At 42.4% G+C, this 137,503-nt stretch overlaps 9 protein-coding genes and 2 pseudogenes across 22 annotated transcripts; 3 read left to right on the forward strand and 8 right to left on the reverse strand.

The window, feature by feature from the left end:
• Positions 1–1,297: 1,297 nt before the first annotated feature.
• Positions 1,298–20,585, reverse strand: kidins220b (kinase D-interacting substrate 220b). 4 transcript variants are annotated; one of them, XM_032585449.1, is made up of 30 exons: positions 20,417–20,585; positions 18,817–18,972; positions 18,181–18,279; positions 17,959–18,057; positions 17,777–17,875; positions 17,602–17,700; positions 17,420–17,518; positions 16,464–16,661; positions 16,274–16,372; positions 15,274–15,372; positions 15,098–15,196; positions 14,192–14,369; positions 13,947–14,111; positions 12,975–13,154; positions 12,738–12,903; positions 11,815–11,966; positions 11,117–11,406; positions 10,417–10,557; positions 10,069–10,306; positions 9,209–9,300; positions 8,981–9,125; positions 7,832–7,994; positions 7,574–7,752; positions 7,151–7,386; positions 6,840–6,962; positions 6,412–6,441; positions 4,791–4,928; positions 4,612–4,710; positions 4,302–4,532; positions 1,298–4,228 (listed from the first exon to the last, which is right to left on the reverse strand). In XM_032585449.1, exons 2-30 carry the CDS (start codon positions 18,946–18,948, stop codon positions 3,074–3,076), a joined length of 5,223 nt encoding a protein of 1,740 aa, XP_032441340.1. In that variant the 5' UTR covers positions 18,949–18,972; positions 20,417–20,585; the 3' UTR covers positions 1,298–3,073. The 4 variants fall into 4 exon arrangements, with proteins under 4 accessions (XP_032441340.1, XP_032441342.1, XP_032441341.1 ...); XM_032585451.1 differs by lacking the exon at positions 6,840–6,962; XM_032585450.1 differs by lacking the exon at positions 6,412–6,441.
• Positions 20,586–21,808: 1,223 nt separating this feature from the next.
• Positions 21,809–35,849, reverse strand: mboat2b (membrane bound O-acyltransferase domain containing 2b). Its single transcript, XM_032585460.1, has 13 exons — positions 35,551–35,849; positions 30,482–30,627; positions 29,391–29,468; positions 27,556–27,651; positions 27,412–27,467; positions 27,279–27,333; positions 27,007–27,187; positions 25,913–26,105; positions 25,722–25,825; positions 25,568–25,632; positions 25,350–25,482; positions 24,987–25,138; positions 21,809–24,880 (listed from the first exon to the last, which is right to left on the reverse strand). Exons 1-13 carry the CDS (start codon positions 35,638–35,640, stop codon positions 24,712–24,714), a joined length of 1,518 nt encoding a protein of 505 aa, XP_032441351.1. The 5' UTR covers positions 35,641–35,849; the 3' UTR covers positions 21,809–24,711.
• Positions 35,850–36,676: 827 nt separating this feature from the next.
• cep43 (centrosomal protein 43) lies at positions 36,677–52,327 on the forward strand. 6 transcript variants are annotated; one of them, XM_032585453.1, is made up of 20 exons: positions 36,677–36,853; positions 38,375–38,428; positions 38,504–38,558; positions 38,844–38,932; positions 39,614–39,811; positions 40,027–40,083; positions 40,160–40,230; positions 40,325–40,374; positions 40,689–40,750; positions 41,007–41,084; positions 41,542–41,583; positions 44,182–44,345; positions 45,238–45,288; positions 45,505–45,579; positions 47,120–47,191; positions 50,458–50,531; positions 50,630–50,695; positions 50,791–50,824; positions 51,991–52,078; positions 52,163–52,327. In XM_032585453.1, the coding sequence occupies exons 1-20, from the start codon at positions 36,764–36,766 to the stop codon at positions 52,241–52,243; spliced, it is 1,551 nt and encodes a 516-aa protein (XP_032441344.1). In that variant the 5' UTR covers positions 36,677–36,763; the 3' UTR covers positions 52,244–52,327. The 6 variants fall into 6 exon arrangements, with proteins under 6 accessions (XP_032441344.1, XP_032441346.1, XP_032441348.1 ...); XM_032585455.1 differs by having other exon boundaries at positions 39,614–39,751; XM_032585457.1 differs by lacking the exon at positions 45,505–45,579 and having other exon boundaries at positions 36,678–36,853.
• Positions 52,328–52,900: 573 nt separating this feature from the next.
• Positions 52,901–63,534, forward strand: ccr6a (chemokine (C-C motif) receptor 6a). 2 transcript variants are annotated; one of them, XM_032585461.1, is made up of 2 exons: positions 52,901–53,704; positions 60,656–63,534. In XM_032585461.1, exons 1-2 carry the CDS (start codon positions 53,633–53,635, stop codon positions 61,802–61,804), a joined length of 1,221 nt encoding a protein of 406 aa, XP_032441352.1. In that variant the 5' UTR covers positions 52,901–53,632; the 3' UTR covers positions 61,805–63,534. The 2 variants fall into 2 exon arrangements, with proteins under 2 accessions (XP_032441352.1, XP_032441353.1); XM_032585462.1 differs by lacking the exon at positions 52,901–53,704 and adding an exon at positions 57,407–58,399.
• Positions 63,535–65,229: 1,695 nt separating this feature from the next.
• Positions 65,230–67,830, reverse strand: LOC116734213 (kelch repeat and BTB domain-containing protein 11-like). The gene has a single exon (XM_032585463.1). The coding sequence runs from the start codon at positions 67,730–67,732 to the stop codon at positions 66,602–66,604; it is 1,131 nt and encodes a 376-aa protein (XP_032441354.1). The 5' UTR covers positions 67,733–67,830; the 3' UTR covers positions 65,230–66,601.
• Positions 67,831–70,508: 2,678 nt separating this feature from the next.
• LOC116734533 (C-C chemokine receptor type 6-like) lies at positions 70,509–75,443 on the reverse strand (annotated as a pseudogene).
• Positions 75,444–79,436: 3,993 nt separating this feature from the next.
• LOC116734532 (C-C chemokine receptor type 6-like) lies at positions 79,437–107,044 on the reverse strand. 4 transcript variants are annotated; one of them, XM_032585997.1, is made up of 3 exons: positions 107,038–107,044; positions 91,496–91,621; positions 79,437–81,903 (listed from the first exon to the last, which is right to left on the reverse strand). In XM_032585997.1, the coding sequence occupies exons 2-3, from the start codon at positions 91,610–91,612 to the stop codon at positions 80,890–80,892; spliced, it is 1,131 nt and encodes a 376-aa protein (XP_032441888.1). In that variant the 5' UTR covers positions 91,613–91,621; positions 107,038–107,044; the 3' UTR covers positions 79,437–80,889. The 4 variants fall into 4 exon arrangements, 3 of the variants coding, with proteins under 3 accessions (XP_032441888.1, XP_032441889.1, XP_032441890.1); XM_032585998.1 differs by lacking the exon at positions 107,038–107,044 and adding an exon at positions 93,100–93,469; XM_032585999.1 differs by lacking the exons at positions 91,496–91,621; positions 107,038–107,044 and adding an exon at positions 83,212–83,409 and having other exon boundaries at positions 79,437–82,008.
• Positions 83,945–88,032, reverse strand: LOC116734534 (C-C chemokine receptor type 6-like). The gene is made up of 2 exons (XM_032586000.1): positions 87,877–88,032; positions 83,945–86,820 (listed from the first exon to the last, which is right to left on the reverse strand). The coding sequence occupies exon 2, from the start codon at positions 86,809–86,811 to the stop codon at positions 85,723–85,725; it is 1,089 nt and encodes a 362-aa protein (XP_032441891.1). The 5' UTR covers positions 86,812–86,820; positions 87,877–88,032; the 3' UTR covers positions 83,945–85,722.
• Positions 94,789–96,450, forward strand: LOC116734535 (C-C chemokine receptor type 6-like; annotated as a pseudogene).
• Positions 107,045–107,622: 578 nt separating the features above from the next.
• LOC116733735 (complement C1q-like protein 2) lies at positions 107,623–110,165 on the reverse strand. The gene is made up of 3 exons (XM_032584540.1): positions 109,890–110,165; positions 109,662–109,799; positions 107,623–109,192 (listed from the first exon to the last, which is right to left on the reverse strand). The coding sequence occupies exons 1-3, from the start codon at positions 109,999–110,001 to the stop codon at positions 108,921–108,923; spliced, it is 522 nt and encodes a 173-aa protein (XP_032440431.1). The 5' UTR covers positions 110,002–110,165; the 3' UTR covers positions 107,623–108,920.
• A 2,544-nt stretch (positions 110,166–112,709) lies between these two features.
• LOC116734560 (kinesin-like protein KIF26A) lies at positions 112,710–136,262 on the reverse strand. Of its 2 annotated transcripts, XM_032586032.1 has the most exons (13): positions 134,713–136,262; positions 132,315–132,510; positions 130,342–130,545; positions 128,779–128,872; positions 128,429–128,697; positions 127,355–127,538; positions 125,042–125,198; positions 124,085–124,247; positions 120,197–123,149; positions 116,780–116,967; positions 116,584–116,607; positions 115,743–115,863; positions 112,710–114,736 (listed from the first exon to the last, which is right to left on the reverse strand). In XM_032586032.1, the coding sequence occupies exons 1-13, from the start codon at positions 134,730–134,732 to the stop codon at positions 114,549–114,551; spliced, it is 4,761 nt and encodes a 1,586-aa protein (XP_032441923.1). In that variant the 5' UTR covers positions 134,733–136,262; the 3' UTR covers positions 112,710–114,548. The 2 variants fall into 2 exon arrangements, with proteins under 2 accessions (XP_032441923.1, XP_032441925.1); XM_032586034.1 differs by lacking the exon at positions 116,584–116,607.
• Positions 136,263–137,503: the final 1,241 nt, after the last annotated feature.

Here is a 137,503-nt window from a genome sequence, read left to right on the forward strand (position 1 = left end):
CGCACCAAACCAGCGCCGGGTTGAGTTTCTTTTCTCTCACGCTGCTCCCAGTTTGGTGACTCTGATCTGAACTCTGATCCGTTTCCAGATGTTTAACCGACATTTTGCTCATTAAAGTTTCGACCTAGAACGTTCTTTACGGTTACATCTGCACTTTATGTCTGAAACTCAAACTGCCTCTAAAGAGCATAAAATGAACATTATTGTGTTTAGAAATAACCAACAAATATATATATATTTTTTAAATGTTACATTTTTCTTCCTGATTTAGATTATCTACTGTTTTTGAAAGCAAGTCAGTCTATAGCGCCACCTGCTGGACACTAACTGTTACTTTGAGGCGATTACAGATAAAAAACCGAATCAGATCATCTGCTGTTATTTGTATTTATTTAACAACATTTAAAAAACACACGGATTAAATTCAGATCAGATCCCAGACAATTTAAGCTCAATCAAAATATCCGTTAAAATGTAAATAAACTAATAAAATTAGTTTTTTCTTTTTCATGTTTATATATATTTTTTAACACAATAAGAAAGAAACGGACGAGACGAATAATTAATTAAATATTTTAAAATCACACAAAGAAAATTCTTTTTATGTTTTTTCAGTAAATGATTATCAGTGTTCAACAAAACATAAAAATTACGAAACAAAATACATAAGTAAATTGTCATTAATTAAGGTAACAATTTTAAAGAGATTAATTAAATTTTCAGCTCATCAATAAACATATTCGATAAGATATTTAAAAAAAGGGAGTGTCACACACAACGTAAACAAAAGATAAATGAAAAAGTTCCACTGCAGCTTTGTTTGCATACAATTCGTTTTCCACACATTTTATAAATTGGGAGTCGTAAAAGACAGAAAATGCACCGCACGGCTGCAGCACCTTGTCTCCGGGTTTGGCTGCAGCACCTTGTCTCTGGGTGGGTTTACCTGCAGCTTCGCAGCTCTCCTCTGATCCAACGGCTCAAACATGCAAAGCATGACGGGAGGAGTGATTCTGCACAGGGCAACACCTGCTGCAGGAGGTAAACAGATTTTATCTTCCCCAAACCTAGAAACTGCAGTTTTCTGGATGGATGTAGAAAATTAGCTGTATGATTAACTGTTTTCATGACATGTAATATTATTTATTAGGTTTGTAGAATTATTTATTAGCTTAAGTTCTCCATTACGACACACAACCTCTAAACTACAGACAACGTCACATTTTTCACGCAGTTTGACATTTTGTCGTGTAAAATTAAAAGAAACATAGTCTGAAAAACAGCCGGAAGCAGCATAAACGTTTAACATCCAGGTTTTATTGAGTGTTTTTGGTGGTCACATACAACACCAACACCATTTTCACTTAACACAGATTTAAATAACAGCCTGTTTATTCATCAGTCTGGCTTTTATTCTGAATGGACAACTTATACAGGAAGTTTGATAGGTATACTTTAAAAACATTTCATAATTTTAAGACTCTTTTCTAGAAGAATCTAAAAATGTTTTTTTTTTTACCACTGATTGAAACCTGATGAAATCCGCATAATTCCTGCTTGGCTCAAACCGAGCCTTTTTTTTAACGTTTAAGGTTTTTCAGAATAAAAGCAGCTCTGAATGGAACAGCTTCACCAACACATCCACAGGTTTAGCATCAAGTCCACTAATTTTAGCAGGAAATAGCGACACCTGGTCCAGGTAGCAGCTAAGCAACATCGACACTGACCGACCAAATTCAGAGCAAGCAGCAAAACTTTCAGCACGAAACTATTTCAGTTAAACACAAACAGGCTAAGCTAACGTGATCTACGTCACATTGACGGTTCTTAGTCTAAAGTCAGAGGTTCCAACGTCAGTCCTAAAGGGACGGCAACAACATGTAACAAACTGGTAAAATATGATGTGACACATACAAAGATGTGATCACTGATTTTATTGGTCGCTTAACATAATTAAAAAGGGGTGAAAGTAGCGGAGTGTAGTACCGAATTACACCACAAGGTGGCTGTGGTTTCCGTGAGACGGTTCTTTTCCCCTCTCTACTTTACCAGGCCTCACCGATAAAGTGCACAAGTGGTAAAGTTTCCGTCTTATATTTGTTTAATTAGATGTAGCTAATGTCCACCAAGGACACGGTGATGATTACAATAAACTGTTTATCATACAACATTTGTTACTGCATTAACTAGGTTTATAAACACTACGTTTTAAGAGTGAATTAACCGTCCTACTGTGTTAGCGTTCTTGGGGCTAGCATGCTAGTTGCCCCGCTAGCTTAGCAGCTAACTGCTAAACCATTAGCGGTGATAATACCAGCTTGATACTTGATACATGATGCTACAGAGGCATACAATGATGCATTCAGTGGCATTATTAGCCTATCATAATGGTTTTCAAACTTTGGTTTAAAATAAAAAGTGAATTTACATTGACTGCACAGTAATATGACATGTTTTATGTTGTGCTCGAACTTTAACCCCGTGAAACCACGGTTAAAGTGGAGCTGTAGCTCCCAAATGTAAACTAAAGCGAGGGCACACTTCCGCTATTGCACCAACAGAGGAGTAAACGCTTTAGCATTTTTCTGACTTTGAGAATACCTAGCTTTTCCTTAAACTACTTTTCCCCACAAATTCTTTTGTCGTTTCAGTTGAATAAAGTTTGACATCTGAGTAAGCTCAAACGGTACAGGTAGGTGTATAATATGCTGGAGCATGTGTCATTGACAACAGGGTTGAAGCTTGTGCGTTAGCATTAGCTTTCATTAAATACTGTGCTGGCATAGCTCTTTAGTGCTTGTGAACTAATACTTATGATTAGTGCTTTAGGGTTAGCACAAATAACTTCTTACTTAATGGTGACCTGACGTTGAAGACCCCTGTCCTGGTTCATTCACGGGCTACTGAAGAACCTGGAGCTAAAGAGACATCTAAAACACGAAGGACACCGTCTCTTGCAGACAGGAGTTGGTTCCTACAGACGAGAACATCACAACAACAACATGCAGATTTTTTACGACACTACAAAGCATGCAACTACAGAAGATGGCTCTCCTTCATCTTCATCATGCGCTCACAGGATGCTCTCGCGCTCCTCGCCGAAGGTGACGGTGTCAGAGGACACGGTGCAGATCTCTGGAGGATCACCGGGTTTCAGGCCCCTCTTCAGGTGGACCACTCGGACGTTCTCATTGTTGGGGCCGGGCCTGGTGGTGGTGGTGGTCGGTGGGATGATGACGTCCCCGGTGGAGGTCTGGTTGGAGGAGGTGGAGCCCTCAGCGGGCGGGCGTGGTCGGCCTCCCTGCTGGGCGTTGGTGTTGTTGTTCAAGGTGACATTGCTGGGCGTGCGGTTGAGGTTGTAGCTCTTGGAGGAGGTCCAGCTCTCCTCAGGGCTGCTGGTCAGCAGGCTGCACTGGTCTTCGGAGCAGATGGACATCCGGGTCACGGCCGGGTCCTGGAGGCCGCTCAGGCTGCTGGGAATGCCGCGCTTCCTGGCAGTGCTCTCCTCGTCCAGCTCGATCAAGTTGGCCCTCTCCAGCTGCGACAGGTCAGCCTCCTCATCCTGAAGCGAGTGGTTGGGCGAGCTTTCGTTGGAGCGCACGCCAGAGTCAGACGAATCTTTCTTATCCAACATGGCGTCTGAAAGGTAATCCTTCCCCTTCAGCGCCAGTGACCCGCCAGGCAGCTTGGCATCGACCGGCTTCTTTCCGTCTTTCGGCAGGAGGGGGTTGTCGGACTCTTCGGACTCCTCGTCGTCACTGGTCAGCTTCTGGTAGCGCAGACTGCCGCTACCGGCCTTCACCTTCAGGTCGCCGGCGCCCTGGAACAACCCGCCTCTCTCGGCCGATAGCTTGCGGGTCAGCAGCGACTTTGAGGATCCGCTCTTCTCGTCCTCTTCGGTGATCGGATCCAGAGCGTCGCCACTAGAGGCAAAGTCGGTGTTGTCGGCTGGTAGTTTGGTGCTGCTTCTCTTGTTGAAGGACTTTCGTCCATCTTGCTCCGTGCTGTCCTTGCTCTTGTCCCCGGCTGATGATGTCATGAACTGCCCCGGCTGCGGTTGGACGGGCTTCTCCCCAACTCCGCTCATCTCCAGCTGCGCCATCTGGGCGATGTACTCCTGGTAGGCGTTGCGGTACTCGGCCTGCTGCTTGTCGGTGAGCTTGCCGATGTCGTTGGAGGACTCCTGCGAGTTCAGGCTGGTCATGCTGGCTGTTCGTTGAGCGCCACCCTGTGGACGGTTGGTGGAACAACAGTTAGCAGCTGACATCATCGTCCCGTTGGGCAGTTCTGAGGGAACTCACCATCCAGGGCATGTTTCCGGGTCGCGGCGCCTCGTCCAAGCCCACGCCGCTCAGCTCCTCAAAGCTCAGGTTGAAGCTGTACATCGGTGACGAATCGGCGTTGGCGGCTCCGGCGAGAGGCGGCGCCATGGCCCGCCTTCCGACCTCTGTGGGGACACCGACTACGCTGCCTTGCTCGCTGGCGGTTTCCTCATGCAGCACCTGACTCTCGATATGACGCATCTCCAGGATCTGTAGCAGAATGAAGGGGAGCCATTAAATCCGGACCTGCTCTGTGTTCTGAACCGCCACCGGATGGACAGATACCGACCGTGGCTCTGAAGAGCTGCCAGTCTCCAAAGTTCATGTTCATCTCCTTCTTCAGCTCATCAATGTTGCACTGGGACAGAACTCTGCCGTTCACGTTGGCCTGCAGACAGAACATCAACACAACGCCGTTAGCCTCAGCCCGGTGGCACCGCCGCAGTCAGAGCGGGTCGGGATGCGGACCTTCTTGATGGTGGCGGTGTACTGGACCACCATGCTCTGGTCGATGCCCTCGGTCTGCCGCACGCGCTCACAGACACCGTCCGTCGTCATGGAGCTGAGGAGGATGGCGGGAACACCCGACACGACCGAAGCCGAGCCCTGGAGGCGAACAGAACCAGCCGTTACAAACCGGATTGACAGAACTTCATGACATCTGAGTATTTATCATTAGTGTCGTCACGGAAACACGGGTCAGTAATTAGCTGCCAGGAAGACGGAACACATCAGGAAGATGGATTCCAGCTAAAATCTGGGAAACGGGGAAACTGAGAGGCTCAAACCAAACAATTTAATCAGGATCATGCAAACAGATCTGGTTACCATGGAGATCACCAGTCATATTTTAACAATGTGGTAATACAGCAGAACCTAATGTAATAAATGTTATTATGATTATTAAAAGTAATCATCATAATGAAAAAGACAGTAATATACTTTAAAAAAAAATTATACTATAAAATTTAGTGAAGTTAATATATGGATATAAAGTTAAAGAAAAATTGAATATTTTATATTTAGTCATTATATTATTATATGTATATTAATGTATATTAATATTACATTATTATCTGTTGATAATATGTTACATAATAATAAAAAAAACTATACATTAGTAGTATTAGTTATTTATTTATTAGTTATTTTAAGAAGGTTAATGATAATGTAATAATAACGAACTATTAAATACAATTTCCTTTTTGAATGATAAGAAAGACATTTTAATATTTAGTCATAATTATAATAACATATTATTATTGGTTTGGTAATATTTTACTATATTAATAAAAGTAATTATTAAATTATATTTATTAATATACTTATTTAGTTGCCATATTTATTAAATATTTTAAGAACATAAAAAATAATTAATTAAAAAAGACAAATATAATTTTCTCTCTTTAAATGAAACTACAGCTGGGGAGTGAAGTTAAAATAAATAAAAATTCAAATATTTATCCTAATAAATATTTTTGTCATTATAAGACAATAAAAAATGACAGTCATGTAATTTTTAAATTAGGTATATTTATTTGAATTAGATTTAAGTGAATTTATTACTAATATTGATAATAATAATAATCCTGAGAAGAAGATGAAGGAGAAAAAAAAGTTTTTTATTTTATTTATAGGACATTTAAGCTGAATCTGAACTGTTGGTTTCACTTTTTATCTTAATAAACATTTGATGTTTTAATCAGAACCTTAATCAGTTGACCTTTAATCTGAAATCCTCCAGTATTTGAAATAATCCCTCAGTCAGGGTCAAAGTGCAGGGTGGGTGGGGGGGTCAACCATATGTTTCCCCAACAGGTGAGAAAGTTTCCAGGTGAGGAGATGAAAGTGCAAGTGAAGCTACAGGTTGTCCAGGCAAGGTGCATGCTGGGAAACCGACTCTTTATGTCCACAGAATCCAGTAAATCTGTGGAGGTTTCAGTTCAGAAACGATCAAATTAAAGAAATATGAGCAGATGCTAATGGCTAGCTAGCCGGACGCCAATCGTCTCGTATTTTAAAATGCAGAGGACTTCTGTGGACATATGAGGGACGGGGTGGGGGACGTCCAACATGGAGGGTTCAGTACCTGCTTCCTTTTAAAAGATGAACTCTTAGACTGCAGACAGACAGACAGACAGGCGAGGGATGGACACATCAGGAAATGAATCTGATAATCATCAGCAGCTCTGACACAAACCAACCCACAGGAGAGGAAATGGAGGAAAAACAGAAGAAGAAACTAAAACTCCTGAGGTCTGATTCTGCAGACCTGATGTCAACCTGGAGATAACAGAATCTGACATAAATGTAATCTTTATGAATCATTTATAATGCTTGTTTAGGATCAGCTGCCACCAACATGCCCAGCAGTTGGTGTGCTGACCATCGGATATTTTGAACTGAACTGCAGCTAATTTCACCTGGCTTTCCTCTTGTGATGTCAGAACACCTGGACAGGTGAGTTTGGTGAGTCAAGTCTCTGATTTTTACTGATTCTTCAGGTGGATAACTTACGGCTGCAGCGGCGCCGGCGTCCCGGCTGAAGGAGACTTTGGGCGGCGGCCGTAGGTGAAGATGTGGAGGGAAGGGAGCCACGAACGGGCGTGGCAGCTGGTAGAGGTGGTGGGAGAAATATGGCTGAACGGGGGTGAAAACCAAAATAAGGGTCATGGATGGAGGCGTTCAACAGAAAATAAACCCTGAATCTCTCAGAGATTCACTGCAAAACATGGAAATTAAATCAAAATGATGAAAAGAAATGAATGAAACCAAAGAAGGAGGTCACATGACATGATGACAGGCAGGTGGGCGGGGCCCGGACTCACCCTGTTGTAGAAGGGGTGCTGCGGGCCGGCCATGCCGCTGTAGTAGCTGCTGTGCGGCTGCGGGGAGATGACGCCCCCTACTGGCGGGTTGAACGGCCCGCTGAAGGAGGCGGAGGGCGAGCAGGTGGACGACACCTGGCTGTAGACGGAGGTGGGGCGGGGCTGGGCCTCCTGCAGCGGCATGGCGGGGTACGTGACCCCGCCCAGGTTCATCTGCTCCCGCGCCGCACGCACATCTGGAACGAGACGGAAAACATCTGGGATGAAACATCAAACAGAAACAGAACCGGATCCAAACTAAGAGAAGACGAACAAAATGAGGAGAAAACATCTGGAGAAACAAAAACTAGAATATCTGGATCAAACTGGAACATCTGATCCAAACTGGAGCGTCTGGCCCAGGCCTGGTTCTGGAGCTCTGACCTGCGATGATCTCCCTCAGCTTGGGGTCCAGGTTGACCGTGCAGGGCAGGAAGGTGCGGACGTCTCTGGCGGTCAGGACCGGTGTCCGTGACGACAGGAAGACCTCGAAGCTGCGGATGTCGCCATCGATCTCCAGCAGCGGCTCCACGTCCTTGGTGGTGGGGATGTTCTTGGACACCCTGAGGAGCGGAGGACAGCAGCGGTTCAGACGGCGGGTTGGGCCGGCGGCGGCAGCGGGAGGTGAATGAGCCCTCTGACCTTTCATAGATGCTCTTGAGCGCGGCCTGGTCGGGGACGCCGTCGGTCTCCTCCAGGTACAGGATGAGCCAGGACGTCCTGTAGGGCCACTGCTCCGTCAGGTTGATCCAGGACGCCAGCCGGTCCCAGTTGAAGTTGATCTGATTGGCTCTCAGGAGGCGACCTGGACAGAAAGAGGCGGAGTCAGACATGAAATGATGACCGTATGATAATCTGAGGTCAAAATATTATGGTTTGGTGAAGGGCTGGAGAATATGGCTGAAAAACGTATCATAATATCAGCATTTATATCAGTCGATATTGATAATTATTGATTAGCTTTTAGTTTTAGCTAAAAATTGAGTTTTGGCTGAAAATTGAGCCAAACTGGTGACGTGTCATTTCCTGTTTTATCCACCGTTCTCAACTCGTTATTTTAAGCAGTTATGAGGCATAGTGGCAAAACCTGAAACTGCTGCTGTGCAAGTTATTCAACTGGCTGTTGCTAGGCAACAACAAAGTGAGTGAGTTGATTCCACAAACCGAGTTTAGCGGTTGTGAGAGGCTCCTTTGACTGCATCTCCCAGAATGCTGTGCAGTTCGGAATCAGTTCAGTGAAATGATTGAACATTCTATTTATTATCTATTATCTATTGATACTGATCACATGTTATTGATTTACTGCTCAGCCCTAGTTTTGCTGTATTATGATTGCAGCTCTAAATTCTGTTATTTTGAATTTCTTTAGCATGTTTTGCAAGTTTCGTAAGCGATTTGCTGCTCATTTGTGGGCTGATCTTCACTCTTTGACCTTTGACCTGTTGCTGTCAGATCCACCAGTGTTCTGAAAGGACATTCGTGAATTTAATTGGAATTTCAAATTAGCCTTTAACTTTAATCTCTGTAGTTATAGTCAGTTTTAATCATAAATATGAATGCTTGCTTACAAAGTACGTATTTGGGACTCGGTATTTTTAGCTTTCACTCAAAATTAGTTAAATTCACAAATCCAGCGACTCCAAAACACTGCAGAAAAGATGTTATTTGTTTCACTATTGCTAAATGCTAAAGGCAGCTCGTTTATTTGAAGGCAGCATAAACTTAACCGCTAACTGGCTCATGCCTGGTGTCCAGGTGTGAGCGATCGCCGAGGAGGAGGGCGGGGCTTACCTGTGACAGAGACAATGTTGAGCAGCCGCCTCATGGTCTGTGGGCTGATGTCGTTGAACCAGTCCTCTGTCACCATCAGCTTCGTCAGGTCGAACGACATCTGGCGCGTCACCGAGCGCTGCACCTGGCGCCGCCGGTACGTGTCCTGCACCGACGCAACAAAAGTCACATGACCTCAAGCAGCTGGAGGACCAGTCAAAGTCCCAGTTACCTCCCAGTCTGACTCACCCGGCGGTTCAGCGTCGTCTTGCTGCCGAATTTTGTTAACTCTCCCAGACTATGCTGAGACAACTTCCTGTCCAGCTCTTCGTGCCAACCCACTGAAAACACACACACACGCACACGCTATTAAGATGTTTTAAGACCTTTATGAATGGCATTTAAGATTTATATAACCACAGAAATGTGCTAACTTTGTCCAGCCGACTGGTGATAATAGATGCAAAAAAGTTAGCTTGCGAGCAAGCAAGTTAGCAAGGATATATTAGCAGCTAGTCAGCAGTAGCTTCAACAGCCTCGAGTTGCTCAAACTTAAAAGTTTGAGACTCAAAATGTTGAATCTCCCTATATTACTACAGAAATATACAAACTTTGTCCAGCAAACTAGAGATAAATCTGCACTTACCCATGATCGACACAAAAAAACTAGTTTGCCAGGTAGCTAGTAAGCTAGCAAGGGCATATTAGCAGGTAATTAGCAGTAGCTTCCACTGTCTTCTGTCACTCAAACTTAAAAGTCTGAGAGAGACTCAAACTTTCTAGTGTCTCTTAAAAATTTCAGACTCAAGACTTTTGCCAAAAGTCCCGCAATAAAAAAAATACATAGAATATTAAATCGACCTGCCATGACAAAATTTAAGACCTGTGATTAACATATTCAATTCAATTCAGAAAGACTTTATTGATGCAAAATTAAAAATTAAAATTAAATGTTGGTATAACATTAATTTAAGATATTTTTAGAAGCCATCTTACTTTTTAAAAGGAATTTAAGACATTTTAAGGCCTTAATTGTACATACATGAAATCAAGAAATTTAAAAAATGTGTGGACACCCTGCTTGCTTCCTTTCTCATCGTCATGGTTACCTTCAGAGTTGGCAGCGTCGCCGTTGGCGGGCGCGGCGGCACACATCTTCCTGGCACTGGACAGCCCCCTGCTGTTGAGGAAGACGGGCAGGTGGACGATGTTCCTCATGTAGTCGTGTCCGTTGATGTTGGAGTCTCTGAGGACGCTGTTCAGGTTCTGGTTGATGGCTTTGATGATGATGTGGGGGTCGCTGGCGAAGATGGAGATGAACGGACCTTTGGAAAATAAAACCCGGACCTGCAGGAGGCGGAGAAGAAAGCCGTGTTTCTCAGTGGTGTCTAAATTTAACTAGGAGTTCCTCAGGGCTGCGTATTCAGGTCCATGTAGTTCACTCAGTGTCTTCTCACCGTGTCGAGCATCTGCAGGACTTTATCCTGCTCACAGGAGTCCAGACCATCGATGACGACCACCAGCCGGGTCTGGTGCTGCGTGAAGCTGTCGATGGTCTTCGCCATCCTCGCCATCAGCTCCACCTCGTTCTTCAACACCTGAGGAGAAAACCAGCGAAGTCTGTAGCGTTAAAACACTCCTTCAGGCATGATGGAGATCCTGCTAATAAGTGCCTGTGAAAATAAAAATGAAATAAATTAACTGAAAAATAAATTAATTAATAAAGTGAAAAAAAAAGAAATTAAATATAAAAAATGAAGTTATTGCCAGCATATAAAAAATACCTAAAAATATAATAAAAACAACAAAAAGAAGTAGTCAGTAAAAATAATAACATAAAAACATTAAAATAAAAAATAATGAAGTACTGCTAAAAAAACAACCAATTAAGCACAAAAATAAATTCATAAAAAAGAAGCTCCTGCCAGGAAAAATAAAATGATTAAAAAAAATAGCAAAAGTCATAGAAATAAAAAGGTAAAAAATAAATTTAAAATAAAATTTATAAATAAATGCACAAAATAAGAATAAACAAAAAAGCTAAAATTAAATAGTAATAAAAAGATAAGAAAACCAAAAAAGATCATGTCAGGAAAAATAAATAAAAATGCAATAAAAAAAGTTGTGGGCAGGCTAAAAGCTGGAATCCCGTCTGACCTTCATGAAGCCCTCGCTCTTCAGTTTGTGCATCCTGTTGGCGGCGCCGTGGAGCCTCTTCCTCTGCGAGTTCAGCACCGAGTCGGTGACCTGCCACCACGTCTTGCAGTTGAGCAGCAGGGCGAGGCCGACCACGCTGCCGATGGCGATCAGTACGGCGTTCACCGTCTGGTTCTCGCCGTCCACCTTAAAGACGGCCAGCAGCGCCATGCCGGTGATCAGGCAGGCCAGGACGAAGACGAAGAGGATGAAGGACGGCACGCAGCACGTCTTCTTCCACTTCTTTTTACCTGCAGGAGGGCAGAGAGGAAGAGCTCCACTGTAAAAATATCCACATGATGTAAAACTAATATTACAGGTAAATATAGAAATGTTAATATAAAACTGTTCAAAGATCCTTGAAAAGGATTTGAAGCATCTTTACTGCCCCCTGCTGGCTGGTTGGAATATTGACAGAATATAAAGCAATAAAATAATATTTTAATTCGTTTAAAGGACATTTTAAAATTAATTTTTCAATTCTAGCTTCACCTTTGTCTTTTAATATACTTAAAGTTTATTGTCGTAATTTGTTAGAATAGAATACAACATGGTGTATGTTTTGAATAAAAGAGTTTCTAACTCAATAGAATCGATAATGGAATCGGTATCAATAAATTCTTATCAGTTTCCATCCCTAATCGTCCAGAGCGTCTCACCTTGCGTCTCCTCCGTCTTAAACACCCTGAACAGTCGTGTTGCTAGGAAACCAAACTCTCTCTCGCAGGCGTCCGACAGCGTTGCGATCATCTCCGCCATGGACGTCTCTCCTCCCACGCTGGACAGACGGTTGTAGTCCGTGAACAGGAACCTGCAGAGGAGGTCAGAGGTCAGAGTATCATCAGCGCTCAGCTCTCCTGTGTTTCCACGGTGATAAATACAACTTCCATCTTGTTGCCGTCTGTTTCTGGTCGTTTTTTTCCCCAAAGCTGTCAGAAGAGTAGAGAGATATACTGTATATAATATGGGTAAATATCGGTTATTGGCGAAAACAGTAATATTAATATTGGATACTTATATCGGCCCAAATTTTCAGATCAGTACATTCCTGATATTTACGTGTCAAAACTCGTTTTTGTGGATGTTTTTTGTATTTAATGTTTGTAACTGAAGCAAATGCTTCATTTTAAGGTGGTAAAAAAAAGCTTGTATTTCCTGTCTTCCACACTTTGAAGATTAAATGTTTCTGCTCCTGGTTTTATGTCCCTCTTGAGGAACTGCTGATAGAGCAGTCCGGTCTTAACAGATGTGGTAATTTAGACCCCATGAGTCTAAATTACCCTGAGCACGGTCCAGAGGGGTTGCGTGGGCTTTTACAAGGTTTCCCGCTGTCCGACTGTGACATCTGCCGCGCTCCTCCTGAGTGTTGAGCTAAAATCCTGATCCAGGTTCAGATAACTGACGGTTTTACACCTGCCTTTTTAAAGAGCTCTTCCTTTGTGCTCTTTGCCATGCTGCTTCCTGTTTGCTCTGCTTTAATGCCGGCCAAACATCACTGCGGTTAGCTGTTAGGCTGCAGATCTCCATCGTTTCTACCATATTTATGATGCATTCCCACCAGGCTGTGAGCGACGTGCGTTACCTGACAGGCAGGGCTCTGGTGCTCTGCTCTGGCAGCTCTGGCGGGTTAACGAACATCAGCCTCAGCAGCAGCTCCAGGTAGCCGATGTGTCGGGCCAGGCGCGTGCTCAGCAGCCACGCCCACGTCCAGTTGTCGCCCTCGCGCCGCCCGCCGAAGTACACCACCACTGTGGAGCAAACAGACGGCTCCATCAGCAGTTCCTCTACAGGAGGAGGAAGAGAATAAACCCTGACGCACCGAAGAAGAGGTAGAGCAGCGCCAGCAGGCTGAGGGAGACGGCCATGGCGAGCTTGGGGTCGATGGTGAAGCCGAGGACGACGGCGACGGAGCCGCAGAACAGCAGAGACAGGAAGACGACGAGCCAGGAGAACTGGAAGAGCGGCTCGATCTGCTGACCGGCAAACGTCTTCATCTCATCTGAGGAGGAGGAGAAGGAGGAAGTGGAAGAGGAAGAGCGGCGTTAACTCGTAGGTATGAAGTCAGAGTTCAAACACACTTCACAGAAAAATTCAAGAACTTTTCAAGCATTTCAAGGTCATTTTTCAAACTTTTTCAGCTCCATACTTTGAAAGACGACAGTTTCAATTCACCGTTTTACCACATGATTTATTACTGTTATCAATCATGTTTTATGGTAGAATTTTACATTCCAGAACAGGGACAAGAAAAGCTAAAATATAACAAAACATTATGTTTCGAAACCTCTCTACACACTGACTGTTCTGAGAAAGATTTTAATCAAACGTTATAGTTTATTAAACAAATCGTGCAGTTTGAATATCAAGCACTTTCAAGGATTTTATACAGAAATAAACCTTGAAGATAACACATTTCTTATCATAAGAATTTTAATTTATTGCTGTCTCAATAAATGTAATTTAATTATGTTAACTGAAAAACAAAATCTACATTATTTTCTCAACATTTTGCTCCACGAGAGTATCAATAAATATCAGTAAATTTGAAACAAGTGTGATTAACTGCAGTTACTGTTTGCAGTTTGGTGATATAAATCAGACTTCTTTAAATAAGAAACTTAAATGGTAACGTCTCTCAAGAGCTTTATTTGTGTTTGTGGTGACATGAATGCTGACGTTACAACCATAAAGTTACCAAAAAATTTAGTTTTTACCATAATTTTTATCATTATCACAGTACTACAACAGCATAATAAAATGCTGTATTTTGTGTGTGTGTGTGTGTGCTGACCCTCCAGTTTCTTGAGCAGGAAGGACTTGCCGGAGCCCCACTGGGCGTACAGACCCACACAGATGGGCGGCTGCATGGTGGGTTCGCTCAGGATGTCTGCCAGAGCCGAGCTGTACAGGTCGTAGCCCAGCATGTCGCCGTCCGTCTCCGTGGGCGACAGGTGACCTATGGGGGGCGGGGCACATGAGAGGTCAGGTTACCGTTAGGAACGGGTCACATGATCGTCAGGGAGGAGGAAGACGTACGAGCGCCGAAGATCTGGGTGAGGATGCTCTTCTGGTGGCTGCAGTCGATGTTGTACGGCGTCTCTCCGGCCTTGTTGGGCCGGTACAGCAGGCGGCCATCTTTGGGGTTGCGGAGCAGCAGCTCGGCGAGGCGACGGCTCCGGCCGCGGATGGCGACATGGAGCGGAGTGTCTCCTTTCTGAGCAAACGGACAGAAGCAATGAGGAAGTCAGGTTACCGTTAGGAACGGTGGGATGTGTCTGTACCTGCGTTTCCATGACAAATGAGCGCAAATCTTTGTCTGCTAGTTTAAAAAAACCCAACAATTTCATAATTGTGGTGTTTCTATTTAATAACACATTAAATTAAAAATGCATGAATAAGGTTGTTCACATGATAAATCATTAAAAATCACGGCAGAGATGGATATACACAGCTAAATAAGATATATTCATAATTCAGTCATCATCCATCAGCCAATCAGAGGAGACATCGGAGTCTTCCTCAGGTATTGGAGCGACAAGCCCCGCCTACTTGAGAGCGGCTCCGTGTGCAGCGTTTTGGGGTCATTTTAGTCGTCCATTTTACATTAGAGCTGAGAATTCAACACAGAATGACACAACCTTTTATGAACCACAAAGAAGACCACTTCCTGTTGTCTTCTTTGTGGTTTTCGGCAGTAGTAACATCTGGATGTTGATCATGATTCTTTTGATATAAAAAAAGTTTTTCCATTACAGTTTTGTGAAATACATCTATTTCGATACGTCTGAAAGTTGCCTCATCCCAGCTTTTCTCCCAGAGTTTTTTTTTAAATTGCCGTGTTTTCATTAAGCTAATTTACTTCATAGTTTCAGTTTGTGTAATTCTGCTGTTCATGGAAACGCAGCTTGTGTTTGGAGGTTTCTGTGACTCTGAGTCTCCCACCTTGTCCACAGCCGACACTTTGGCTCCTTTGTCCAGCAGCAGCTCCACGGTGTCGATGTTCCTCATCTTAGTGGCTTTGATCAGCGGCGTTTCTCCGTCCTGACAGGAAAACACACACTCATCATTGATGTGATCGGCCCGGTGTGTGAACGCTCTCTGGGATCCAGTGGATTCACCTTGGTGCACGTCTCGGTGTCGGGGTTGCACTGCAGGATGTCCCGGACCATAGTGGCGTTTCCCTTCTCCACGGCCCAGTACAGAGCCGTCTTGTTCTCCTGGAGACGCAAAAGGTCCGACAAAAACATGAGGGAGGAAATCTGCTAACAACAAACAAGCTAAAACACACAGAGGACGTTAGCTAGTTCATAATTCACCAACATCCTGGAACCAGAATGTCAGTTTATGTGTTTTTTCTCACTTAATCACTTTTATTTTCCAACATATTGATGGGCTGCAGCATCAAAAAGCTGTCAAAAGTTTTTAGGAAAATTCCACCAAAGTGGGCGGAGCCAGAAACAGAGGGGCGTGGCCAGGTCAACTGTTCAGACAAGCGACTCGCAACAAAAATACGACCTTAAAATCCGCCGACTTTTTACAAAAGAAGACAGTAGCGACAAATGTAGTGACTTCTTTCAAAAATGCAAATAGTGAAAGATCTACAGACTTTCTTGGAAAAAAGAGACTAGCAATGAATCTAGCAACTTATTTTTCCTCAAAATAGTGACTGGCGAGTCCTTAAAGTTTCATGTTTATGATCTGAGTAACCAGACCTTTACTTTGCACCCAGGAAACAGCCTAACAGAGTAACCGTCTCACGTTTTCTGCCCAGGAAATTGAACAAAAAGTCTCTGAAATTAAAACGTTCTTGTATACCACCAGCAGGGGTCTTCATCTCCGTTTTTGGTTTGTTTTCCAAGAACAGACCCACCAAATATCAGAGAAACTGATCTCTGTGGTCCATTAACTCTTAGATTCTTAACATGGACACAATGTAAATGTTTCTACAAGAACTTGAATCCATTTTTAAGGGTTTTGAGTTAGAGAGCAAAACACACAGGTTGAGGAGAAAGTTGTCAGTTACACAAAAACTAATAAAATACTTTAAAGTTTCCAGCTGTAACAGTGACAGTGATGCTCCAGTACTTTTTGACCTTTGACCTGCCGGTCAGATCTCACCTGTCCTCTGATGTCGATGTCGGCGTATTTGTGCAGCAGCGCTCTGACGATCTCCACATGGCCGCCCCTCACCGCTCCGATCAGAACCGTGTCCCCACTCTGCGAACACACACTGTGTCGTTAGCTTCCCAGTGGAGCAGAACCGGAACCAGAACCAGAACCGGTCGGGTCCTAACAGACGGCGCCTCACCCGGTCGGGGATGTTGACGTACGTCCCGGCGTCCAGCAGGTCCTGGACGATCTCGGTGTGGCCCTCCTTGGCGGCGATCATCAGCGCCGTGTTGCCGTCCTTGTCGGTCATGTTGACGTTGGGGTTCCTCTTCAGCAGCTCCTTCACCACCTCCGTGTAGCCGCCCTTCACCGCCACGATCAGCGCCGTCATGGAGTTCTGAGGAGACCAGAGTCTGTTGTTTCAATCACAGCGACGCTTCAGCAGCAGAAATGTCTGCGCTAAATGAGACCAGGATCCAAATTTCTGAACAGTTTCACCTCAAATGTGACGTGTAAAAATAGACTTATCAATTATTCTGATGATTATTCGACTATTCTAATAATTAATGAGATAAAAAATATTGCCACTTTCTGCAGATTTTTCATTTAACCAGTTAAGCTTATAATCAATGTTAAAATACATAAAAATGCAAATAAACAAATAGTTTAATTTACTTTTTAAATAACAAACTGAACATTTAATTGCCTAAAATGCATTAACAGCATTCCTTTAGTGAACACTGGATCATTTGCAGCACAGGATGCATCTACATGTGAAAAGCTCAGACCTTTTTGCTTGACTTAACATCAACACAGTGTTGTGCTGATCTGATGATTATATTTATTTAAACGACAGAAAAAGATGCTCATGGGATTATTTTACAGAATCTGAACGAGCTGAAGCTAAAACTCTTAAGTTCTTGGTAGAACAAATTTACAAATAAGATTTTTCTTCTTGAAAGCAAAATGGTTATATTTTGATACAGTTTTGGCCTAGTTACTGCTCTGAGTGTGTTGTTCTTTCAGCAAAAGTTCTTTCATTAAAGCATCTAATAATCCAGTTCGGATCAAACGGCCCTGTTTGGGTCTCAGTTGTTCAGCAGAAATGTTTTAAATTTGTTTAGTCTCATGTACGGTGGCTGGGTGCGGACATACCGCCCCCTCCTGGTCGATGTCGGCTCCTTTCTCCAGCAGGTGCATCACGCAGTCGTAGTGTCCCTTCCTGGAGGCCCAGATCAGAGAGGTGGTGCCGTACTATGTCCACAGAGACACACAGGGCTGTTCAGAGACAACATGGCTGCCGGTCATGATTCATTCTGCTTCTGACTGAGCGTCACCTTGTCTGAACAGTTGACTTTAGCTCCGTGCTCCAGCAGCAGCTTAACGATGTCGGCATGTCCCCGCCCCGCCGCCCAGATGATGGGATACACGCTGTACTGCTCAGACAGGAGGAAGACGAGAGCATGAGGGGGTGACGCTCTGCGGCGGGTCAGCAACATGTGGGGGTCTCACCTGTCCCGTGGTGTTGGGATTGGCTCCGTGCTCCAGCAGCAGCCGGGTCACCTCCACTCGACCTTTATAAGCCGCCCACATCAGCGCCGTCCAGCCGCCCTGAACCACACAACCTCATCTTAGACACACATCCACAGCACATCTGCTCCAACTACGTTTCCCATGAGGCATTGCTCTCCCACCATGTCTCTGTGCTCGATGTAGGCGCTGCTCTCCAGCAGCTCCTTCACCACCTCCAGGTGACCCTCTTTGGCTGCAGAGATCAGAGCCGACCAGCAGTCCTGGAAACACACAGGAAGGCAGTGTTACCATGGAAACAGCAGATAATCGACCCACTGGTGTCCTAGCAACCACACAGGACGGTATAAAAACACAGAGGGGTGAGCGGCGTTGGGTTCGCTCACCACGTCGTCCAGGTTGACGTTGGCTCCCCTCCTGATGAGCTCCTGGACGATCTCCAGGCTGCCCTGCTCCGCCGCCAGCATCAGCGGCGTCTGGCCGTTCTGCAAAATAAACAAACAAATAAACAAGTAAACAAACCAAAAGACATGAGCAAACACAAACACATAAAAAACACGCAAACAAACCGAAACACATAATAAACCAAAACACGTTTATATTGATTAATTCGTTAGTAAACACATAAGCAACAATTTGATCAAATAAAAAATAAAACAATTATTTAAAAATATTTGTATTAATACTTCATTATTAATGTTATTAATTTAACATAATTTAACATTAATAATGATAATTTTTTTAAAATATAATTTTATAAGTTAAGATGAAAATATAATTTAAAAAATCTTATAAAGTATATAAATTAAAATATTAACTACCAAGGAGAAAAAAATACATTATTTATAAATCCATGAAATTATGAATTTACAAGATACATCATTTCGTAAATTATGAAGACAAAAAAAGAAACAGCAAACAGTCGTATGTTATGGTACGGTGCAGTTTGGTTCGGTTCAGTGCGGTTCAGTTTGGTTTGGTTCGGTTTGGTTCAGTGCGGTTCGGTGCTGTGCGGTACGTACGTCACTGCGGCCGTCCACCTCCTTGAACCGGTCCAGGTGAGCCTTCAGGGCAGCCAGGTTCTCCTCCTCTACGTAGCTGAACAGGTTCTGGATGGCCAGAGTGGTCATCTTGATGGACGTGGTGGTGTCCATGTCTGCGTTTCCTCACTGCGCCCTCTGCAGGAAGACAGAGGAGTTTCAAACACCTCCAGAAGTTCACAGGTCTTTAAAATAAAAATAAAAGATGAGAGACTCCAGAGCTTCCTGCTGCGTCAGGAACGGTTTGAACCCGCTGAGCTAAAGCTGCTGCAGCTGATATGAAGGCCTGAGCTGACCCCAGATCAGCCTGCTGCCTCCGCTCCCCGCCGATAAACACTTCAATGGGGGCTGGATCTCATTTTCCATCACAGCCAGACGGTAAAATGTGGAGCTGTCGCCATGACAACAGCCTACACGTCTCCCATACAAAGAGGGAGCCAGTGAGCGAGTGAATGTTAATGCAAATGAACAAACAGGGCGTTAGCTACCAGCTGAATCTGGGAGTTCAGACCTGAGACCTGGGTGTGGATCCTTAATGTTCATCCTGACGCTGTAAAAATCCCTAAACGCTGCAATCTGGGGACGATTTCTCCATCCTAAAACCACAGAAACAGCTTCTGCTCGTTTTTAACGTGTAATCAGTCAGAGCCTTTAACAACAGCAGGATAATCAGCAGAATGCAGAATAAAAACATGGTTTTCTTCTCTAACACGGTTTTAACAAACCGAGCAAATAGACTGAAGCTGACGAAACCATTCCTACATGAAAACCTTTCTGATATTTAGGATTTCTGTTCCTGTTGACTTTAAATCCAGTCAATAAACAACCCAGAATTTTTTTATTTCATATTAGTATTAATAATATGAAATATTATATTATTAATATTCCATATTAACAGCATTACACACTTTTTCTGTATAAATTCCAACGTTTTATTATTTCTTCCATAATTATTACAGGTATTTATGTCAACAATGCAGTTAAAAGTGCAAATCTAAATTTAACTTAAAGTGTTTTTAAACATTATAAGTTTAAAAACAATTAATTAAATCCTAATTTTTATTCTCTCATTCATTTAGTATTTTTTCTATTATTATTATTTCATCACATAACTGAATCTAATATGTGTTGTTTCTGCTTTTGTATGGAAATACAATTAATAAATACATGTTATCCTAAGTTTTACACTACTGTTTCTATCGAATTATGATAATAACAAAAATCATCAGTTGCTTTTAATAAAAACAATAATATACTTTATTTCTAAATGTATGACAACAGGCCACGCCCCCGGTGTTGGATCGGTGTTGTGTGGCTGCTGTAACCTGAACAACCTTCACACTGTCGGACACGTTCACTGATTTACGGCCTGCGGCGCCGAACCGCGCAGAAAATCACCTCAAAACAAACCAAAAACGAAACAATTCACAGCTAAAACCTCCATTATAGCGGAAAATACCAGAACATCGGTGAGGATCTGATTCATTCCGACAGATTCCTCCGCGACAAGTGCGGATCAATAATTCATAGATGGTAGTGAAAGGATGCTGACGGTGAGAAGAGCGGAGAGAAGGAGATTTACCTTCAGAAAAGAACAGCTTTCAACCTGAATAGCCCGGTTCCGGTTCGGGGTTCGGGTTTTAGGTGCGTTTCTTCGGCCTGTTTTCGGATGACAGTCTGAGGTTATTCTCCATCCCCGACAACAGCAGCCATCTTGATTAGAATAACAACCGAAACAGCAGCACGAGCCAATCACAATCCTCCAATGCGTCATGCGCCAAAAACGAGGACTTTATTTCCGCTTTATCCTGTCAAACTAAAAGCCCCAGTAACAGTTGTTTCCTGCATATAGGTTATTAATATCCGCCAACTTGATAACCCCGAGTTAATTATTTCTCAAAATGTCCACTTTCAACGTTAGTATTATACTAAAAAAAACATTTTTTTGAAAAGCCTGCCAGGTTTATATTCAACTGCTGCATAAAAATTAAGATATGCATGTTTTTAAATATTTTAAATAACATGGTGTCAGAGTTTCCTTTTCTCCTTTATACAAGTTTAATTATTTCTTTGTTATCTTTGTTGTTTAAAACAGTTATAAATGTGTCCATAACATAAGGCCATAATGGATAAAAATAGACAATCGTCGTCATAAAAGTTCCAGAGCAGGTTTTGTTAGATGTACTCTGAACTCATAACAGCATCTCTGCTTTCTGAAACTTATTTATTTACGTCTCCAGCGGATGAAAACTTCCCCCATAATACTTTTAGCTGTAACAACAGTGAAAGGTGGTTCAAATGATCAAAAACACAATTTTTAAACTACTTCTAAAACCAAAGTTATGCACTACTTTGCTTTGGTCCAGCACATAAAATACATATAAAGTACATAGAAGTTTGTGGTTGTAATGTTGATCAACATCAGGTTGTGTCAATATATTTGCATAGCACTGCATGTCTGGCTACTTTTGGTTTCAATGTTTTCTTCTTTGAATCTGTTATGAATGCAGATTATAATCTGTGCAGTAAATCTACTTATCTTTATCAGTTCAGAGCATTAGCAGGAACTCTGCTCAGTATCAGTTTACTCAGGGTTAAAGTGCAGAAGTGTGATCTCATGAAAGTACAAGTACAGTGTTGGTATTAGGCCATTAGCTCTAATCGCAGCTGTATGATAACAGGCCACGCCCCCGGTGTTGTATACAGGTGTAGGTTATACAGATAATCTTGACTCTGCCTTCTCCCAGCCATTTGCCTACATTACTAATACTCTCACCTATCTATCTTCTTCTATCTAATGATTTATTTGTAAATTCATCTGACTCTCCAGTTCAATTTAGTGTCAACATACAAAGTGATAATAAGTTTATGTTTGTGGTTGTAAGACATTAAGGGGCTATATATTTATATGATTTTATATGATCCCTCATTAATGTGCTGTGCAATAATGAAAATAACTGGAAGCTTGGACACATTAAGTGTAAAAAAAATCCAACATTTATTCACATAATTTACAAAATAAACCAAATAAAATAAACAGTCAAAACAAACATGTCAAAACTACAAAGATAGGTGGCTGGTTTTTAATCACTGTTTTACATAAACATGTTCGTTAGCAGTCACATCTTTTCAACCAGGTGTTATGGCAGAAACCTGAAACTAGGAATACAACTGTAGAACAAATACAAAAACAAAGATTCCGATTTTTCTGTGTTTTAGAAGAAAAGAGGCAAAGAAAACACTGATTTTTACTGATTGGCAGAACTGCTGACTGTTAATACTCAGAGTAGTTTGGACGGAAAAATGAGATTAAATTGTTTAGATAAACTAAAACCAGAAGTTTGATGGAAGAGAACATTTACAGCAACTTTATATAAATGTCTTGTTTGATTCCTGCTGTGCTCCAGTTGTCTTGAAAGTTTGAAGTTAGAAAACCAGCTAATTTTTGTCTTCAAAAGCCAAACTAACAACTATAACCAACTCAACTCAAGAACATTTAATGAGAGAACAGTTTATTACTGTTTATTTTTTATCAAATTTTAAGGTGAGGGAGTGCAGGACAAATATTAGTTGGTTTTTATTTGAACACAGTTTTAGCTAGCTCCCTCGATGTACAGTTAGCTAACAATTAGCAAGCTTGAAGCTCAAAAGTAAACACAAAGTAGCTATTCCAGCACAATTTTTCAGCTACACTCAGTGTTAAAATAAATTAAACAACAAAAATATTGGTGATTAAATTTACACATGGATCAGTTTGGTACATAACTCAAAATATGAGCAGCTATAACTAAATTAAACCACTAGCTAACATTAAAGCAAACAGTTCAATACTGATTTTTTAAATTGAACAAAACAATGAAGCGTAGGTAAACTTTCCTTAAGCTGTTTTTTTTTATCTCCCAAAGAAAACATTGATGGAACATAGAGGAACCTATAAAAATCATGGCTACAGCTTTACTCACAGCCAACACTCATCTAAACTTAAACAAATGTAGAAACTGGGCATTCAGGAAGTGAAACATTGTTGTAGCCTTGATGGAAAAACTAATTTATTTAAAGCTACAAGCTTTTTATCGCTACTTCCAGTGTGAGATTATTGTAAATCAACTGCTATAATACTGTTTTATGTCACTTTTGTCTCATCAAACTTACTTTATGGTCAAATACTATTTCATTTCTCATATCTTCTGTTTTGCAGGTGGAAATTTATTCAGTAAGCAAAACCCACCTAGCTGTAGCATCTTTGTAGTTGGATTTAACAGCCCTGTCAAAAATGATATATTTTCTGCAATTCAGATTTAAAACTGAACCAATACGGAATATTTTCTGTTTTATCTTTAAAGGTCATATTCTCTCACATGACGGAGCCAGACAACCTAGAATCTCACCACAGTGCCAAATCCTTATGTGTTATACAAAAATCTGACTGTATTGTTGTCAATAAAGATTTTTCTAATGTTATTCTAATTCAGTCAGGTTGTGATGAAAACAAAAAACAAAACAAAATCAAAATTTCTAAACTTTTCTTCAACATTTGTGACCAAAAAACATAGAAGGGTAACCAGACTGTGCGTCCTCCATATTGTGAGTGGCACGGTCTCCTTGATAATTATTAGAACTGTGTGTGCAAACTGAATGTTCAAAATAAAATCCTGAAATTTCATTCAGCAAAATTACAAATTAAATTGTTTTACACACAATGAAACACTTATTTAGTATTACTGGCAAAAATATCTGCAAATCAGAATAAGCTAAATCACTATGAAACACAAACGCACTTAGATCTACATTAATTTACCTCTTAAAACATAATAGACCACTTAATTATTTAGTTTTTGTCATAACAACATAACTGTATCTATTTTGTTTCTCCAGAAATATATGTGCTGTTCAAAAGGGTCGCTGTAAAATCTTTCAAGTGTTTCAAAATGCCACTCACAATATGTCTTTTACAGAGCCGTAGTTTCTACTCTTTTATGTCTATCGTTTTATCCACAATAATTAGCTGCAAGACCAAGCAGCTTTTCCTCTCCAGTGTCTGAGCTAAATGACATAATGAGAGTCTGAATGATGTGACAAACTATAAGCTGTAAAGGAACAAAATATTACCATCCTGAGCTACAAGCCCAAAACCAACTGGAAAGGAAAATATGTAAAAAATCATCAAACTTTAAAGGAAAACCATTTTCTGCTCATTTCTGAAGGTTTTGTAAAGCTGTTTATCTTCTGCTTATCAAACCACATCTTTTTTTGGAATGAAACGCATCAGTAAGATTTAAACCAAAGTTACACATGTAAACACATCAAGACTTTTCTCTTTTTTTTAGAACAAATAAGGTGACTGAGTGAACAAACATTGGCACTTTTTCCAAAACTAACTTCTGTAAAATATTTAATAGCTTTCCTTTAATCAGTCTGACTTTTATTCACACAACCCCTGTTGTCATCAAATTGTTTATTCCAGCTTTTCACCTCTTTTTCTTTTCAAATCTTTTCATATCATCATATATTTCCTCCTTAATCCACAAGTTTCTGACAAGTAAGAAAAGGGAGTTGGTTTAAAATCATGGTAGTTCAGGCAGTTTGCACTGATCACACGCAGCTCTCCCATGTAAACTCACATTAGGTATTTATATTCTTAAACATGGCAGGTTTTTCTGAGTCTGTTTGCTGTCATTTCTGGCAGTCAAGATTCCTTTAAGAAAAAAAAAAAGAAACCCAGAGCCTGCTTTCACTTTTATCCCCCACTGAATCCAAATTAATCAGGTTTGGCCTTTTTTCTGTACCTAGTCCAGCAGGAGCATCACTGGGTCCGTCCGGCTTCACATCCTCCCACACAAGTCCATGGAAATTTACAAGATGCTTTTGGCCCCGGCCTCAGGAGGTTTTCTCTTTGTGACTGTGGGTCTCTGCAGCCTCCAGGGGCTTCAGGCCTGCATCCTGGGAGCAGCTTTTCTGCTGCTCTTTGAGGCGCAAATGTCTGGGTTTGACCGGCAGCGCTACAGCCAAGAGGATGCACATGATGTGGAGGCTGAAGTACCACGATCTGCAGGAAGGAAGAAATAAGGAACATGAACCTCAATTCCATGCAAATCTGATTGACAAAGTACAAAATTAAATGTACAACCTGAGAAAAGAAAGAGATGGCTGACCTGTAAAACTTTAGGGACGGGCCCACAGACAGCAGGACAAAAGGCACCACCGTGTAGCAGATGGCGATCTGAGTGGCTGCCCACGTGATGACATCATAGAACAGTTTGTGGGCCGCAGAATGCAGGAAGTGGGGCCGAACTTTGTGTCTCACCTGAGAGGACAGAAGACGGACAGGTGAGGACTAAAGACGGACAGGTGAGGACGGACCCTTACTCAGCCGCAGGACTGACAGAGTATTAATAACAAAGTACAATGATGTAATAATATTAGCCCATCCATCATCCATCCATCCATCCATCCATCCATCCATCCATCCATCCATCCATCCATCCATCCATCCATCCATCCATCCATCATCTCACCGCTCTGGCCGCCAGAGTGACAACGATGCCGGTCAGGAAGGTTAGGTAGTATCCTGGATAGGCGCCGTGCCACATAGCGGACAGGATGAACGTGGCTGCTGTTGGGTGGTAGGGACATCGCTCGTAACAAACCCTGTTTTCCAACAGATAAAGACAATATGGTTACAGAAAAATGTGTCCTTTAACTGGCATAAACAGCCATGGATCTCCAGACAGACCTTTTGAGCCATTGCACCGTCTGAATGTTCCAGTTGTCAAGAAAAACTTTGAAACTAGTGGCAAGCTGGAAAACACAAAGTCTAATTAGTCCAGCTGCCAACCTATAATGTTCTAAAACATAATAAGGATATGTTCTCTCCTAACGATCCTGACCTCAATGTTGAGTATCCTCAGGTTGGAGATCAGGTCCCAGCGGGGTGCGCCATTACTGTCATAGCCGTTAAAACCAAAGCCGGCAGCATTGTTGATGGCATCAGCTGTTTGGTGAGACAGTCTCAGGTGAAATATGAGCAAACAGTCCAATAGAATAAAGAAGTTTGGGAAAGATGAACACAGTCACCCACCGAGTGTCCAGACAAAGTAATACTTGGGTCGTGTGGTTAGCATGGAGAGGTACAGGTAGACCACCTGGGCATAGAACGGCGTGTTGGCAATGAAGTCGTCCTCGATGTTTCGCTCCACTGGAAATACTTTACACACTGACAGGAAGACCAGCAGGCAGAAGAAGGAGGTGGCCACTTTACGAACCACCTCCATCTAAGGAGAGACACATTTGTTCTGGTCAAGTTTCTGCTTGTAGACAGGAAGATACTTTTGTCCTCATTTTCTCTCCAAGAAGGAACTTCCATCGCTTCCTGGTTGCTGATTGGAGCAGCAGTAAACTTTCAATGGCATGTTGAGCAGTACATTTCTAACTGAATCTCTACATTATGGCCTTTTTGAGTTGTTTCACACATAAAACTCTAAATCAAGACATCATGAAATCAGGAAACAGCAATCATAGACTGTTCTCAAGCAAGACAATCTTTGTTGGATCTCTCTACGTCAACATAATACAAGCAAAGCTATCCAACTGCCAAAGAACTAGCCGAGTGCAACAGACTCTTGAGATTCTTTCACATCTGCAGAATAAGAACTGCTGCAAGACGCTGGCGGCGACAAAGATCTGCATCGTTAAGGATGTTGTCCCAGCTGATAGTCTGGGAGACTCTATTCGATTGGGGACCAAAACCGCAACATTTGTTCCATTTTCCTCTGGTGCTGTTTTCTTTCACACTGCACTGTGTCAAACCAACCAAACCCTTTGAGCAACCCGTTTCTCCTCTCGCCTTTCGGGGTGCTGGACCGAGAACCACTGAAGGAAATGACACAAAAACCTCTGAAGAAGACACTGAGTGCAGCTGTGAGGTTTTAGCGGTTGGAGGATTTCTCTTTTGTCTTTGGGAAAAGACCACAAGCCATTTCTTCTGCTAGCACTACACTCCCTCATTTGTTTTCGTTGTATTTACCCAGAATGCCCTGCACTATAGTCCACTTGCTGCTTTTAGATTAGAGGTTTTAGGTAGAGAATAATCATTATCTTAAGACTTTTTGAGCCATGAGATTGATTATGTCTGGTGGATGATTGCTATAGAGCCAAACCAGTCAGGTGACCTACGTTTGGCGATGGCTCGCCTTGACCCAGTCTGGTCTTGGACTTGTCGGCCTCTTGTTCTCGGTGGCGATGCGGTTTCCCCTCGATGAAGGCAATGTAGTCGTTGTAAGAGCAGGTTGGACCGGCCAGAATCCCCATGAAGTTACAATTGTAGCTGAAATACTCGAGAAGGCTCGGCATTCGCCTAAAGAAACACACAAACACATAGGTGCTCAAACTTCCAGAGGGAAACTGCTTTAAACCCAATGTTAAATATTAAAAACAATGGAAAAAACCTTATGGCTAAAATCTTCTGTCCTGCAGTCAGATGTTCTTCCTTCCTAGCCATTCCTACCAAAACAAGAGAGACCTTTAACACCTGAGTCCCAGTCGTCCCAGTGTTGTACAACTACAGCAGAAGCAGCTCACCATCATGGATCTCAAAAGCCAGGCTTGTGATCTTCTGAGTTATCACCATCATGGGACTGGAAAAGGAAGCAAGACAGCAGATCAAACATCACTGATCATAACTCAAGGCTTTTTAACCAACATGACAAACAGGAGGAGTTTTACCCTGTGAAGTCAGCAGAGTACATGCCGTAGTCAAAGACGTAGACTCGAGTGATCTGGCACAGACTCAGGTAGCTGAGAGCCACCACGAGGCAATACCTGCAACCAAAAGAGAGTCAAACCAACAACAACTCACTGATCTCAGGTCAGGTAGTCTGTCTCTGTTAGAGAGACTTCAGAAAGACTTCCCCAACCTGCTTCTTTAGAGGTATGACCACAGTTTCAGTTCTTAAACTAAATATGTAGTAACAATGTTGGGTGCAAAGACTTTAAAGGATGCATTGGGCTTCTTCTTTTCAAGTATCTCCAGAACATCTCCAGCCTGGATCATTGGAGTCATGACCCAAAGAAAGAGATCCTGGATGCAAACACCTGAATATAGTTCCTAGGTAGAGTGACGAGGCTTGAATGTAAGGACACGGTAGAGTTAGAGTCAAGAGACTGAGTGAAGGCACCCAGATACTCTGGCATATTCTGTGAGCCGTATGGACTCTGTATGAACAGATGAGATTTCACAGTAAATCTTGCAGATTGCCTACATTTCTTGTGACAAATTCCTGCATTTCTCGCAGTCCAAAGTTTGGTGGGCTAATTGGGAACCTAGTCCTATTTCTGATTGACCAGGGCAGCCACTGCATATCCGTCAGTGCAGCACAGAGAGTGGCAATCACTCTATGCATCCTTTTGGCTGGTTGCGCCCACTTGCTGCCTTATTTTGGTATCACACTGTCTCCTGCTGAGGGTCTGCTATACGACACCAAGTGTCTGACACTCACTCTTCGTTGCGTCCACTTGAGCACGTGTGGAGTACTCAAGTACTCAATGTAGTCCTCCAAACTGGACTCAACTGATCAGGATACCTTCCGGATGGCTTGATCTGGGGGTTCTCTGGACATATTCCACAGAAAACCCTCCACACACCCAGAACACACTGGAGGAAATCTGTACAACCTCTTTAGCCTGAAAACATCTTAAGATATTTGAGGAGGAGGTGGAAGGGATGGCCTGTACTTGTATGGCACTTCATCAAACCCAGAGGACTTAATTCACCCATTCATGAACACATTTACACACTGATGGCGGCAAGCTACCCGGTCTGGGTATATCTGACCCCTCAGACCACCAAGGCGGGTGAAGTGTCTTGACCTGGGACACAACAATGGAGACAGATGGAGCGCGGGATCATACCGGCATCCCACCAACTGCGGATCGAAGTCCTCCCACAGTCGACACCATTGGCTCAAGAAGAATGTTGGGGTTTCATTCCTGAACTGTTGACGATTGAAAGAAGGATACTGATTCCACCCATCCAGTTATCTTTGCCTCTTATTTAAGATGCGACTATTTTCTGAAACAAGTCCCCATGAAGGAATTCTTTTAGTGTCTTCTGGACTAGATAAAAGAGCTTTATAAGTACAGACCATTCACCATATGCCTCCGTCTGATATGGGGAAGCGGTGACTCTACTCTGGGCTCCTCCCTACGTTTGAGTCCAGCCTCCTGTGTTGGAGCTTTAGCCGTTTGAATTCATTATCTTATTTATATTTTAGACTTCCTGATGTAAAACTGATACTTTTCAGTACTGAGTTTTAATCTTCAGTTTGTGTGGGTTCTGAATTAGTTGTATGACCATAACATAATCTACTTATTGGCAGTCTGTCTGGAAAAAGCATTCCACTATTTAATGTACACAAGGAGCAGGAAGTTGTTTTCTACGTGAACTGAGAAAACTGTGGAGTTTCATGGATCAAACAGATTAATTTCACGGCTGCTGCTTCCTCTGACAGTTTTAATGTCTCTATAACGATGCCGTTATCTAAGGAGTCCATGATGCTCACTTGTGCATGTGCTCCACTCCGGTCAGGATCATGATGCCGTAGGTGAGTCCGCTCTGAAGCAAGAAGTGAAGCGCATACCTGCAGAAAGAAGGAGCAGAGAGTCAAAGAAAAACTGATGGACCTTCTTTAAAGATGTGAACAATAACAATAAACAAACATTTAGCAATCATTGTGCCTCCTTTAGTATAAGTCCTATTTCAACCTGTCATTGATCACAGTGTGTCTGCTTCTGTTTTGGTAGCACCATGCTATGGGCTAACTGAAATAAGGTTGGAAATTTTCCTCAGTACTATGTTCTGTTCTTCACTTTGAGATCATTTTAGCCTTGAGACTCTGTGTTTTATCAGGAAACCCAGAAAATCACCATCAAAGTGTTTCTGGATTGTAGGAAAAAGTTGATTCTGGAGGACATTTTGATCTCCATGGAAGAGTTGTTAGGATTGGAAAACTAAGTATTTAGTTGGCAAGCTAAACATTTAATTAGCTTTCAGCTAGCTAGCTTTGTCAAATATGTAGTTGACCAACAAACTATTTAGCTAGCTCAGAGCTAAATATTCAGATAATATGCAAATTCACTTGCATATTAGGCTGTAGGTCCATTGGTAAACGTCTGTACTGCCTTTAAAACGGATCATCTTTGTTTAAGCTGAAATGTTTGGAAAAAGAGGAAAAGAAACAATAAAGAGGTGATTTTCAAAGTTTATGTTTGACAGTCCACTTCCAGTTATTGGCAAGTAAATCTGAATATTACCTAATTAATTAGGTCAAATTAAATATTTAGCTATGTAACTAAATATTTTCGTTGGATAATTTGGTCAAATAACCAAATTATTGCTGTTAATGTTAGACTCAGTACAAACGGCACCCAACGCTGGCCTCATGGCAGCTTGCAACGTTTCTTCTCCAAATGTCCCAAATAATCAGAATTTATCAGGAACATTAATTTCTTCTGCTAGCATTTTAGCCACTCTTCACCATTCTTCACCTCGAGGTGATCCAGAAATTAGTTTTTTCCACCGCAACATATTGATCAGTTTGGCAAAAACGAGCTAAAACTGGGAACCAGGAAGGTTTTGCAGCCGTCGCCTCACCAGCCGAAGCAGAACAGGGCGAAGTAGAGCCCCAGCACAGTTGCCACCACATGTCTAATGAAAGGACTGGTTTTACTGGGATGGAGGAAGAGACGAAACCAGAAGGCTGAGATCAGAGCACAGAGCTGACACACCACGAAGTTGACCTGCAGACGGAGCAGAGGGAAAAGTGGCGTCAGAGTCAGGAAGGAGGAGGAGCTCACACACATCATCTCAGTTTCCCGTTAACACATCAGTGTCACTAGATTACATTAAAGTCTTGGAAAACCTTTTAAATGCAGCAGAGTCAAATTTATCTCCCGTTTCTCCAAACCAACAGGGAGAAATCCGACCTGCGAGACCTTCAGATTCGCCTCACTCCTTCACGTTAAAGAACCAGCAGAGCTGTGGTTGTTTTTTCTGCTGGTCTGAGTGAAGTTCTGGTCCTTCCTGTCCGTCCCATCAGGAAGTCGACCGCGGCGGGTGAGATGAGGTTTGTTCAGCTGCTCAGACGGTTCCCATCAGCAGCAGCGTGACGAAGCCGGGTCAGGACAAGACGGCCCACATGGTGCGACACCTTTCAGTTCGCCCAACAGTGACTGATTTATCTCAACAATGAGAGGCGAACGAACTGATCTACCGTCAGAATCAGGAAGTAAACTTTATTCAAATCATCAGGTTTTGCAGGCCAGAAACCAGAAATAAAAATACAAATGATAAAACAACAACCAGGTGGAATAAATGAGCCTTCTGCTGGAGTGGCCTAGTCAAAGTTTGGATTTTAGTCTGATGGAGATGCTATAACCTGGGTGTTTATACGTAGTAGGAAGCCCTCCAATGGATCTAAATGAAATCAATTCAGCAAAGCAGAGTGGGTCAGTATTGTGATGCTAAAGGGTAATTAGCAGATCTGATGAACTTGATGGTGGAACCAACAAATAAATCAGATAAAACAGACCGGAGCTCCAGAGTCAGATTTATTCACGCTTCCATCGAAGTGTGAGGAATTTTAAAACTTTGTGTTTTGATTAATGAGACTCGAGTCGGCTGGTTCCCGTCTGGATTTTTATTAGATGCGTCAACACGGGTCAGACTCGGTTTTACAGAGATTATTCTGAGGTGTCAGGAAGATTACAAAGTGGGTCCATCGCCATGGCGCCCGTCATTATGAAGTAAGACGGGCTGGACACCATGCAGGAGAGAGAGTCTGTGTGTGAGTGTGTGTGTGTGTGTTGGTGTGTGTGTATCTGGGGAATGTAGCCTGGCCTCATCTGCTGAGTGACCTTCACTGCCACAGACATGAACATTTCTCTGCAGAGATGATCCAGTTCTGACAGTGCAGAGAAGTATTCACATCCATCCATCCATCCATCCATCCATCCATCCATCCATCCATCCATCCATCCATCCATCCATCCATCCATCCATCCATCCATCCATCCATCCATCCATCCATCCATCCATCCATCCATCCATCCATCCATCCATCCATCCTTTATCATCTCAGCCTCTTCTTCACCACAAACTGATCTAGAGACACCAACATCCTGAACTTCCTCAGACAGACATCGAATCCTGATCTCTGAGAACCGACATCTGGTGGAAGGTGGACTTACCAAAACCCAGCCTGTTTGGATTTAATACTCTGACTTTTCTGATCTATGCAACCGTCATAAATCACCACCAAAACACACTAAATGCTCTGCTGTCACCAAATCTCACGGCCACCTGCAGGTCTGTGTTTCTGCTGATGACGAGCAGCATCTTCATCCCATGTAGTCTTGTATTTCCAGAGAGTGATCTCACTGAGCATCTGATCTGTCTGTAATCTGAGACCAAGTGTCATAAATAATAGAAAGTGTGTAAACTGAGCGATTACTCATCCGAGACTAAACTCCGACCCACAGCGGCTGGACTGAGACATTCGGTCTGGAGAAACGAAGATCGTCTTTCCTTTTCTTTAGGAAGTTTAAACTGGGAGAAAAGATCCAGAAGTAGAAATGGAATCACAAAGTATTTCTGTTTGATGCTCTGAAGCAACATTCCAGGGCAGAACGATATCAGCAGTAGGCCTGTCGTAATGAGTAATAAATCAATAAATCAATTAATGACATAATAAATTAAAGCAAGCTCAATAATTTCCATTTGCAAAGACTGGATGATAAAAGCTTTCAGTCTGGTGCTTTGGCTCAGCTAAAGGACAGTCATGTTTACAGAGACTTCATCATTCATTTTATCTGTTGTTTCTGTTTCATTTATTTATTCTGGTTATTTAAAATGTCTTCCAGAGTTAAATGTTGATTAGAATTTAAGGTTTATTGATCTTTGAGGATGAGTTCTTGCATTATTCTGCCATTACCATTAGATTAGTGGAAAATGGTCGAAAACAAAAAGTTTTATCACGACACTTTGTGATAATGAAAAAAGTGACGATAATAACTATTAAATACTTAATTTTTATGTGTGACTGAGTTACAGCAATGATATCCCCACAAACTATTGAAAAACATTTTTAATGTGCGTCTAAAAGAATCATGTAGTTATTTGTATCACTAAGCTGCACAATGTAACTTTATTTCCATATTTTTCATATGTATTGTTGTTTTTTATTTAACAAACTGGATAAAGTAGGAAAACTATGAATCCCAACAATAAGGAAAGTTTTAAACATCATTAATTGGAATTTATTCTGATGTCAATAAATCTAAATTTTAAATAAATCCCCATTTCTAGTTGTAAGAGACTGAAACCAGGAAAGACAAACTTCGGTTCATCTGATCAACCTGCAAACATTTTCATGAAACGTTTTTCCATTTTTCAGCCATTTTCTTCCCTGAATCAGATTTCGAACCGGTGAGACGGACAGATCTCGGTTCAGGAAGCCATCTGGACATTCGGGTCTCAGTATCACCAACCAGAGACCTTCTGACCTCCAGCAGCAGCACCAACCACCTGATCCACCTGCATCCAGTCAGCTGGCTCTCAGCCAATCAGAGCGCAGCATCGTCTACCTGTTACACGCTGAGGTATCACCTGTTGGTCTGGAGGCTCAAAGCTCTTCAGGAAGTTTTTATCTTCTGTCAGCTGCAGGAATTAAAGTGTTGATGGTCGACGCTGCATTTCACAGCTTTAACAGAATATTAACCTTTGACCTTTAGCTTAGCTCGGTCAAACTCAACGTTGCCACATAGTTTATCTGCTAATTCATAAATGACTTTTTTTTTACATTTTATCACCATAACAACAGAAATATTTTGCTCTCCTATTGTTTGAATCAAACTAATTTATAATTTGAGACAAAAATAACCAATAATAATTTAATAACTTGAGGTCGAGTCTTTGGCATCATTTTTCAGGAAGTTTGACCTTCAGTGCTTTGATGAGTTTATTTCATTTAGACAAATTGGGAGATTTTTAAAATATAAATACTTGCTTGTGATCAGCCAGTGGAATCTGAATTTCTTCAGATTCGGGGTCGGGATGTGTTTGTGTTTTTGATTTATTGCAGATTTATTGACTTCATGCTGTCAGGCCCTATTTGAGTGACTTTGTGATGAAGACGTATTTAAAACCGTCCCTAATTCATCAACTTTTATAAAACAAACAGAATCCTAATCTAATTAAACATAATCCCAGAGCATGATACTCCCACTACCGTGGTTTTACTAATGTTACTGACTTGTTTTTGTCCCTAAAGGATCCAAAAGTTCAGATTTATTTCCCAAAGGGACATTCTCCAACGACAATCAGGAAGATTTTCGGCAGGTTTGAATGTTTTCCGTCAGAGGAGAATCCATGGAGACGACAGCAGATTATTGAGACCCAACACAGCCAGAAATTACTGCAGCTTTTCAGCGTTACAGTAAGGCTCTTAGCAGCCTCTCTGTTCGGTTTCTACACGCCTGTTCAGGATTTTTTCTCCATATTGTTCGTAAATCACATATAAAAAAATCAAAAGAAAACGCTACGTGGAAAGCTTAGATAGCTTAGATGCTAACTGCTAGTGGATGGTGTTTACAAAGCAGCCAATCCAGAAGCCATATTCATTTTCCTGGGTGCTGATTGGCCTGAGGAGCAGAAATAAGGAAGACTGTGGATGCTAGCTTCTGTGGCAGCGCTAAAGCTGTTTACACTGAGCGTACTGATGCATATTAAGGTATATTTACTGTTTGAACTGTAAAAATAAGCAGTTAGAGGCATTTTAGAGGAGGTCTCAACTATTTGTGGATTTTAGCTCTTTGAAACAGTTGTAATCCAAAATCCTCACAAATACCAGGCTGGTTAAACTGTTTTAAACCTTCTCCTGACTGGTACCTTGGATCTGATCCTTTGTAAACTCTCTACAAATGCTAGCTTTACTAAATTATCCTACCAGGACATCTGAACTTTATTTATTGTTAATTATAATTCATATGAGTGTGTCTCAAACAAAATAGTGTGCAGCAGTTTGTTAATCCGTTAATATTTTTCTCCCTGTGCTTGTTTCAGCTGAAATCTGGATATTTTATGACACATTAAAGGTGGAAAATGTTGGAAAATTAGAGATTAACTGTAAATAGACCCCATATGTGAATGATATATCCCTGAATTTGGGAACCAGAGGAGAATATCTGAAGAAGTCAACACTAGTTCCTGTTGGTCTGGGCTCCAGAGTTGGGGGAATGATTGAATCACCTGATAACTGATTCTGTTATTGATGAACCCTTCATCCTGGTTGGGCTCTAAGCTCCTCCTCAGCGTTTTATTTGGTATAAATGATCTGGATTTGCAGATGTTTGGGTGGTTGGAGCCTCTGCTGCAGACCGAGGCTCATAGATTCCTGATTATTTCCACCACAAAGAGGCGCATCTTCTCCTCAGACCTGATCATCGTTACAAAACACATTCCCCTCCCACAGCTGGACTCTGAGAGGCCTCCGTCCAGCCAGGACTCATCGACCGCCTCGCCGCCCTGTTCAGGCATCTTTTGTTCGGCAGAGGCGCCTGTTGGAGACCCGATCCCCGCCTCGGAGCTGCGGCGCGGCGTCCGCCAGGCTCCGAGGCACGGCCCCCGGGAGGATGCATGGGGAAAGAGCCCAGTCCGGGTCCTACCTGGTCCAGCGGCAGGTTGGTCATCTCGCTGACCGGCTGCAGGAGGCTGGAGCCAGTGCAGGCCGTGGTTCGGGTGCTTTCGTCGGCCATGGCTCCGGCTGCGCTGCTTGGGGTTCCGGCTGCAGCAGCTCCGTGATCCACCGGGAGGCTGCTCTGTTAGTCTGCCTGAGCGTCGTCCTCTTCTTCCTGCTCCTCCTCCTCCTCACCCTGTCTGTCTGCTCCCCCTCCTCCCTCGGAGCCCCTCTTTCTCCTCCCCCGTCACCCAGATCTTTACTTTCTCCTCCATCTGTATCCCTCAAACCTTCCCTTTTCTCTATAAACATATTCTATTATTTCTCCTGACTCAGTCACTGAAATACCACAAATTACTGAGAAACAAAACATCAGCTTTTATTTATTTATTTATTTGTTTGTTTGTATTAATTAAAATTGATGTATTTTTTTATTTGAATAGTTTTTAATGTTTTTTTAATGTTCTATTTTAATATTTTTCCGTATATTTCCATGTTATTATTTATAGTTTTTTTAAGCACACCGAAAATTGCATATAAAACATAATGTGTTTCTAAAATTGCAACCAAATTCTAATAATTGTAGAGAAAAAAGGTAAAGAAAGAAAGGAAAGAAGAAACAAAGAATTGGAATGCAGTTTGTAAAACTATTTTTATGCCAAAAGAAACAAACAACTGAAGTGCAAACAATGTTTATTTATGCTATATTTTTATATGTCTTTAATTTTGTTTATTAACTTCTATTATTATTATTTTATGTTTATTTTCTATTCAATCACATCTACAGTTATTAGTACATTATAGTTAGTTTATAGAATAACCTTTATATTTGAATATGTTTGTGATGAAGCTGGTGTACATATTAATTAAACAAAGTATTATTTTTTATGCTAAAATGAAAAAGACGACAAATACATTTGCATTGTAATTGTGATTTTCAAGCCAATTTAATTGGAAGTTTCATTTGTTTGATTTATTATTTTAATATTAATTTAACGTTTTTAATTTAATAACACTTCGAATTTCAGAAAGCAACCTTTTGTGTTTTTAAACTTGCCATGTAAACCGGTTTGGCGGTAAACGGGTATTCATGGTGTCGTCCAGCAGGTGGCGGTAAACACCGGAAGGAGCATCAGCAGCAGCACTTCCGTATAGTTTGTTTTGGTCTGTTGTCCTGACAGCAGCGGCTAGCTTATATCCAGATGAACATGTCGGCTGCTGAAGATGATACCGAGCTGCGGGACCTGCTGATCCAGAACCTGGAGAACAGCGGAGTTCTCAACAAGCTGAAGGTCAGAGATCAGAACCGGAAACAGAACCCAGAAGCCCACGGTTAGCGGCTTTAGCTTAGCGGCTAGCATCGAGTTGCTAATGTACTGATGAGGCAGTTTAACCAGTTTAACTTTGAAGAAACAGCCTTAGCTAACTGTTGGTTAAAGTTGATGAGTATATAGCAAGTTTTATATTATTTTATTTTAATATATTACATAAAAAACGAAATAACAATTTAATATTCCCAGAAATATGTAATTTCCATAATATATTTTAGTTGTTATTTTGAGGTCAGACCGTATCAGCACTGGTAGAATGATTTATGCGACCCATTTAGTACAGCCTGACTTGGAACAGTTCATACTGAACAAGAACTAGTTATAAATTCAATTCAGACAGGCTGAAATGAACTGATTCAACTCAATTCAAAAATCCTGTTGATCCCAAAGGAAATTAAATGTTGTCACAGCTCATAAATGTGAGTTATGTTGTCATAAATAAAATAAAATTAAAAAAATAACTCCAATAAATCATAAAGACTATTTCTGTTATATTATTACACTTGTGACCCTTCTACTGAATAAAAACAAGTTTTCTTCAGTTTATATCATTTATCAATATCTAAATGTATATCTAATCATGATCTAATGGTACGCCGAATCATAAACTTTCTTTAAAGAGTTGTTGTGGATGCTGATGCTGATGCTGTGGGCAGAAAGGATCTCCAGTTGCAGTCAGTCGTGCAACAAAACTGAGGAGGCCTCTGACTGAAGACGGCTGCTGTATGACAGACTCATGACTGCAGTAACATGCTAACTGCTCCATATGCAGCAAGTTTACCACCTAAATATTTTAAACTTAGCTTACAGCCCCGACTTGAAGTAGTTCTTGTGTAATTTGCAAATTAGCATATGGATTTTATGCCATTATTAAACATATGTTTTATTCTCTATTCTAATACTTTCATCAGCAGCAACGAACACGTTGGCTGGTTGTAACTGCGGCCACTTTTTAGCTCTTCTTACTATCAATTCACCGCTGGAGTGAATTTTCAGAAGTTATTTCTCTTTTGCCCTTTAAACCTTTAACCAAACATACAGCTATGGAGAAGAAGAGCCAAAAACTTAAAGCTGAATTTGATCCTGAAGGAAATCACTCACTTATTGCACTTTTGTTTTTGATAAATCTACAGCTGTAATGTCAAAATGAATTCAGGCTTTCTTTACTTTGTCTTAGCCTCTAGCAGGAATTCACTGATCTGAACATTTGGGCCAATATTGATATTAATATTGCTGTTTCAGCCGATATTATACATTATTATAATTTTCCTACCATTTCAACGCTGTGAACAAATGACCACATTGTGATGCTGCATCACTGTCACATGACCAACCTCCTCATGAAACACAGACAGCAGCAAAATGGAAGCAATCATAGGTTGAAATGAGTTTATCAATTTAAATTATTAGGAAATTATCCTCTACAGTACTTGTGTTAGCAATGGTTATCTTCCAATAAAGTCTGTGTGTTTTTCCTGACAGGCGGAAATGAGGGCAGCTGTTTTTCTGGCCATGGAGGACCAGGACAGATTGGAGGTGAAGCTTCTTCCGGTTTGATCCACAGTTTGTGTTTTTATCAGCTGATGTTCACATTTATCATGTTTCTCTCAGAACAAAACTCCCCTCATCAATGAAAACCTGAAGAAATGCCTCCACACTAAAGACGGTGAGTTCAGGGTCTCTCTGGAAAGCAGATTGATTTTCCTCTCATGTAAAGATTTATCAGCTTTTTAAGAAAGTCTGGGCATGAGGAAGGAAAATCTAAAGAAATGATGGATGGATCGTGTTTGCTGTTGCAGCTGTTGACCACCAGGAGGCACTGTTGCACCATCAGACAGCAGTTTGCTTCAGACCTTTAAGCGTTTAGTTTCTGGATCATTTCTCAGATCTGTGTGATGGGCCATTCAGCTGTGGTTCTGGTTCTGGTTCTGAACCCGTGTGTGTCCCACAGGACACCTGGTGGCCAGTCTCATCATGGACTTCCTGCAGGTGTTCAACCTGGACTTCAGCCTCTCCGTGTTCCAGCCGGAGATCAACTCGGTGAGTCCTGCGGCGTTCCTGTTAGCACGTCATGCTAGCAGCTGCAACTCAGAGCGTCTGTGTCTGTGAACGCTGGATCCCACAGAGAACTCAGCCCGGCTCCTGCTGCCTGAAAATGAAACTCTGAGACCGAACCAGCCAGCAGGAGAACTGCCTCACATCTGCAGATTTTCACATCATTTCTAACTGGACTGACTGGGGAACAGTCCGGTTTTCCACACTAGGCTTTAAAGAGGCAGTACTATGTGTTTTCCATTCACATAATGCCATTTTGTAGCCCAATCAAGTAACTATGTTACCTTCAGTTGTTATGAAAATGCTACATACATGAAATATAACTTGAAAGAAGTTTTACTTAGATATTTAACACCTTGAAATTGGGCCTCTGTCTCTTTAAAAACTCCTGCTCTGCCTGAAGCTCCGCCTCCAGGAAGTCATCCCAACATGGCTCCTCTTTAACCCTTTAACGTTTTTACCACGTTTATTCATCTGAGCAGCTGCTCCTATAATGAGCTCAGCAGATCCACCAGCTGTTTGCTAATTGCTGCTGGCTAGTCTGAAGGAGCTGAGTGGGGGAGGAGCTGCGACACGGAGGCGGGGCCAGGTCCATTCATTCAGACTGATCTGAACCTGGAGGGGTTTGTTGTGGTTTTAAGTGTTTGACCTTTGACCTCTGTGCAGCTGAACGGTCTGGACAGCCGGGACCTGGTCTGCAGGGAACTGGGCGTGTCCGATGCGGAGCTGAACCAGAACGCCCCGGTTCTGCTGGAGCTGGTCCGGAGGGCCCGGTGGAGCGGCGGCCTGTCCCTCTGCTCTGAGGTGAGACCCGGTTCCGACCCGGTCCAGGTTCTGATCCGACCCGATGGACACGTCGTCAAGGTGAGCTGAAGGTCGGATTCTGTGATTCAAAACCAAATCGAATCATTTGGGCCCAAACAAAGTAATCTGTTCTAGATCCTAAAGAAACAAAGAAGGTTCTGGAAACCAATCAGAAAAAAGATTAAGATATAAATGATTCTAAATTAATGGCGTTCTGTGAAGTTTAAATAAATGGTAAATGTTCTTGTTCCATCGGCTCCTTTTGTTCTCTGCAGGATCTCTCTCAGAAACAGATCAGTCACGCTCGGAAGACGTTTGACTCTCACGATAAGGTCAGTGCCACAGTTTAACGTTTTCCGACCAATCACTGACGGCGGACTCACCTGCGCTCTCTGCTGCCACCTGCAGGATCAGAGTGGATCAGTCAGGAAGGAAGACCTGAAGTTTGTCTTCACAGATCTGCTGCCCGGCCTCAACAAGTAGGATCCATGTCCTAACTGGTTTCACTGGTCAGATTCCAGTTAGCTAGCCAGTAATCCGATGGCTCATCTGTGTTCCCTGTTGTGTTTGCAGGAGCATGCTGGAGAGGTTCGTCGACGAAGAGCTCCGAGCTGCAGACAAAGGTGAGTGTTTGTTTTTTAGCAGAAGCTAAGGCTAAAGCGCTACACAAACATGATATTTAGCAGAAGCTAATGCTAAAACATTAAATTCAGCCATGTTGATACGTTCCCCTCGTCAGTGACAGGTGGTACAACACACTGTGTTGGTAGGTAATTACAGACCTACCTGTATGATTGTGCTGACGTTTTGCTAGCTGTTGCTGATTTTGCCCAACTGAACACCGTAGTATTTCAGTCAGAAAACCTGCAGGACTGCAGTAGATTTTATTATTATTGTTATAAAGTAACATATTATTGTGTTGTTCTGTTTTCTGCAGAGGTCGACTTCCAGGCCTTCCTGTCAACATACAAACGTCTCTTCGATCAGTGCAGGAGTGTGGTGAGAGACTCACTTATTCTCATATTTTCCTCCTTCAGGCCAGAAATCTGAAGGGTTTTTCTCAGTTCTTTCTCTCTAGAGCCTCGTTTGAATAAAATCCAAACTGTTTCTGCTCCTTATAAAACGTTTTCTAAAAAGGAATCCCAATCTAATGGACTCAGTTGGAGATGAAATGGAGAAAATCTTTTGGAAAAGTTTTTATCTTTTGGCTGCTCCAGGAAACCCAAACTGACCTGTTTGTCTGAACTGCTTGCAGGTCGTTTCGGACTCAGAGGAGAGTCGACATCAGACCCAGACTGCTGAAGACAAATCGGGTTCTCTGCCTGTCAGTAAGGTACAGGGATCAAGTTTTATTTTTCCCTCGAAGAAACAGAGAAATTAACTGGGAATCAGAGAAAATCAGAGAAAGAGGAACACATGGATTACAAGCTGGAAAAATCTGCTTCTGTGATGCGCAAATAAAATATAGGAAAACTTGGGACAGTATGGGAAATACTGGTGATTGCTTGGTTCTAGAACCAGAACCACAGCTGAACGGCCCATCACACAGATCTGAGATATCAACATGACTGTTGATATCTCATTCAACAGCCATCTCGTTCTTTTGATCCTTCGTAGTTCCAGTACTCTCCCAAGTTTTGGTTTTTATTCAATAGAACAGTTGTATATTTAGAAATGGTTCTAGACTTTAGGTCTGTAACTCAGCAGAGCAAAGCCCGCTGTTGGTCTCTGAGTGAGGCGCACAGCATCCAGTCTGTGTGTCTGATGGCTGCTGTCTGTGTTGTGCACAGATCCCCAGATTCAAAGCTCAGAGGAGCCAGACAGCAGCGAAGGTAAAAACAAAGAGGGCAGCACTAACACCATCACTATAAACAGCATCTTATCTCACTAACTGGATCCCTGCTGCATCTAACTCACCATCACATCTCATCCACTGCCTCGTTTCCACTATGCACATCATAAAAAAACGCACCGAACTGCTCAGTGGAAACGTTTCTAAACTGTCACCCAGTGAGTAGCACAGAGGGGTTTACTACAGAGCTGCTCCAATCCTGCCCTGCTGAGCTGCTTGGGTCCAAAGTTTCTGCTTAAAATGACTGGAAGAAGCTTCAGATTATTTTTCTGATCAAATCTCAGGCAGAAACAACATTTAATCTGAAAAGAGATTAGATATACAAATACATATTTTAAGAGTTTAAACACCAAATATATTTTAACCTGCATTAATGTGCTTAGCGCTACAGCAGAAGCTAATATCTAAAGTTTTTCTTATTTCTGCTCCTGGTATGGCTGCTTTGCAAACGGCAGGTTGTTCAGCTTCCCAAGCTGCATTTTCTATTGAGTGTCGTAGATTTACTCTACAAAAACCCACAAATACAGAACCATGAATAGGTACTGGTCCTCTGTACTGGTCCTCTACACTGGTCCTCTGTACTGGTCCTCTACACTGGTCCTCTGCACTGGTCCTCTGCACTGGTCCTCTGTACTGGTCTTCTGTACTGGTCCTCTGCACTGGTCCTCTGCACTGGTCCTCTGTACTGGTCCTCTGCACTGGTCCTCTGCACTGGTCCTCTGCACTGTTCCACTGTACTGGTCCTCTGCACTGGTCCTCTGTACTGGTCCTCTGTACTCATTTGAACTGGATTTCCCAAAACAGGAAAGTAAAAACTCTAAAAACATCTGAGATAAACCAGTTTCTAGACCGTTTAATAAGTTAAAGCTTTTGGAGATTTTTGTTACAACTTAAACGGCATAAAAAATGTATTTCATGATTAATTTACATATCTAACAGTAATCAGCTGCATTTCTTAAAGCTTTGAAGCTTTGACGGATCAGAACCAGGTTCTTTTAGATTCTGCTGATGCAGAGAAAGCACTGACTCTCTGTAGCAAACCCTTCTAATGGTAGGTTTCAGTCCTTGGCACCATTCTTTATGTAGGATGTGTTTGTTGGAACTTATTCTGTTTTAGACGTTTGGTTAGAAACTGGTCACGGTTCTGAACGGTCCCACAGTTCTTAAAAATAACCCAGTTTTCCTTCACTGGTTGCTGATCTGCTTCCATGTTTATTATTTGAGGCTCAACTGTATTATTTATTAAATACAGTTGAGCCTCTAACTCTCTAGGACTTGGTGGTTCTTTGTAAATGTTTTAATTAATAGAGTAGCGCATCGTTGCTGCTCCAAACCCAATGAAACCCGTCCAAGACTGGAGTAATCGTTAACGGTTTAATAATTATACCTGTTCAATGCTGTAGTGTTGTTGTTCAGGTTAGCATACAAAAACAGATCTGAACGCCCACTTTAAAAATACTAATCCAACCAGCAGGGAGAGTTTGGGAGGTTATGAACCTACGAGATTCAAATGAATGGAAAACCTCTGAATCCCGGACAGGCCCTCATTTTTAATTTGTACATTAGAAAAAACCTACAAAAAAAACACCACAGTCTTTGGTTTCCGTATTGATCTAATGCTGGCATTAAATTTATGCGAGATCAACAAATCCCTGCATTTTTTTCACATTAATGCATAATTATAAGTTTATTATTAATTTTCTGCATAAACGGTGAAAAATATTGGCTTTGTGTGATTGATAACTCCCACCTGAAGGTGGCAGTGTTTCTTACTGCTATAACTCTGCTATTTAAACATTGAGCTGTTCAATCTGCCTGCTTGTGGGTTTTGGAAAGGGATTTGATTTGGACAAAATACTGCACAAATACTTTCAAATATTTATAAAGTACCACTACAAAATCAGTCAGTTTGACTGACTCCAAAAACCATTAGATCCCGGACAGGCCCCCAATTTAAACAACAGCCTCGTTGAGAACAATCCCACCAACAAGCAGCAACAGAAACAGTGGAAAGCGTCCAGTCGTTTCCGTTCAGGGTCAGTTTGTTTCTGCGCTGCTTTGTAAGCTTTGCCAATTTATCACCAAACATTTGTTTTTAACAAACCGCATCTTAGCAACACTAGCGTCTCTATTTATTTCTGTTAGAAGTCAAGAGATTTAAGGAAACAAATAAGTACAAACATGCTAATTTTTCTGAAGGATTTACATCAACATCCTACTTTTACTTTCCTTTGTGGTTCTGATTCCTGTCGGACTCAAAGCAGGTAAAAACCTCCACTTGCTGATCACCAGTTGATGTGTAGCCGGTAAGAAACATATTTTCTCTGAAAACGGAGGTGTAACAGAAAAAAGTTGGACAAAATGACCAGTAGAAATGGTTTCAACTGATCTGTCGTCACACAAAATGCCGTTACTGATGAGACAAAACGACTGGGCCGGCATGAGGGAGAACCTTCAGAAACATCAGCTCCTGTTTCCTGTTTCATACCAGACGGTTCCTGGAACAATCCTCTGTCTTCGTTTGTAACCAGCGTTGCCTCAGTTTGTTGCTCAGCTGTGGAAACTGTTTGTTATCCAGGACTTGGAGCAGGTCCTCTCCCTGCCCAAACGGTACCTGCAGCAGCAGCCGTCAGCTGGGAGCACGGAGCATCTGGACCTGGAGCTGGACGGAGAAGTGGACCATGATGAAGGAGACTCCTTCTTCGACGACCCGCTGCCCAAACCGTTCAAGACTTACGGCTGGTGAGAAAAACTCCTTTGGGTTGGAGGAAACAGGCTGGAGACCAGAGAGCCAGCAGAGAGAAAACGTTTATATCTACAAATCTCATATTTAATCATCTGTAATGTTGCATCAGCTGCAGTTAGAAATGAGGAATAAATGACGACTAACAAGACAACCAGCAAAGCAAAAACAATTATGCTTTTCCAAATTGTTTGCAAATTTTATTTTGTAAGAAAAAATAATAATGAATTCTGAATTTTAAAAAGAAAGCTGAAGGTTATGTTCTCTGGTTGCTTTTTTCTTTTGAAGAACTATGAAATGTTTTTTTTTTTTATATTGTAAAAAGTAAAATAAGAAAATGACAAAAATCCCATAAACATAATAAACTAAATAAATATTTTTGACATAATAAATATATATTTTAAGAAATTTAAAGGACTTTTCAGGATTGAGGTTTTAAAATGATTTGTTATCAGCTATTAAAGAAAAAACGGAATTGATTATGAAACACTGGAGTTATATTCAGTATGTATCAAATGTTTATTTTTATTTCATTTTGCATCTAGAATATATTTTCAAACAATAAATTATCTTTTCTACATGTTAAATATCTGAAAAAATTACTCTGGATTTTTTTTCCAGAATATTTTGAAATGAATATTTAACAAATGTCAAACATATTTGTTTTAAATGTCTGTAAATTTTCTGTGAAATTTGAAACCATTGAATTTAAATTTCTCAGACTTTTGGATCTGATTTTGTTCTGGATTTTTCATGTTTGGACTCAGATAAATCAATAAAAATAATCTGCAATGTGCCGTTTTCATCGGACGAGGATCAGGTTTAGCGTTTAAACAAACTGAACGTCTGTGTCTCTCTGGTGTTTCGTTTCTCTTCCTGCTGCTTCGGAAGCTCTCCGATCGGAGAAAAGGACTCATCAGAGAAAACAAACAGCCCCAAGGAGTGAGTACAAAACCCGAGTCAGAGGAGGGGAAAATCAGAAGGTTAAAGGTCATTTAGGAGAAGAAGGAAGAAAGTATACTTTATTATAAGAAACTTCAGTTTGGGATTTTCTTCCTCCTCTCCGTCCTCTCAGTGAACTCTCACCTGTCCACTCTGTTTCCCTCTGACCGTCTCTGAAGCGTCTCTGTCCCTGTCCTGCTTTATCCCGTCCTGTAGCGTTGTCCCGCTGAGGGAGGAGAGTCTGTCTGGGCCGCCCGTCTCCCTGATGAGACGAGGCCGAAGCCTCAGCGAGTGAGTGTGCATGCGCCGCCCAACCAGACCAGCCTCGTTAACGCTAACGAGCCCGCCGCGTCTAAACCGAATCAGACCTGATTCAACTCGCCTCCTGCAGCGAGGCGTTTACAGACCTCAGGAGACGATGACTGCAGGATTCAGGAGGGATTCAGGAAGCACGAGAAAACGTTTCCACAAACTCTTAGGGAGGAAGCAGAATCAGCTGCGATGATTGAAATCATCTAAAAGTCTAACATCTGTTTCGGTTGTCGCAGAAAAAGGTTTTAGCAGTAAACAAAAACAGACTTCTTGATGTCAGACCTGTCAAGATAACACATTTTGCTAAACAATAAATTGTCCCAGAAGTTATCTGATAAACGATAATATTGTGGTTTTGAAATCATGTTTGAGTCATATAATGATAAAAGCAAAGAAATCCAAAACCACATTCTGAAAGACCGATAAACTTTAAATCCTAAAGACATTTAACTGAACTTTAAATGGAAGACATTTTAAATATCAAAAATAAATAAAACAACAAATAAATGAGTTATGAAGTCTCTCCCTCTCAGCTCCTTCAGACTAGCCAGGAGTAATTAGCAAACAGCTGGCCAACCTCTGCTGCTCGTTATAGGAGCTGCTCCTCTGGTAAAAACTTCGTTAAAGGGTTAATATAGGCGGAGCTACAGGAAGAGTTTTTAAAGGAACAGGTTCAATTTTAAGACTTTAAATCAGGAAATCATTATCATATTTGATACATACAGCATTTTAAAAACGACTGAAGGTAACACAGTTATGATTGTGCTATAAAATGACATAATTTACCTGGAAAACACATAATACTGCCCCTTTAATGACTTATCATGTGAACAGGGTTATTCACATGTGATTTTAAATTAGTTTCTTATTTAATAGAAACACTACACTTGTGAAATTGTGTTTGTTTATCAACATTAGCAGAATGTAGTCAAAGATTTGCGTGTATTTCTAATTGAAACGCAGCCAGTGTTGGATTTTTCTTGGCCGGTTGAGTAAAATCAGCTGATTCCTCTGAGAATTAAAACTCTTCTACCCTCCAGATAAGGAGGTTTATGTGAGCTGAGAGCCTCTCAGGTGTTTTCTCAGGTGAGTTCCTGAATGTTTTGGTTGGGCTGGACCCGATGAATCCTGCAGATCTCTCTGATTGGACAGATTTACCCGCCGCCGCTGTTTGGTGTCTGTGCCCCGCCTGCAGCAGGTCCCTGTATCTGTGACCGCTGCGTCCATCATGTCAGCCGACTCGCTGGGCCCGCATGGGGCCCGCAGGGGGCCCAGAGGGGGCCCCCGGGCGACTGGAGCCCAGTCAGATCACACTCCGCCGTGGGCTGCATGAAAATTTAATGCAGGAGGAGAAGAGCTGAACGGTCGCCGTGGTCCGAGTCTCTGCGCCTGCTTGTTTAACACCTCGGGGTGTGTGTGTGTGTGTGTGTGTGTGTATGTGTGTTCTCAGACACATGACGCTCTCTGATTCTCTCTTTCTGTCCCTTTTCTTCCTCCTCCTCCTCTTCGCTGGTTTCAGCCTCTCGGTTCTGGCTGCAGACCCAGAACCCGAGCGAGGCGAACCCGTCTCGGATCTCGGCTCAGAGCTCAGGTGAGCTGCAGGTCGTCTTCCCCCTCTGGGATGAACCCAGCAGAACTCTGGGTCTACACCTGCTGGTTCTGGTTCTTTGGGATCGGATCTTGGTTTTATAAAACCATTTTGATTAAAGCGTTTTGATTCATCAGAACAGAAATATTAGGATTTTTAATATTTTCCTGCTTTTCACACCTGGAATTAGATTGGATAATCTGGAAAAAGACGACAGCAGGGAACTAAACTAATGAACTTATTAACTGAAAGAGGCTAATTTTCTAGAGAAAAGCTCCTGACGGGGGAACACGTGTTTCCTCGCAATCAAAGGTTTGACTCCAACTTCCTCCTGTAATCCAAGATAATAATAAAATAATAGTCCAACATAATTTCCTTCAGATGTTTTCAGCGTCGCCTCTGTTAGTGTGTCAAAGTCCTGTAACCTTTATCTAAACCTCTGCCTGAACAAACGGGTCAGAAAACCCGACCAGCTCATTTTTTGATCCATCCATCCATCCATCCATCCATCTTCTTCCGCTTATCCGAGGTCGGGTCGCGGGGGTAGCAGCTTCAGAAGGGAGGCCCAGACTTCCCTCTCCCCAGCCACTTCTTCTAGCTCCTCCGGGGGAATCCCGAGGCGTTCCCAGGCCAGCCGAGAGACATAGTCCCTCCAGCGTGTCCTGGGTCTTCCCCGGGGCCTCCTCCCGGTGGGACGTGCCCGGAACACCTCACCAGGGAGGCGTCTAGGAGGCATCCTGACCAGATGCCCGAGCCACCTCAACTGGCTCCTCTCGATGTGAAGGAGCAGCGGCTCTACTCTGAGTCCCTCCCGGATGACTGAGCTTCTCACCCTATCTCTAAGGGAGAGCCCAGCCACCCTACGGAGAAAACCCATTTCGGCCGCTTGTATCCGCGATCTCGTTCTTTCGGTCATGACCCAAAGCTCATGACCATAGATGAGGGTGGGAACGTAGATCGACCGGTAAATCGAGAGCTTCGCTTTTTGGCTCAGCTCTCTCTTCACCACGACGGACCGGTACAGCGCCCGCTTGACAGCAGACGCTGCGCCAATCCGCCTGTCGATCTCCCGCTCCCTTCTTCCCCCATTCGTGAACAAGATCCCGAGATACTTAAACTCCTCCACTTGGGGCAGGACACCCCCCCTGACCCGGAGAAGGCACTCTACCCTTTTCCGGCTCAAGACCATGGCCTCGGATTTGGAGGCACTGATCCTCATCCCGGCCGCGTCACACTCGGCTGCGAACCGCTCCAGCGAGAGCTGCAGATCACGATCTGATGAAGCCAAAAGGACCACATCGTCTGCAAAAAGCAGAGATGAGATCCTAAGGCCACCAAATCGGATCCCCTCAACACCTTGGCTGCGCCTAGAAATTCTGTCCATGAAAGTGATGAACAGAATCGGTGACAAAGGGCAGCCCTGGCGGAGTCCAACTCTCACCGGAAACGAGCCCGACTTACTGCCGGCAATGCGGACCAGACTCTGACACCGGTCATACAGGGACCTGACAGCCCGTATCAAAGGGCCCGGTACCCCATACTCCCGGAGAACCCCCCACAGGGCTCCCCGAGGGACACGGTCGAACGCCCTCTCCAGGTCCACAAAACACATGTAGACTGGTTGGGCGAACTCCCATGCACCCTCCAGGACCCTGCCGAGGGTGTAGAGCTGGTCCAGCGTTCCACGACCAGGACGAAAACCACACTGCTCTTCCTGAATCCGAGGTTCGACTATCCGACGGACCCTCCTCTCCAGGACCCCTGAATAGACCTTGCCAGGGAGGCTTAAGAGTGTGACCCCTCTATAATTGGAGCACACCCTCCGGTCCCCCTTTTTGAACAGGGGGACCACCACCCCAGTCTGCCAATCCAGGGGAACTGCCCCCGATGTCCATGCGACATTGCAGAGTCGCGTCAACCAACACAACCCTACAACATCCAGAGCCTTAAGAAACTCCGGGCGGATCTCATCCACCCCCGGGGCCCTGCCACCGAGGAGCTTTTTAACCACCTCGGCGACCTCGTCCCCAGAGATTGGAGAGCCCAACCCAGAGTCCCCAGGCTCCGCTTCCTCAGTGGAAGGCATGTTGGTGGGATTGAGGAGGTCTTCGAAGTACTCTGCCCACCGGCCCACAACGTCCCGAGTAGAGGTCAGCAGCACACCATCCCCACTATAAACAGTGTTGGTGCTGCACCGCTTCCCCCCCCTGAGACGCCGGATGGTGGACCAGAACCGCCTCGAAGCCGTACGGAAGTCTTTCTCCATGGCCTCTCCAAACTCCTCCCACGCCCGGGTTTTTGCCTCAGCAACCGCCCGAGCCGCATGCCGCTTCGCCCGCCGGTACCCATCAGCTGCTTCCGGAGTCCCACAGGCCAAAAAGGCCCGATAGGACTCCTTCTTCAGCCTGACGGCATCCCTCACCGAAGGTGTCCACCAGCGGGTTCGAGGGTTGCCGCCGCGACAGGCACCGACAACCTTGCGGCCACAGCTCCGATCGGCCGCCTCGACAATGGAGGCACGGAACACGGTCCACTCAGACTCCATGTCCCCCACCTCCCCCGGGACGTGTTCGAAGTTTTGCCGGAGATGGGAGTTAAAGCTCCGTCTCACAGGGGATTCCGCCAGACGTTCCCAGCAGACCCTCACAACACGTTTGGGCCTGCCAGGTCTGACCGGCTTTCGCCCCCACCACCGGAGCCAACTCACCACCAGGTAGTGGTCAGTGGACAGCTCCGCACCTCTCTTCACCCGAGTGTCCAAGACATACGGCCGCAGATCCGATGAAACGATGACAAAGTCGATCATCGAACTGCGGCCTAGGGTGTCCTGGTGCCAAGTGCACATATGGACACCCTTATGCTTGAACATGGTGTTCGTTATGGACAATCCATGGCGAGCACAGAAGTCCAGCAACAGAACACCGCTCGAGTTCAGGTCGGGCGGGCCGTTCCTCCCAACCACGCCCCTCCAGGTCTCACTGTCATTGCCCACGTGAGCGTTGAAGTCCCCCAGCAGAACAAGGGAGTCCCCAGGAGGAGCACTCTCCAGTACCCCCTCTAAGGACTCCAAAAAGGGTGGGTAATCTGAACTGTCGTTCGGCCCGTAAGCACAAACGGTTTCCAATGTCCAATGTCTGGAATCTGATCTGGGTTTTTCCGTCCCCAGCTGAACATTCTGGGTTTGTTTTGGTTCTGGTTCCGGTTTGACTGAAGGAACCGATGGGAACATGGAGGACGGAATGAACCGGGTTCTGTGTTCTGACCCACAGGAAGCCGGAGGCGTCCGGTACCAGAGGGAGTCTGGCGGGAAGCATCGGGTCGGAAGCGGGCCACAGCAGGAACGGTCAGCTTCACTCAGCCGACCCACGAGGACAATGAATCTTCTTTCTTTCTTTCTTAGAGAATCGGTTTCTGAACATCAAATCTTTTTCTTTCCTGTAGGAGAGAAAGACTTCAAAGAGAAATATTTTAAGTCTCCGAGCGACAGAACCGGGTCTCTGCATTTGGGTCAGAACTATTTGATCTGCTTCTTCCTTTTGCTTCCATTAGTTCCAGGAAGGAAACCGGGTCTAACAGTTGGATTGAATTTTTTGTCTCCACAGACGAAGACGTGGAATACGACGACGACTTCAACAGGTGAGACGCCGAAACGTTGAGGTTTTACCGTCATCTGATGATTGAGCTGCTGCAGAGGGAGGTTGGAGTAGGGGATGTGTTGGAGTAGGGGATGTGTTGGAGTAGGGGATGTATTGGAGGAGGGGATATGTTGGAGTAGGGGATGTGTTGGAGTAGGGGATGTGTTGGAGTAGGGGATGTGTTGGAGTAGGGGATGTGTTGGAGGAGGGGATGTGTTGGAGTAGGGGATGTGTTGGAGGAGGAGATGTGTTGGAGTAGGGGATGTGTTGGAGTAGGGGATGTGTTGGAGGAGGGGATGTGTTGGAGTAGGGGATGTGTTGGAGGAGGGGATGTGTTGGAGGAGGAGATGTGTTGGAGTAGGGGATGTGTTGGAGGAGGGGATGTGTTGGAGTAGGGGATGTGTTGGAGTAGGGGATGTGTTGGAGGAGGAGATGTGTTGGAGTAGGGGATGTGTTGGAGGAGGAGATGTGTTGGAGGAGGGGATGTGTTGGAGTAGGGGATGTGTTGGAGGAGGGGATGTGTTGGAGTAGGGGATGTGTTGGAGGAGGGGATGTGTTTGAGTAGGGGATGTGTTGGACTAGGGAATGTGTTGGAGTAGGGGATGTGTTGGAGTAGGGGATGTGTTGGAGGAGGGAATATGTTGGAGTAGGGGATGTGTTGGAAGAGCTTCAGTCTGAGGAACCTGAGTTTCCCTCTACCTTCTTCAAGTCTAACAACATTATTGTCAAACTTCTGTGCAGTAAGAATTTCCGTTTTTGCCGCTATTATTTTAAAGATTTTAAGAAGTTTCTGGAGGTCATCAGAGGTCATCACAAATATCTTCAATGCAAAAGCAGCACAAGCTGAGCTGATTGACCCCCAATGTGTTGGATTTTGTAAATGTAAGCGGGGAGTGTTTGACCTCTGATGACCTCTGGAAACTTATATTAATATCTTTAAAATGATAGCAGCACAAATTAAATTTTTGCTGCACAACCAAAATGTTTGACACCAGTTTTGTTTGATTTGAAGGAAGTGGAGACCCGGTCAGACCCGGTCAGACCCGGCTTCACTCAGGTCTGACCAACAGCAGGAAAACAAATTCAAATTCAAAAACACTTTATTGACCCCAAAGGGAAAGTAAACTCGGCAGCTTCAGCTTTAAGGAAGGAAGTTTTGTGTTTCAGCCATCGGTCGGACCTTTCCAACGGCGAGCTGAGCATCGGCGAGGAGATCGAGGAGGTTTCCATCGAGGGTCCAGAGACGAGCGACAAGGTTTAACCCTCTTCTGTCTGGTCTGAGCGTCTGACCTGAGGTCAGTTCCAGCTCTGAATGTCTGTCTGTCTGTCTGTCGCTCAGCTTGACGAAACCACGCAGGACCTGAGCGTCTCTCAGATCAGTCAGAGTCACGGAGCCGACTACATGGAGGACGTGTCCTGAAGCTCCCATCATGCACCTCTTCCCCTCTGGATATTTAAATCTGTACAGTTTGATTAAAGCAATAAAAGGTTTTGTTTTACTGGATTCACCTGGATGGAAAGTTTCTGTTCCAGTTTCTGCCTGAAGGAAACTTTACGAGCTCAAAGAAACGTACGGAAGGCCATTAAGGACAAAAAAATTAATATTAATATAAAGGTAATAATTCATTGGTCTGTGGAATAAATGCTGCAATAAATAAGTTACACTAAACAATAAGAAATATATGTGACATAAGGAAATAAGAGATGTATTTCAAAATAAAAGTAATACAGAAAATAAGTTTTTACTTTTTATTGAAAGTAGCCAAAATCAAGGAAGCATGCACAATAATATTTTCTTATAAAATATTAAATAAATGTTACTAAGTAAAAGCTCCCTGACTTAAATGCGTGTAGGATTTCAAAATAAAAGTCATGCTATATAAATCATTGATGATGACTTTAATGATAATTAATTAATGATAAATCAAGCCAAACATGTGAATGTGCATTTACAAAATAAAAGCACTCCATAACAAATTATGTTTTCTAAGTAATAAAATTTCATCAAATAAATTTGATATTTTACATATTTTAGATATAAAATAACAAATAGCATCAATCAAGATGACCTAAAATAAAATACAATTCTTCCAAAACAAATAAAAATAAAAATGCATCTAAATTCACAGCAAAGACAAAACAGGCAACTGCTGAGAAAACTCTAGATCTCCATATGTAGACGGCTCATCCAGCTAAGTACAGCAGTGGAGGTATGATACTGTGGGAGATTTCTTTCCAAACAAGAAAAAAACGAGAAATGCAACAACAGAACGTCTGATTTAACGGCCTAGTCAAAGTTCGGACCTCAGAAAGTTCTACTTTAAATCCACTGGATGGTGGATTTAAATAGCAAACAATAAGTTCTGTTTTATTCTGAAGCAGAGCAGCACTCTGATGAAGAGACAGTTCCCGTTGCTGGACGGTTTGCAGCTGCTGCATGATTTATTAATCGCCCTCTGATGTTTACAGGCTGAACCAGAGAGATGAGATCGGACCTCTGAAAGCTCTTCAGATGAGTCAGAACCAAATGCTGCGCTGATAGTTTATGCCTGCCTCAGCTGGCTTCGTTAAAAGCTCCAGAATGTTTGCAGAAGAACCATAAATAAGACGTCCGTTTCTGCGTCGTAAATAAAGTGATGTAAGTTTAAATAAACGTGAGAGGGCGAAGCTTCGAGTTCAGCAGGAGGAAGCTGGAAGGACAAAGCAAAGATCACTTCTGCTGGGGCTGAAAGAGGAAGACTTCAGCAGGTTTCACACACACACACACACACACACAGTTTCCCTTTTATCAGCAGGGTTTTAGTGTGTGATGTTCAGCTGCAGCATCAGTCTCGCCGCCGCTGCTCCCACGCTGCATCACCAACATCAGCCCTACTTCCAGGTGAGCTCTAAATAGTTTCTCTAAATGTTTTTTGCTTTAATCTGTTGAGTCTTAAAGTTTTTAAAGCTTCACTTTAGCCGTTTGGTTTTCTTGCTTTCTGCTGTTTTGTCAGTTCAGGTAGAAACATTTCGGCTGAGGATCCATCAGATTTGAGTCTCTTCATGTCGTTTAAATCATGATGTAATGTCTGTTGTCTCAGATGACGCCAGGCGCCACACAGCTGCTCACTTTTATCTCCTTATCTCTAAAATCTTCACGATGTGGTCATGTTCACGTTTGTCTATTTAAAGCCTTTTCACGCTGGCAGACCACAGATGAATATCAGTGAAACTGACGATGCGCGCTCTGACTGTGTTAAACCCTCAGATAACAACTTGCTGCTCTTAAATGTAACTGCATCTGTTAAACTGAGTCTCTAAGATGGCTGGGTGGAAAAAAGACAGATATTATGCTTTCTTGCCTCTGAGGTTCATCTGAATCTAATCTATTAACAAAATGTTTGAGCTCAGAGCGAAGTGTGTGAAGCTCAGAGCCACAGTTTCCTGTATCGTTTTTTATTTGAGTTTTTTTTTTTAACACCTTCGCTTCATTATGTTCCAACTGCAGGTTAAAGGTTAAACATGTTGGTCATTTGCACAACTTTCACCTTGTTTTTAATCATAAATCCACCAAATTAAGAACAAAATTCTTGCTGTTCATGCATTTTAGTCAGAATCTGTTTATGTTGTGCAGCTTTTATTAGGCTGCAGCGACATGTTTATTTGTTTAACCTGAGCTTTATGAGGAAATGTTTGAGAACTGGTTTACAGCCAGTAGGTTGTAATTAATTGTTAATTTTGACTTAATAAAAACAGTATAAAACTAAAAGTAGTTTGACTTTATCCCAGCTATAGAAATGTATCGGCTTTTATTTTAATCAGAAAGGAAATTATTCTTACTGCTGCTGAAATAATGTAGCATTAATGTATTTAGTGATTCTTCATTATGATTTTAGTTGTTTTGTTTTTTTTTTACATATTTTTGTTGATATAGACTTATTGTAATTATTATTATTAAAGTATTTATTTTTAATCAATTTTAAAAATTATATTTACTTGCAAAACATAGATCCTAATCACTACATTTGTGTTGTTTCTTAAGACTTTCTGCTCTTTATTCAAGCTAACACCAGCATAATAAGCTGGTGAATTAGTCAGGCTCTCTGCTCCGGTAGCTAGTCCGTTTAGCAGAAATGCTAACATTAGCTTGCTAGCTGTGGTTTTTGTACAGCGGTATCTTAATGAGAGTGAAGGCTGCTACTCTTTGGTTCCCCATGATGACTGTGAAAAAGTTTTTTTTAGCAACGGTTTGGGAACCCGCAAGCCTAAAGGGAACCCAAACACTCTGACCCAAAGTATCGGAAAAAGGAACCAGAGTTCTCCCGGTCCGGACCGGCTCGAGTTTCTGCTGTGAAGAGAGAAGCTCTGAAACAGAGAAACAGGAACGCATTGTACTGTAATTCAATTAGTCATTTCCAGCTCTGGTTTCTGGTTTCTGGATGGACCAGAACCAGAAGTCGGTCGGGTTCTGCTGCATAAACGGCTCAAATGGACACAAATGAATGGATTCAGTTTTTAGACAAGAATGAGTCTTTGAGACTCGGTTGGAAATTCATAAATATAGTTTTGTTCTTACTGTGTGTGAACCTTGAACTGCTCCAATTATGCAGCATAAAATGAAAACACCAACAAGTTTCTGAAGGTTTTTTTTAATCTCATCTCTGACTGAAATCGTTTTGCATCATCAAGGTTCATATTTTACTTTGACCTGAAGATGAGAGGCGTTAGATTTCCCCCACACAGAGAGACGTATCAGTTACTTATTTCATTTTGAGTAAAATTCAGATTGTTAAAGAATCACATTGTTATATCAGAGTAAGACTTTTAGGAAAGAAATTAAATGTTTTGGAAAAAGTAATGATGGGAAAAATGACTCAAGTTTAATAACAGGAAGTTGAGTGGAAGGAAAAAGTGTGATAGGAATGAGAGACGACAAAGCAGACGAGCAGAAGGCCAACCCGGGCTTCCTGAACACCTCAGCAGAACTTCATGTTCCTGTGACTCTTTAACATCTATAATTTGAATTCTTGTTTCAATTTGCTGTAAGAAAATCCAGGTTGAAAGGAGAATTAAAGTTATTTAAAAGGTGAAAGTTCCTCAAAAGCTTCAAGTTCCTGATCTGTACTTCTGCTCAATGGACAGACTTTGGTCTTCACCGACTTCTCAAATTTAAAATTTCATTTTCAGCCACAAGGAAGAACAAGCTGACCTCACTGCTCTACGCTGGTTCTCTGGCTCTCTGAGTCTCTGGTTCTGGTTCTGGGTCTCTGGTTCTGGGTCTCTGGTTCTGGTTCTGGTTCTGGTTCTCTGGTTCTGGTTCTCTGGTTCTCTGGTTCTGGTTCTCTGGTTCTGGTTCTCCGGTTCTCTGGTTCTGGTTCTCCGGTTCTGGTTCTGGTTCTCTGGTTCTGGTTCTCTGGGTCTCTGGTTCTGGTTCTCTGGTTCTGGTTCTCTGGTTCCCTGGTTCTGGTTCTGGGTCTCTGGTTCTCTGGTTCTGGTTCTGGTTCTGGGTCTCTGGTTCTGGTTCTCTGGTTCTATGGTTCTGGGTCTCTGGTTCTCTGGTTCTGGTTCTGGTTCTCTGGTTCTCTGGTTCTGGTTCTCTGGTTCTGGTTCTGGTTCTCTGGTTCTCTGGTTCTGGGTCTCTGGTTCTGGTTCTGGGTCTCTGGTTCTCTGGTTCTGGTTCTCTGGTTCTGGGTCTCTGGTTCTCTGGTTCTGGTTCTCTGGGTCTCTGGTTCTCTGGTTCTGGTTCTCTGGTTCTCTGGTTCTCTGGTTCTCTGGTTCTGGTTCTCTGGTTCTGGGTCTCTGGTTCTCTGGTTCTGGTTCTCTGGGTCTCTGGTTCTGGGTCTCTGGTTCTCTGGTTCTGGTTCTGGGTCTTTGGTTCTGGGTCTCTGGTTCTCTGGTTCTGGTTCTGGTTCTCTGGTTCTCTGGTTCTGGTTCTCTGGTTCTCTGGTTCTGGTTCTCTGGGTCTCTGGTTCTGGTTCTCCGGTTCTCTGGTTCTGGTTCTCCGGTTCTGGTTCTGGTTCTCTGGTTCTCTGGTTCTGGTTCTCTGGTTCTGGTTCTGGTTCTCTGGTTCTCTGGTTCTGGTTCTCTGGTTCTCTGGTTCTGGTTCTGGTTCTGGTTGTCTGGTTCTCTGGTTCTGGTTCTGGTTCTCTGGGTCTCTGGTTCTGGGTCTCTGGTTCTCTGGTTCTGGGTCTCTGGTTCTCTGGTTCTGTTTCTGGTTCTGGTTCTGGTTCTCTGGTTCTGGTTCTGGTTCTCTGTTTTGACGTTTTCACCTTTAAAAGATGAAAACTGAACGTTTCATAATTCAGTTTCCCAAAGTTTTCAGGATTTTAGTTCCTTTTCTTATTGTTTCGACGTCGGCTTGTTTGTCAAAGGAACCAGAACCAGAACCAGTTGGAGCAACACAATGATTATAAATAATAATAATGAATTATCAATATTATTAATAATTGTTATTGTCATAATAATTATTATTTTAACATAATAAAATAAAAATTGTAGTTATTATTTTTATTAATAAAAATACAAAACATTATTGAAGATAATGATATTATTTCAATTAATAATAAAATAATTATTAACAATAGTAATTAAATATTTTAATACATTCAAATAAAATACATTATTTTTATAACTACTGATATTAAAAATATTATTATGATTATCTTAAATAGATGCAGGATTGATCCATGGATTCTCAAAACAAAGTAACAAATATTGGAAATAAGACATTTACTTTTTCTCAATAGTCAATAATTGTTAACTTACAGCTGCTCTGTCTAAAGAAGTTACTTGAAAGTAACTGTAACTGTGGAAACTAGACAAAGTACTTGGTGAAATTTTGTGTTTTTCAATGTAACAAAGCAGATTTAATAAAATATTACATGGTAAGGAACCATTTTCTGTCTGTCGGCTGAACTCAGCTGGTCGTTACGTTTATTTTCCGTCTGAAGTGCACGAGAGACGCAGCGCAAGTCACAAAATGTACGGCACAAAAAAGAGAAACTGCACCTTTAGTTTTGATAGAAGTAAATAAAAAAGAGGAAAGTAACAGAGGAAATGCACATGTGCTTTTATTTCTATAGAGATTGTCTCATTGACTTGAATGGAGCTGCACTGATAAAGAACAAAACGGTTCCATGATGCTGAATTTTACTCAGGTTTGTGCATTAATTAAATTTCCTCTTCAGAAGGTCACAAAGCTGTAAAAAGCTGATGAACATCTGGAATAAATGAACAAATGTTCCTTATATTGGTAACTAAATACGTCAACAATAAGATGCCGTCCTTCTAGACTCTTTTCATGTTTTCATCTTTTGGTTTTTCCCCAGATGTGAAATTGTGAGATTCTGTATTTACTCAGTTTTGTAATTTGCGGTTCTGATCTGTGCTGGGGAGGGAAAGAAACCACTCGTGAACTGGGTCACTCCGAGTCAGGCTGACCTCTTTTCTGCAAACTTCCTCCCAGCTCTGACTCTTGTAAAAAAACAAACCCATCTCACCTTCAGACCTTCTGCAGACCACAACTGGGACGTCCTGGTCTGATGCCTCCATGCTCTTTACCAGCAGAACCAACCTTTTCAAACACCGAAACGTCTGGGTACAGATCAGATCATTTAAATATCTAATGTCAGGGTTTCTGAACTTCTTCCGTCGCATTGAATAAAACTGACAGAAAGTCAAATGAGAAACAATTTTTGTCTCAACCTGGCAACGTGGAGGTGGAAAAGTGTGTCAGTGACAAATACCTGAAAGCAGATTCTTATGATCTCCTGAGGTGTAGCTGCAGCAGTGGTTCAATGGTTTTGTACATATTTCCTGTTGATTAGAACTTTATAATGAGAAATCTGCTGCTTCTGCTGTTAACAGACATTTGAACCAGAAACAGAGGAAGAAATGACAGGAAGTAGAAGCATCTGCACAGAAAGTTCTGCACTCATTTGATCACACGACCTATTTAACAATATCCTTTTGTAACCACAAATGTGTAATTTATTCAGAAAAGTGCCAGAGGTTCAGTTTACAGTATTTCAGGTTGTCCTAGTAATGGATCATAAAATCTCAGAACCTGCCGAAATGCGGACCAGGCTCTGACTGGGGTCATCCAAGGACCTAACAGCCGGTATCGAAGGGTCTGGTACGCCTGGAGTACTCCCCACACGGTTCCCTGAGGGACACAATCGAACCTTCTCTTAGTCCACAAAGTGCATGTAGACCGGTTGGGTGAACCCCCACACAGCCCCCAGGACCCTGCTGAGGGTGTAGAGCTGGTTCAGTGTTTCATGAACAAAAACCACGCTGCTCCTCCTGAATCCGAGGTGCGACTATCCAATGGACCCTCCTCTCCAGAACCGCTGAATAGCCCTTACCACGGGGACTTAAGAGTGTTGTCCTCTGTAGGTGGGACACATTCTGTGGTGATCCTGCTTTTTGAATAGGAGGACCACCACCCAGGTCTGCCAGTCCAGAGGAACTGCACTCGATGTCTGCACAATATTGTGTAGACAGCAAAATCCCACAACATCCAGAGCCTTAAGGAACACAGAGCCAAATCTCATCCACCCCTGGGACCTCAGCTCCAGAGATCGGAAAGTCCGACCTAAAGTCCCCAGGCACTGCTTCCTCAAAGGAAGACGTGCTGATGGGAATAAGGGGGTCTTCAAAGTATTTTGCCCACAAGAAAGTCTTTCTCCATGGTCTTTCTGAACTCCTCCCATGGCCGAGTTTTTGCCTCAATGACCAACCGAGCCAGAAGGGCAATCTGCAGTGCCCCCTCCACAGACTCCAAAAAGGGTGGGTAGTCTGAACGGTAGTCAGAACCCATCCCCCCACACATAGGCGGAGGAAGGTACCATCTTGTTCACAGGGGTGAACACAGACATACAGGCACCAACACTTGGGGACAACTAGCATGCCCACTTCTGCTCAGTGCCTCACACCAGGGGCAACACCAGAGTGAAAGAGTATCCAACCCCTCTCAAGGAGACTGGGTCCAGAGCCGTGTGTTGAGGTGAGACTGGCTGTTTTCAACCTCTCAACCTCACGCACCAACCAGGCTCCTTCTCCACCAGAGAGGCGACATTCCACTTCCTGAGAACCAAATCTTGTAGCCCAGGATCAGACCCCCAATGTCCCCGCCTTTGGCCACCACCCATCTCCCACTGCACCTCCTACAAGCGGTGAGCCCATGGGAAGGGGGACCCATGTCAGGCTCCGTGGGTGGAAGCCTGGCCACCAGATGCTGGCCAGCATGTCCCACCTCCAGGCCTGACTCCAGGGTGGGCCGTTGATTGTACTCATCATAGGGGGTCTTTGGACTGCACTTTGTCTGGTCCCTCAACTGGAACCTGTCTGCCTTAGGTGACTCTACTAGGGGCAAGAAAGCCCCAGTATGACAGCAAAGCTCAGGGGTTTCATTGAGTGTCCCAATGATCTCCAGAGTTATTGGATGCACTCAGACCCCTCCACCACAGTAAGATGGCAGCTCAGGGAGGGGAATTTCTCCTCCTCTTGTTTTCAAAATGTTTCTCAGTGTTTCTTGCCTAAATGCATAAATCAGATCACCGAAGCTTTGATACATGCAGAACTTTAGTCAGATCTTCTTTGACTTTCTGTCTGTACTTTTTAATTCATGATATCAACTGAAAACAATATCTACACTCAAGCTATAATTTAAAAAGAATTTTCTGACTTGGAATGTTTTTACTTGTTGACCCTTCAGCTTGTGTTTAATGTTAACATTATTTCCACCTGCAAGTTTTTAATGACGGTTAGAGTATTTTGTTTGGAATTACTGTTTTTTATTGTCTTATTTTAATATATTAACAATAAAGTTTCTCTTTAACTTTTATTACAGCAAAACAAGATGAACATCTCCAATGACTCCACTGCTCCTCCCTATGAATATGATGACAATTATTACGACCATTCTGGTTATGAACCGTGTTCTTTCAGTAACAACAACAGTTTGAACGTTGTGGCTGGTCCTTACATTCACTCCATCATCTGCATCCTGGGCTTGGTGGGGAACAGCCTGGTCATCCTCACCTATGCCCTCTACAAGAGAACCAAATCCATGACTGACGTCTACCTGCTCAATGTGGCCATCGCTGACCTGCTGTTCGTGCTGGCTCTACCTTTCATCGTCTACAACGAGCTGTACTCTTGGCCGATGGGGCAGGTGGCCTGTAAGCTGCTGCGTGGTTCCTACAGCGTCAACCTGTACAGCGGCATGCTAATGTTAGCCTGCATCAGCACCGACCGCTACATCGCCATCGTCCAGGCTCGCCGAAGCTTCAGGTTACGTTCGGTGTCAAACAGCCACATTATCTGTTTCCTGATCTGGATCTTTGCCTTACTGGTGTCTGTTCCCACTTTATATTTCCACCATTGGTACGAACCATCACATAATGAGATCACCTGGTTCAACAGTACCGAACAGGAAGAGCCAACAGATCCACAGTACGTCTGTGAGTTGAAATTTGATGACAGCAACACTGCTAGCATAGTGAAGGTTGCTGTTCCCAGCACCCAACTGGCCATTGGCTTCTTCCTGCCGCTATTCATCATGATCTTCTGCTACACTTCAGTCATCATCACCCTGCAGAAAGCTAAAAACTTCCAGCGACACAAAGCGGTCCGAGTGGTGATGGTGGTGGTGCTGGTCTTCATCGTCTGCCACTTGCCTTACAACCTGGCCCTGTTCTATAAGACAGCCAATTTGTTCAAACACAGCGATTGTGACGAGGAGGACTCACTGCACATGGCGATGTCTGTGCTGCAGATGGTCGCCTACCTGCACTGCTGCCTGAACCCGCTGCTGTACGCCTTCATCGGAGTGAAGTTCAGGAACCACTTCAGGAGGATCTTCCGTGACCTGTGGTGTTTGGGTAAGAGGTACATCGACCCGCGCCGTTTCTCCAGGGTCACTTCGGACACCTTCATGTCCACAATTCGTCGCTCGGTGGATAGCTCCAGTGAAAACGGCACGTCTTTTACCATGTGATCAGATTGAGGCCTGCAGGTCTCTAAAATTCAAACTTGAGTCTTGTTTTTTACTCTAAAGCAAATTTTAGCCACAATGTGATGAATTTAGACAGAGAAAACAGAACATGACAAACTCCTTAGGTTTGTTGTGTTGATTGTTGCTCTGCTGCCGTTAGGATCCTGGCATATTAGGCATAATGATGTCTAAAGGTAAAACTAACCAAATTTAATTGGAAAGAAGAAGAAAAGTCAAGATTTTCTTCTGTCTGCAGGAGTTTGGTTAAAAAGAGAAAAATGTCCTGACAGCTGATTCCTGGTGTCTGTTTGTGGTTCAGTCTTTGATGCACCAACTTTGATTCTCAATGTTTCTATTTAGGATAAATTTGGACAAGACAAAAAATTGTTCTGGATTTTCCTGTGGTTTGAGACGATGGTTTGTGTCCACCACCTTGTTAAAAGGCAATGTTAAACATTTTATGTGACAAATATCTGTAGCTTGTTGGAAAACCAATAAATTAGATACAATACATTATTTTTCTCATCTTAAACTAATACTTTGTTCAAACACCTTTAGGTCAAAGTTCAGCGTTTCTGTAGGAGTTTATCTGCATCTTGACTTATCTTTTTTAAAAAGTCAAATCTTTTTATCTGTGAGGCCATCCACTGCATTTCTGGATTACCCCAGAAATTTAGTTCTAGACTTTGACTAGGACTGCAGTCTGAAACCTTTGCATCCATAGAGCCACTTTTATCCTCAGGTTATCTAAATAAACTCATTAAAAAAGAAAGCAAATGATGATTTATGATGAACATTTCCAGGAAGGTGTCATTTATAAAGAAGCACTTTTATATTTCTGTAATAAGGATTCACATAAAATATAAACAGAGGATGTTTCGCTGATATTTGTGAAAAGTTATTTAAAAAGCAGGTAATTTCCCACTTAATGAGAAAATACGGATCTAAAAATAATATTTCTGGTACTTTGGTTTCATTCTTTAGTGGAGATTCAATGTAATTATTCCTTGGAAAGTTGGAAAAACTCTGAAACCTCCATTTTATAATCTGTATATTGTTATATTGAACAATATTAGTTATTTAGACTAAGTTAAGAATCGTTGTGGTTCATTGCTGCAGATTCTCAGGTAAAGAACTTTAACTTCGTTTTGTTAATTTCCAAATACGATTGGATTCACTATGACACAGAACCACCGAGGTAACCCCACAGCCTGATGCTGCCACCACCATGCTCCACTGGGGAGTTGTGACCCAAAAGTCCAGATTTTCAGATCAGAACAGAGCACATCCTTGTAAGGTTTAGGGTTACAGATTTAGCCTCTAAAACTGTTACATTTTTCAAACTCTTTGGAAAATGTTAATCAAAATACAAATTGTAGTTAAATGTTTTTTACTGACTTGGAGATTTTTTTCCGTTTTTTTTTTTTGTACATTTTTTGGACTCGTGTAACCTGAGGATGTTAAATATAGAGACGTTATTTCTCAGAAGGAAGCAGCTCTAGTTGTTTTTTATCTCCTTCGATCTTCCAGCTTTTCTCAAACTTAATCAGCTTTTAAGGATTAAACTCTGAAACCTTTGCCAGCTTTGAGGCTTTTATTTTGATGCTTTGAGCTGAAAGAGTCTTCCTGTCATACTTTAAGCAACGTTAATGTGTGTGAATGTTGTGGCTGATGTAAAATCTGTATTTTGGGGTATTTTTGTGTCAAAATAAATATTTTTTTTTTAACATAAAGTTGTTTGTTGTGGATTTCTCACCCTGGTGGTAATTCGACTGTCGATACTGTGAAGATGTCTCGATCGGTTTGGCCTTTTTCTTGACTTGTTTTAAATGTGTTTGAGTTGCAGCATCGTGAACCCACAGAGGTGAGAAAACCTCACTGTGAGTTTAGTCATTTATCACAGGAAGAAGAAGAGAGTCGGTGGTGGGAACACGACGTGTAAAACTGCAGCAATGTCTTATAATAACTCTGCCCTTATTGTTGAATTTCCTCAGTAGAAATCGCAGAAGTTAAATTTTTGTCACGCAAAATCAAATCCAGAATAAGTCATAAATCTATATTTACTGCATATTGTGTAAGATTGTTTAGAATGTTGAATTACAATTTATTTGTAGTTAAAATCCTGATTTATTAATTTAAGAGAAACAAAACCTTAAACGAAGCCAGTTTGTCACGGTAATAAACTTTATGGTGATGCCCAGCAGAGGGCGCTGTTGCATGGAGGGGACTGATGAGAACAAGCTCCAGGAAATAACAACTGAAAAAACTCCAAATGTTATTTATATCAGTGTTAAATCAGCATCATTATCACACTCTCTACTTTTAAGACTATGCTTAAAATGAACTTTTAAAAACTGATAGTTAAACTGGCTCAGGTTGTCCTGATCACCTGTACAGTCCTGCTGCTGCGGCCTCAGGATAACCACCTCCTCCTACTCTCACAGTTTGCTTTATTTACTATTATTTTAACTATTGACTGAATCTTTTCTGTCAGTTTTTAACTTTTTATAGAAAATACACCTGGTCTGGTGTTCTGTTTACCTGTAACACCTTGCTGGAGGGCGGGGCTTTTATTGTGAAATACCTTGAGGCGACATGTTGTGAATTAGTTATGTATAATTAAATCAATTAATCAGTAGTAGTGTTCTTAAAAGCCCATTTACAGTTTTATTATTATATTTTATTTTGATAAAAAAGATGTGATTTAATCCTTTTCTGTTCTAAAACCTCATAGTTTACTTAAACTCGGGGCCCTAAAGGCCCAAGTCCTTCGCTCTGATTGGACCAAAGTATCTTATTATTGTCTGGGAACATATTAGATCAAAATAAATAGGAGAAGGGAAAAACTGAGGCTGATTGAACTGTAAGTTTCCTTCTTAAATGTGACATGTAAATATCAATTTAGCTGAAAAAATGTACATTTTGGCCAGAAAATACCTCAAAGTATCTAATAACAGGCTGTTAGCAAAGCCAGCTACGATTTAATCTGCAGTAAAAAGTTTTCCAGGGCCAGAGAAGCAGCTCAGATGCAGGGAAATGGAAGAAACTGGAGTCAAGTGAACACTAGAACTGGTTTGGAACTGGTGAAGATGGAAAATGTAACTGTGTTGCCCAGGATTCACAAATAAATACCAGAATATCATCTGCATATCGAGGAATTTCTGCTGCTTTGTCTTTTATTTGATGGAAACAAATAGTTCAAGCACAGGACCTTGTGGGATACCTCAGTATTTATTTATAGACCTGCTGGGGAAACACCTGTTTGTTATTTGAGGACAGAGGACTAGTTCAATCCCTGAGTTTGGGAGCTTTAACATTAAAAAACTAAATTTTTAAAAGAATTTCTGATTAATGTGGGTAAAAGCACTAAAGTCTAAAAAACCATTTTTACAGAGCCACATTATGAGATAACAGGAAGGTCTGACTGCTTGGATGTGACAAAAACTTTATGGATAAAAAGCAGTAAATACATTTTAAAGATATAAGAGTTCAGCATAAACAACAGAATATAAGCCAAAGTTGATCCATATTTGATTTCCATAAAATACTCATAAAATCAGACATTTTCCAATCATTTCCAAATCTCATGTTTCTGTAATTTCAGGTCTAAAAGTTGGATTTTATGTCTGGATTATATTTTCTCTCAGATGATTGCTTCATGTTGCAGCTCAGGATCACATTAGTAATCCAGACACATGCAGGATATTAAACTGAGGAGAGGAAATATGAAAGAGAGCCATTCAGGCCGGAGACACTGCAGCTCTGTTGGCTGTTTGAGGGAAGCAACGCGCTGACTGCAGGAAACACAGCCGTTCACTCACAGCTCCAAAGATAAAACTGTTTCTGCTTGTCAGATTCAAGCCTGAGGAAGAGGAGGAGAGTTTCAGAGGAAGGAGACACAAACCAGTTAAATACTGGAGGCAGCTTTATTCTCCAGTTGGATCAGAGTGAAACATTCAAGACTTGAAAACTAAGACATCATTTTAGTTTAATCTGACAGGAAGCAGAAACAGCCCTTAATCTAATCTGGTCCTGATGGGAAAAACTCCCAAATCATCAAACCTCCACCAACTTTTCCATAGATTTTGAGGGTATTTGCTGCCTTTCAAAGATTGATGGACAGCAACAGTTGCTTCTCTAAAGGCATTGCCGGTTGTCTTTTCACCTGGATGTGGTTGACACACCTGTGTGCTCCAGAGCAGGAAAAATCCAAAACGTTTTATTCCACCAATAACCAGGCAATCAACCCAGTGGCACCAGAGCATGCCTTACATTTCTGTTGGAACATTTATGAGTTCATGTTTATCACAGATTACTGACCTCAGGATGTGACACCGTCGACCTGAGAGGTTTTGGGCTCTTCGGCCCTCAAAAGGCTCTTAATATTTTAATAAACAGACAACCAATGCTAAGCTAGCAGTCCCTGTGTGATTTGACGTCACATCTATAAAACTTATTTTTGTTTATTTGTTTCATGTAAATCGTACTTTATTTCTTAATGTTGCCTTTATTTATTTCTAGTTGTCCTCATTTTTTAAAAGATATTTTCAATATATTTCATTCTATTCCTCTTTTTCTGCTCAATAAAGATAATTTATCCGGCGATAAACCAAATTATCATTGATTAACACATATATATTTTTATTAGCTGTAAGCAATAATAATCAAAATGAATGTATTTAATTTACAAATTGCACTTTTTGAACTGAATTACTGGTTAAATTAACTGATACTTTTACTGAACTGGGACTCGAACCAGCAACCTCCCAGCGGAAGGCACCGCGGCTGACCCGGTTCGGGTCACTTGTCCAGACTGAGGACGAACGGTACCAGGGACCCGCGGGCCTCCGCGGGACCCGGAAGCACCTCCGACAGGAAGCCCTCGCGCTCCTCACGCACCTCGAACTGCAGCGCGTGGCCGCGGCTCACGCAGTAGATGCGGTCTCCGAGCACCGCACAGCGGAACGGCTGCGGGTTGTCGAGCGGGAAGCGCGCGCCGCCGAGCCACACCTTCACCAGCGTGTTGTACCTGTACACGCTCACGGCCGCGCGCTCCCGCTCCACGTCGAAGCGGTAGATGAGGCTGCGGTGCGCCACCATGTCGGCGGAGCGCCGCCGGCTCTCGTTGAACGGACACTCCTCCCACTCGTCGCGGCGGCTGTCGTATCGCAGCAGGCGGTAGAAGAGCGAGCCGCCGGACACGAACAGCGCGCCGCCGCACGCAACAGCCTCGTGCGCGACGGCAAAGGAGCCTCTGGGCAGCGGAGCCACGTGAGCCCACCTGTCCGCGCGCGGGTCGTAGCGCTCCACGGTGAACAGACACTCCCCCCCGATGGCGTACAGGTGTCCGTCCATGGAGACCAGCCGCAGCTGGCAGCGCGGCTGCGTCAGCGGGCGGACCCGGGTCCAGAGGCCGGTCCGCGGGTTGAAGCAGAACACCCGGTCCGACGCCGTGGAGCGGCCGTCCTGCGTCCCCATCCCGCCCGCCACGAACAGGTAGTTGTAGAGGGTGCACATCCCGGAGCCTTTAGCCGGGACTTCCTCCGGCAGGACGGTCAGCAGCTCCCAGCGCTGGGAGTCCGGGTGGAGGCAGAACACCCGGCGCGGGGCGGGGTCCTCCCGCTGCGGGCTCTGCGGGCGGCTGCTGTCCAGCACCTCGGAGGTCTCGGCCACCGCCAGCACCTTCCGCCCCTCCATCCTGCGGGCCAGGATGAGCTCCCTCTCCGCGGCGGTGAGCCGGCCGAACACGGCGGGGCTCCGCAGAACCTGCAGGTACTGGTCACTCATGAAGTCCAGCAGCCGCTGCTTGTCGCGCTCGGAGCCGCAGCGCTTCGCCTCTTCCAGCAGATCGTAGCAGTTTTCCGCGGTGATCTGCGGCAGGTTGTCGCTGCGGTCTGGATGCTTCACCTCGTCCGCTGCCATCTGGTCCATAGTTACCGGCTCGGTTCGATCGGGATCCTGTCAGGCCCAGTGATCACCTTTTTAATAAAATCCTCAGCAGTTGACGCCCAGTTCGCTGCGCTCTTTCATTCACTCTGTTGCTTCAAGTTTCCCTCCTGCTCTTCTTCTCCTCCGGGGCGCGGCGGCTGCAGCCGGGCCGTGTCTCCGGACACAAAGCCGGACACTGACCGCTGGACTCCTCCTCCTCCTCTAGACTGGACTTCGCGTCTACGCCCTGCAGGCGGAACTCCGGCTGTTTGGTGGAACAATGGCTTTGCAGAACCTCCCAGAATGCAGAAAGTTGGGCGGGAAGAAAAATATATAAAAAAACATAAATGGATGATAAATTCTGAAATAAAACACAAAATGCTTGTTTGTTTCTGTGAACTATGTGAAGCGAGTTGCTGTCCTTGGTGCTGAACCGGGACCAGGTTGACCCAGCAGGATGTGCAGGAACCAGAACCAACCAGCAATTCGGACAAATTACAAGCAACTCATCAGGCAGAACCTCTAAACAAATGAAGATCTGGACTCAAATCGATCATTAATTCACTCCTTAGCTTAATTAAAAGATTAATTTATTATTTTCCTGAATGCATTAACAGGATTTCTGCACATTCTGGTTTCCAAGCTATGCAATAATAATAATAATAATAATAATAATAATAATAATAATAATAATAATAATAATAATAATAATAATAATAATAATAATAATGTTTAGGTGGAGAATTTGATGCTAAATCCGTTAAAACCGTTTCTGTGAGACTGAGATGTTCAGTCAGCAGGAGAATTTTCTCCTTCAACAACCTGCAGTCCAATTAAAGCTAATGCGTTTTCTCTGTAAATCAATGAAAGTGGATGAGATGTTTCTCAAATGAAATGTCAGCGAATTTACTGCCGAACAGCTCCCCCTGCTGGATGGATGTCGAAATCACTTTTCTGTTGGTTATAACATATTTTTAAAAACGTTCCAGTTTAATTTCCCTTCGGAAACAGTTGAATGCGATCATGTCTGTCTGTACAGGTAGAGATTAAAATGTTACTCCATCAGTTCCAAAGCCTCAAATGTTTTACTTTGACTGGGCCACTGCAAAATCTTCATTCCTGTTGTATATTTTCTACTTTTAAGTCAACGTAGTGACAGCAATGTTGAGAAGCTGCAGAGTCCCCGGTCATGATTCCTCCACCACCGTGTGAGCATGCTGATGAGATCTAATGTTTGACTCAATCCACTCATTTACTTCAATAAAATCCCATCATCACGTTTCCAGCTGTTTCATTAAAAATAAAAGTTACAAAAGGGAAAAATCCTCCTGATTTTCTTATTCTGTTATTTTGCATCTTTGTTATTTGTTCATTATTTACAATCTATGTAAAGTTTTAGTTAAATGATGTCATGCATGAACAAATATCAAGCTGGTTATTCCAAAGCTCTACTTTAAAACTTAAACCAGGATTATTATTAAATTATGACAACAAAATGAATATTTTCAGTTTTTATGTTGAAGCTTGTTTTCATCAGTTCTCTTCTAGCAACAGCGCCCCCTGCTGTGGATCAAATGCATTAAGAAATCCTACTTGCAGCTACAAATATATCTCAAAACAATTGCCACTGAAATTGGAAATTGTTTTTATAACCAAGATATTATTTGGTTATAAAACAATAACCAAATAATATTAAATATAAACTGTAAATGTAGATTTATTCTCTTTCTTTCTGGCTCAGTAAAAAGTAAAAGTGCTGTGAAATCTGCTGATGACATTTAGGAACAAAAGGACAGATTTATTATGGGGAAGTGAAGGTTTGAACATGTTTTTATCACTGAATTGTTAAGTTATAAAACTGTTTATATAAGAAAAATACAAACCAGTTGATTCATCTTCCAGGTAGTTTTATCAAAACAAGTGGGACCAATAAACCTGCTGGCAGATCAGAGGAGAAAACACAGAATCAGTTTTATGTTGGTTAGTTGATATTCCTGGTTCATGTTCTAGATAATCTACTGACTCTTTACATCATCAATGACATCATCCAAACACTTTCCTGCACAACCCATTTCTCATATTCTCTGCATCTGTTTTAGTGAAAACGTGTGAGCAGAAAAAAAAAAGCTCGACTTTCCAGGCTTGACCTGGTTTCTGCATTTATCAAAGATGCTGCATCAGCTCCAACTGACAAACTTCCCTCCTGGTTTCCTAGGAAACCACCTGATGCTGCCAGTAAACAACAAATAAAACCAGACAGGAAAAAGGCCAGAGGAGTGAGACCTCCTCAGGGTCAGAGTTTATTGCTTTAGATAACAAAAACACAAGACAAGCAACAAATATTACATTTTATCAAAATCCATAAACATAAAATATAAAATATATGGATCAATGTTTCAGTTATTATTAATCAAAGCAGCTCTAACCAGCTGGTTTTTAGCCTGGATTTAGAGGAGCTCAGTGTTTCGGCTGTTTTGCCGTTTTCTGGAAGTTTGTTCCAGATTTGTGGTGCATAGAAGCTGAAAGCTGCTTCTCCATGAACCAGAACCAGAACCAGAAGAAATATTATGGTGCTGAACGGTTCAGTGATTTTTAAATTAAAAGAAGCCTTGCTCTTCTTTCCTGGTTTTAGTCAGAACTCCAGCTGCAGCGTTCTGGATTTGCTGCGACTGAGGATTGATTTGTAGTCAGACCTGTGAAGACGCTGCTGCAGTAATCGACTAAAGAGAAACACATGGATGAGTTTCTCTATGTCTCCCTGAGACATTAGTCCTCTCACCATGGAGATGTTCTTCAGGTGATAGAAGGTCGACTTTGTAACTGTCTTTATGTGGCTCTGAATGTTCAGGTCAGAGGTCATCACTACTCCCAGGTTTCAGCCTGACCCTATAAAGGTCTTTTGAGCCGGTGCCAAGGAACATGTAAACCAAAAATAATAAGTTCCCCAAAACAGAACCTCAGGGTTCAGTTCCCCAAAACAGAACCCTTAGGTTCTGTTTGGTCTCAGTGTCTTAAAGGAGACACTAATTTGAAGCAGTGAATAAGAAAACAGTTAATGTTGTTTCAGAGTTTTTCAGCCTTCCAAGGTTTAGTTACATGGAATCTCCACAACAGAAAGATGCTAAAAGTAACAGAAACCTAAAAACATAAATAAAATGCTGGTTCTTTAAAAAAAGTAACACATTTTCCAGACCACGTCTTCAGTTGTAATTTGTCTTTTTTGTAACATTAGAAGTTCAAAGTGAGTTTATGTAGCTGGACTGAGGATAAAACTGGCTCAACAGATGTCAAGGTTCAACTCCTATGGGAGTCAAAGTCCAAGTCTCGGGGGTCTCCCTCCAACAAGAAACTTTATCTGAAGGGACATCCGGGTAGAATAAAGGTGAACTAAACACCCAGAGAGGCCAGCAGGCAATCAATGTCCTCACAGAAGCATCAACTGAGCAGCGGATATTGGAGGACCACCATGGAGAAACGACTCAGGCTGCGGGATGATGATTTTCTTACCAGCACAGGTCATGGAAGATCCTCCTGAAGTGGTTCCTGAAGTTCACTCCGATGAAGGCGTACAGCAGCGGGTTCAGGCAGCAGTGCAGGTAGGCGACCATCTGCAGCACAGACATCGCCGTACGCAGTGAAGACTCAGCGTCACAATCACGAAGTTCAAAATAACTGACGGTGTCATACAACAGGGCCAGGTTGTAAGGCAAGTGGCAGACGATGAAGACCAGCATCACCACCATCACCACTCGGACCGCTTTGTGTCGCTTGTAGTTTTTAGCTTTCTGCAGGGTGATGATGACTGAAGTGTAGCAGAAGATCATGATGAATAGCGGCAGGAAGAAGCCAATGGCCAGTTGGGTGCTGGGAACAGCAACCTTCACTATGCTAGCAGTGTTAATGTCATCAAATTTCCACTCACAGACGTACTGTGGATCTGTTGTCTCTTCCTGTTCGGTGATGTTGAACCAGGTGATCTCATTATGTGTTGGTTCGTACCAATGGTAGAAATGGAAAGTGGGAACAGACACCAGTAAGGCAAAGATCCAGATCAGGAAACAGACAATGTGGCTGTTTGACACCGAACGTAACCCGAAACTCCGGCGAGCCTGGACGATGGCGATGTAGCGGTCGGTGCTGACGCAGGCTAACATTAGCATGCCGCTGTACAGGTTGACGCTGTAGGAACCACGCAGCAGCTTACAGGCCACCTGCCCCATCGGCCAAGAGTACAGCTCGTTGTAGACGATGAAAGGTAGAGCCAGCACGAACAGCAGGTCAGCGATGGCCACATTGAGCAGGTAGACGTCAGTCATGGATTTGGTTCTCTTGTAGAGGGCATAGGTGAGGATGACCAGGCTGTTCCCCACCAAGCCCAGGATGCAGATGATGGAGTGAATGTAAGGACCAGCCACAACGTTCAAACTGTTGCTGTCACTGAAAGAACACGGTTCAGAAAGTCCATCATCATTGCTCTCGTTGTAATCGTAGGCTGAATAATCAGAGTTAATGGAGAAGTTCATCTTGTTGCACTGTGATAAAAGTCAACAAGAAAGTTAATCAAATATGTTAAATTAAGATAACAGAAAGCATTGATTCCAAACAAAACACTTTCTGTTATTGTTTTTCATGTCTGGTCCTTTGGCACCACGGCCTGCATGTTTTAGGTGTTACCTTTCTGATTCACAGCCGTCTGCAGCACTTGATGGCAAGCAGAGGAGGTCATGCAATCATCTCAATCAGGTGTTGTGCAACAGAGAAAAATATAAAATATGGAGGGCAGTAGTCCATGAGAACAGGGATTCAGACATTGGACATGCCCAGAAAATTTCCATCATCTGTGGTTTGGGTACTTTAGGATCTCAGAGCTGAGATCCTAAAGTCTCAGAACTTAGGATCTCAGGCATATTTGTGGAGAGAACTATACACATGTTTAAGGCTTTCATATGTTCATAAAAGCCAGAAACAAGATCAGTGTCAAAGGTCAGCCCTGGCAGAGTCCAACTCATAGCTGGAAGAGGTGAGACTTTGTGCTGCTTTTGCTTTGGGCAAACAAGGATTGGATATTCATTGGAAGCCACCTGGATACTCCCTAGAGGACACAGTCTTACGCCTTCTCCAGATCCACAAAACACGTTGACCAGATACTCCTCAGAAATGTTTCAGCCATTCTGCAAGAGTGAAACTCTCTTCCACAGTTCAGATTTCAAAAGAGCCACATCTCTGCTGCAAAGGGAGCCACCTGGCAATTTGACAAAATTTTAGTCCATGTGGTCAATGGTGACGTTACATGGAGAGGTGTGATTTACTCCAGCACACCTTGACCCAATCAATGACTGAAGACCAAATTTGAAATACAAATTGTTGCCCTGTGAGTTGGAGACACAGAAAAATGGAGCAATTAACTTGATCACAACCTGGTGACAAAGTGGATCTTATAATATGATGGACTGGTTTCCCAGGAGTCCATCAGGGTCGACCCATTTCATCCACCCAATTGGTGTTTGGCAAGAAAACACGGGTGGCGACGTGGAGCAGCAGCTTTACCGGATCATTTTATTCACCTTCCTTCCTTCAGCAGACACTGGAATCTCACAGTCATGCAAAAAGTTGTTGCAGAGATCACCTGATGTTTCGCTCTGTCAGTTAATCAGTGTTTGTGAAAAAACACACACACAAAAAAACACACAACACATAAAAAACACACAACACATAAAAAACACACAACACAATGTAACCCATGTTATCTTGGTGAATATGAATTATAGCTTGTAATACACTGTATTGCCGATAGGTGGCAGTAAATAGCTTCAAAATAGTCTGAAGCTCCAGTGATGTGCTACAGAATATGAGCTAGAACAACCCTAGCTCTCATATAGAGTTGTTTCTTCTTCTTCTTCTTCTGTGAAAACATTCTGTGATGACTTTATTGACAAAACTCAATTTTATTTTCAATATTTTTCAAGAATTAGTTTTCATCTATGGTTAAGTTTTGATTCCTGTGTATCTGGATCCGGAAGAAGTTTGTTTTTTGAGATTAAATTTCCTTCTTTTTCTTGCTGCAAATCTCTGGTGACTTCTGTGCTATAATTAGCTTCGTTAGCTAACGATTAGCCACAAGCTAATATTTTGCTGTTATGTAATAAAAGTTATATTGCAATTTAATTTTATAGTTTCAAAACAATCGGAGATGCATGTTTATGGGTAAGAATGCATGTTCTCGACATGACGGTTTGTCAATGCTCATTATGACTAACTCACAAAGGCTGTTCTGCTAATATTGCGCCTTTTCATGTTGAAGTGCTGATACTGATGAAGTATTTAGTGACAGTGAGTTATTTATTCCACTGTTTGGAATTTAAGAGTGCTGAAAAAAAGATATTGATGTCAATTCAGTGAATATTATTTTGTGATGTTTTTTTGAACTAAAAGACAAAAGTTATTTATCACAATAATTTTATCTACACAGAGTGAGGAGATAAAATTTCACTGAAGTGACTTAAAATCGTATATGACACTACAGTGAAAGATGTTTCTGCTGCATGCAGGTTGGGTTTTTTGTGATGAGAGACAACGCATGAAGAACGGCGAGCCAGGATCCACAAGAGCGGATTCACATTGTGTCCACTACGATGCCAAAGAAGAACCTGCTTCTGTTCCACCAGATCGGTGGGTTTGCACATATGAACACCACCCGGGTAGCTACAATACAACATTCAGGTCTGAAAACTGAACTGAAAACAAATCAAAGGAAAAGAAACTCTTGAACTTGTACGACTTGACTATTAAAAGGAAACAGTGACTATTTTGTTCTGTTAGTGTTATTGTCAAAATGTGTAATAAATATGTGTTTTGTTCAACACAGTGTTTCCCTTGCTGCTCCTGAGATGAACCTGGTTCTGATATGTTATTTGATTATAAAGATTCATAGTCACTGATTCCCTTGTCGCAGGTGACTGACCAGGTTAGTAGATCTTACAACAAAAAACACACAACACACAAAAAACCACAACACAAAAACCACAAAACATAAACCACAAAACACACAAACACTATCCAGAAGAAAAAACCACTAAAAACAAAACAAAGCAGATAAAAAAGAGAAGTTCTTTGCAGAATCTTCCCACAGTGTTCGCTGTGGCATGAAGTCAGACTTTTATCTTTATTGCAGCTATAAAACTTTTATCAACCATAAAACTATGAAAAGGTCAAAGGTTACTGCAGTACCTACTATTAAATAAACACTAACCCTTAACATGTCAGTTCATTGTCCAGAATAAATGTCAGGCGTTGCTAAAAGGTCACTGTTATAGTTCCACTTTAACAACTCAGTCAGACCTGAAATGTCATCATGATGAGAATTTGCTCTGCATCGTCACTGAAAGATATGATACCTGCACTATATATATATTATATGTAAAAATACAGATGTATTTTTCTTTAGTCCTTAGCAATAATAAGAGCACACCCTGTAAAATTATTAAGAACTTGTTCATCCAAACGATCCAGCATTAACTGATCTTCAGCTTCATATTACAGCTGGATTCTCACCTCCTGAAGTCGATGTACAGACGGTTTCCTCCTTCCTGTGGTGAATTCACGCTCAGATACCAGAACCTGATTGTTTCCAGCTCAGAGCCGCTTTTTATGTCAAAATGATCCAACTGCTGCTGAACATCCTTGTTGCTCCGGTGCCTCATAAAACTCACTCAGTCCTGTGAGGTTGTTCCTCCATTCGTCCACCTAGTGGAGTAAATGTGCCAAACACATTTACCACATTTTCTCCATATGCAGAAAACACAAACCGTCTGCCCTCCAGAGCCGGGGAGTCCAAACTGCGGTCCGGAGTTCATTCTGGATGGTTCTGTTCGCCTCCCTCCTCTTTGCTTCTTCTTAACAAAAATTCTTTACATTTTCATAGAGTGAGATTTTTGAAGAGGAAAAAATTTTAAATATATATATTTTTATTTTTTGACACAACACAAAGCATTTGTCTGGTATTAACAGCTGTTATGCTTAACTAAAAACTGAAAGTCCTGATCCGTGTCCTGCTTCTGTTGAAGTGAATCCAAAGCAAGGCTTTCATGTCTACAACCTTTATGATGCTTTAGACAAAAAAAGTTTTAGATTCCTTTTATACAAACAATATATTTATTTGTTTACTAAATGAAAATATTGTACATTGTTATAGTTTGTAATAATAACAATAATAATAATAATATATTAATGATAATGATTTGGTGAGCATGGCAAGTTCGCAATTTGGCCACTCCCCCTAGACATGGTCAAAAACTCAAGATTTTGATAACTTTTAACCCTCCATTTCTTAACTGCATATTGAAAGAGGCTGAAGCCAATAGCTCAAAACCATTGGAGGAAGACTCCAAAGTTTGAGTTGTGTAAATGTGAAAAGAGGCTGAAATGACCCAAAACAGCAACCTCCCTGTAGATTTCAGGACATATTTAAGAGACTTTGTTTACTTGATTTTTGGAGCATCCACCTACATAACCAGTTTCAAATCCCTAGGATGTACTATTTTTATCTGTTTACACGTTGAGCAGTTTGACCACACCCACTTTTGATTCCATTAAAAACTTTTAATGCGAGGGACAAATGTGGTGAAAATTGGTGAGTTTTCAGAAATGCTCAGGTTCCTGAACTAGTGTTTTTGGATGGAAAAGCAGAAACTGAGCAAAAATTAACACAGATAATGAAGTTTATTTTTTGTTTTCTCTTTTAATCCTTTTTAAGTCTAACATATTGTGGCTGAACTGTGCTTGAGAATAAAAGTAATTTTCATGTTAGTCAAGTTTGGCATTTATAGACCTCCATGGCAAGATCAGAGCTTCTCACACAAATATCTTCATGTAGGAAAAGATGTGCTGGTTCTGCTGGGACCATCAACCGAGCGGCGAATTACGGACATGTAGATATCGGAGGTGACCCTGGATGAGTGGCGCGGGGCGATGTACCTCTTACCCGCGCACCACAGGTCATGGAAGATCCTCCTGAAGTGGTTCCTGAAGTTCACTCCGATGAAGGCGTACAGCAGCGGGTTCAGGCAGCAGTGCAGGTAGGCGACCATCTGCAGCACAGACATCGCCGTACGCAGTGAAGACTCAGCGTGACAATCACGATGTTCGAAATAACTGACGGTGTCATACAACAGGGCCAGGTTGTAAGGCAAGTGGCAGACGATGAAGACCAGCATCACCACCATCACCACTCGGACCGCTTTTCCAAACCTCTGTGACCACAGAGCCGATAAAAGTCCAACAGGTTCGGTCGGTTCGTGAGTCCGGCAGCAACACACCACAGAACCGATTCCAGAAGAAAATCCAGTAAAACCCCCAACATACCAAACATGAATTTAGAATAATCAAACCCGGATGACGATGTAGAAACAGCAGTGATAGTTTGTGGCTCATTTTACGCGATAAAAGACAAAACAAAAAGAAAAGGCGTTTGATAAAAGACGGCAGGAGCAGCCGCTCTTTGCTGCACTATGATCTGGAGGTGAGTTATGTTTTTTCATAGTTAACATTTTTAACTGAATAAACAGTTAAATATAAACAATATATATGTTTATTTATATATAATAAACATATATAAAAATGACCTTTTCATATTGTAATAAACATTTCCACATATCACCTCTGATGTCCACCGGACTCTCAGTTGCCATGACAACGGTTTGGGATTCCCCTCCGTTCTTACGTCACCGCGCTTTCTGATTGGCTACCTGTCACATTCAACAGGCTGCGTTTCGCTCCCAGTCAGTAAAAACCCACAGGATGAGATAATTGGGTCAAGACAAGATAAAAACAACAACAATAATAATAATAATAATAATACTGATCCAAAACAACAATCTACATTCAGAGTTTATGCTCATCTAATGTGGAACAAATTCACAGAAAATTTCACTCTAATTAAAATGTATCAGTTATCTCAGGCATCAGTTAGCTGTGCAACCACAAACATCACAACACAAATCTTTTGATTAAAATGATTTTTATTGTTATTCTTAAAATCTCAAGTATGCAGATTTTAGCTCAGTATCAATGGTAACATTCAAACAGCATATAAATGCAGCCTAAAGTGTAACATCAGTGCCTGAAGTTCTGACTCCTTAAACATTTAGCAGCAAATAAAAGCATCAAAGTTGGCAAAACGCTCAGAGTTTAATCCTTAAAACTGAATCCAAGGCTGATTAAGTTTGAACAGAAAACAGCTGGAGGGAAACTGACAGAGAGAAATAACAAACATCAAACATCCTCATGTTATACAAATTCAACAAATCATCAAAAGTCATACAAACATAAGGTTTTATTTACAAAGATGTACTTTAGGTAAAAATGTTCCAGTCTGAAGAAATTAGCCAGATTTTGGGTCTAAATCTACAACCTGAATAGCAACGATATTTTATAGCAGCTTTTCCCTGAGTCACACATTTAAGCTGAGATTTTATTCAAATACGTTTTATTCAGTTTTAACTGCGTCTCCCTGAGGTCAGCCTGCCATCATGGTGAATCTGGTCAACTTGAAATAAAACTTTGTTGTCCTAGACAATATTTTCTGATATTTGTTGAACAGCTGAGAGCAGAGGAAGAGGGAAGAACGTCACTGTTAAAGACAAGACAATAAACAGCATTTTATTCATAAAACTGGACATTAAAGACAAGAATGTGAGAAAATATGGGACAGGAGTGACACAATCCAAACTAGACACTCTGAATCAGAAGCCATTGCTGCAGAGAAAACCTCTGGACCCGGCTAAAATAACCTCAGATCTTGATGTGTTCTGGTCTGATGAGACCTGAACTGATGACACCAAACCCAAAGTGAAGCACGGTGGTGGCAGCATCTGCCCGTGGAGTTATGTTTGGGGTCACAGTGAATCCAGACATACATGAACATTAACAAAACAATGACTTTATCAGAAGAAAATTAAAGTTCTGGAATGGCCTAACCCAAGAATCTTGAATCACAAGTTGATCTTTAGACCTTATTGTTAAATAAAGACAATAACACAAGTTGTAGATATTAAATTTTTCTGTACAATAACTAAATAGTATCTCAACAGTAACATAGCATCATGAATGCTCTCATGTAATTCACGCACATGTCCACCAGGCGACGTGTTTGGCGAATCTCCCAAGTCGCCTTCAGTTCAGTTCAGTCTGAGTCCAGCAGCAAGTCTTTAAGGTTAAGCCAAGAACTGACAGGAGGAATTGTCACTTCCTGTTTCCTCATATATTGGCCACGACTTGCTGTAGGCTTTTGAACACATTATGTTAGTGGATACCCTTTCAATCTCCTGTCACACACTGGGACATACTGGAGAATTCAATCTGGAGAGACTCAGACGGAGAAAAGGGAAGCAATTAGAAAAGTTTATTAACAGCATGATTTAAATCTTTGGCGCTCGGGCCCCAGCTGAGGACTTTGATTATCGCAAACTTGCGATGGGCTCGGATGAGCATTCCATATGCTGTTAGGAACGTCATCCCCCGGGACCCGGCACTGGTGGTGGAGGCCATGAGGGATGCGGCCGGATAGCCGAGCGAGTGGAGGTGAAGGGGTGGAGGTGGGTTGAGCTCTGCTGGAAAGCGCAGGATGCCATGAATGGTGGTCCTTATCAGCTAGAGCTTGGACGGTGATTGGACGTGACGAGTCTTGGACCGGCGCTGATCAATCAACAGTGATGAGCCGGAAGCTTCGGTTGGATGATGCAGCTGGGGCTAAAAGAGTCTTCCAGTTTGAATTTGCGCCTAGGCTTCATGTCACCAGTTTGTTCAGTGAGTGGGCGGGGCTTAGGTGATGTCATAAATATCATCAAGGTCTTACATATCCAGTTTGGTGCAAATCGGACGATGCGAGTGTGATTTAGAGCCAACTGGATGCAAACGGCGAAGGATTGGAATTCGCCAATCTGCCAGGCCCAGTTTGGTAAAATAAGTGACTTCCTTTTGGAAGGGGGCGGGGCTAAAGTGATGTCACCATCTGACTATGTGAATGTGATGATTGCTGGTCTGTTATGACACAGGAAGTGAGATGAAGCTGGGAGTTGGCGCGAGAACATCTTGGTGTTTTATGGCGAATGGTCAGATTTTGAAGCTTGGCCACGCCCACATGCTTTCATGAAGCAAAAAAAAAAAAAAGCAGTGGGAGGAGTTTGCTCAGATCTGTGTGCAAAAGAGATAAAATAGTGACTTTGATCCAAAATGGCCAACTTCCTGTGGAAGTTACACATATATCCAATTTCATTGCTGTTGATCAAAGGATGGGTTGGGGTTGATTTTTAAAAAAATTGTAGGGGGATGAATTATTCCACACGAACTAAATATTAGGATTAGGACTGATCATATCGAATGTGGAGCAGATCGACTGAAACATTTAGAGCCAGACGTATGAACACAGGGGCGGGGATGTGATGATGTCAGCATATAGCCACATAGTAACATCCAGTATACAACATGGATGACTCAGATTAAGGCTGGTGTAATTCAGCCATTGTTGTGAAAGTTACAGCATTTCCTTTGATTTGGTGAGCATGCCAAGTTCGCAATTTGGCCACTCTCCCTAGACATGGCCAAAAACTCAAGATTTTGATAACTTTTAATCCCTCATTTCTTAACTGCATATTGAAAGAGGCTGAAGCCAATAGCTCAAAACCATTGGAGGAAGACTCCAAAGTTTGAGTTGTGTAAATGTGAAAAGAGGCTGAAATGACCCAAAACAGCAACCTCCCTGTAGATTTCAGATACTTTGCTTACTTGATTTTTGGAGCATCCGCCTACATAACCAGTTTCAAATTCCTAGGATGTACTATTTTTATCTGTTTACACGTTGAGCAGTTTGACCACACCCACTTTTGATTCCATTAAAAACTTTTAATGCGAGGGACAAATGTGGTGAAAATTGGTGTTTTCAGATATGCTCAGGTTCCTGAATTAGTGTTTTTGAATGGAAAAGCAAAAACTGAGCAACAATTAACACAGATAATGAAGTTTGTTTTTGTTTTCTCTTTTAATCCTTTTTAAGTCTAACATATTGTGGCTGAACTGTGCTTGAGAATAAAAGTAATTTTCATGTTAGTCAAGTTTGGCATTTATAGACCTCCATGGCAAGATCAGAGCTTCTCACACAAATATCTTCATGTAAGAAAAGATGTGCTGGTTCTGCTGGGACCGTCAACCGAGCGGCGAATTGTGGACATGTAGATATCGGAGGTGACCCTGGATGAGTGGCGCGGGGCGATGTACCTCTTACCCGCACACCACAGGTCATGGAAGATCCTCCTGAAGTGGTTCCTGAAGTTCACTCCGATGAAGGCGTACAGCAGCGGGTTCAGGCAGCAGTGCAGGTAGGCGACCATCTGCAGCACAGACATCGCCGTACGCAGTGAAGACTCAGCGTGACAATCACGATGTTCGAAATAACTGACGGTGTCATACAACAGGGCCAGGTTGTAAGGCAAGTGGCAGACGATGAAGACCAGCATCACCACCATCACCACTCGGACCGCTTTGTGTCGCTTGTAGTTTTTAGCTTTCTGCAGGGTGATGATGACTGAAGTGTAGCAGAAGATCATGATGAGCAGCGGCAGGAAGAAGCCAATGGCCAGTTGGGTGCTGGGAACAGTAACCTTCACTATGCTAGCAGTGTTGATGTCATCAAATTTCCACTCACAGACGTACTGTGGATCTGTTGTCTCTTCCTGTTCGGTGCTGTTGAACCAGGTGATTTCATTATGTGATGGTTCGTACCAATGGTAGAAATGGAAAGTGGGAACAGACACCAGTAAGGCAAAGATCCAGATCAGGAAACAGACAATGTGGCTGCTTGACATCGAGCGTAACCCGAAGCTCCGGCGAGCCTGGACGATGGCGATGTAGCGGTCGGTGCTGACGCAGGCTAACATTAGCATGCCGCTGTACAGGTTGACGCTGTAGGAACCACGCAGCAGCTTACAGGCCACCTGCCCCATCGGCCAAGAGTACAGCTCGTTGTAGACGATGAAAGGTAGAGCCAGCACGAACAGCAGGTCAGCGATGGCCACATTGAGCAGGTAGACGTCAGTCATGGATTTGGTTCTCTTGTAGAGGGCATAGGTGAGGATGACCAGGCTGTTCCCCACCAAGCCCAGGATGCAGATGATGGAGTGAATGTAAGGACCAGCCACAAAGCTGTCACTGTTAGAACACGGTCCATAATCAGAATGGTCGTAATAATAGTCGTCTGTGTAATTATCTGAGGAGTTCATCTTGTTTTGCTGTAATAAAAGCCAAAGAGAAAGTTAATTAAAATATGTTACAATTAAGGCATTTGTTACTTCAAGGCTGTAGTTCTCTAATTGTTTAGAATGCATCAATTTGTTTCTGTTTGTGTTTTAAGTGCCTTAAAGTGACATTTCTTATGACTTTAAGAATGTTTCACTGATTTCACCAAACAGGTTCTCAGTCCAGTTTTAGAAAACTTCAGGATGAAGGACGGATGTTTCCAACAGTTTGAACAAAAAGCTAAACAACATTCACTGACTGGCTGTTTCTCTGTCCGTATGTAGATGTGTTCATAATCATCTCTTCACACAGCCTGCCTTTTCTCACAAGAGGAAGGAAAAACACAAACCATATTATACGCAAATACTCACATGAATGTCAGAGGAAGTTAAAATGACCTTTAAATAAGTAAATATGTTTACTCAAAATCAAGTTTCCTTAGAAGGTCCATTCAGAGATTAGGAAAAACATTTTAACAGTAACAATTGGGTAATAAACTGATTACATATTCACTGCAAGATTTTTACAATTTCTTACTTTGTTGTCTTTTACATTTTTCTAAAATTCTCATGCTGAAGAAACAGTTTCCAATCAATTAAACTTTATCTGTAGATAACTTTCAATAGAAATGGCTTAAGTGCACTGTCCTGGTTAAAACAGGCAGACAGGAAAAAAAACACAAAGCAGGAGTTAACTTTTTACATCAACTGTACAAAGGGAAAAGACAAATGCTTCCTTACATTCCCTGCTGTGCTTTTCCTGAACTGATTGGTCATTTTACTGTTTTCACAATTAAACGTATATTAAATATGGCGTAGAATATAGTTAAATTATTTCATTCCCATGTGTTATTTCCTGGAGTGACACATCACCACATACTGGGTGAATAAAACATTTTGACAAAATCTGAGATTCTACTTTGTGACCATAATATGTATTGGTCTTAAATACAATCTACAATATAATCACTGAACCGTGAAACAATAAGATGAACCAAAGCTGCAGGATCAATAGAAGATCTCTGCATTCATCCACAGTCATTCAAACCAAACATCTTTTCAGTTTCCATAAGAGTAATGGGAACAAAATCTTTAAAACAACTGAGATTTTACTCAATCATCTAAACATCCAGCTTCAAACTAAAAACTAATCTGCAGCGTTTCTCTCAGCAGTAGCTGTTCAATCTGGATTCTCACCTTCTGAGGCTGATTGACAGACAGTTTCCTCCTGGTTGTGGTGAATTAAAGCTCAGACTAAAGAAGCCGATCCTTTCCAAGTCAGAGCTGCTTTCTGTGCAAATGCCTTTTTGTTGCTTCGGTGTCTAAAAAACAAAATCACTCAGAGGAATATTAGGAACTATCTGACCTGTAACAACTGTTGTTCCACTTTAGCTTTTTAAAGGTCATTTTAAAGTTCCTCAGTACTTACTCTGAATTTCATTTTTATATTTATATCAATATTTGCATATATAATTGTCTGCGTTCCTCCTTCCTCATGCGAACTGGAAGAGAAGGTTACAAAAACACAACAGAGTAACAGACAGAGGCTAGCTGGTCATCAGTGAAGGTTGGCTTCAAATCAGGAACTTATTTTGTTTAAATTCTTGTTCAGCATCTGTGAAAACATCAATCCATCATTGTAAAGTTTTCCAAACCATAACTGGTTCCAGTCCTAAAATGGTGCTTGTACTGGGCCAGTTCTAAGGACCCATTTGGACTTCAAGTTAAAACAGTGAAAAGTTTTAAAGAGGCAGCAATATGCATTTTCCAGGCACATGATGTTAATTCCTAGCACTATCACGTAACTGTTTCCTTCAGTTGTGATAAAATTTCTCCATACACAAAAAGTAATTTATAAAATTGACCTGTAAATGGTTGCCATGGGAGATTAAATGATTTCTCAAACACGCATGAAAGAATTAAAACAACACTCCAGGTATGTTTTTAATGAAATAATAACATCATAATGTGATGCAAAACTCCAGGAAGTCAAAGGTAAAATGATTAATGTTTTATTTGTTTAATATTTCTGCTTCTATTCTGCTGCATTTTCTCCTCATTACTCATCTTCAGCTGTGCTTTATTGCTAAGTGAAGGTCCAACTTCTTCAGAACAACTTAAAGGGAATGAACTCAATCTCACCCCCCAGTGGACAACTGCGGAACTACATGCACAAACATAATGGCAAACGGAAAGTGACAGGAAACAGAACGTACAGCTTCCTCTTTCAAAGCAAATCATGAACACATAACACAAAAAGGTTAGTATGAGAACATTATCCAACATATTCAAATCAACTGATCAGAAATAATTAGGGTTTAATGATACATATATCTCAGTTTAATTAACCAAACAATAAGAATTGATTCCACAATATAAAAATTACATTTATGAAAGAAAAGGAAAAAGATTTCTACCTCACATTTGATCAACAAAGCAATTCAAAGTGTTTCACATGAAAAACTAAAATAAAAATAAAAAACAGACAATTAACTTTACACTGCAGTGACAAACCCAATGCTTAAAAAGAAACAACAATCTAGACAAATTGCTTTAAAGTAAACCTACCAACCTTCCATTCATCAGCAAAATCATTTAAAAAGCTGCTTCAACAGTTAAACAGGTTTAGTGACCTGAACCTGTAGAGACACATAAAGACAATTACAAAACCAGCCTTCTATCGCCTGCAGAACATTTCCAGGGAGGATTTTCTGGGTGTTTCCTTATTAATTTACTGGTTGTTCATCAGTATTGATTTTATCTCCTCATAGTTATTTATCGCTTTGTGACAACATGCTTTAAAAATAAAATTAATAACATTTAAGAACTAATGAACACAAAAAGATCTTGAGAAGTTTATCCATCCATTTATCTTTAGTTAAATTGATTGCTGCAACATGGTTCAAGTGTTTACACCATAAAAACATAATGCAGAAACCAATTATAAAACAGCAATTAACATGATTTTTTTTGTCAATTGCCATCATCAAAATCATCAAGAAAATAGATTAGAAGATTTGGAGAACTTTGAAAGGTTAAGATACAGATAGACTCCTACCTGAAAAGTGAAATTTAATTGAAAGTGCTTGAACAAATTCTTATTTTAAGGGTGTGAATCTGACTACAGAGGATCATGACGTATTTATTGGGTTTCCAGGTAAAAACTGCAGGATTTATGTCACAAATTTTGTTAAATTGCCTCAGGGCAGTTCAGGCTACAATGTAGTAGCTCAGCACCATTAGCGTGTGAATGTGTGTGTGAACGGGTGAATGGGTGAATGTAGTGTGAAGCGCTTTGGAGTCATCTAGATAAAGTATTATACAAAAACAGGCCATGTACATAAACAGTCTAATGTTTCCTTTTCAGAGGGTGGTGGACACTTCCTCTAAAAACTCTGACCTATCAGAAACATCTTCCGGTATTTTTAGATCAGTCCAGAAAAATATGATGACATTTTGATGTCTTGTGTAAATGTATTCAAAACAGAGATGTTTATTCCTTTACACATCGCTATGCCTCAAGCAGAAACCATTTTCATCAGCAGCCAAGATTCTTATGGAAATTAAGCAACAATAAACACAATGAGACCTCAGGAGTTTGTAATGTTTTGATTTTTCTTTTGAATAATTTCTAACATCTTAGATTTGTGGTCAGATTTTGCTTTGGAGATCTGCAGATCTCAATCAGAGCTCCTGAGACAATTAGCTTCACATGCTAAAAGACGTACTGTCTTCATTGGTCCCATCAATGGAGAGGCGGCGCGGGGCGATGTACCTCTGACCCAAACAGCACAGGTTCTGGATGATCCTCCTGAAGTGGTTCCTGAAGTTCACTCCGATGAAGGCGTACAGCAGCGGGTTCAGGCAGCAGTGCAGGTAGGCGACGGTCTGCAGCACAGATATCGCCGTCTGCAGCAAGTCCTCCTCGTCACAATCGCTGTATTCGAACAAATTGACTGTCTTATACAACAAGGCCAGGTTGTAAGGCAGGTGACAGACAATGAACACCAACGCCACCACCATCACCACTCGGACCGCTTTGTGTCGCTGGAAGTTTTTAGCTTTCTGCAGGGTGATGATGACTGAAGTGTAACAAAATATCATGATGAATAGCGGCAGGAAGAAGCCAATGGCCAGTTGGGTCCTAGGAACAGCAACCTTCACTATGCTAGCAATGTTGCTGTCATCAAATTTCCACTCACAGACGTACTGTGGATCTGTTGTCTCTTCCTGTTCGGTGATGTTGAACCAGGTGATCTCATAATGTGTTGGTTCGTACCAATGGTAGAAATAGAAAGTGGGAAGAGACACCAGTAAGGCAAAGATCCAGATCAGGAAACAGATAATGAGACTGTTTGACACCGAACATAACCCGAAGCTTCGGCGAGCCTGGACGATGGCGATGTAGCGGTCGGTGCTGATACAGGCTAACATTAGCATGCCGCTGTACAGGTTGACGCTGTAGGAACCACGCAGCAGCTTACAGGCCACCTGCCCCATCGGCCAAGAGTACAGCTCGTTGTAGACGATGAAAGGTAGAGCCAGCACGAACAGCAGGTCAGCGATGGCCACATTGAGCAGGTAGACGTCAGTCATGGATTTGGTTCTCTTGTAGAGGGCATAGGTGAGGATGACCAGGCTGTTCCCCACCAAGCCCAGGATGCAGATGATGGAGTGAATGTAAGGACCAACCACAATGTTCAAACTGTTGTTGTCACTGTTAGAACACGGTTCATAATCAGGGTAATTGTCATAATATTCATAGGGAGGAGCAGTGGAGTCACTGGAGATGTTCATCTTGTTTTGCTGTAATAAAAGCCAAGAAAATATTTATCAAAATATGTCAAAATGACAAAAGAAAGAAAACGATTTTAAACAAAAATGCTTTTATGGTCATAAAGAACCAGCAGGTGGCGATAATGTTGACATTAAGACAAGTTGAAATATTGAGAAGGAAAACATTCAAAGCACCGTGAGGCTTTCTTTCTTTTTAATTCTACTTAGTTGTGCAACTAATATGTAGAATTGGTGATTAATTTTTGCAGTTCAGAAAATAAGATTTATTAATGAACATTATACAAAATACATTGGTATTAACATTGTAATAGAGGAATATTTTGAATAAAACTTTTAATATAAAGTTTTCCAACAAGTCTGAATCTTCTACATTGAAAATAAAACATATAAAAGCTGGAGCTGCCAGAGGGAGGAGGTATAATAAATAGCTCTGACTCCACAGGGTTCAGTTTTGGAGTCAGTTCACTTGACTATATGTGTAAAGTGCAAAATTTCGAGTAAGGGATGGGGACGACGCACAGGCATATTTATCATTCCTATTTGGTAAGAAGCTGATAAACTCTCATTTTGTAGTGAACTATCAGTCAGTCAAACTTTATTTGCAGGTAACTTTTCGTACAAATGACAGAAACACATACGATACTATTGGTAAAAATCCTCAATTAAAACATGAAGCAGGAGTGTGTAAACATTTTAGATTAACTTTATTTCCAAAGAAAAATGCTTTCTTTCCTTTTCCTCTTCTTTGACTCAACTGATTTGAGCTTCATTTTACTTATTTCTCACATCTAAACATGAATATTAAGTCAAATTATTTCATTTCCTTGTATTATTTCCTGGAGTGATAGAGCACCATGACTGGGTGAGAATATAATTAAACAATAAGCAACAATAACATGAAACAAAGCTGCTAATCTAGTAGAAGAGCTCTACATTCCTCCACAGTCATTCTAACAAAAAATCTTTTCACTCTCATTTCACAATTTAAAATAATTAAGATTTCATAAAATCATATAAACAGTTAAATATTTCTGTTATCAGTCTTTGTTAAATCAGGATTCTCACCTTCTGAAGCTGATTTACAGACAGTTTCCTCCTTCCTGTATTGAATAAAAGTTCAGGCAGAAAGCCGACGGGTTCAAAGTCAGAGTTACTTTCTGTGTCAAAATGATTCGACTGCTGCTAAATATTCCTGTTGCTTCAGCATTTAATTAAACACAAACCCTCAGAGGGACTTGAGGAACTGAGCAAAAACTCTCCAGTCGTTCTGCTTTAGTGAATCAACTTTATTTCTACAGCACATTTCAAAACCACGATGAAAGCCAAAGTCCTTTACACTAAAAGAGAAATACGTAAGAAACATAAAACCTATGAAATGTACACAAACAATTTCTATGTTCCCCTCTGATACACTGAGTTTTATTTTTACATTCATGTAACTATTTGCATATTTTATGGTCTATATTCCAAACAGTTCACTAAATCTGTATCTTTGTCTTGTTAGAAACAGTTTTTACCTCTCAGGTTTTCTGAGTGTCTGTTTTTTGTCAAATGTGATTTTAAAAAACGTCCATACCTCACCTGAACACTAGAGGGCTCCTCACCGCACCGTCTCTACACAAAACATTTGCACTCATGTCTGAAGAAAGATAAGTGTTCAAATAATGGTGTATGTTGGATTTTTTTTTATTTCCTGCATAATGTGCATTGTATGTTTTGCAGCTTTAAGTAAACATAAGTTTAACCCTCTATGGCATGGCGTTGCCCTCAGGCAACAAACCACATAGCTGTACCTCACATTGCTCCTTTATTTTATTTTTTGGGGGGCATGATTTTTGACATATTTTTGTCCAAAAAATAGTTCTTTTATGAATATAGTTTTTGTTTGATTTGTATTTCATTTCTCATAATCAGTGTAGACAATCTTGGTGTTCTAGACCAATGTTACCCTGAGGCAACAAACCCAAATCTGGTTCCAGGAGGTGTCAGAGTCCGATTTTATGATTGACATGTAATTAGGGACCACCAAGCTCCCAAAGAATGCAGGAAAATATTTCTTCCCCACAAAAATAAAAAGTCATGCCATAGAGGGTTAAGGAGAACTGGGAACACCAACCCCCATCTGAAACTGGATTTTGGACTTCCTCTCAGAGACCACAGGTTGTGACGGGAAGAAGATTTCTGCTGAGCTCACAGGCAGCACAAGACTGTAGCCTCAGTCTTAAACTCTTCACATCATACACACAAAACTGTACTTTTACACAAGGGAACAATATTTTCATTAAGTACAATGACGATATGACTATACTTAGCTGCATTAAAGGAAAGGTCATCAGTCCATCAGAGGGAAATCCAGAGACAGACAGGATAAACCACCATGTACACGCACACCCACACCCACCCACACACACACACATACAAAATCAGGTTTATGTGTATTAAACAGACTCTTTTTTTTTGCATTTATGGGGTTAATGGACCAATAGAAACCTTTCTACGTTTTTAGATTTTTGTCAAAATTAGCAGGACACCTCTCCTGTCCTGTTAATTCAAGATGTCCTTCTAGTGTTGTGTGTATTCTGACAAAATGTCCTGCTAAATCACATGTACCAATGCACACACACACACACATGCACACCCCCACAACCCATACACTCAGGTAGCTGGAACATAAACTCCACGCAGAAAAACTCCAGGCTGGGATTCAAACCAGGATCTTCTTACTGCAACGTAACAATCTTTTCAACTGGGCATCAGAAATATCTTACGGTTATTTTAGTCAGCTCAGAAAAACATCTTTAAAATAAAACATCTTATTTCTTCATATCCTGTCCAAATGTATCCGTAACAGAGACGTTGTAAGTCAGGTTAGTTTTTCCATCTGATCAACTGAATGTAAACATTTACAGAGTCGTCTGTCTGGAAATCTATTCTTATTTCTCCTTAACAACTTCTCAACTCTTTTAGACAAAAAACATTTTTTTCAGCTGGTTTTCAGTAAAATTTTAAGTACTGGTACCTAGAGTCATAATTATGCCTATAGGTGACGGTCTGCAGCACTGACATCGCCATGTGCAGAGAGTCCTCCTCGTCACAATCGATGTGTTTGAACAAATGGACAGTCTTATACAATCATACAATACACAGTACTGTATTGTCAACAGTAGCCAGTATTCTTATGGAGAATGAGCAACAATCAGCTCAACATAACAAAACTTATGGATATTGTCATGTTTTTTTTTCTTTCGAAATCATCATGCTGGTGGTAAAAGTCCAGTTTGAATATTAAAATGTCATGAAGTGGTGGATGAGGTGGTGAGGCAGACTCAGCAGACCCAGGTACAATGAATGAAGATGATTTAATGGTGAGAACAACTCGAAAAACAGTTCGAAGCACAATCCAAATTGAGTCCAAACAGCCAGGCAACTGGAGAACCGAATGGACACAGTGCGGACAGCTCACACATATGACAAGGACCCGACAGAGAAGCAAAGACACAGGTGACATTAAATACACAGGAGGAAATCAGGGAACGAGACACACCTGGGAACAATCAAGGGGAGGACAGGACAACACGGAGACTCAGAAGACAAAGAAACTCAAAATAAACACAGAAAAACAGAGATCACAACATTAAAAACCTGAATGTCTCAATCAGATCTTCTGAGATCAACATCTTCACATGATTAAAGATGAACAGTTTTCAGCAGAACCATCCACTGAATGGTGAACTGTGGACATGCAGATATCTGAGGTGATCCGGCGCGGGTCGATGTACCTCTGACCCAAACAGCACAAGTTCTGGAAGATCCTCCTGAAGTGGTTCCTGAACTTCACCCCGATGAAGGTATACAGCAGCGGGTTCAGGCAGCAGTGCAGGTAGGCGACGGTCTGCAGCACAGACATCGCCGTGTGCAGTGAGTCCTCCTCGTCACAATCGCTGTGTTTGAACAAATTGACTGTCTTATACAACAGGGCCAGGTTGTAAGGCAGGTGGCAGATGATGAAGACCAACACCACCACCATCACCACTCGGACCGCTTTGTGTCGCTGGAAGTTTTTAGCTTTCTGCAGGGTGATGATGATTGAAGTGTAGCAGAAGATCATGATGAATAGCGGCAGGAAGAAGCCAATGGCCAGTTGGGTGCTGGGAACAGTAACCTTCACTTTGCTAGCAGTGTTGCTGTCATCAAATTTCCACTCACAGACGTACTGTGGATCTGTTGGCTCTTCCTGTTCGGTGATGTTGAACCAGGTGATCTCATTATGTGTTGGTTCGTACCAATTGTAGAAATGGAAAGTGGGAACAGACACCAGTAAGGCAAAGATCCAGATCAGGAAACAGATAATGCGACTGTTTGACACCGAACGTAACCTGAAGCTCCGGCGAGCCTGGACGATGGCGATGTAGCGGTCGGTGCTGATGCAGGCTAACATTAGCATGCTGCTGTACAGGTTGACGCTGTAGGAACCACGCAGCAGCTTACAGGCCACCTGCCCCATCGGCCAAGAGTACAGCTCGTTGTAGACGATGAAAGGTAGAGCCAGCACGAACAGCAGGTCAGCGATGGCCACATTGAGCAGGTAGACGTCAGTCATGGATTTGGTTCTCTTGTAGAGGGCATAGGTGAGGATGACCAGGCTGTTCCCCACCAAGCCCAGGATGCAGATGATGGAGTGAATGTAAGGACCAACCACAAAGTTCAAACTGTTGTTGTTACTGAAAGAACACGGTTCATAATCAAAGTAATTTTCATCATATTCATAAGGAGGAGTAGTGGAGTCATTGGAGATGTTCATCTTGTTTTGCTGTAATAAAAGTTAAAGAGAAACTTTATTAAAATATGTGACAAAAGCAGCGATTCACAAAAAATGTTTCATTGCTCATGAAAATCCAGCAGGTGGCGGTAATGTTGACATTAAAGACGAATTGAAATATTGTGGATGAAAAACATTGAGTGAGAAATTTGTTTTTGTTGTTTCAATTTTTTATATCAGTTAATCTATATATATGTTTCACTTACTGATAAAGTTGATGAAATAAATGTGATTTCCAATAACATTATTATTGATTAGATGGTTCATATGGTTCTCGTTTAAAAAAAGTCTCTTAAAGGTTTAGTTTAATGAGGAAGGAGAAACACAAAAATGAAACTAAAGAAAAGTTAGTTAATTAAAAAGATTTTTAAATAAATACACTTCTTTATAAAACTTTTTACGTAGTTTAAAAACTGATAAAGTACTTATTGCAATATTTTTATACCTTCTATCTTCAACGTCCTAAACTGGAAATTCAGATTATTTTAAACAAGAAATTCTGGAGTAACAAACAAATGACAGTAACACATACTGTGGAGGTTTATGCAAGTTAGCAACAGATAGCAGGTAAAACAGAAGCATTAAACAGGAGAGTGTAAAGTTTGTAGTATTTCCTCTTTTCCTAGAAATAAATATACTAGTTGATGTCATGAAGAAAATGAATAGCAGCTTCTGATGTGTTAAAATGATAACCTTTGTTTGAATTCAGCATGTTTACAAAGTAAACCTGAGCAACAAGCTGCATGTTTGATGGGAACACAGGGCTGCTTATCACTACCATTGATTGATTGATTGATTATCACAACATAATTATCTGTTTTAAAGCCAACATTCACTGATGGCATAGAAGTTGTCTTTTCATAACCATTTCTCACAGACAGCCTGCCTTCTTCACATCAGGAAGGAGGACTGCAGATTATAATAAATGCACATATCAAACATTTATCTGCAGAGAACTTTTCATGCAATGACAGAAACACATACTCTAGTTCTTTACACAGGTTATAAAAACCCAGGGAACACCTGAGGGAGGATTGTGTAAACATGTTAGATTGTCTGATTGCAGATGAATCCAGTTTACAGAAACTTTCTGAACCATCAGACACATGAAGATCATCTGTAAAATCATCTTCTGCCTCCTTACGTCTCTGTTCCCTCAGCAGAACTTTACTTATTTACTAGAACTAAACATGTGTTGAATAGAAAGTTACTAAGTTATTTTCTGTCCTGGATTTGTCATGATGGGTTTAAGGTTTCTAGCCCACATGCAGAAAACAAGACAGGAGAGTTGAAATCAGTTTAAGTGATTTATTAAGATTACACAATTATCAGAAAGTGTCAAGGTGGTCTGGTCCAGGGAATCAACGGTAACGGGCAGCAGTGGTTCACTGCGAGGGGAAAGAGCAGACTGGTGAGTTCAGGGGTCGTGGGAACATGGAAATCTCAGATAAAACACAGGTTGTTCTTACTTGTGGTGGTTGGATTTGAATCGTGGAAGGTAACTGAGTATGTCCAGGGTCTCGGTCTCTTAGTGGGTCCAGGAACAACGGAGGAGTGCGGCGGAGGACGGACAGGTGGGCTCCGGTGCAACGGAGACACAGAGGAGTGGTTCGACCGCCAGCCGTGGGGTCCAGGAGATACTTGTAAACAACGGAGAGGTGAGTCTGGGAACTCGGGCAACCAGTGGGTACTTTCCACGGCGTCACGAGGGCGGTTCTGAAACCAGGAAACTGCCAGGATCTAATCAGCGGGTCCAGAGTGTCAAAGGTAGTGATGTTACGTGATGTGCCGAGGCTTCGAGGCGTGTGTGGAGTAATGGGGGGGCGTTTCCGTAAAGGCGTTTCTGAGGTCTGAGGCCAGGGTCCAGACTTTATCTTTACACCCTTCTTGCTCCAGAATGTGTCTGGCCCCTCGGCACTGCAGAACAGGACATTACCTGTCCGGATAACTACAAGAAAATTTACAAGAAACAGAAACATAAAATACAGGGGACCTAATTCAAACATCAGACTGATCCCCTGCCTAAAGGAACCTCAGACTGAAGATTTCTTGGCCTCCAAGTCACTTAAACTAGCTCTTTTAAATACCAGATCTCTCTGTGCTAAAGCTCTATTAATTAAAGCAACAGATGCACTAAACAGTTTTACTGGGTATCAGAATATTTATGAACCTGAGATTATTATGAATGTTTAATATTTAACTGACATATCAAACTTTACTAAGTTTCTTATGTTGCTGATGGAGTAATTTAATGACTGACTGACCAGTTTGACCAGTTTGTTCTGTTCAGACAGTGAAGTTAATTAATTCTTTTCAAACAGTAAAATTTGATTTTAAATTTTTGCTTTAGCAGGCGATTCAAAGTTCTTCACATGATAAAAACAGAACAATAAGCTTCATGTTGCTGTGGCAACAAAAATACCTGGATGAGTTTCTCCAGGTGTTTATATTTAATATATTAATATTCAATATTAATATATTAAACTGTATTTTAGTCGTTTAATCCTGAAAATGTTCTTCAGAAGGCCGACTTTGTAACCGTCTTTATGTGACTGAAGTTCAGATCTGATCTCCAGTTTGAAGCTGTAATAACTGAAGCTTTGTTTTGTTTCTGTTGGCCCTGATTTGTTTCCAGGATCTGTTTAGTGCGTAGTGCAGAGTATCGTCTGCATAGTTCTGATGTTTGAGCCGTTGGAGCAAACAGACGGTGAACAGCAGGAACCAGGATGAACCCTGAGGTTCTCCATGTCACCTGCTCTGATGAGGAACTTTAACCAGTTAAAACTGTTGGTGATGCTGTGATGAGGTCCAACAGAACCAGAACCAGAACCAGCGCTGTGGTTCTTCCACTGTCTGGATTTATTTAGAAACCAGACCAAACTCTTTTTGCCGTTTGTCACTTCGAATCACCTAAATTATTTGTATTTGCAAAATACCAAACAAACTTAGCATCAACATTTTTTAGATTTTTTTTGTAACTTTCCTCAAATAAAGTGAATAAAGTTAAAGATTAACAATCTGGTTCACCGATAAACATTTTGACTTTCAGTTTTATGATTGAAATCATTTTTATTCCTGTTTGAATAATCAGATGTTCAACTGTTGGATGTCCATTTACAATATTTCTCAGAGATTTCAGGCACCATGCATTTGGAAAAGATCAGTATTTGTGTCATTTTAAGTGTTTTATTTTAAAACAGTCATTGATTCATGTTGGTCAGGATGGAGAATAAAGATCAGAGGACTAAATCAGTCACGTATAAAAATGAACAAATCTCAACTGTTTCCTTTTTCTTATCTGCAGTGAAGCATGGAGGCCTCGTCCTTCATCCATGCAGGTTTTAATGCCTCTGAAAGGGAAGAACTTCCTGAGCCCTGCAGCTTCAGCAGCAGCAACAGCGTGAAAACTGGCTGCTCAGCTCCTACATCTACTCCATCATCTGCATCCTGGGCTTCGTGGGGAACGTCGTAATAATCATCACTCTGACATTTAAGACCAAACACAAGCTGGAAACACACCAGGTCTTCCAGCTCAACCTGGCCATCACCAACCTGCTGTTCACCGTGGCGCTGGCCTTCCTGATCTACAACGAGCTGCTGCCAGGCGACCTGCAAGCTGCTGCAGGGATCCTACCTGTACAGCGGCATGCTGCTGGTCGCTGGGATGAGCGTGTTACACTTGGTCATCGTCATCAGTCCTCTGTGCTATCAGAACAGCCACATAGGGACAAGACACACCTCCATCATCTGTGTGTCCATCTGGGTCTTTGCCCTGCTGCTTTCTGTCCCCACCTTCTACTTCTACCAACTGTACGAGCCGACAAGTGAAACCATCCACATGCTGGAGGGAGAAAAACAGAACAACTCCTCAGCGTCTCCGTGGTTCGTCTGTGAGTTTCAGTTTGAAGACCACGACTTGTCCCGGATCGTGACGGTGGCGGTTCCTAGCGTCCAAATGGCCGTCGGCTTCTTCCTGCCTCTGCTCATCATCATCTTCTGTTACACCTCCATCATCATCAAACTACTGACCAACAAGTTCAACCCAACTGACAGCAAATCCCCAAAAGAAGCGGGCCAGGCTGCAGACCCCAGAGACCAGCGAGGGAAGGCGGTGCAGACGGTGACGGGGATCATGCTGGTGTTTGTGTCCTGCCACCTGCCCTACAACCTCACCCTGCTGTACGACACCAGCACCATCTTCCAGCTCAGGGGTCTCAAACTCCAGGCCTCGAGGGCCGCAGTCCTGCAACTTTTAGATGTGCCTCTGCTGCTCCACACCTGAACAGAATAATTAGGTCATTATCAAGGCTGGGAGAACTGATCTACACAAGGAGGAGATAATTAAGCCGTTTCATTCCAGTGTTTTGTACCTGTGGCACATCTAAAAACTGCAGGACTGCGGCCCTCGAGGACTGGAGTTTGAGACCCCTGTTCCAGCTGATGGCCTGTGAAGAGGCTGACCGCTGGCAGACCGCCCTGTCCGTTACAGAGTTCATCGCCTACCTGCAGTGCTGCCTGAACCCGGTGCTGTACGGCTTCATAGGTCAGAACTTCAGGCAGAAGTTCAGGGAGACCTTCTGCTCAACCAACACGGCACAAAACGGACACAATTTCAATCAGTTCTCTCTAAAATGGACCAAATCCAGCAGCTTTTACAAACCTAAAGATGTTCAGGCAGCAGAGCAGCTCAATACTTTGATCTGAGTAAAGTATGAATATTGTTGACTTTAATTTAGACTTTTAGATGCACTATGACCCGGATTATTGTGAAGGTTTTGTTATCTAACCAGGGAAATAATTTAAACCTTTGTTGTGAATTCACTTGTTAATCCCAGTTTGGATGTTTTAACAATGAACATTTTTAATCCAAAATCCTAAAAACCAGATTAAAGTTGATTAAATCTCAGCTGTTTGAAGGTTTTGCTCCTGCAGGAGTTTTACAAACAGCTGACCATCAAGACCTGCTGTTCAGGATTTTCAGCCTGCAGTTACAGAGAAACTCACGTTTCAAAGTCTCACAATGTTTTATACTTATTACACGTTTTAGCTTTAGATAATGAAACATTTGCCTTAATCTACTAGTTTTACTCAGGGAACATCAAGGAACTATTCACAAATCAAGACTCACTCTGGAGACCACACACATGCTGGACACAGACGGTTTAGACTTTTCCCTTTGGATCGGCGCCACAGACATTTTCTGCCTCAGTGATCAACATGATGATCCTCTAATGGAACGTTTCCACTATTATAACCTACCAGGAAAAATGTTTTGTTTTGTTTTTACCTCCTCTGAAGGAGGATATTTATATCCGATGTCCGTCCGTCCGTCTGTTCGCTCCGTCTTGGTTAATAAAGCCGGTTCTGAAGCGACCTGAGGTGAACTGAGACTCAGACGGTGAAGGGAGGAAACGACCTGCAGCTGTTTGAATTATTAATCTCATTGATGTTTGTCTATAATCCTGCTGGGATTGAGCTCACAGCCTGGAGGCGTCTGGAAAACTCAGATCAATTATGGATGAGAAACATCGTGGGAACAACAGGGAAAGAAATGATTTCAACCAAACTGTTAACCTGAAGACTGAAGCAAAAACAATCCGTTTAATAAAATCCTTTTCAATATTTCAGTATTGATTTATAAGTGAAGGCAGAGGAGGAGTGGTTATGTGGAGCAGCTGCGAGGCGTCAGTAGCTGCTCCACTGCCCTTCATGTTTTAGATGCTTTCTGCCTGATGTGAATCCATCCTGATGGCGAGTCGCCAACATTTCTTTCACTTTATACTTTAGACACCAAACAGCCTGAGAAAAACTTTTATCAGATTAATACGGACATTTTAGGTCAAACATTCGAGTTTTATCTTTACGCTGTGGAACCGAAACATTTTGTTTCTTTCAGCTAAAGATTCAGATTTTTTTCATAATTCTCACATTTGATGTCAGAAAATTAAAATCAAAATTCTGACAAAAAAGTCAGTATTTGGATATGAAACTCAGAATAAATTATATTCTATTTGATCCTATTCTATCCTATTGAAGTTAGAACCATGAGAAAAATGCAGAATATTTTTTTAGCTCCTCTAATCGTCGTTTGTAAAGTTATTGAGGTTTAAAATGAATCCAGTGTCTGAAGTTCCCTGGAGAAAAAGATCCGATTCCAGAGAAACGTGTGAAAACATCAAACTGCAGAACGGAGATGATTTATGTTTTTATGTTTGTCGCTCACTTTTCCTCCTGGCAGGCAGCCGGCGTGCCTCACAGGCTCCGGCACGCCCGGCCCAAAGAACCGGCCCAAACAACCGGTCCAAACAAAGAACCGGTCCAAACAACCGGCCCAAACAAAGAACCGGTCCAAACAAAGAACTGGTCCAAACAACCGGCCCAAAGAACCGGCCCAAACAACCGGTCCAAACAAAGAACCGGTCCAAACAAAGAACCGGTCCAAACAAAGAACCGGCCCAAACAACCGGTTCAAACAAACAACCGGTCCAACAAAGAACCGGTCCAAACAAAGAACCGGCCCAAACAACCGGTTCAAACAAACAACCGGTCCAAACAAACAACCGGCCCAAACAACCAGTCCAAACAAAGAACCGGTCCAAACAACCGGTCCAAACAAAGAACCGGTCCAAACAAACGGCCCAAACAACCGGTCCAAAGAACCGGTCCAAACAAACAACCGGCCCAAAGAACTGGTCCAAACAACCGGTTCAAACAACCGGTTCAAACAAACAACTGGTCCAAACAAAGAACCGGTCCAAATAACCGGCCCAAACAAACAACCGGTCCAAACAAAGAACCGGTCCAAACACTGGGAATGCAGAACACGAGGCTCACTTCTCTAGAATTAAGGCGTATTGAACAGGAAGCAGTGAAATGTTCTGGTAAACGTTCTGAGAAGCAACATTCATTTATCTGTGAAGCTGAAAACGTTTTCAATAAAATATCTGGAGTTTATTAAAAGCAGATTATAAAAGACAAAGAAACAATAAATGAGGCAGATTAATGAGGTTTAATAAACAGCCTGAAGGAGGAAAACTTTCCACTGATTGTCTAAATTACGTTATTAATGTTGGAGTTTGTTTCCTACAGAAACTAAAACATAAAAACCTTCAGAAAGTTTCATCAGCCCAGGATCCTGGAGACACGGAAACATTTTGCTTTCAAAATTATTACCAATAAATCAAAACCTTCTTCCAATCGTCTTCAGGAACAACACAGTTTTCATCTTTTAAAAACACATTTTTATGATCTCTAGACTTTGTTTTCAATTCACTACAACTCAAAGAAAAATTATTTTCTTTCTCTGTAGAGTCAGAAAGGATTTATTTGTCTCTAATGGGGAGAAACTTTAAACCTGTTGCCGTGGTAACTCAGATTTTCTCAGCCCGGTTCCTCCAGGCGACGGGTTAAACGTCCTCAGTTCTTCTGCGATTCTCTTTTGTTTGTTCTTTCATTACCATCTGCACCATTAACACGCCTCATCCTTTAAATGGATTCTAAAGGTTTTAATTGGTTTTTAATTGTCTTTATAACTGGAGTTTGTTTGTTTGACATGGAGTTTTAACGTCCAGCGTTTCCAGCTCATCTTAATCACGTTGCAGCAAATAAAGCAGCGAATTTTGGTCCCAACAATCAGCAGTGATTTGTCTCCATTAAAACGTGATTAAAACAAATGATCCAGACTCGTTAATAAGCTGGCCAGCTTTATTTGATGTTTTTGTTTCTCTGAATTAATTTTCAATTAACTCTTGGAAGTATTAAGTCCATCTATTATGTTAATGAGCTGCAGCTCAGAAATCTGCAGGAAAAGGAAATTAAATGATCGTAACGAGTTTCTGTCGTTTCAGATGATGGATGGATGGAACGGCGGCACGTTAAAGATTATAATTATAAAATTTATATTCTGTTTATTTTTCTCATCCAGTCCAGAGCGAACAGTGGATTACAGCGCCATCTGTCTTCACAAAGAGTCACTGCAGATGATTTTCTTCATGTTTGTTCAACTAAATGTGTCTTGGATTAATAATTATACATTATAAACTTTGGAAAACCCAGTGGACCAGAACCAGAACCAGAACCAGTACCAGAAGATAATATGGTACCAGATTCTCTGGACTTAAACCAACATGGATTCTGGTTCTTTCTGCTTTTCAGAATCTGAAAACCAAACTTTCATCTGGAGAGAAAACTGAGAGAAACCGTCTGGTTCTGGTTCTGGTTCTGGTCCTGGTTCTGGTCCTGGTCCTGGTCCTGGCTCTGGTTCTGGTTCTGATTCTGGTCCTGGTCCTGGTCCTGGTCCTGGTTCTGGTTCTGGTTCTGGTCCTGGTCCTGGTTCTGGTTCTGGTTCTGATCCTGGTTCTGGTCCTGGCTCTTCTATTTTTTAATCTCTCCTAAGTTTGCGTTTATACATCCTGACTTTTACTGCACTTTTTTTCTTCCACTCAACTTTCTATGACTCTACAGGAACAAGTTAAGGCAGCGCTGTTACTCCTGATTTTATTTCATCTTAAGAAGTTTCTGAGAAATTAAAGATAAAATATTTATTCATTTAAATCATGACAACAATAAAACTGATTTCTAACAGAAAGTTTCTCGCTTTGTTTTTTACCACGACCTCAGATTAATAAATATATTCAACCAATGTCAAAGTTCTTTAAAATGCTGGGATACAAACCATCATCAGAACCGGTTCTGATCATTTAGCACCAATGTTGGGTCACAGCTTTGGAAAAATAATCAGTTTTGTGCTGAAAAACTGTTTGTTTGTAGATTAGATGAAAATAAAGACATTTTCCCAGATGTTGGTCCTGCACAGCAGCAGCAGACGGTTCCTCAGCGCCGTGAGAAACAAGACGGAGGTCAACAGAGGTCACGGTTTCCATGGTGATTAATTCAGGTGACAAACACTAATGAACAGCAGAAACAAAGAAACTGTGAGGCGAATTATTGTCACCCAGGAGGACGAAGGAGACAAACGACACCATTAAAGCATGTTTCATCCTGGTTGCCATGGCGACTGAGAGGAAAACATTCAGTTTGATTCAAAGAGGAAACAGACAAAAATATCACAGCAAAACATCTTAAAATATGTTTTTAATTTCATTTCAAAGCATAAACAGTTCAATTCCTCACTCATCTTTTTCAGAAAAAACTATAACCTGTCAAAAAAAAAATCACTTTTTAGTAATTAAATTTAAACTTTTATGCATATTTTATCCTTTAGAAAGAAGGAAGAACTGCATTAAGCCCGACATAAATGAACATAAATACGATTACACAGCAGGAGAGCCTTGATTCTCTTCAGAGGCTTTAACTAGACCCTTCTCTCCACATGTCCAAGTGTTGCTGAGGTTTTATGTAAATCGTTATAAGTCGTTACACAAGGCCCGGTTCTCCGGACATCCCATAATATTTCTGCCTTAGATCACTGAGTCTTTATTTATTTCTGTCCACAGAGAGATGATCTAACATGTAAAAACTGAATATTAATATTAATATTAATGTCCAGGTCTAGAAGCAGACCCGCAGCATGATGCAACCTCCACCGTGTTCAGCAGAATAGAGGCTGTTTCTATTCTTTACTGACATCAATTTATAACAAACTTCAAGACCTTCTGATTTCTTCCTTCCTTGTTTCAACAAACCCTAAAACATGAATATTATGCTTTTATTTTGGAAAACTTCAGTCTACTGATGAAGATATTTTTACAAAAAATCCAAAGTGCTTTTAAAAAAAACTTTTGATTTTTTTAAAAATGCTGGAATAAACAGCATCACCTCTGAGCATGCTAGTTTCCTGTCTGCTAGTTTCCTGTCTGCTAGTTTCCTTTAGAACGTTTATTCTGCTAGTTTCCTTTCTGCTAGTTTCTGTCAAGAAAATCCGAGCTCATCCCACTTCCCCATGCTGGAGATTTTAGTTTAACAGTAATAATAAATAAAGTTATCTTTAAAATGAATCACTCAAGTGACATCTAGGCCCAACAGTAGACTTAGGTGTCAATAAAATAAATCTGGTTGTGTGTGTTGTTTTTGTCTCCAGCAAACTTTGCTTTAATTTTACTTTTTTCTATCTAATCATAAGAAATCATAGTCAGACAGAGAGAGTCATTAAACAGGAAAAGCAGGTTTCCTGGAAAAAGAGGAAGTAAGTTTCCAGCCTGCAGATTTATAAAAATAGCTGAGACTATTTCTTATTTTAAAGCATGAAAGTTTAAAGAATTAAATCTAAACATTTTGAGTAATTTGATAAGATTCAAAGTAAAATACTTATATTAATATTGGTTTACTTGTAATAATATTTACACGAACATTTGTGGGAACACTTACAAGAAAAACAAGTAACTGTAACTTTAGTATTAAATAATTAGAATCATGGATTATTCTTGGTTTCTTTTCAGAAGAACATCTGTAATAACTCACATTAGGATTATAATAAGTATAATTAATAAGTTATGGTTATAAAATCATAAATGAATGATAAATCAGAGAAGCTGAAGAAAATAAATGTGATATAAGTTATGGTTATAAAATTATAAATGAATGCTAGATCAGAGAAGCTAAAGAAAATAAATGTGATATAAATGTGATTTTGACATTGAACTTGAAATGGTGTAAAAAGGTGTAACTGCAATTAAACATCACTGATATGTTGGAGGTAGAGAGTAGGTGAAAGGTGAACGGTTAAGGGAAAAAGGGGAACTAACAGGAGAGCAGAGATGATCAACGCCTTATTTAGAGAAAAGGTGAAAGACAATGGACAGGAGGTTGAGCAACTCTGAGACATTAGCACAGACATCAGGACATAATGTCTGAAGGACAGTGATGGATGTGAGGTCATCTGTCTAAGCAGACAGCCAATGAAAACGCACCAAAGGGTGGATAAACCCTATAAAAGGTGGGTGCAAAAGAGGAACCTTTCGTTGGATCCTCCGGGCAGCTTCGAGCCAAGATCGAGATGGACAAAGAACTCTGCAGCTGAAGAAGAGCCGGGGCCACGGAGCCGAAGACTGTCCTTCTCATGGAGACCAACCGGTCAGGCCCACAACCTGTGGCTTCAAATCGCACTTCTCTCATCGGCTGGGTTCAGACCCCAAAGACAAAGATGAAGACAAAGACAAAGGCAAAGACAAAGAAGAAGAACTGGTGCCTTTTTTCCTGCCAGCACCAAGTCCTGTGTGACCTCAGCATCCATGCGGAGAGGAAGCTCATCGGACCTACAGAGATCCCTGCCTTCGCCGATCAACTTCTTCCTCCTGCTGCAACACCTTCTTCATCATCAAGCCAGGTCTGGGGTTCGAAACACCAAACTCCGTCCGTCTCTCTCAAAGGTTCCCTTTTTTTTAGTTCTTAGTATCAGCAGTAGGGAAAGACAGACTAGATGATTGATTTTACTTATTTGATTATTTCTGCTACTGAATTAAGCTGTACTGACCCTTGCAAAAATGCCTTACTAATAAAATATTTAGCATAAAGAAAATCTAAAAGATGTTGTGGACATTCAGTTAATGAGTCACCTTAAAGTTCTTTGATGGTTGTAAAATAGCTGTGATGTTTGATTCTGGAGAGGAAAAAGTTTAAAATGTTTTTAGGTTGCTGGTAGCCCAAATTTAAAACGTCATCCTTGGGACTCGCCCGAGTCACTAAAACCTACCTGGTTCAATAACAAATGCAAGTTGTAAAATAGAGAACGAGCGACCGTTAACAGGTGTGCTCTGTGAAACTAGTTGGCTGTAGGCTGCTCAGTCTGGCTAATTCACAGGGGGAAGAAGGGTGGGACACCTGGATGTAGGCCGTCAGAAAACCAGGCGAATCGTTTCTCGAAACCAGCTTAAACAGAGTTTACTTCAGTCCTGGACAGGGTAAATCCCGGCAGATTTAGGAAACTCAATTAACCCGTTAGAAGGAGAGCTGGTATCACATCTCCCCTCTCAGAAGAGGAAGCAGAGAGTGAGACAGTAGAGACAGAAGGGGGGGGGGGGGGGGGGGGGGGGGGGGGGTTGCGCAACAACAAGTGGCGCCCAACGTGGGGCCCAGTCCAACGGAGTAGGAGGGCCCTATGCCAAGTCAGTAAAAACAGATGTGAGGATCTGAATAGCTCACTTGGTTTGTTAACTCTTAGGGAATAGAGTTAATGGTGACTGATAAGGCCGTCAGTCACAACCCTTGCAGTAACTGTATGGCATACAGGTGAGGGAAAGCTTCTACTGAGGATAAATGACCGGATCCAGACAGTGAAGCTAGTAGCCAACATAGTCTAGACCCATCCCTGCTCGAAGGCTAAAGAGAGGCTTTGGGGGATAGACAACTCGAACCGACAGAGAGACGGAGTGATGGATGATCACTTCGAGGAGGAAAATCTGGGGAAGAAACCGGAGGAAGCCGGCCGTCCAGATCGTTTGGAAAATGAGGAGAACTCAACAGAACTGCATCAGCTTTCTGCACAGCTACCCAGGGCACCCAGGGCAGCGGATGGAAGGTTTGTTCATCAAGAGCACAGTCCCATGGGGTTCAGTCTGCATGGATGTAGCAGAGCCAATGGGGACAACAGGAAAGAGAGGTGAGAAGTACCTCTTGGTGCTGATGGACACAGTGACAACTGCTAGAAGAGCAGGTCTTCCCCTGCAGAGGAACTCCGTTCACGTCACAGAAAGCAGGGAGGCGAAGACACTTCTCCTTTTTGCTCAGAAGGAAAAGGGAAGTTGCAGCTCGAAGTGTCACTGAAAACAGGGCAGAGAGTTTGGATTAAAGCTCAAGATCGGCCTGCAGCTACGGGGATCAAGCTGAGATTCAACGCCCGAGATTTTGTAAAGCAAGTACTGAACTTCAACACAGTACTACTGATGAAGAAAGGGGTCCATGAGGAAGCAGTGCTCAAGCCAGTTCTTAGCTACAGCAAACCAGAACATTACGAGAAGATGGCCAGAGAATCAAGCACCATGCCATCCTACAGTAGACTGGCCACTATTACGGGAAGGTTGCCGTTCAAAGAACAACTTCAAGGCATTGGACTGGGAGGGCCGTGAAGAAATTGGACTATGCTAAAGAAGAACTCCTGTCACGACCTGATGGATTAAAATGGAAAAGGATTATGATTACGGATAAAGCGTCATGATGCTTATGCTTTTTGCTTTGCTCTGCTGAACAGCCAGAATTTTTTTTTTTTTGAAGCCTTCTGTCTCAGCCCATCTTCCCTAAAGAACCATCCCACATCCTGAAGAATCGACAGTTCATCCAGCGAAGGTCCCTGTAGAAGACTCAGAGCGATCCAAGTTTTCTTCGACATTCATCACCTCATGGGGGAAATCAAAACTCCAAGGAGGGGGTGTCAAGAGAAGTGGAGTTTTGATGACTACACTGAGCCCTCTGTGACAACTGAGGATGAAGAATCTGCATCTTCACATCCCAGACGAACATCTTCTCTTTCCAGGGGATGAGGACGGCGAACTGCAGGAGGGTGATGGACTCCCAGCATGTGAAAGGTCTGACCTCGTGGAGGGGGTGTCAAGAAAATCCGAGCTCATCCCACTTCCCCATGCTGGAGATTTTAGTTTAACAGTAATAATAAATAAAGTTATCTTTAAAATGAATCACTCAAGTGACATCAAGGCCCAACAGTAGACTTAAGTGTCAATAAAATAAATCTGGTTGTGTGTGTTGTTTTTGTCTCATGCAAACTTTGCTTTAATTCTACTTTTTTCTATCTAATCATAAGAAATCATAGTCAGTCAGAGAGAGTCATTAAACAGGAAAAGCAGGTTTCCTGGAAAAAGAGGAAGTAAGTTTCCAGCCTGCAGATTTATAAAAATAGCTGAGACTATTCCTTAGTTTAAAGCATGAATGTTAAAGAAGAAAATCTAAACATTTTGAGTAATTTGATAAGATTCAAAGTAAAATATTTATATTAATATTGGTTTACTTATAATAATATTTACAGTTACATTTGTGGGAACACTTACAAGAAAAACAAGTAACTGTAACTTTGGTATTAAATAATTAGAATCATGGATTATTCTTGGTTTCTTTTCAGAAGAACATCTGTAATAACTCACATTAGGATTATAATAAGTATAATTAATAAGTTATGGTTATAAAATCATAAATGAATGATAAATCAGAGAAGCTGAAGAAAATAAATGTGATATAAGTTATGGTTATAAAATTATAAATGAATGCTAGATCAGAGAAGCTAAAGAAAATAAATGTGATATAAATGTGATTTTGACATTGAACTTGAAATGGTGTAAAAAGGTGTAACTGCAATTAAACATCACTGATATGTTGGAGGTAGAGAGTAGGTGAAAGGTGAACGGTTAAGGGAAAAAGGGGAACTAACAGGAGAGCAGAGATGATCAACGCCTTATTTAGAGAAAAGGTGAAAGACAATGGACAGGAGGTTGAGCAACTCTGAGACATTAGCACAGACATCAGGACATAATGTCTGAAGGACAGTGATGGATGTGAGGTCATCTGTCTAAGCAGACAGCCAATGAAAACGCACCAAAGGGTGGATAAACCCTATAAAAGGTGGGTGCAAAAGAGAAACCTTTCGTTGGATCCTCCGGGCAGCTTCGAGCCAAGATCGAGATGGACAAAGAACTCTGCAGCTGAAGAAGAGCCGGGGCCACGGAGCCGAAGACTGTCCTTCTCATGGAGACCAACCCGTCTGGCCCACAACCTGTGGCTTCAAATCGCACTTCTCTCATCGGCTGGGTTCAGACCCCAAAGACAAAGATGAAGACAAAGACAAAGGCAAAGACAAAGAAGAAGAACTGGTGCCTTTTTTCCTGCCAGCACCAAGTCCTGTGTGACCTCACCATCCATGCGGAGAAGAAGCTCATCGGACCTACAGAGATCCCTGCCTTCGCCGATCAACTTCTTCCTCCTGCTGCAACACCTTCTTCATCATCAAGCCAGGTCTGGGGTTCGAAACACCAAACTCCGTCCGTCTCTCTCAAAGGTTCCCTTTTTTTTAGTTCTCAGTATCAGCAGTAGGGAAAGACAGACTAGATGATTGATTTTACTTATTTGATTATTTCTGCTACTGAATTAAGCTGTACTGACCCTTGCAAAAATGCTTTACTAATAAAATATTTAGCATAAAGAAAATCTAAAAGATGTTGTGGACATTCAGTTAATGAGTCACCTTAAAGTTCTTTGATGGTTGTAAAATAGCTGTGATGTTTGATTCTGGAGAGGAAAAAGTTTAAAATGTTTTTAGGTTGCTGGTAGCCCAAATTTAAAACGTCATCCTTGGGACTCGCCCGAGTCACTAAAACCTACCTGGTTCAATAACAAATGCAAGTTGTAAAATAGAGAACGAGCGACCGTTAACGGGTGTGCTCTGTGAAACTAGTTGGCTGTAGGCTGCTCAGTCTGGCTAATTCACAGGGGGAAGAAGGGTGGGACACCTGGATGTAGGCCGTCAGAAAACCAGGCGAATCGTTTCTCGAAACCAGCTTAAACAGAGTTTACTTCAGTCCTGGACAGGGTAAATCCCGGCAGATTTAGGAAACTCAATTAACCCGTTAGAAGGAGAGCTGGTAGCACATCTCCCCTCTCAGAAGAGGAAGCAGAGAGTGAGACAGTAGAGACAGAAGGGGGGGGGGGGGGGGGGGGGGGGGGGGGTGTTGCGCAACAACATTTCCTGTCTGCTGCTAGTTTGATTTCTGCTAGTTTCCTTTAGAAAGTTTATTCTGCTAGCTTCCTCTCTGCTAGTTTCCTCTCTGCTAGTTTCCTGTCTGCTAGTTTCCTGTCTGCTAGTTTCCTTTCTGCTAGTTTCCTGTCTGCTAGTTTCCTTTAGAAAGTTTATTCTGCTAGCTTCCTCTCTGCTAGTTTCCTGTCTGCTAGTTTCCTTTCTGCTAGTTTCCTGTCTGCTAGTTTCCTTTCTGCTAGTTTCCTGTCTGCTAGTTTCCTTTCTGCTAGTTTCCTGTCTGCTAGTTTCCTTTAGAAAGTTTCTTTCTGCTAGTTTCCTTTCTGCTAGTTTCCTTTCTGCTAGTTTCCTGTCTGCTAGTTTCCTGTCTGCTAGTTTCCTGTCTGCTAGTTTCCTTTCTGCTAGTTTCCTGTCTGCTAGTTTCCTTTAGAAAGCATCGCTGCTTTCAGAGGATTCGCTTCCTTTAGCCGAATCACTTCCTGTTAGTGAAACAGAACCGAACCGGTTTTACACCAACATGTTTCAGGGCGGTTTTCTGCTGCACAGACTTTATTTTTTGAATCCCTAAAAGGAAAACAGCTGGTGTTAATGTTGATGCTCAGACCATACAGGAAGTAAAAGAACTGCTGAACGGGTTTGACCCAACAGAACATCAGGGAAAATGTCCGGTCAGCCCGATGGCGCCTGGCCAGGCTGGAAACTGGAGCTGCAGCTCTGGGTTTTTCCAGGTTATTGATTTTCTTCCTGTCTCTGTTGGATGTTATCAGTTCTGACTGTGAATCGTGTCGATAAGCTGCTGAACCAACCAAAGGAAACAAACGCAGAACATTTTCTGGGTCTGAATCCAAGCTTTTGTGTTTGGATTCACATTTTATCTGTTTCAATATTTAAAGGACTGAAAACCTTGAACTTGTTTTTTCTCACTGATTTCTCACAGAACTCAACAGATTTGCAAAAAACAAAACAAAACAAGCAGCCTGTTGGTTTCAGGCGTTTATTTATTTCACTGATCTGGAGATTGTATTTTTATTTATCGGTGCTTTTAATTTGACAGCCATCCAGCAGACTTCCTGCTGAGCTTCTGGACCAAGATGTCTGCCATGGTTCATAAAAGTTAGGGATTGTAAATGCTAGTGGAAAAGTCCAGATCACTGTGGTGAGTCTGGTTAGAAACCAGAGTCTCACTCCAGTGGGTTTAACTTGCTGTTTATCTCTTAATTTGACGTAACTGTGTGGTTCTAGAAAAGATCATTAATAATACAACGTCAGTGTCTGAATAATCCCTAAATAAAATGACTGAAATAATATCACACATACTAAACAACTGTAATATTAATGGTTACAAACATCCCATTTCTAAATAAATAGACGACAAAACCCACGTTGTGAAGCTCTTAAGTTCTCAAGCTACAAAACAAAAACTGAAATACTTGCTGCATAAACAATGTCATTAACTTCCAACATGACTTACCCACATTTCCACGGACACACATCAAAGGAAGGAATAAATTGCAAACAGCAAATTAAAGAACAACATGCTAACGATAAACTCTACAGCTCCTGTTTCCTTCATCTGCATGCTGCTGCTCTAAGCTCCGCCCCTTAAAGGGCCCAGCAGTTTGTTAGGCTCAGGACCTTCATCTACATGGGGAAGACGAGGAACCCGGTGAAGGTGCTGAGGCGGCCCTGGTCAGCGATGGTCTTCCTGGCCCACAGCTGGACGTAGACCCGGTCTCCCTGCTCCAGAACCAGCACCATGGCGTTGGAGGCGCCGGCCTGGGTTCCTGCTTTCTGGTAGATGGCGAACATGTTTACTCCGTTCTTCTTCACCCCGGCGTGCAGCTCACCGTTCGGACCGGCGATTCCAGTGACCTGGATGTAGTAGAGTCCTTTGACCGGGGCGGTGAAGAGACCTGCAGGAAGAGAACCTGGGTCAGTGGTTCTGGTTCTGGAAGACATTTAAACTGCTGCTGGACTTTAGTTGGTCCTGGTTACCAAATTCACCAGATTCCTGTCGAACACTGAGGTCCAAACCCGTTTAGTTTCCTTTGAGCCGAAACAACTGGATCATTGATCAACATATTGATGCTTATTGATCATTTATTGATGGAACTGGACAAAACGTAATGTCTGGTGAGTTTATGATGTTTTATGTTTTCAGAACTGGCTTTCTGCTAAAATGTTCTGCACAGATAAACTTGATTGATTGATTGACTGATTGATTGATTGAACCCAATTAGCTGCTGGAGAAAAGTTTCTGATCCTAAATGAACTAAATGCCGTAAAATGACTCATTTTTTCGGATAAAGAGTCGTGGTGCGTTCAGGTTCTCAGCATTTCATGCGAACCCTAAACTAATGGATCGTAATGAATCCCGTCCACCTGTTGCCGGGTCATATCCGTTGCCGATGTTGGTGATCACTCTCTCGAACTTCAGAGTTTCATCAGCCTCAAACGGGCCCTTGGCGGTCCATTCGTTGGTGTCGACGAGTGCGGCGGAGAACGCCACCCTGGATTTGGCTGCAGGAGGTCAGAAGGTCAGTTAGAGAAACAAACATCTGGGAGTCTAACAGACAATCAGCTAAAGTCTGAGGAAGAATCGGAACCGACTCAGGATGTCGTTGTCCGCCTCCAGCTTCTGGACCCGCTCAGGCAGACCGCCCTGCTGAGCGCCGACCAGGCCGCACACCAGAACCGCCACCAGGAACAAACTGGACTTCATCTTCACTGAGGACTGAGACACCTGGACCCACTGCAGGACAGGAGACTGTGCCGAAGCTCTGGAGCGCTCCGGGTTTTATCCGAGTCCGGATCCGAACTTTGGATCTCTGGGAGCAAAGATCCGGGTTGAACGAGTCCAACGTAACGCAATTTATTGATCCTTACCGGCAACGGATGATCAATACTGGTTAATATTTTATTGATGGAAAACTGAAATTGTTCAGCAAAACGTGTTTGTTTACCTTTCATAACCTCAGTCCAGGTAAACAGAAGAACAACCTGGCAAAGGTAAATACTGAAATGAAAGATTTCAAAAGGTAAAATAAACTTTAATAAATGAAAAAGTGTTTAAATCAAAACCTTTAAGTGAAACCAGGAGATGCTTTCAGGTTTTTCTGATCAATCTAAAGATCTGATTCTGACACCAAACCTCTGAATTCCTCCAGAATCTGTTTGTTTCCCTTTAAACATCAACATTATTTTATTATTTTAATTAAAATTTAGTGAGTTGGACGTAAGAAGTTTCATAAAGACGATCTGAACCGTCTGACTGTCTTCATATCCTGAACTCAACCAGGTCTTAGAAATATCTCAGAGGTTTTGAAGGATTTTGTTGAATTGACAGAATCAGTTCCTGCATTTTTAAAAGCTGCAGCAGTTTGACCTCAGTTCATGGAGACCAGAGTGACAAACCAACCTGCTGTTTCTGACCAATTAGACAGGCGTACCTAATAAAGTGGCCAGTGAGTTTAGCTGCATGTGGAATGAAAAACGATCATCTGAATCTATAATCGGTTCATAAGCAGATCTCTAACTCAGCCTTTAGCGTTTAAAAACAGAACAGAGTTAAAATAACTGGAAGAAATAAAAACGGTAATTAAAGGGAAAAACTAGAATCAACTGGATTCATGTTTATAAAACTAAAACAAACTGAAATTATAGATTATAGATTTATTGGCCTTTTGAACTGATATACAATGGGTTTTTTCCCCACACAAGCTGTTTACATCAGCTGTCTGCAAACTACAGCGATCCATTTTCCTGCTGGCGCCACTTACGCTGATCCGCAAAATGGCAACAGCAAAAGTTGGGGAAAAAACTCCAGAGTCAAGAATAACTGAATCCTTCTTTGAAAATAGTTTCTTCTGTTGATTTATACATCAACACAATTCATCACTTTTTTAATTCTGCACCTAGAAATGAAGCAAAAACTTTGACTATAACTAATGAAAACTAAACATTTAACCAGTAAAAACTAGAAAACTCTAAATAAAACTAACTTGGGGAAACAAACAATCACAATTAAACTAAAATGAGAAATTACTATAACTTTGTGGGACTTGGAGCAGCAGATATTAATGATCAATGTGAGGAAAAAATTTGGTTTTCTAACAAATAAAGATCTTTATGCATTTATTATTCATCAGTGGGAAAATCTGATTTTTATGTCTAAAATCCTCTGCAGTTTAAAAACCTGTTTGCCTTTTTTGTCCCAACTTGTGCAAGCTCAGCAAAATCAGACCAGAACCGCTTCATTTCAGACCAGAACCGCTTCATTTCAGACCAGAACCGCCTCATTTCAGACCAGAACCACCTCATTTCAGATCAGAACCGCCTCATTTCAGACCAGAACCGCCTCATTTCAGACCAGAACCACCTCCTTTCAGACCAGAGACCTGAAGTACGATCTGACAAACTGTGGAAATGAGTTTTTTGTTCAGGTAAGAACTGCGGCTCATTTCTCCGCCTGTCGTCTTGTTTCTGAGCTGGACGCACAGATCAGATCACTGTTGACCTCTCAGGTCTTATGCAACGCGTCCATCCCTCACCGGGTCCAAGGTTTTCTCTGTCTGGGCCGGCAGCCTCTAAGATTATTTCAGGAATAAAGTGATTTTAGTTTGTTTGGTTTTGATGCACAAACTGAGAACTGAACCAGACAAGAAAGCAGCGAATTAAACCGTAAAACTAATTATTTTCCACATATTAATAATAATTAATACGGAGGAACTGAGGAAGGATGTCTGTGGGATGAACAGCTAAGAATGGAAAGGCAAAGTAAATAATTTGTTAATTAAGGACGGATTTATTAGCAATATGTGACGTGGAGGTAAAGACGGCATCCGCTTGGTGCTGTTGCCATGGAAACCTCCCTGTTTACCCCGAACAACCGTCTCTGATGTTCAAACTGCTGATGAATCTACAGAAATCAAATGATTAAATAATAAGAGTCGACTCTGATGAAGCTTATTAGATTAAAAGTTAAAGATTAAAATTGAAAAATGTAAAATATTTAAAATTTTATGATAAAATATTGGTCTGATGAACCAACATTTAAAATACTGATTTTAAATGTCATGTTTTCTGTCACCGTAAATGAAAAATCATCATAATTAACAGAGTTTGTAATTAATCTATATAATTTGTTTCATTTGGTGATAAAGTTTCTGAAATAAACAGGCTTTGCAATAAGACTCTGAAAATGAATCGGATAGAAAATCACCGATTAGCAGTTAGCATGTAAAATTATTGATGAATATTAAATACCTGGTAGGTAAAAATTAATCAGTTATGCATCTGGAAACCATTAGATCTTGATCACACTTAGCTGGAAAGCTAATTATTAGCTAACGATTGGGCCGTGCGCTGCTGCCCCCCTGTGGCGGCTTGTTGTAATAAACATGGTTTTAGAAACATTAAAATGACCCAAACTGTCTGAACAAACTCCAACTTTTATTCTCCTGGATGCAAATGGTCGACTCATCTTGAACTTTTCCGATGTTTCAAACACATCATTAGAAATTATTAAAAAACTGTACAGTACAAAAACAAAAAGCACATTATTAAAAGAAGGTGTAAAAACAGGCAGAGAAACGTCAAAAAACACAAGATTATAAAAGAGGAGAAAGAAATTCATGCAGCAACGTTAAAAAGAGCCTGAGAAAGTTTGAATGCATAAAGATAAAAATATGAAAAATGAGAATAAAATGTTTTCATCCTGGTTCCTGTTTGTGAAGTTAAACGTCTTCTGGAACATTTCCACAAACGCTGCACAGCAACGAGGATCCTGCAGCGGAAAACAGAGAGGAGGAGGAGGAGGAGGAGGAAGAGGAGAGGAAGAGGAGAGGAAGAGGAGGACGAGGAGGAGGAGTCTGTCCGTCTGACTACAGCAACAAACAGTATTTACAGCAACCTGCAACATTCAGAGGCAACAGAGCAACCAAACGGATCAATTCTGATTCAGAGAAGCAACAAAGCTGCAGCCCTGCAGGGGGCGCCGTCAGAGAACAGAAATAATTTGTTTTATTTAATTCATCAGGGAAGAAATGAGAGAGTTCATCTTCAAAGATCAAATTAAATGTTTTGGCAGGAAGCTAAATATTTAGATCCCAACTGAATGTTTAAGTCTGAGCTAAATATTTATTTTGCTAACTAAATATTTAGCTCTACATTAAATATTTACTTTGAAAGATATTTAGTTTGAAAATTAAATGTAGGAACTAAATATTTAATATGCAAAGTAGCTTCCAAATTAACGGAAGTGGAATATCAAAATAAAAGCTGGTTTTGTCGACCAAAACATTTAGTTAGCAAAATAAATATTTAATTTGTTGCTAAATATTTAGTTTTCAGACTAAGTATTTAGTTCCTAAACTAAGAATTTAAGCTGCAAACCAAATACTTAATTTAATAACTACATTTTTAGCTCCAACATTTAACTTGCTAACTAAATATTTAACTTGCTAACTAAATATTTAGCTTGCTAACTAAATATTTGGGTTGGTAGCAGAATATTTAGCTCCTAATCAAATATTTAGGTCCAAACTAAATGTTTAGCTAGCCAAAGTAGCCTGCTGATACCAAAATAAAAGCTGGGCTTTAAGGTCAAAAATGTTTAGTTAGCAAAATAAATATTTGATTTATTTATTTCTTTCCTCTTTTTATATTTTCTTGTCTGTTCAAAATAAATAGACACATATTTGGCTCAGATGTAAACATTTAGTTTGGAACTAAATGTTTGTTTTCCAAACTAAATATTTAGTTTGAAAATCTGACATCAATAAATATGAGAACAATATAGTGAAACTATGACTGAAAATCTGACGCTAACATTTCTTTCTCTTTGGAAGGCTAATTAAATCAAATTATTGCTGTTTTTACAGTGTAACTGTCCAGACAGCAGCTCACCTCTCTCCAGAACCGGACTCGGGTTCCAGCCGCTCGGCTCTCTGGATTCTGACAGAACCGCCAAAAATCTCAACAATTTCTGTAAAAACTTCTCAATAAAACAACCAGCAGAAACACAAACCTGAGGTTGGATCTCTTCCTCTTTCTACCTAAACTCTGCTTTTATCTTACAAATTTACTGATATTTTCTAAATTATGTTGCATAACGAAGATTTCAGCACCATTAAAACCAAAATAAATACAAAATATGATAAATAAAGAATAAAATAATTAAATAAGGAAGTTCAAATTAATAATAAATCCAGTAGAAAGGCACTTCCAAAGCTCCCATCTTGTTTGTGTTTCGCTCCGTTTCCATGGCGCCTACACCCTGTGGCGGCCGTCCTGCACCGCGGCGGCGCTCGTTGCCGTGGCGACGCTGATGTCGAAGCAGGTCTCCATCATGACGCGGGCCTTGCAGAGGTTGACGCAGCGCTCCAGCTCCGCCGTGGCCCGTGCCAGAGCCTCCAGGTACTCCTGCGACTCCCGGTCCAGGTTCTGGTCCACGTCGACTGCAGGGGAGAAACGGCGACGTTACGATTCATCGGTAAAAATAAAAATAAAACGGGCGGGTTGAAACCCTGAGAGGAGGCGCAGAGCGCTGGGACATGGTGGCTCCTGTTTCTGTTATCTGTGCAGCAAACAGCAGAAAGTGTGTCATGTAAATATGGAACCTTTATGAATATCAGGGGAAGAAAGTTTTCTGACAGATCGGAGCAGAACCGAACTCTGGAGAAACTCCCAGAGGAAAAACTTTAAAGGCTGAAGCTACAAACGTCTCAATGCAACAGAAAACCTCCAGATTTAAAGAATCAATGGAAAAAAAGATTCATTTTCATGTTTTCTGACTGAAGAGAAAGAAAAAAATGTTCCTGGAAACCATCTGAAGATGAACTGTTCGTGAGACAGTTCATGAACTGTTCGTGAGACAGTCATGAACTGTTCGTGAGACAGTTCATGAACTGTTCGTGAGACAGTTCATGAACTGTTCGTGAGACAGGTCATGAACTGTTCGTGAGAGTTCATGAACTGTTCGTGAGACAGTTCATGAACTGTTCGTGAGACAGTCAACAAGTCAACAAACAGAACAAAGTTTGATTTCAATCAGATTATTGATTATTGATTGGAAGGTTTCTGTGAAGATGAAAGAAGTCGACCAATAGATAAACAGGCTGCTGCTGCTGCTGCGGGGTCACACAGAGGTCAGCGCTTTGACTGACCTCTGGGTTATTTTAAAGACTAGAGACGGAGAACCATCATCATCATCATCATCATCACCTTCCTCCTTCCTGTGTGACTCATGGACTCGATTTTCACCAGAGAAAAATTTACTTCCTGTTTAGTTTAAAATGGGTAAAAAACACATTTTCATGAAATTAATAAAACATTCAGAAACTATATAAAACCCTAAACTCCTGGCTCATATTCATGCTTCTTATTCGTTTCACACTAAAATAAATACATAAATTAATGTGTTAAATATTTCATATAAACCATAAATAGATGAACGTTTCTCACACTCTGAGCTCCGCCTGCCGGGACGCTGCAGCAGGTGGAGCTTCGCCTGCTGCAGCTCCGCCTGCAGCTCCGCATGGCGCCGCCTCAGCTCCTCCAGTCGCTGCTGCCGCCGGAGCAGGACCTGAGGAGCAGAGAGAACCCGGTCAGAACCAGAACCAGAACCCGGTCCGAACCAGAACCCGGTCAGAACCAGAACCAGAACCCGGTCAGAAAGAATCCATAATGAAGCTCCTGGATTTTTCTAAACTGTTTCTATGACGACATGATTTCAGATTGACTGAAAACCTGCCGACTCTTAAAAACACGTAAATTAATCTTTAATTTCCTGAGAGTCTGCTGATACCAACACTGTAAAAAATAACCAACCAAATCAAATTCAACATGAAGACTTTGACAAATCTGAAGAACTGAATCTTGAAAACCTGTAAGAGTTCTGTTCATAAACGACCTAATAATCCAGAAATATAAAATAATAATAATCTAATAATCCAGAAATATAAAACAATAATAATCTAATAATCCAGAAATATAAAACAATAATAATCTAATAATCCAGAAATATAAAACAACAAAATCAGAAGTTCAGAAATAAGAAACAAAGGCCACAAATGTTTAGAAATTAAATTATGAGGGAAAAATTAAATAAAAATGTTTATTTCACATCATTTCAGCTCCTCAGATCATTTTTACCTTCATGTGTTTCAGAAATGAATTATTGATTGATTAGATGATTATTATTATTATTATTATTATTATAATTATTTGCCTAAACATGAAGATGTTTCATACGAGACATGCAGCAGCAGCAGATCGAGTTTTAATATTTAACCTATGACCTCACCTTCTCCACGTCCTGGAGCGGCGGCTGAGGAAGAAACGGAGAAAAACCATTCAGAGCCATCATCATCATCACCATCATCATCATCTTCAGCATCATCATCTTCATCATCATCACCATCGTCACCATCATCATCATCATCACCATCATCATCATCATCATCACATCATCATCTGGCTGAAATAACCCAGAGCCTGACCTCTGACCCCGTCTCCTCCTTCCTCTGCAGCCGCTCCACGTCATCGATCTCGTACACCTTGATCTCAAACGGCTCCTTCAGGGCGCCGCCCAGCGGCGGCAGGTCCACCCACTGACCTCCGACCTTCCTGCCCAGGCCGGAGGCGTCCGGCAGCGGAGCGGGGATCAGCCGCCGCCGCAGGAAGCCGCCTGGAGGACGGACAGGAAGGGGCGGAGTCAGAGCCGCACAAACTCACAGCATCAACACGTGAAATTCAGAAAGTGACTCATTTATGAGATTCTGATAATTTAGATAATTTTGTTCATAATTCATGAAATTAACAGTTTACAGATATTTGAGTATTTTATTAGCCTGATAAAAAATAATTAATTTTTAACATTGTAACGTTTTGCTACGGTTTAATGTGATGATTAGGAGGAAGTATACATGATATATGAATATATGCTTATATAATCAATTAATCAATAATTATATGATAAATTACAATGATTTTGGTCATTTCCATTCTGAGGATTAAAACATTTTGAAGGGTAATTTTGTTTACAGATAATTCATAATGTATTTCATTTATGGTTCCAGTTATGAGATTTTATTTTATTTATTGTTTTTGTTTGTTTTATTTTGAATATTTATAATATCTTCCAGTTCCAGGATTAACTCTTTATTTCTGAATTATAAATGTTTTGATCTTTGAGAGAAACTTTATATTATTATCATTATATTACTGATCTCAAAGCAACAATATTATTGTTTATCACATTAAGGAGTTAAAGATACTTTTTATTAATATTTCTGTACTGAATATTTTTATTGATCTGGTGAAATATTTTCATCTTAAATGTTGTAACTTTATGAAATCTGAGCAGAAAATCATCAGAAATAACAGAGATAATGAGTAGAAACCATAAATCTGAGGAATTAATCTATTTAATGTTTCACTACGTGATGAATTACTGAAATAAATAAACTTCAATAATATTCTCATTTATTCAGTGAGTTTCTATTCCTAGATATTTATTTTCTTTAATAGTTTTAGTCTTAAGGTTGAGTTTCACCAACAGATTATAAAAATATTTGTTTTGCAGTGTGAGCTGATGTCTTCAGTCTCATCCTCTGGAAACATCAGCTGATTTAAACAAGGCGCCGCCGTCGCCGCTGCTGCTATCGCCGCCGCTGTCATCATCCTCATCATCATCATCATCATCATCCAAATGATTTACAACCAGCAGCTGTCGCTTCGTTACTATAAACAGGATCAATTAGTGAACCAAAGGCTGAAGATAATCAAACTGTGAGAGACGCATCAGACTGAAGGGGGGTGTGGACGGTGTGTGTGTGTGTGGACGGTGTGTGTGTGGACGGTGTGCGTGTGTGGACGGTGTGTGTGTGTGTGGACGGTGTGTGTGTGTGTGGACGGTGTGTGTGTGTGGACGGTGTGTGTGGGTGTGTGGACGGTGTGCGTGTGTGGACGGTGTGCGTGTGTGGACGGTGTGTGTGTGTGTGTGGACGGTGTGCGTGTGTGGACGGTGTGTGTGTGTGTGTGGACGGTGTGCGTGTGTGGACGGTGTGCGTGTGTGGACGGTGTGCGTGTGTGGACGGTGTGCGTGTGTGGACGGTGTGTGTGTGTGTGGACGGTGTGCGTGTGTGGACGGTGTGCGTGTGTGGACGGTGTGTGTGTGTGGACGGTGTGTGTGTGTGTGGACGGTGTGGGTGTGTGGACGGTGTGTGTGCGTGTGTGGACGGTGTGTGTGTGTGTGGACGGTGTGCGTGTGTGTGGACGGTGTGTGTGTGTGTGTGGACGGTGTGCGTGTGTGGACGGTGTGTGTGTGTGTGGACGGTGTGTGTGTGTGTGTGGACGGTGTGCGTGGGTGGACGGTGTGCGTGTGTGTGTGGACGGTGTGTGTGTGTGTGTGGACGGTGTGTGTGTGTGCGTGTGTGGACGGTGTGTGTGCGTGTGTGGACGGTGTGTGTGTGAGTGAAGTGTGAGGTGATAATTGCCGTTGGACGTGTTCACTGGGAATCCCTCATGAAACTTTCATGAGGGATTCTCGTCGCAGCGTTCTGCATGAATCTCAATCATCCGCAGGAAGCTAGAAAAGGATCTGCGGCTCAGAGGAATCGACGCGCTCAGACATGCTGCAGCACAGCGTTAACCCGACCGCCTCGCTCATCTCGCTCCGATCCACGGAGGAATCCATAAATATGCTAATGTCTCCATCTGACTCCAGATGAGTTTATGACTGTTAGTGTCTGAGTCTGACTGGCCGTCACAACACATTTTAATAATAACTGGTTCTTATGGAAACGTGGAACAGCTCCAGGAGAATTCACTTTGATTTTCCTTTATAGAAGAAAAAAATCTACTTCAGCTTTAGGAAAAGTGAAAACTGAGGATTCAGGCGTCTCAGTCGTTATCTATGAGTTTCTGCACTTTTCCAGATTTCAGATGTTTAAAAGAAAATAAATCACTGATATTTTTAACTCCATTTTCCACTCTTAAGATCCAGATATTATAGTTAAAATGATCAATTTCAGATGTGATCAAAATGTATAAATATGGACAAAATAAAACTGGATTGGGAGTGCAGGCTAACATTAAGGATCTGAAACGGTCTACTCAAAGCCCTAACCTCACTCCAGTTAAAAATATTAGCAGACTACAGTTTACAACCAATAAAAACCCAAATTCAGCTCCTTAGAAAACTTTAATTTTGCTGACTTGACAGCTGCAAGGCAAACAGGAGGAACATGCCACCAAAGATTGGTGAATTCTAGGATATGGATGGAAAATTGAGTGGAAGGAAAACATGTGGTAGAGAAAAGTAGAAAAACAGGGATAACTACATGGGGATGTTGTGAAAGAAACCCCAGTGAAGAGTTTAAGGGAGACTGACGAGGAGTCAGAGGTCCAGACTGAAACTGATGGAATATTTTCTGCTGCTGCTGCTGCTGTGAGTCGAAGGCGTATGAACCAACTCATCACGGTCTGAAACACTGAACTCCTGACTGAAAAGCTTCAGAAACATGAGGACATGCTTGTCCACTAAGTTCAAACAGCTTATAGACGCTTGGAGCTTTATTCAGGCCTTGGGGCAATGAGGATCAGAAATTATGAATATGTATATTAAATAACGAAGGAGAGACTTTTACTTTCACTGTAATAAATTAAACTGGTACAAAAGACACAAAATCACTAAAGCATCATGGAAATTTTACCAAAACAAGGAGAAGTACCACTTCACTCTTCCAGTAGATCATTTTGTTTCCTGGCTCAGCATAGATTTTCTTGTAAATGGCTCCACCTGGTGGTTAGCAGCTGTACTGCAGGATGTACAGGAGTGAATGCACTGAGGTGGCGGTCAGTTGATCAGCCCATTAAACTGATCATTATAAGGTACAGACTTAATTTCTACTCACCGTTTCCTCTCTTCTTGGGCGATTTGGACACCCTGCCTCGGTTGGACGCTCCGCTCTCGCTCATGGAGTCGTGGGCTGACGAAGTGCTGCCGGTCGTCTCGCTGTCTCGGATCATGCTCTCGTAGCCGCTGCTGCCCCCGCTGTGGTAAAACAAGGCGGTGCGGCCCATGGCGGGGGGCAGCTCCCCGCTGAGGATGCTGCTGTTGTCGCTGCCGTGTCCGCTGCTGTAGCGCTGCGGCCGTCGCGGTGCTGTGATCTTGCTGTAGGGCGAGGGCAGCAGCGTGCTGACGCCACTCGTCCCGCTGTCGGTACCTTCGCTTTCTCCGGCCCCTCTGCTGAGTTGTTTCTGACCAGCGGCGAGCTCGCTGACCCGGCTGTTAGCTGCCCTGCTGATGACCTGCTTGGTTCCCATGATGGTGCCCCTTCCCGTCTTAACTCCGGTTCCAGCTCTGGCAGGAGGTTTGCCAGTTGGGGGTAGGCTGGCATTGGGTCCAGGAGGGGAGCTCAGGCTTTTAGAGCTGCTGATTGACGATGTTCGAACCTTCAGTCCAGCAGAACCAGCAACACGGGAGTTACCATTGCCTCGGACCTGCGATAGTTTACTGGATGTTGAAAGGAAAGTAGAAGAGGCTTGAGAGGAACAGGCAGTGTTTAAAGGTGGAAGGCCAAGTCTCGGTACAGATCTGTTGGATTTGCAGGTACCTCCTGCAGCAGCACCACTAGCATCTCTGAACACTTCTGGTTTCAGCAGAGTTGAGGTTGGACTGTCTCCTCTCTCCAGAGATCTCAAGCTACCATAGTGCCTGTGAGAATCTGCTTTGGCTCCTCGTGTCTTCAGACTGGAAGACGTTCTGGCAGAACCATGATCGATTTTTAAACTAGACGTGTTGTGACTGAATGAATCTGCTTGGTGCCTGAAGGTGAACTCCTCCTCTGAGGTTAAGCTTTTAGGGAAAGCAAACCTTCCACTGTCACTGCTCGGTTTTAAGGCACTTGGAAAACTTGTCTTCTGTTCTTGGCTGGACTGTCTGATAAGTGGCGTAGGAGGAGAGATCATGCTACTTTTCTGGCCATTTGACTTCTTCCCCAGTGATGAAAACCTTAATGTCCCCGTCACACTGGCAGCTACTTGACCACATTTCGTTTCAGAGCTGTGTGAAGTGGAAACAGTTCCCAAAGTTGTTGCACCTCGTGTGAGCCGTGGCAGCTTGATGAGAGTATCTCCTCTTCTGCTGATGGGCTTCTCGCAGCCATCAACGACTCTCTGAGCTGTGGAAGACATTTGTGTCTTCGGAGATCGAGGAACGCTGTTGCTGTTTCCTCCAGACCTTTTGGGGGAGATGCTAGCTGTGCCACTTCTCATTGGCTTGCCTGCAGAGAGAAACTCAAGCTCTCTTGGATCAACGAAGGTGCTTCCCTGAAACAACAGGTTCTCTTGTGTGTTGTTGCCTACGGCTGCAGAAGAGGTAGGCTTGGTTTTCCTGGGAAGACTGGAGTGATGGGTGTGGTGGAGAGAAGAAGTGGGAGTGCTAAAAGCTCTCACCTTAGAGGATCCTTTAGGTGTGGCTTTGGTGGAATCAGGGAAACCAGAGGCCTTGGTAAATGATGGTTTGTTGGGTGTGGCGGGATCACTGTCCAACTCTGAGAAACAAATACCACTGTCATTCAACGAACTCTTCAAGCCATGCTGCAGAAATGGCTGTCGATGGTAAATACTTGGTGAGGTCAGGAAGGACGCGCTCTCTGCTGCTGTACTCTCACCTCTCATGAAAAACCTGTTTGCTGAAGTACTGTCTTCTCTTTCAGCGGGTCTTAATCCTGCAGATGAATGGCAGCCTGATCCTGTAACTCCATGCTGAGTCGTGTAAGCATCATACTCATCATTGATGCTGCTGATGATGCTGACTGGACCGGAACCTGCAGCTAAGGCCTGCAGCGAACACTCTGGGTTAAAGCTGAGGAGGTTGGCGGGGCGGCCGTTGTCCGGGACGAGGCCGATAGGAAACTCCTCTATGACGGTGAACACCAGCTCATCCTCCCCGTTCAGCTCCACGGGCTGCTGGAGCGTGATGGTGGTCCTGAGGAAGTCTCTGTCCAGGCATCTTCCTAGCAAAGCCGCTCGAAGGCCGCTGACCTCCATGGCGTAACCTGTGGAGTGATGGGACCTTTCCCTGTCTGGTAACTCCAAAGGTTGGCTTTGTCTTGGTGCTTGACAGCTCATACCCACTGGGGGAGTCCTCCTGACAGCTGCCCCTGAGTCAGGTGCTGTTAAGGGCCTCTGGGGTAACGACTGAGGTGGTGATGGTCTGGTTATGGCTCCTCTAACCTTCTCTCTTACCACAGGCTCTGGATCTGATGAACAAGGCTCACTGGACTGTACCGAACATGGCTGAATGAGGGAACCAGAGAGTTTCTCTCCATCAGCACTGGTCCTTTTGGAGGATTCCACTGGGCTTTCAACCGAAGGGAGTCTGGAGTCTGGTCCGGTTACGTTTAGAGAGGAGTTCTCTTCAGATTCTGGTCCAGTTTGATTCTTCATTGGTTGTGCTGCTCTGCTCTCTGTGCTTAACGCGTTTGGAGCTTCACTGCCATCGATGCAATCGAGCCTCTCCTGCAGCTCTGCGAATGTGTTGCACTTAAAGTGATCTCCGTCTGAACGGGGAGAATCTTTGGTTCGCTTCTTGTTCAGGGAGGGAATGATGGGGACAAAGGAAGGCGGGCCCTCATTGTCGCTCAACTCTCGGTCAGATATCGCCGTTCCACCGGGACCGACGTAAATAACGGTGTCGCAGGACTGTTCACTGCTGGAGGAATAGTCAGGATCGCTGGAGAGCAGCAGCGGTAGGTCAGGATCCAGAGCCACGATCCGGGGGTAGAAAGGCTGAACGTGAGGAGGTCGACAGGATGGACCTTCCTCACAGGAACTGTCGCCTCCGGAGGAGCTGGAGGCATACTGGAGACAACAAAACAGTTAGCACAACAAGAAGGACAGATGCAGGCAGAGGAAAGGCGTTAGTCGCTCACCCTCTCACAGCACAGCTAAGCTAGGTTTAGCTTAATCGCTCTTTGGTTACCTAGCAACAACACGTTGAGTAACATGCGCAGTAGCAGTTTCATGTTGCCCAACATAATGGGGCGTACTTTCAACCGCAGACCCGTACTCAGTAAAGCTCTGACAGGAAACTGCTTGGCAGGAAACAGCGTTCACATCCAACTGGTGATGCTTAAAGTCGACCCAATCAATTACAAGAATGCACAGCGTGACTGACACACCTGGAACTCATCCAGCTGCATTCAGATTGTGGGAAATGAAGGAGTGTGCCACAACAAACGTAGGTTTTCGGTACACTTGATTATAAAAGCTCAACCTTCTGGTCGGTGCGCGGCTCACCTGAGCAGTTTCAGGTTTTACCTTTGTGCCTCATAACTGCTTAAGAATAAAAAATACAGACGTGGAGTAAAAGGGGAAAATGAGAGCATCTCAAAACAAAAATGTAGATAAAACAATAAATGTCACGTCATTTGTTTGGAAGTATATTGTACTAATCAATAATTATCAATATTGACTGATAGGAAATGCCTTTATTGTGAAACACTGTTCAGTAATATCACACAGCTGAGTCATGCTGCCGGAAAAAAGGACAATTTGAACTTTGATGTTTTTCCATACAGGAGCTACAAATATGGTGCCAAGCTTTGAATTGGTGACAGAAGTCGTTTCTCATTGCTTATTTACAAGACTAACAAATAATCAATATTGAATCAGGAGAAACACAAAGACATTGTGTTATTGTATAAAATGACACAATAGAGAATAAACTCCTTGTTATCAGGATTTTCTCTCAGATCCTTCAGAGAAGCTGTGAAACAAAGTAAAAGATGAAGTACTTTGGATTTCTTCTTCCTCATGCGGTGGATGCGGGACGCCAGCTGCACCGTGGTCAGCGTCTCCATGAAGTTCGCCGCCGAGTCCGAGATGTGGGCGATCATGGTGGTTCGACAGTTGATGTTACCCAGAGACTCGCTGAGCAGCATGGTGAGCTTGCTGTCTCTGAATAATAGATCATAAAAAACCTCGTTAGACCAAAAGAACGAGGAAGAGACGCCCGAGAAACCCCACAGCACCCTGGAGACCGTTCGTTACGCCGCGCAGAAGTTGGACTCAGACGGGCAGAGAGGAATGAGAAGGAATGTCTCATCCCACATTCATGAAGCGCACTTTGAACCGCACGCCACATGCGATCTTCTACCAGACGCACAGAAAGAAACGCTGCCTTTGAAGAGACCTGGAGGAAGCTGCTGAGGGAAACTGGATTTACATACTACAGCTTCCTTCAGCTTCCTGTTTAACACCAACAGCAAAGCTGGAAATATTATCAGTTTGGGCTTTTTATCTGCATCGACTCATATTGCTTATTTCATGCAAATCAGTGCCGTCAGCTGCAGGTATATGATACTGAAAAGAATATGACCTAATTATTATTTTATTTTATACCAAACATGCAGACTGGATGTAAAGTCCTTAGATCAATTTCAAGACTTTTCCAGAAGGAGAAGTCTGGTGAGACACTGACTGCCTCTAAATAATCTTCATAACCACACTTCAGAAACATGGAAATGTCCCTTTAATTGGACAGCGGAGACAACAGATCAGTCTTTATTTCACCATCCAGTGAACTTCTTACCATAACCTGAAGTTGAATAACATGAAATGGAAATAACCTGATGAACGGCTCCATGTTGAATCAAAACACACGCAGTGATAAAGACGGAGTCCGACTCCTCCGTCCCCTGAGGGACATTCGGTCCATCCGTCTTTCCCGAGACGCCCGATGCGGCTGGTACCTGTAGGGGACGTGCTTGGCCCCGTTGGACAGCGCCAGGATGACGTTCCCCAGAGCGGACAGGGACAGACACTGAGCCGCGCTGCCCTCCCTGGTCCGGCTGATGTCCGTCTCACAGCTGCCCAGGTCCAGCAGGTGGAGACGACTCCGGCCCGACACTGAGGGACACCGGGACATGAAACATTCACAGGAAGCTCTGATCCAAAACTTTAACTATTTATAGTGATTACTGCCTGCTGCTGAAATGGACACGAGAAATTAAAATATTTCTGCTAATTTTAACCCAGAAGTCAAACAAAACCGGATCGACCCAAAAGTCCAAAACTTTTTGGTAAGTAACTTTTCAAGAGAAGTAAACTCTGGTCCAACAAGTCCCCATGTCTAGAACCAGAACCAGGAACCTTCATAGACAATCAGAACATTTTATGGAGCTCCTTCAGTGACAAACTGCTGCATCCAAGGCGCACAAACAGGCGTTACAGCAGATCCTTCCTCTCAGCTGTTAAGACCAACAGAGTCAATTCTATTTTTAATCAATTTAACTGAAGGGTCTGAAATTCATTAATCACATTTTGATTTTAATTTACTGACAAAATAAGCAACATTTTCAATCCAAAAACCATTTTTGCTGCTAAATCATTATTTTTGCTGTTGCGCACCAGATTTACGGACGTGCCAGAAACATGCCGATACAAAGGTTCCACTCTGAACTTCTGTATGTAAAAAATGCAATTAATTGAGCTGAATGTTTAACATATTTAAATTTATGTCATTAATTCATCAAAATTAACATATTAAAGTCTAAAACCATCAATGCTCCTAAAAGCCCAGTAAGTGTTTTCATCCCTGTGGTATTTGCAGTTATTTGGCATTTTAATGATTTTAAAAGACATTTCTGCTGGTTTTGAATATCTCTGCTTTTCTGCACATCTTTAATTTTATTTTGTTGTTTTTTTTAATTTTTTAACATTATTAACTTAAAAAGTGACCCTACATGGCTCCACATCCCTGGTATCTGAATATGTTGTTAACTGTATTGTTATGATGTAATCTTCTGAGCAGGATGTTATTTTTAATCTTGTTTTATGTATATTTTTATGTCCCAAACAATAAAAGCTGCTTCCCCAGATCCAGATTTAACGGTTTCAGATAAATGCGTCTCCAGTTCAGCTCCTGGTTGTTTCCATGTCTCTAATCAGCTCTGATAAATATTCAGCAGCATTTTAACCGCCTGCTTATTCCAGTAATTCAGAGTAATGAGGTTGTGAAAGTTCAACTGCCCGCATCAGCAGGATTTAGAAACTGCTGAGAGCAGCTGAGCGTCCCCCTTTCTGCCCGCCGCCCCATAAACACGGCGGGACGCGAGTCGCCGGGCCTCATTAGGCGTCCTGATGGTTTCCAGGAGTGGACAGTAAAACACCGGTAGCCGTGGAAACGTCTCTGCTGTGGCAGGTGGACGGGTGGTGGGGGATTGTTAGCTGTTCTGAGCTCCAGATGAAGCTAATTAGCGGCTACATGTTAGCAACAGGAGGAAGACGAGCTTCAGGAATTTATTTCTGCCTCCGAGTCTCTGAGCTGCAGTTTCACTCCAACAAGCAAAAAGATCCGATTTCTTTTTCACTTCAGACTTATTGATTATTAAACTCTCAGCATGCTAAAGGGGCATTCTGCAATTTTATTCTGTGTTTCTGTCTTTACTTTGTGCAGAAGGAAATAACAGAGGAAGACCTGGTCAAACCAACAGACAAACTGTATATTTTATTCATACAACCTTTATGTGTTTTGGCATAAACAAAATGTGGCATTAATCTCTAAATGATGATGAAGATCCCAGGAAGAGAGTCTTAATCACTGCAACTGTGAGGCTCTTCAGTCAGAGTTTGTTGTTTTTAAATCAGCTACTTAAATAAATTAATAAATCTGACATTTATTTTGCTATTATTTGCAGTAAAGGTATTTTTTTTGAGCAGTATAGGCTTTAATGCCGCTCCGCAATGAAGAAGCCGTCATTCAAAAAGCAAAAGTTACATTTACAGTTTGCAACTGTGAAGTAAGGAGGTGGCAGCATCATGCTGTGGAGCGGTGAACTTCAGGTGGCTTGTGAGGAAATATTGAATCAACATATCAAGACATCAATCAGGAATTTTAAAGACAAAAAAAACAAAACAGTGTCCCTCGATAAAAGAGCAACTAAATTCAAAATTAAATTGAAAAGACAAAAAGGAGAAGAAATTGTCTCAATATGTTTTTTAAAATGCTAATTAGTTGAAATCTCCCGGCGTTTTGTCGGCCGCTGCCCTTTGACCCCTCTGACCTGTTGCCTTGTTGCTCTTGTCCGCCCTCTCCTGGTAGAGGTGAAGCGTGAACAGGAAGTGGGAGTTCCTCCGGGCGTCCTGGTCGCTCGGCGTCCGGCTGCTCCTCCTCTCCGCCAGAGCGGCGTCCAGGAAGTAGGCGGCGCGCTCGGCGCTGGTCGCACGCAGCTCCGTCTGGTTCTGCAGCTGATCGGAGAGAACAGAAAAACTAATTTAATTATTTCTGCAATTAGAAGAGAAGTTTCTTAGAAACTTAAAACAAGAACCATCACAATAGTGTAATAATAATCATCACAATAATATTATCAAGGAGCTGCAGGAGATTTCAGGTTAAACCTTTTTTCATTTTGCTCTGATTCCCCGTATTTAAAGAACTCCTGACTTTAACTGAACTCTGGTTGAAATGAAAACGTCTGAATCTCTGAGCCGCTTCTTCGCCTCGCAGAGATAAAAGGCAAAACGAGACAGAATGGGGTTTGATAAAATAAGGACGTCGGTATGAGTGGGGCACAGAAAAGTGTGCAGTGACAGAAGAAGAAAATTAAAGCGAGAGCAGATAAAAAGAGTCAGACTGAAGGAGCCTGGGGAGATAAAAGAGAGGAAGATCCAAACTAATTGGACGGTTCTGGAGAGTGACGAAGTCCCAGGAGGTGAAGAGGAGGTCAGAGGAAAGTGTGAGAAGAAGAAGAGGACAGGAAGCTTAAAGGACGACTGCACACAAAATATCCAAGACTCTCAGCACAGAATCGTGTGAAACGGGTTTGTTGCGTCCTGCTACTTTGCTTCAGCTACATGACGTTCAAAGTTTGTTTGATTCATCCTGATATCGTATCGGGTCAATATCGGTATCGGGTCAATAATCAAAGCTGTGGTATCAGTATCGTATCGTGTTGTGTCATGTTCCACATGATGCATAATGCTGCGTTGTGCTTCATCACTAATTACATTTACTTTATAACTTATTAAGATAATTATCCTTCTAGGACTAGTTTAGATTTTATTTGATCAACTAACTTTAATGAACGAAATCGTCTTCATTTACAGAAAGTGGATGCAGTCGTAGCGTTTCTGCGTACCTGGGAGCCGCAGACAGGATCCTCCCGCAGTGACACGGCCGGCCCCGGGGCCTCCGCTTGGTCCCCCGCCGAGGCAGAGAGTTCAGCCAGCAGGTCGGAGAGCGCCTCCTCCTGGCCGGAGATCTCCACCGCTGACACTCTGACGGAGAAACGAGCCCCGCTTTTCTCCCTGCGCTCCTCGATGAGCTTGAAGAGCCAGGAGATGGCCGTGGGCGCCACGCCCAGGCTCTGGGTGGAGCAGTCCCGGCCAATCATGGTGTACGTCTTCCCTGGGGGGCGGAGCCAGTGCGAACACGGGGTTCAACAGGGATGTGTGTGTCGATGTGTGAAGGAAAAAGAGCGGTTGTTACCCAGGTTGGCGTGTCCATAACAGAAGATGCAGCCGTCGGCGCCGTTCACCACCGACTGGATGACCTCTGACACGGTTCCAGAACAAACCTCAGCCTGTCAGGAGCCAGAGGTCAGACCGGGTCATCATGTTATGACATGTAGCAGTGTGTGACGCGAGGTTTGAACTGAGCAAACTTGTTTTTACAGTGAGGAACGTGGAACAAACTGAGTTCATCCTGAGTCATTTAAAGGAGCAGAATGATGAAAAATCAACTTTTAAAAAAATCTTTCCATCATGTTTTTCCCTCGTCAGAAACAAACCTGGAGTTTTACTTTGATTCCTTAATGTTTGATAAGTCCTTTAATCTCCATGGCAACCATTCAGCTGCAAAACACCTAGGTGGACCTAGCCCCGCCTCCGAGTCGCAGCTCCTCCCTCATTCAGCTCCTTCAGACTAGCCAGCAGCGATTAGCAAACAGCTGCTGAGCTCTTTATAGGAGCTGCTGCTCAGAGCAACGCTGGTAAAAACGTTAAAGAGTTAATAGAGGAGCCATGTTGGGATGACTTCCTGGAGGCGGAGCTTCAGAAAGAGCAGGAGTTTCTTAAAGAGACAGAGGCCCAATTTCAAGGCATTAAATCTGGAAGTATAATTTCTCTTAAGTCATATTTGATATTTTTTTATAACAGCTGAAGGTAACAGTTACCTGATTGTGCTGTAAAATGGGAACATGTGCCTGGGAAACACAAACCTTTAACATCACTGTGACCTAACGCTACCTAAAGATTTATGATGTGACGTTTAGGGGGAAATTTCAGACATTTCACTGGCAGAAAGCGAAAATATTACCTGCTTCCAACCTGACTATAACTTAGGATATTAACTGAAGGTTCAACTAACAACCCTTCAGATGTGACTTTCCAGACGCTCAGTTACTCCAAAGTCTGTTTCATTTGTTCAGGTTGGAGCTCAATGAATCAGTTCATTTCACGCTGGACAGACTGAGTGAAGAACTGGATGTTAAATATCAGCAGTAGAGGAAGTTAATGCCAACACTCCACTCCAAAAACTTTACAACGCTCCTTTAAAACCGTTAAGTTAAGCCGTTAATTTTACGATTGACATTTAAAATAAATTTCTGGAATATGAGCCACAGGGAGGCTTTGATATTTTTTAGCTTCATAAACCATAAAACATTTTGTGGCTCAGAAGAGATGAACTGGTTCTGGGATCATGTTGGGTTTAACTTTATCTGAGGTCACATGTGGTTCATCATGTCACAATGTGATGCAGCATTTCTGTTTTTATGCATCTTGTATACAATGATGCATAACAAGGAGGAAAGGTGAAAAGGTCACAGCCTGATTTTATGATCTGCTGCTTCCTGACAGCTCAGCTCTGCTGCTTCACATCAGACGGTATCAAACTGCAGCTCTGATCTGATCCATCTGCTGCTGTCGCCTCTCTGGGGATGAGGAGCTGATGAAGAGCTCAAACTGCGGCTGCGTGCTCTGAATCTACATCGACCTGCTCTGGTTCAGGCAGCGAGGATGAGGAGGATGAAGTGTTGGGAGCTTCTCCCACCTGTGAGGCATCCTGAGTGAAGATGGCGTCGAAGGTGAAGGTCTTGGGAGCCGCGGCGATGGGTCGCCTCTGACAGGAAGTGGAGTTCCCGCCGCTCGGAGTCTCAATCAGAGTCAGCTGCTTCTTCCGGCCGTCCACCTTCAGGAAGGACTTGGACTCCGAGTCGCTGCTGTTAGCCGAGCTGATGCGGACCATGACCCGAACCTGAGGACGGACAGGAAGTCCACGTCAGAGACCAGGTCCAGAGCAGAGCAACAACTTCCTGTCTGATAAACAAACTATAATCAATACAGTGGAGGGAACTGCTAGCTAAAAGGCTAGCTGCGCTAACACTAAAGGACTAATCCTAAACATTAGTTCTGCTATTGCTAATGTGTTGTACCAAGCTAACGCTAAAGCGCTATCTTCTACCATCGCGAGGCCCAACATGTTAAGTTAAAACATGTACGGTGACACTTATTAATTTCCCTCATGTTCAGTTAATTATAATTATTAAAATGACGCTAAATGCTAAAGCCGTTCAGATTATCTCCGTCCTTTAATAACTGAAACCTTCAAGCTCCAATTTAATTTTGACATTACAGTCCACATAGTTACTGTATCTGTGTTTCTATCTTTTCCTCTTCTGTCCGTTTTATTTTGTTCCTTTAAGTTTCTTAAAGTTTTTAGGGGGAAAAAGAACAAGAGAGGAAATGGAACTGCTGCGTAAACAGACTTCAAAATAAGAGCATGAACATAAACAACTAACTACTTGAAGAATTTTTAACAGTCGAGAACAAAAACTTTTATTCAACTGAAAGTTTAAGAAACCAGCAAAGTCAATTAGTGCTTCAGAATTTAAATTAGAGGGAGATAAATTACCAGAAGCATTAAATTAAAATCTGATATTAGCGCTAATGCTAATAACGCTAAATCCACTAAGAATTTATTAGTGCAAAATAAATCTGAAGCATATCTTGGTTGTCCATAATTGGCCACATTTGGTCTCCAGGTCCAGATCTCAGTCAGTCTCTGGTGACCCGCCTGTCGGCCTGCAGCTTCGTTTTCTGGGATTAAATCTGTTTTTACCAACTGGAGCCGCAGAACAAACTAATCCCATCGACTGAAATGTTCCTGAGCTGCAGCTCGGTGTCTGGCCGCCGGGTCGGGACTCTGCTGGAGTTTATCGGCCGTCACGGAGCTGCTGAGTCGGCGGCGGGTCAACAACCAGCGGGTCAACTTCAGAGCAAAATTGATCAGAATCAAAGAGTCGCGGACAGGAAACAGCAGCTGCCTCGGTTTTCATGTCAAACACGTTCAGAAGACAAAGCAGCTGCTGGAAGAACCGCAAACGGCCTTGATCCAGAGGATGCTGCTGTTACCATAGCAACCACAGGTGAGGGGAACCGAGGCAACATGAAGGACGGCGAACCAGGCTGATGATTCTGAGACGGCGGCGTGTCGCAATTAATGAACTCGTTAAGGATCGAGTGATGAAGAGGAGCTTAACGAGAGAGGAGAGGAAGGTCAAAGGTCACGACAAGCTGCTGGCCAAAAAGGTTCATCATTAAACCTTAAGAAGATCATAAAAAGATTTAATAAGTTTTATCAGGAAATTAGGAAAACAAGAAGGAAACAGAGGAAGAAGGAAGGAAGGAAGGAAGTTGTGAATAAAGGAGTAAAAGAATGAATGAAGGAGAAGCAGAGCGCTGAGGAGAGTCCATCAATGTTTATGAGCCTCTGAGGAACAACTGCTGTAAACAAACGGCTTCAGTTTATGAGCAACGAGCTGCAATAAACGAGGAAGAGGACGAGGAAGAGGAGGAGGAAGAGGGAGAGGAAGAGGAGGAGCGGTTCTGCTGCTGAGTAGAACCTGCAGAAAAACTCCAAACTCAGGATTTGTCTGGATTTGATCAGAAATGTTTCTATAGACAAACTGAGAGGAATCGGGTTGTGGGTTTGATTCCCTCACCAGAACCCGGACGGCGTCCTACCTTCCCCATGCCGGGCGTGTCCTTGACCTTTGACCCGGCCCGTAGGAGGCATGGCGGGACGGCGGGCGGCGACAGCTGCAGGGCCCCGCCGAAGCCTCCGGTGAACAGCGGCGGGTCCGGCGCCGGGGCCTCGGGCGACGCCTCCGGGTCCGGCTGGGACTTCCTCATGCGGGACAAACTGAGCTTCTGAGCCGCCCTGCAGGGAGACAGAACCGAGACAGAACCGGTTCTGGTTCAGAAACGGATCACAAAGATCAAACATTTATAGATATAAACAAAACAGATACAAACGTTAGAGTCCGGTTGGTTCTGACCCGACCCGCCAGCTGGAGGAACAATCAGAACTTTAAAACATCAAACCAGAACCAGAACCTGAACCAGAACCTCTGATTGACCCCAGAACTTTAGTAAAACTCCAGAGGAAAACGCTGAACCTGTTTCTGATCTGGTTCTGGTTCTGGTTCTGGTTCTTCAGTCTGAGACAAAGTTTCTCCTCCAACCAGGACAAGAAATCTTCTCTCTTCTCTGATGGATCCACATTTGGGTCGGTACCGAACCGTAAAACATTTGAGCCAATAAAAACGTTTGATGAAGCTCCTCAGATTTCAAAACGTCTCTCGTTTTCCAACCGATTCTGTTTTTAGCGACAGATAAATTTAACGCTGCAGCTAAAGAGGAACAAACAGAGTTGGATTACCGGGCTGAGGAAGAGGAAGAGCGTCCCTGCACTCCTCCTCTTCATCCCTCCATCCGCAGCGAGTCCAATCAGAAAACAGAGCGTGTAATCGTAGCGCCATGAAGGACGGCCTGCAGGGATTCACCACCGTGTGTGTTCCCTCACACAGGCCAGAGAGCGCACAGGGCCGGGGGCGTGTGTGTGTGTGTTGGTGTGTGTGTGTGTGTGAGGGTGTGTGTTGGTGACATTTATGCTTCATCGCTGGGATTTGCCGACAAATGTTAACAAGAGACACAAAAATCGCCCAGGAATAATCTGATTCCACACGGAGGCGACAAGATTTTCTGCAATCTGAGGGAAAAAGTCGCAAAAAGTTTTCTGCAGATTATTCACCGAACAAAAACCAGAACGAAAGAAAAGGAAAGAAAAGAAAAGTTAAAGAGAGAGAGAGGCAGAAAGCTGAGAGGAAAGCAGCTTCATCATGATTCAGCTGAACGGAGCTGATCTGGATCAGCAGTGTGAATATTAACGACCCGGCAGAACCAGCAGAACTTTTCCTGACATCCTGAGGACTAAATGAGAATAAATCATAGAGACCAACAAGCTGAGGACAGAAATGTGGCGTTATGAAAGTAAAGAAGCCGACTGATCATTCAGTGCTTTGTCCAACCATATTAATGGAAAGTTGAGTGGAAGGAAAAAGTGTTAGAAAGAGGACATGGGATCCAAACCTCTTCTGAACCAGAATCGACACCAGAATCATCTAAACCTGCGTTCACACTGCAGCCTGAAGTGACACAATTCAGATTTTTGGTCAAATCTGATTTTTTTTGCCGGCCGTTCCAGATAAATGCGACCTGAACGTGACCCGCACGCGCAGCAGAGGGCGCCATAGCCTCAGCGGTCTGCCAACCGCCATAAAGAAGAAGTTCTCAGTGTTTGTGGAGGTAAACATGGATGCTAACGGTGCAGCAGAGCTTACATGTTTGAAGTTGTTGTCCGACCAGAACCAGCATATTAACAACTTAATCCTCATGGTTGTTGATATTCTTCCTGCCTCGAGTATCGGAGACATTCAGGTCGGGTGGATGTGACCTGGACGTTGGGTCACATTTGAATCGGATACCAAGTGACCTGGGTCGCTTTCGGAGATCCAACCGTTCAGGTCGGATACATCAGAACCGGGTCACTTCAGGCTGCAGTGTGAACGCAGCCTTAGATTCCCTCTGCTGATCAGCTCTATGCTGGATTCATTTCCAGAACCATTTCATTCAGCGCTGTGCCACGGTTTCTACAGGACGACAAAGAGACACCAGAACCAACGAAGAAGAGCTGCAGGTCAGTTTAAAGCAGCAGCAGAACCAAAGAAACGGCTGGAATGAATCCCAACAGAACCTGTGATGAGGGAGGCAGCAAATTCTGATGTCACCATGAGAGGAAAACCTTCCCGACCTACCATCACAAACAGAAACAGGGAGTCTGTTAAACTCTACTTGGACTTTAACTGGACCAAAGAGCTGAGCTGTCAGGTCCAGATGGTCCAGGTTTGGTCGGGTTTGTTCTGATTCTCTTCATCACTCTACCGTCTCTCTGAGGTTCTGACCAGGCTCAGGAGGAAACTCCTAAAAATAATCACTGACATCCAGGAATGTGAAAAATGTTCAGAAACAATCAGAAAACACAAAGTTTCCTCTGCAGCCGTTAAAACGATTCTTTACTCACAGATCCTTCCAGTCCATCATCTCCTCACAGCCTTTGGCCTGGAACGTCCAAACTGGTTTTGTCCAAACTGGTTTTCATCCTGATGCATCATGAAAAGGCAGATTTACTCCGAGTGAGAGAAGAAAACCCAAACGGAAACAGAAACTGAGCTTCGTTTACTGGTCAAACTGGACCAAGAGATCATGTTCCATAAACCTGCATCCAGAAATATACGGTTCAAACTCATCTTTTATTATTCCCAGGAACATTTGATCGTTTTTCCAGTCGGATTCATGCATCCAGATTTATTCAAACATTTGCTGAGCATCAAATCTGGAACTTTCTGCTCCAGAGAATCCGTCAGTTTTCACTGCAAACATGTCAAATCTGGATCCTGAGCTTCATCAGGGTTTGGTGAAAAGTTTCTGTTCTCCATCCATCAGCTGGAGGTCTGGAGACGTTCTTCCCTCCAGAGACAGGAAAACATCCAGCTAAACTCCTGCAGCCAGACGCAGCGTCGGTCCGTCGACCCGTCGGTCTGTTGACCCGTCAGTCTGTCGACCCGTCAGTCTGTTGACCCGTCGGTCCGTCGTTCTGTCGACCCGTTTTCTCCTTCGAGACACGAAGCAAACTGGACTCGGCTTCACAAAGTTCATCAATGAGTCTTCAGAAAGTTTCTCTTTGGATAAAACCATCAGATTCCATCTAAATCCTTTTATTTACGGGTTTTCTCATCCCAGTCTGAGTCCAGCAGCTCAAACTGGTTCCTTCCCATTAGTTCATCAGTTCATCCCATTCAAGGAGAAAATGTGGGAATGTTTTCTAAGTGTTCAGGAAATCCAGCAGATCAAGACAGAAACTAGTTCCGGAACGCCGACTTCATCAGAGTCATTTCTGTTCAGGAACGCGTTCCCCGGTTTGTCCTGTCTGTCTGTCCTCCTGTCTGTCTCTCTGTCCTCCTGTCTGTCCTCCTGTCTCATTTGATCCGCCTGCCCCCAGGCGGATCAAAGGGAACTTTTAGGGAGCAGCTGCAGACGTTTCCCCTCCGTCCTCCACCTGTAAACTCGACGTCTTCATCCGCTCCTCTAGTCGACCATCCTCTCCATCCAACTCCTCTCTGATCTCTTCACCTCTTCTTTCCTGGTTGTTTCTCCTCTCATCCCTCTGTTTCTCCTCTCATCCCTCTGTTTCTCCTCGTCTCCATCTTCTCCTCATTCCCTGGTTTTTCTCTCCGTTTCCTCCTGCTGTCTCCTCTCTCCTCTCCTGTAGCTCCTCAGTCTGTTCCTGCAGTCTGTATCGCAATGCTGCTCCGCTCAACCCCTCCCACCTTCCTCCTCCTCCTCCTCCTGTAACTCCAGGAGAGAGAGGGATGAAAGGACGCGACAGCAGCAAAGGAGGATGAAGGACTGGAACAAGAGGTGGAAATAAAGCGGGTGGATTCCTGATTCTGGTTGCTGTTGTTGCCGGGAAACACAGGAGAAGCTGCAGCCTTCCTCCTCCTCCTTCTCCTCTTCCTCCCTGTCCGTCTGCCTCTCTCACCTCCTCTGCCTCTTTTTGCAGCCCCACCCTCCTGAGAAAACCCTATACACACACACACACACCCCGCATGAATACTTCATGAGACGACTGACACCCCCTCTGCTGGATTTCAAACTCACTCTATGTGTGTGTGTGTGCGTGTGTGTGTTGGACCATAGGTCCGGCCCAACAGATGGATTAGTCAGATTACAGAGCAGGGCCGCGTTAACACTGTCTGTGTTCATGTATTAATTATTTCTCATCCAAACTCAGATTCTCCTCAGATGAAAGTAAAAAGTGATTCTGTTTCTCTCAGGCTGAAGGACCTTAATGAGGAGGAGCTGCTGCCTGACAGGAAACTCTGAGCCGTCAGCAGGAAATCCAAGCAGCTCAGACTGTCGGGACGTCGGTTTGTTTCCAAACTGGATCTTCAGGTTGGAAAACAGAAACAGAGAAAATATCAGGAGCAAAAAGTGAAGAAATGAGAGAAATGAAACTCTGACTCCATCTGGACTGAAGGAAATCAGTTTGATTACATCCAGAAGAAACATTTAAAGATGAACTTCAGAGTATGGAGCTAGAAAAGTGCCAACGTTTGTTGATGATGGTGTCGTTTATCATCACCACCAAGAACTTCTGAAAAACTTTCCTTCATACCTGAAGATCTGATCTGGACCAAAAACTGAAATCAGAATTTTAACATTTCTACTTAAAATGCCTTTTAGTGCCAGTCCAACAATTTGTTTTTAAAATTATAATCCTGAATCATATTATGAGAAAAAATTCATAGAGTGAGACTCAAAATGACCAGAATAAATAAGTAATTTTGGCCGAATAAAGTCGTAATATTACAAAATGGCAATAAAAGGAAAACTTTATTTTGTAATAATTTCTTTCTGGCTCTGATTCTCCGTTGTGACGTTGAAATTTATTCTCCTTACATTCATTTGTTCTGCAAATCATAAAGTTCTGCTTTCAGTTTCCAGATTAATTTATTCCTTCAGTTTTCCACCATCACTGATTACTTCAGTCAGAACAGGAACCGGTTCTGGTTCCGGATCGGTCTGAGCTCCGGGTCGATGGAGGCTGGATGAGGAGTCAGAAATATTCATTTGGTTTTGTTTCTGGAAACCAGATTAAAATGTTTTCTGAAACGTTTTGTGTTTTTGGTTCTGAGCTCGTCTTCATCAGCGCCGTCCACAGACCCAGAACCGGACCGCGTCCTGCTGCAGGCGGTTCTGATGGACGGAGTCCGATTCCCCGCCGAGAATCTGAGCATCAGAGCGGCAAAAAT

This window comes from Xiphophorus hellerii, chromosome 15, assembly GCF_003331165.1.
Source record: "Xiphophorus hellerii strain 12219 chromosome 15, Xiphophorus_hellerii-4.1, whole genome shotgun sequence".
NCBI classification, from domain to species: Eukaryota; Metazoa; Chordata; class Actinopteri; order Cyprinodontiformes; family Poeciliidae; genus Xiphophorus; species Xiphophorus hellerii.

What these genes read in the sequence shown, in the direction of transcription:
- kidins220b (XM_032585449.1), bottom strand. Translation starts at nt 18,948, where the DNA reads ATGGACACCACCACGTCCATCAAGATGACCACTCTGGCCATCCAGAAC. An exon ending in ACATCGAGCACAGAGACATG is followed by an intron (nt 17,876 to 17,958) that starts GTGGGAGAGCAA and finishes TGTGTGGTTCAG; the next exon opens with GGCGGCTGGACGGCGCTGAT. An exon ending in CTCAAGAGCATCTATGAAAG is followed by an intron (nt 7,753 to 7,831) that starts GTCAGAGGGCTC and finishes TCCGCTCCTCAG; the next exon opens with GGTGTCCAAGAACATCCCCA.
- mboat2b (XM_032585460.1), bottom strand. Translation starts at nt 35,640, where the DNA reads ATGGCCGACGAAAGCACCCGAACCACGGCCTGCACTGGCTCCAGCCTC. An exon ending in ACGGTGCAATGGCTCAAAAG is followed by an intron (nt 25,483 to 25,567) that starts GTCTGTCTGGAG and finishes GTTGGAAAACAG; the next exon opens with GGTTTGTTACGAGCGATGTC. An exon ending in CCGTCCCTAAAGTTTTACAG is followed by an intron (nt 24,881 to 24,986) that starts GTCAGCCATCTC and finishes TCCTTCCTGCAG; the next exon opens with ATCGTGGTACTTCAGCCTCC.
- cep43 (XM_032585453.1), top strand. Translation starts at nt 36,764, where the DNA reads ATGAACATGTCGGCTGCTGAAGATGATACCGAGCTGCGGGACCTGCTG. An exon ending in CCGTTCAAGACTTACGGCTG is followed by an intron (nt 44,346 to 45,237) that starts GTGAGAAAAACT and finishes CTGCTTCGGAAG; the next exon opens with CTCTCCGATCGGAGAAAAGG. An exon ending in AACCGGGTCTCTGCATTTGG is followed by an intron (nt 50,696 to 50,790) that starts GTCAGAACTATT and finishes TTGTCTCCACAG; the next exon opens with ACGAAGACGTGGAATACGAC.
- ccr6a (XM_032585461.1), top strand. Translation starts at nt 53,633, where the DNA reads ATGTTCAGCTGCAGCATCAGTCTCGCCGCCGCTGCTCCCACGCTGCAT. An exon ending in AACATCAGCCCTACTTCCAG is followed by an intron (nt 53,705 to 60,655) that starts GTGAGCTCTAAA and finishes CTTTTATTACAG; the next exon opens with CAAAACAAGATGAACATCTC.
- LOC116734213 (XM_032585463.1), bottom strand. Translation starts at nt 67,732, where the DNA reads ATGGACCAGATGGCAGCGGACGAGGTGAAGCATCCAGACCGCAGCGAC.
- LOC116734534 (XM_032586000.1), bottom strand. Translation starts at nt 86,811, where the DNA reads ATGAACATCTCCAGTGACTCCACTGCTCCTCCCTATGAATATTATGAC.
- LOC116734532 (XM_032585997.1), bottom strand. Translation starts at nt 91,612, where the DNA reads ATGAACATCTCCAATGACTCCACTACTCCTCCTTATGAATATGATGAA. An exon ending in ACTTTGTGGTTGGTCCTTAC is followed by an intron (nt 81,904 to 91,495) that starts ATTCACTCCATC and finishes GCTGGTCCTTAC; the next exon opens with ATTCACTCCATCATCTGCAT.
- LOC116733735 (XM_032584540.1), bottom strand. Translation starts at nt 110,001, where the DNA reads ATGAAGTCCAGTTTGTTCCTGGTGGCGGTTCTGGTGTGCGGCCTGGTC. An exon ending in GGCGGACAACGACATCCTGA is followed by an intron (nt 109,800 to 109,889) that starts GTCGGTTCCGAT and finishes GACCTCCTGCAG; the next exon opens with CCAAATCCAGGGTGGCGTTC. An exon ending in CGGATATGACCCGGCAACAG is followed by an intron (nt 109,193 to 109,661) that starts GTGGACGGGATT and finishes CTCTTCCTGCAG; the next exon opens with GTCTCTTCACCGCCCCGGTC.
- LOC116734560 (XM_032586032.1), bottom strand. Translation starts at nt 134,732, where the DNA reads ATGATGGACTGGAAGGATCT. An exon ending in GCCAAGCACGTCCCCTACAG is followed by an intron (nt 124,248 to 125,041) that starts GTACCAGCCGCA and finishes TCTATTATTCAG; the next exon opens with AGACAGCAAGCTCACCATGC. An exon ending in CGGCAGGCGGAGCTCAGAGT is followed by an intron (nt 114,737 to 115,742) that starts GTGAGAAACGTT and finishes TCTCCCCTGCAG; the next exon opens with TCGACGTGGACCAGAACCTG.